This window comes from Ostrea edulis, chromosome 10, assembly GCF_947568905.1.
Source record: "Ostrea edulis chromosome 10, xbOstEdul1.1, whole genome shotgun sequence".
NCBI classification, from domain to species: Eukaryota; Metazoa; Mollusca; class Bivalvia; order Ostreida; family Ostreidae; genus Ostrea; species Ostrea edulis.
The window spans coordinates 15,741,010-15,885,188 of NC_079173.1; the positions used below are offsets into that span (position 1 = coordinate 15,741,010).

Consider the following 144,179-nt stretch of genomic DNA (forward strand, 5'->3'; position numbering starts at 1 on the left):
CATAAATGAAGCAAAGAAAATTCCACAGCATACACTTAGAACAACAAGAGAAAAAGAACACGATCCTTTCCTAATACCATTTATGACAACTTACAACCCAAAACATATAAATATCTTTCAGGAAGCGAAGAAGAATTTTACAGTTATCGAGCGTGATTTAGAACTTCAAAAAATTATTCCCAAATCCGACCTACTTCACAGCCAAAGACAACCATCCAACTTGAAAAAATTATTAACAAAAGCCAAATTCAATTCAACGCCTGAAAAATACGCAGTTTCTACATGTGGTGACTCAAGGTGTGGTACATGTCCCTTCCTAAAAACAGGACCTTCTATTATTTTTAAATGCGGAAAATATTTTACTGTAAATGATAACATGTCATGCAAGTCGAAAAACCTACTATACTGCATTATTTGCAACGGGTGTGGCGAGGAATATATTGGACAAACCGGAACACAACTAACAGCGAGGATGCGTGTCCATCGCCAACAAATTAACGATCCCAGTACAAGAAATACCCCATGCAGGGAACACTTTGACACCTGTGCTAGAGGCAACTACAGCGTATTTCCATTTTATAAACTTAAAACAGAATCAACGTCCATGAGACTTGCTAAAGAAAATTATTTCATTAAACTGTTTTCTCCTAAACTAAACAAACTTTAATCAATGCATATATGAAAAATTCTGATTGTTAAACCTCTTAATTCATCAACTTTTATCATGTAAATGTTCATGCTTATTTTGTCCAAGTCACCTTTCCCGAACTTTTGTATTATGACGTCATGTATCTACATTGTATTCCCTCCTCGCAAAGACTATCATGACGTCATGACGTCACAATAGACGTCTCTAAGATAAACAACTTTGTATTCATTATTTAAAATTTGTATTCACCTGAGGATGGATGTTAAAATCCAGAAAGCGCTAGTGATTTAAATATATTTTGGAACTGTATATTTCCCTGCTTTTTTTATTGAATTATATATATACATATACATATATATACATGTATTATATATATATATATATATATATATATATATATATATATATAATCAATCAAGCACCACCCTAGTAACTGAACCTTGGGGTCATGCACTTCACAATTTTGGTAAAGAGTTTATTGCCCATTATAATCATGCAGACATTTTGCCACCTTGATGTCCATAACTAAAGATTTTCAACCATATAATGCATTTGCAATACAAGACCAACTTAGCCCAACCGTAGGGCCTGAAACCCGAGGTCATCAATTTCAGTTTCGGTAGAGGGTTCAATGCGCATGTTTATCATGTAAACATTTCGCCTACTTGATGTTCAAGAAGTGAAAAAGATTTTCTAAAACGTAATGTATACCTATAGAATAATATGACTATCTTAGTTCTACTCTTTAGTGGGGAGTCGTGAATTACACAGCTTTTGTAAAGGGTTCATTGCTTATGATAATCATTCTTATAGTTTGACTGTTTGATGCCCAGGGGTATAGAAATTGTTTTTGAAGATTACATTAAATTTAATGATTTTGCCACACCCCTCAGGCCCCAGGGAGCCAGATTTTATGAAATCCACATATTTGTTACCCTTAACCCATAGTTTTATACCATTTTGGTTGAAATTGATCCAGCCGTTCCAGAGAAGAAGCTCAATTTCTTAAAAGGTTTACTACCGCGACAACAGATCTAAATGATCTCACCTTATTTTCTCTCTCAGTGCCCTCGTCCGAAAATAAATATCTTCTTGACTATTTGATAATAAAACAAAACAGAAAAAGTGAATAGGTTGGTTGCGTTCGTTACAAGATCGCTTTTAATAAGCAAACATCAAATCGACAAAGCTGAAAAATCACTAATGAAAACATGAATTCAAAACTGAAAATGGGCTGGGTGGGAGGGAAGGCTGAGGCACAAAAATACAAAAGCGACTTTTGTTGCTTGTAACGAACCTCGCACTGCCCGAACACTGACCAGTAGTAGTATATATACTAAGCACAAAAGTGCTCTTGCATGAGCTCAAAAACCCGCGAAATGTATTTACGGAAAATAACAAAAAATGACGAAATGTAAAACGTAAAGAAATGAATCAAATTTTTGTCTTTTCTTGATTATCTCCCGTTTGAAGACAGCTAGCATGACTATCCATTTGCCTAAACTTGCATCCCCTTCAGCCAAAGATGAATTGTGCCAAGTTTTATTGAAATTGGCCCAGTCGTTCTGGAGAAAACAACAAAGACGACAACAGACGTCGAAAAAAATCTCATTAGAGATAAAAACTAAATGTAAAGGAAACCAAGTAATAACTTGAATACAGATTTGATTGCAGTTTTACGCCGTTTTGAAAACAAGGATAATGTGAAGTGTACAATCCAGAGACAATACCATGATGCAATTGGACTAGTTTTATCTCATTCTATTGTTCTACATTTACCCCGTTCTTTTGTCAATCCGCGTTACGCGGGCTAGTTCTCATAATATACGTTCTTGATAGCGTTTTGTTGTTGTATTGTGGAGACACTGGCCAATATTTGTAGTGCTTTGCCACCAAAAGTACTACAATACTATAAAATTAATCTGATTTCTTAAAGGGAAAATATGAGGTGTTAAATTTCCCCTTTAAATGAATTAATACAGATTAACTGTTTATCGATCCCGCGATCCCGATTACATTTGCACCATTCATTCATTCATTCTTTATTTCCTCATTACATGAGATTGTTGCATTTGAACAAATTATACAAAATTATTCAGGATTAGAAAAAGATAAAGAAAAAAGAATATATAACTAAGTAGAGCGTCCATACATTCAATAAGAAGGACACAAGGCATGAACTGGCAATTACCCCCCCCCCCCCCCCCCCCAGGCATATGTTGATGCATGACGCGGTAGTAATGGGCAGAAGCATCCCGTAAAAATTGATAGTTTCTAAATTTGAGAACTTCAACATCATACGCATCTATCTTTGTTCTTGGAGAGCGACCTAACAGGATAATATAAAGGTCTTCATCGGTGAGAGCCCATAGTTCAGCATATAGTTCGATGCAGAAACTATTGACTATGTCACTCCACCAGTGGTCACGCAAGAACAGGCAACATGAACAAAAAGATCTCAAAATGTTGCGCCACTGAGGCGACAGGTATCCAGGAAGTCTCGTTGTCAATCAGAGAGAAGTACGCATATGAACTTGCACAACGGATCTTCGGAGTTCTCCAGAAGGAAGATGGATCGTTCTCACTGAAGATTGCGAGAAATCTTGAGAAATCTGTGTCATTCACCATACGACAACGTCTAATATCTTTGGTTTTTATATTGGTTATGGATCTCACAATGTTCCTCCAAGATGATTTGGAAGGGAAGAAGCCGTCGGCTACCCACTCGTATAGGAATTCAAGATCATTTACAAACAGTAAGTTGAAGATATCTGGAACAAATCCTCGCTGGCAGTCGTCCGCAGAACAGGAGTTTTCTTACGTCTATTTCCACATTGATAGGTAGGGCGTTGGAAAGGCTTTCGCAGATATCGGATCTCGTTTGACGTGGAAGATTCTGTGCGGATTTACATATGGAATGTTGAAAGACATGAAGGCGTTGAGAATCTGTTGCTGACAAATTATTCCAGAGTTCACAACCGTACAGTACGGAAGGTAAGACGACGGACTTATAAAGATAAAGGTTAATGGGTGAAGGTAGGGGGATCCAATATCTGTAAGAACATAAATTTAAAGGAATTTCTTCCTTTTCTGCAGGCACTATTTATCCGGTCTGATAAAGAACAATTTTTGTTGACAATAATACCTAGATGATTACAAGAGTCCACACAGGGAACTGGATCGTCACCTAAAGTCCAAATTTGGTCCTGATTAACTTTATTGACCTTTGCTTGGAAATGAAGAGTACAAGATTTGCACGCGTTGAACTTAAACCGCCATTTTCTCGAGTATTCATATGCAATATTTAACATACTTTGTACAGAGTTGAGTATTAAACCTATACGTGAATTGTCATATGCCAGTGAGGGACAATTGCTTGCAACATTGAGTATTCTAGAACATGCTGAAGATTGCTTTAACGTATCAATTAATTCATTGATAAGTACTAAATATAAAAACGTAGACAATACACCACCTTGTCTAACACCTTGTTGAACAGAAAACCATCTTGGTTGTGTTTGGTTAACAACAATAGCAGTTATAATTTTTCCATGCAAATCTTTGATAATAGACCAGAGTTTACCTGTTACATCCAAATTGTACAATTTGTATAAAGGATCGTGCCTCCAAACTGTATCGAAGGCTTTGGAACTATCTAAAAAGCTTACATAAACATTACTACGATGTTCTAAATAATAGCATATTATTGTTTCGTGTAGGTTGAATGATGCAGTTAAACAACCTAACTTTTCTTGAAACCCCTGTTGTTGTTTGTTTGAAAAAGAATGATCATGAAGAATATATTTCTTAATCCTATTATTCAAAATACATTCAAAAATGTTAAGGAAGCATGACAGTAAGGCAACTGGTCTGAAGCTACTGGTAGACGTTTTTTTGTTTATCTCCTCCTTTGTACGGGGAAACTATAAGTCCTTGTGTCCAGGCTTGGGGTATCTTTCCATGTAGTATAACCCCATTAAATAATTTAGCAAGACATCGAAATACACTTTGTCTACCAAACATGATATGTTCGTAAGTTATCTGATCCGGGCCTGAAGCTTTTCTTCTTTTGAATTTGTTGACACATAGTAATATTTCTTTGAAGGTAATGGGGCCACCAGGAATATCCCTAGACATCTTTGAACATTCTTCCGTATGCGCTGGTAGCTATTTTCAATATACTGATGAAATTCCTCGTCAAATGCATCGTCGTATGAAGGGGTATAAAGCTGTTCGTAGTACCTTGAAAAAGCTTTTGCTACACCCTCAGGATCGTTATAGACATTGCCGTTCTCTTCGTGGATTTCGGGATAAGTACGTGTCGTTTTTTTTTTTTTTACCGAGCTTCCAGAATAGACGAATGGCACATTCAGCTGCAGAATCAAGATCATGGTAGACGTCTTTCATGTGTTGCTCATACTCCATGTTAAGGGCATTACGGAATTGTCGTTTTGCTGGCTTATAATTACTGTGCTAATCGTGGATCATCCCCCTTGGTCTCCTTCTACAATCCATATTCGGCATAGTCTGTGCTCATTGGAGTGAAGCGATTTTACCTCTTTTGTCCAGCCTGGACGTGTATGAGGGTTGAAGCCGGAATGTGGTATTGTATTTTTTGCAGTGTCTAGGAGAATACAGACTAAATCATTGGCGAATACATTGGTATCAGATACAGACTGGATATTACGCTGCATTAAGTCTTCGGTGACTTGGTCCAGGCGAGTCTTGTAATTCGCAATAGCATCAGAAGTTGTCTTGTGCCGTGCTGGCAATTGTGTATTATACAAAAGTAGAATGTTGTGAATATTTAAGGTCTAACTCTGCTAGTACAGGGAAGTGATCTGAAGTAATAGGTAATGAGCCCTCTTCATATATTTTGTAGAATAAAAGCTTATCTATTAAGCATTTGCTGAACAAAATATAGTCTAGCATAGTGCAGTTATGAATAAAGGAGAACTTTTCACCTAAGTCAACAGTGGTTACACCATAACAAAATCGCTTTATAAAATCAGAGAAAAGATTATGCTCCGCAGCGTTTGTGTGAAGCGAACTAATACAGCTACTATTGATATAACCTGATATTAACACATTAGCGTATGCACTGTAATTGACATAAGAGTCCATATAACCATCTGCAGGTGTGTAAACACCAAACAGATATAACCTTTCAGTACTTGTTAACAATTCTACTCCAACAATCCGCCCGAAGTCTATTTTTATTTCCTTAGTTGTATCATCGTCGGCTACCTACGGGTGCTTCTAATCGATTCTCGCCATCATCATGAGGGAGCGTGAGTGGACTCAAAACCATGGTTTGCGACAATGTAGTTGTATATGCTAGGGATTTACTAATGAGTAATGCTATTCCACTCTTACCTATAAGATAGGATTTAGGTTCAGAATACGTTTCGTTGACAACTACTTTAACAATACTAAAACAATTCTTATGAATAGAGTCTAAATAAATAGTTCCAGTGTGTTGACTCTTAAACTTATGTTGGGATAGAACCGCTACATCACAGTTTGTATTATCTAACAAAGATGAGAGACACAAGGCTGAAGACATTGCACCACTGACGTTCCAAGCTAAAATACGTACCATAATCACTAGAACTAGAAAAAGGAACAGCGATATTACCCTCATTATGGCTGAAATGAAAGAACCCTTTTATTATTTGCTAAACCTGGTTAGAGTCAATACTCGTCCACTTCCGCTTCCCAATCTTCTGGAGCTGACGAGGACAGCCATTTTCCTTCCCACTGACGTTCACTCAGCCACCGCCTGCATCTTACGCCCTCCGGCCAGAAATCGGGGTTTATTTGATAAAGTTTGCGTATTGCATGGGTACATTTAGTTTTGCAGTGAGAAAACTGCCTCTGTATTTCGGATTGAATAGAACGGAATGTGTTATTTTACACCATTGCGTTGAATATAGTTTTGAATGCGAAAACTAGTTGATTATTTGTTGATTCCGGATAGGTAAAACCTTGCCGTTTTCTTAGAGGTAACCCCGATAAATATGTCGTTTTCGTCTTGGTTCTGGTTAGCCTTTTTAACCCGATCATCTACAGTTACTACACACTTTACTGATCGGAGTGATTCTTTAGTGTTGCATTTTGATCCATCTCCAGTATATCCCCGTGTCCATTCCTTTCGCGTTTCTTTATTGTCAGACCGTGACGAGTTTACCTGGGTTTCTCTTGGTTAGGCACTTGACGGGGAATCTAACTGTATTGAAGTACTGGCGGCCTTTGATGTCATTGATCATCCTATTCTGATAAGACGTCTTGAGTTTGCTTTTGGTATTTCTGGCTCGGTCCTTAATTGGATTAAGTCATATCTCTCAGAGAGGACCCCAAAAGTGGCCATAGGATCTACCTTCTCCGATGATTTCCGTCTCAATTGCGGCGTACCACTAGGATATGTCCTAGGACCTCGGCTCTATGCCGTTTTCTCCAAACCTATTGGTGAAATATGTCGTAAAAACAATGTTCTACATCACTGTTATGCAGATGACACACAAGCCTATCTAGTCTTCAAACCTAAACATGACTGGCAAAATACCGCTAGCCGCCTTGAGGCTTGTATGGACGAAATAAAGATGTGAATGTCCGCTAACATGCTAAAATTAAATCAGGACAAAACATAGTTCATTGTTTTTTCCACCGAAAACCATAGTCACCGACTCACCATCTTACCATCTGAACTTTGTCGACACTATTATCAATGAGACATCGTTTGTGAATTTAAGAACCTAGGTGTATGGTTTGATAAGACACTTTGCATGCAAAAGCAAATCTCATCTGTGTCTCGTGCTTGCTATCATCAACTACGTAACATCGGACGAATACGGTCGCTCATAACAGAAGATGCGTGCAAGACCCTAGTATGTGCCCTCGTGACATCTCGGCTCGACTACGCCAATGCTCTTCTTTTCGGTATTAACACAACCGACTTGGCAAAACTGCAGCGGATACAGAATATGGCAGCACGAATCATCACTCGTACCAAGAGAAGTGATCACATAACTCCAGTGCTGATTTCTTTACATTGGTTTCCTATTGACAGGCGCAGCCAATACAAAATTATCCTCAACGCATACAAGGTGACTCAAAAGATGGCACCATAATACTTGGAGGAGGTGATCACTGTTTACCAACCGAATCGTTCCCAAAGATCTGAAAATTCACGGACATTAGTTACACCTAGATGTCGAACCTCCACATATGGAAACAGGCGCTTGGATGTGGCAACAGCTACACTCCGGAACTCTCTGCCTGATACCCTCCGCCGTTGTCAGAATTTGAACACTTATAAAAAACATTTAAAAACACATCTTTTTAGACTTGCATATTATTAGTATTATAGGTGGTTAAATCTTTATGGTTTCTTTACCATCATTTTAACATGACTTTTTCAAGTGTATAATTGTATATTTATTTCAACTATTGTATTTTATATCATTTGATTGTACGGCGTGGAACTTTTTTTTCCCATGCACATCATGTTTTAGATTTTAGTAATTTTACTTCACATTATTGATGTTTTTCTAGCATTGTTTTGATATTATCTGTCTTAATGCTATTATAATTTTCTTTTACTACGTTTATAACATGCTGTATCATTTTTATTGTGTGCAGCGCTTTAGAGTGGTTATTTATAGTCATATAGGGCGCTATATAAATAAATATTATTATTATTTCGACAAATAATGTCTCTTCAATGATGCTCAAGCCGAAATTTTGGAAATCCGAAATAACAGTAAACTTGTAAAAGCTAAAAGAAAAACTAGAGTGCCAAAAACTGATTTGATAAAAGCGTATATCGAATATATATATACTGAGTCAATTGATTTGAGGTACTTGACTGATGCGAGCCATTGTTTTTGAAACTATCATACTTGTTTGTCCTATCAGTGATTTGGTTCTGAATTCCATAGTCATTTTCTTCTTTTTGTCCGATAGCGTGCTCTCTGTCTGCATGACACAAGTCCTTCAATAAACAATCATTTGAGGATATAGAATCGCTGTTTTCTTCAAGCTGATTTTCATTGTTTTATTCATATACTTCTGAAACTTTCCGTTTCAATATGACATACGCATTTAATCAAAACACATTGCTTGAGGTTCTATTGCAGAATGGCTGCAGTTTTCATGATTTTGAATTTCCTGTGACATGTTCATTTACTCATGAATTCAAGTTTCGTCATAAATCCCAGTGCGGTTGCTTTAAGTACGCTAAATTTAAGGCATCCTTATATTGTGCAAAAATAATCTAAAAATATATGAAAAGATGAAATTTCTCTGCAGTGGAATTCAATATCTATAAAACATCAACGCAAGGTAATTTCCATTCTTATAAGAACTTTCAATAATGTGATGTTTCCAACTTAATGACATTTATCAACAAGTGTCTTCGATAAATGCTTTTGATTACTGGACAGGCACGGTAACTCTTTTAGCCTTGTCTACCTTAGGCGTTTTTGAGACCATGAAAATTAAGCACATTGTATGACAGATTCAAGCCTAGTATGATCCTGATTTCTGATCATAAAGTTTTAACCACTCGTACGAAAAAGACATAATCCGAGAATTTGAAGAATTTAATTTTGTGAATCCATCACTATTGAGCAACATTCCGCCCAAAAACAGCGGTCTACAAGTACTGCATCGAGTGTCAACCAGCGACCAAAAAGGCAGATTTGCTAATTTCAGGAATCGGGCAGAGATCGTAAGCAGTCAGCATGTCCCCCGCACCCAGCGTGCTCAGACTCGGAAAGCAGGTACAGGACCTGGTAGATATACGAGTAGATTGACGATGCTTGGTCGCCTCCAGTTTTGGTTCAGTCGCTGACCGAACCTAACCCCCCTCCCCTTTTCTAGAGGTGGACGATAGGCCCATCGCACATGGAAATGCGCAGAACCAAGCTACAACCAGTGCACTGAGCACAGGAGCGAGAATAGACTTTGATTGGCAGAGGGGTTGTACCGACTCATTACAGACGCTAGGTTTAATGTTAGAAATCAATCATGTGTCGGGGGTCTCGCTCTAGGGGAACAGGTTCAAGTTAGTCGCCCACCAGTAGACATCAGTTGTGACCCTATGGGCACTCGTGTGCCTCAGTCTATATGACGTCGGGTTAGAAAAAAAAAACCGCTTTGTATATAAGGCCGCCGTTTTAGGCGTAGAAGTTTTATTTGTTAATCAGAATATACATAAATATAAATTATATACCCTTGAATACGCAATTTCCGAGTTGCTCAATAGTTCTTTCCCTTTGTGGAACTCTTACGCACAGTGAGACACAAAACATACTAGTTGTCGTCCACACGCGGTGGGTACAAATGCTTATCGCTGCCTTGATATATTACCTAAAGGCCGATTATCAGACATCATGCAACCACCCAAACTGCAGGGACACACAACATTAGTAAGTTTATTAGTATATTTGATAATAAAATAGCTCAAACAAAAATCGATAATCAACATTTTTCTTTGATTAAAATATCACTCGTGCAGGAGAGGAAATTAAAAAATAATATATTCATATTTAATTAATGGCCTAATTCAATCAAATATTATTCCTGATACGGTCAGTTTAATGTATACCAACGGCTGATACAAACAAAATTTACACTTTCATTACTTTTATCCGTATTAACATAGCTAGTCCATAGTATGTGCATACATCTTGTACCCACCCAAGCGTTCAACAGAACACTGAACATACCTCTTTCACAGATGAGCTGATATCTTGGAAGTTGCGTATTGTGCAGATCTTACGGTTTTATCCTAGTTAGATTTTAGGGATTTTAAATCTCGTCATATTTCGGCGTAAAAACATTTTATAACTTTGTTAAAAGATGTGATATACTGTTCTACTGTATTTGAAATACATGGAAATAATTTAGTTAAGTTTAAACATCTAGTTATCACTATATAAATGTGAGAGTTAATGGCAAGTTAACTGTTAGTTAAAATTAACTATCCTTTGTGCAACTGGGTCCGCGGGTTTATAGACCTCCACACTCAAAGTCAATAAAAGCGTGCAATTGAGGGTTTCAAAATCATAGTTTATCGACCATTCAAAATATATATGGTAACATGCGTTTATTAATGGTAAATATCTGTTGAACACTCACCTCAAAATGTTTCAAGTTAAGTATGACATATATATATATATATATGTAAAAAATAAAAATGAAACACGAAGACGTTTGAGTAAAGCTGTAGAGCTTTCATTTCAAATCTTCAGAAACTTTACATTTAGTAACATAGCGACGTTACTAAACGTCTTCGTGTTTCATTTTTATTTTTTACCTATACTTTTACCGATCATTGCGAAAAGTAACTATTATATATATATATATATATATATTTACAGAAGGTCAAAGTATGGTATATTTTTCGAGATTTTTCTCACATGTAACCTTCGTTACTGATTTCTTGACATGATACAAAATGTAATACATAAGATAAACATTAATGTTCCATGTGTTATTCCATAACTTGTATTGGAATTGACTGAGCATATATTTTTCTAATTTGCGAAAGACAATAAATACAGGTTTTCACAACAAGAAATTGTCCGCTGTAAAAGGCAGCAATAAGATTTTAAGAAGGCAAAATAAACGACTAGATATCATTTTCAGTATCTTTGAAAGGGCAGAAAATAAAATTGATTAACAAATATTCTCGAACAGTTCAATATCTATGAAACATGAAAACAAAAGACTAGCAATAGATATAGAACAATAGCTTTTTTGTATGTAAATGAAGTAGCGCTATAATTATGTAACGTATGTTTCAACACTTACACAACAGTACATCCATAAAAATATTATGCCTAAATGATGTCATCATCAGTTATTCTTTACGATTGATGTTAAAAAATTATAACGACATCACTTAATTCAATGGAAATACCAATTTTGATAGAAATATAACGTACAATGTAGGTAAGCAAAGAAATTTTCCAAATGTGTCTTTTCTTCTGAATTTGTTAATTTGCAAAAAATATGCGATTAAAACAAAAGTAAAAGATTGATGATTCGCTATATAAATGCTCATGATTCTGATAGAAATGACAGACACATATTTTGAAACCTAGTAAAAGTAACGTATGTTTCTTATTTTTCCTTTCATGACTATAAACACATTACTTCTATTCAAAAAATGGAAAGAAACATATTTACACATTTCTAAGAATCTGTTTACAATAATAATGTAAAGAAAATGTTTAATTTCCCAATATTTTGATTAAATGTATACCGAATCTTATGTTTTTGTTGCTTATTTTGGAATACCTTTCCATAGAAACTGCCAGTATAATCCACCACGCGGTGTTATGATTGATTGATTGAATATTGTTTAACGTCCCTCTCGAGAATATTTCACTCATATGGAGACGTCATGACTATGAATCGTTCGAAAACGATTAGATTTGTGTGTGATTTACTAATAGTAACACATTTCACCCCTCTTGGGCCTCTAGCTGTTTTTACAAAATGAGGTGACGCATGCTCTGAAGTTATTGTTTATCATGGAGGCGAATTTGACAGCGAGAGGCTGTTGTGTTTGAAATGACGACGATTATCGTTGCTTTAGTGTGGAATTGAATGGTTTCAATTGTATTCCCTTGCGGCAATATCATTCATGAATTGATTTATGTAAGTTTTCGAACGATTCACATCAAATGTAAGCTGAAATAAATTCAAACCGAATTCGAAGCGCGACTAATTTCCCACATACTTTATGAAGGCTTGGACAGAAACGAGGGGGATAAGAAAGACCGAATATAAATAACCCCCTCGTTTCCACAGAAATTAAGCACTCAGTATATATGATTTGATATAGCTTATTTTCTAATAAAGTGTTGGCGACATCGATTGCACGCTTTTATTGACTTTGAGTGTCCAACTCCATGACGTAATAATCAATTTTGGTTTCATAACTGTGACGTCGTAACGTTACATACGAAATGGCGGTAAAATTCAAAATACAAAGTAACGTTGAAACTTGGCAGATTTAGGCCACCAGTAGATGAGTAAGGTAAGTTAAAATTTAATACATATATTTATAAGTGGTCTTCATTTACATCAGGGGACCCGATATTTCCTAGATTTTACTTTTGGATCCCGACCCAATGAGGAAATTTTCAAAGTTTATTATTGGGTTCCTTCACCTTTTTTGACAAACATGGACAATTTAATATCATTAGTAGACCATATTTTATTTGGAAAACCTTTATTAATCATATAATAGAAAGTTGGAGGACAATTAAATTCATTTTCTTTTTTGCTGTGACAAGTGAACTGAATATTTAAGTGAACACTTACATGTAGGCCTGTTAGAATATATTAATGATGTGCTAGGTGTTATCTGAATCTTCAGGAGAAACTAACGTGCTTCATGAAGTATTTATACTTTTATGCCGCGGCGTGAAGCGTCGAAGTTTATATCTTCACGTATTTTAAGAAGTGATTTATCTTTTAAACATATATATATATATATAGTTTAATTCTTATTGTATTCTAGTTTCTGATTGGTCAAATACAAACTAGAATGATATGCAATTTGCATGTATTTTGTATAATATGGTTTGGTATGGGATACCCCCCCCCCCCCTCCAACCAGCATTTGGAACCACCCCTATATTAAGTACACTTTTCTGGTTCCATTGGTACCACATTCATGTAAATGCGTTAACGAATAAAGACAATAGAGGTTGTTTAACTATAGAAACTGGAAAAGGACGCATTTGACCCCTATCGCAGCCAGATGGTTAAATCACATTGCAACATTCCTAAGTCGTAGGCTTTAGAACTATGAAATAGAAACCCAACGTGTAAAATAAGGTGGAGAGTGCGTTCTCGATGTCAAGCAAGACGTAAAATTTATTTGTATGCAAATCATTGTGATAAAAATTCAATAATCTTTATATGATATTTTGAACAATAGCCAAAAACAAAGATAATTGTCAGTTTAAAAAAAAAACCACCCGCAAATTATTGCATGTATTTTCTGGTATTTGAAAACTCGTTACTGTCGGAGAAACTTCAAAGTCGATCTTAATCTTGACGCCCTTAAATATCTATTCAACATTACTGAAAACACTGACATTCATTTGAACGTTAGTCAGATGTAACAGGAATCTCGTTTACATACAAAATAAATCATTAACAAATTCCACAGAAAACATTTTCATCCCACAGAAACACAGCATAAATCTTTAAAAATGTATCAAATAAAATATATTAAATAGCGTCCCGTAAAATCTTTATGACTTTAGATTTTCACCGTATCTGATGTAGAAATGCAAGGAAATACGTATTTAAGGCTGTGTGGAGGCAAGTGATCTGTATACATATATTTTATGAATCCGACCTAAACCAGGTTATAAATACCGCAGAACATGTCTCAAAATTAAACATTCATTCCTTAAATACGTATTTCCTTGCATTTCTACATCAGATACGGTGAAAATCTAAAGTCATAAAGATTTTACGGGACGCTATTTAATATATTTTATTTGATACATTTTTAAAGATTTATGCTGTGTTTCTGTGGGATGAAAATGTTTTCTGTGGAATTTGTTAATGATTTATTTTGTATGTAAACGAGATTCCTGTTACATCTGACTAACGTTCAAATGAATGTCAGTGTTTTCAGTAATGTTGAATAGATATATTTAAGGTGTATTAAAAACATACGATAATTCTGTATACAAAATCCATAACACTGTGCGTGAAACATTAATGTAATAAGCTGGGAGTTTTCAGGTTGTATGGGGCTATAATGAATATTTGAAGGTATGTTTAAACACAAGTATAGTAGGAAAATATGTTAAGAATTTTTTTTATATCAAATTTATGAGACAGCAACTCAAGAATACAACGATATAAGGCCTCAACCGTGCGCAGCTTTTTGTGCGCCGTAAATCGAAGGTTTTTATAAGGGGTTGATCTGTAGCTCTCTGTTATGTCAAACTATTTTTTCAGAGAGCTACAGTTCTGCAGCTACATATGATCACGCTATGTATTACTACGCCAATACAATGGAATACGTTCCCATCATTCAACATTTCTCACTATTCTCCGAAACGCGGAAACATTTTATTCTCATATATTGCTAAATAAAAACACGTCTCTGTTAAAACTAAAAAAAATCTAAGTGAGTCTTTCTGATACCCTCAGGTGACGATGCCACGAACTTTGTGATGGGAAATGTTCCGGTCACATTGACGATGCTCACGATTTTCGTCCTTTATCGGATGATTGAAGGAGGAGGAAATACAGTTGAAACCACTCAAATATGTCGGCCATTCTGTCGTCTGTCACAGGAGACACGTGAGAGTTGCAGTGCTCTGAGATTTGTATTCACGTGTATCAACACTGTCTGGATGAGGTATGTATTAACGTGTATCTAGATGAGGTATGTATTCACGTGTATCTAGATGAGGTATGTATTCATGTGTATCTAGATGAGTTATGTATTCACGTATATCTAGATGAGGTATATATTCACGTGTATCTAGATGAGGTATGTATTCACGCATATCTAGATAAGGTATGTATTCACGTGTATGTAGATGAGGTTTGTATTCACGTGTATGTAGATGAGGTTTGTATTCACGTGTATCTAGATGAGGTATGTATTCACGTGTATCAACACTGTCTGGATGAGGTATGTATTCACGTGTATCTAGATGAGGTATGTATTCACGTGTATCAACACTGTCTGGATGAGGTATGTATTAACGTGTATCTAGATGAGGTTTGTATTCACGTGTATTAAGATGAGGTATGTATTCACGTGTATCTAGATGAGGTATGTATTCACGTGTAACAACACTGTATGGATGAGGTATGTATTCACGTGTATCTAGATGAGGTTTGTATTCACGTGTATCTAGATGAGGTTTATATTCACGTGTATCTAGATGAAGTATGTATTCACGTGTATCTAGATGAGGTTTGTATTCACGTGTATTAAGATGAGGTATGTATTCACGTGTATCTAGATGAGGTTTGTATTCACGTGTATCTAGATGAGGTTTATCGTCAACTTCCCATATTTGTGTAGCAATATTCCATTATCACCTGCATATGGTGTTTATATATCTCAACTGATTTGATATGCAAGAGCTTGTTCTGGGTATAGTCAGTTTTTAAATCGAGGTAAGCTACTGACAAACAAGTTGATGGTACAGGGATTTCAACAGTCTCGATTGAAGTCAGCATTTCGCAAATTCTATGGTCGTTATAACGATCTAGTTCGTCAATACAACCTCGCAGTGGGTCAAATGCTGTCTGACGTGTTTCATACAGATTGTTAAGCCGTTCTTGGCACACTGATTTTGACTGCGGATAACTCCGTTTACCTGATCAGGATATAGGGCTCACGGCCGGTGTGACCGGTCAACAGGGGATGCTTACTCCTCCTAGACACCTGATCCCACCTCTGGTGTGTCCAGAGGTCCGTGTTTGCCCAACTATCTATTTTGTATTGCTTATAGGAGTTATGAGATTGATCACTGTTCGTTATCTTCACCTTGCATTCACGTGTATCTAGATGAGGTTTGTATTCACATGTATCTAGATGAGGTATGTATTCACGTGTATCTAGATGAGGTATGTATTCACGTGTATCTAGATGAGGTTTGTATTCACGTGTATCTAGATGAGGTTTGTATTCACGTGTATCTAGATGAGGTTTGTATTCACGTGTATCTAGATGAGGTATGTATTCACGTGTATCTAGATGAGGTTTGTATTCACGTGTATCTAGATGAGGTTTGTATTCACGTGTATCTAGATGAGATATGTATTCACGTGTATCTAGATGAGGTATGTATTCACGTGTATCTAGATAAGGTTTGTATTCACGTGTATCTAGATAAGGTTTGTATTCACGTGTATCTAGATGAGGTTTGTATTCACGTGTATCTAGATGAGGTTTGTATTCACGTGTATCTAGATGAGGTATGTATTCACGTGTATCTAGATGAGGTATGTATTCATGTGTATCTAGATGAGGTTTGTATTCACGTGTATCTAGATGAGGTTTGTATTCACGTGTATCTGGATGAGGTTTGTATTCACGTGTATCTGGATGAGGTTTGTATTCACGTGTATCTAGATGAGGTTTGTATTCACGTGTATCTGAATGAGGTTTGTATTCACGTGTATCTGGATGAGGTTTGTATTCACGTTTATCTGGATGAGGTTTGTATTCACGTGTATCTGGATGAGGTTTGTATTCACGTGTATCTAGATGAGGTTTGTATTCACGTGCATCAACGTTGTCTGGTTGAGATTTGATTGTACGTATATCATCAACAATGCCTAGATGACGTATATATTCACGTGTATCAACACCGTCTGGGTGAGGTTTGACAACAACTAAGCTTCTCCATTTCTATGCAATGTACGACATTTCCTTTATAACAGCGAGATTTTCTTGCAAAACACTGTAAAATCGTACATCTTTCCCCATAAGTTGCCAGTCAGGGATCGCCTATTCTAATGATAGTCCGCGGTTACAATATGTAACTTTATCTACGCTGATCATGGTATAATTATATATATATATATATATATATATATATATATATATATATATATATATATATTCAAACGTTTTTATTTCGCTTTTCATATAACAAAAATGTCATTTTTAGCACAGTTTGTAAAAGAAAATTAAGAAATTTCTCCTTCTAAAATAAAGCAATTGATTGTGTTCAGAAATACAAATCTTGATATCCACTTATACAGTAATGTGGGGTTGTATACCCCGTAGATAAAACAAATGAGTAGCTTGGATAGTACCTAAGGCGTTTTTAAATTCCAGATAAGCTTTCTCATACCTTTGAACGTTTTGTTGTTGATTGATTTCAGAGGGGGAACCATCGCAGCTAATATTACATCACAATGCACGGCTTACACCGACGCGTTATATCTCCCGTGTTAAATGAATAGGCGGATTAAATGTTGCAAGATGTTATGGGTCTTCGCTTGTCTCAACGGTCACATCGTAAGACATATAAAACCATCATGGTTTGGATCCATCCATGCAATGTTAGATAACTGACTTCAAAGACATTGACTTACTTATAAAAAATAAGTCCCTATTCTTTCCGCGCACGTACTTTATGTATAGAATGAGCATAAAGTACGTTCAGTGGCGGATTTAGAGGGGGCGCAGCTCCCTAAAATTTTCAAATTTAAGGTAAATCGCTGTATCTTGTTTCGGAAAATGTACTAAACGATAAAAGAAGCAATAATTTCTTCCACTCCCGGAGAAATGAATGACAAAATCCTTTGATTTCTTGAATTACTTTATTGGGAGAAGTTAATTTTTTTCCAATAACCCCATAAAATTTGGATAATTTTATTAATTTCACCTTATTAAAATGATAGAAAATAGTACAACTGACTTAATAGGAGAAATATTTCAAGCCCCATAAAATCTGTAAAATTCAGGAGCTTCCGGGGGCATCGCCCCCTGAATCCCCACCAGGGCTTCGCCCTGTACCCACTGCCTCGTAAAGTGGCGCCCCCCGTAACCACAATTCCTGGATCCGCCCCTGACGTTCATTCCTTATAATTTGATTTAGTAAACCGCGTTTGATATTATTTGATGAATAATTCTAGAGAAAATATGAATTCTATATGACGCAGACCCAAACTCCCCATCGAGGCCTCATCTACGAATAGACCTCTCCCGGCTGACGCTTTGTATATTATGAGTCCTCAATTCTCACACGGGCAATAACACTAAAGAAGTAGTTCATAATGAAAGTTTGAAAATATTGACATTAAGAGCATTAATATAAAAGTATGGATTTTATTATAAACATAGTATGACCAAAAAATCACTAAAAAGTAGGGAGACTCTGTTCAAATTATAGTGTAATGTAATGAAGTTGGTGTTTATGTTCTTGTTTTGAAATGTTTACGTTTGACATTATGTTTTCGCATCATTCTGCAGTGACGTCACAGAGTGTGATTTTGTAGTTCCTAGAAAATCCCTATTCCAAAATAGTTTGGTTTGTGAGCAAACGAACTATATGGCGGAAGTTAATTTGGACTCGGACCAGCATTGCCGTAACAACAAAATCGAAACAGGACAATTAAACGTATTGTGACATCATTCCTAGGATGTTATATAGCATGACTAAACGGGAACTTTGTTTATACGATATATATAGGACCTCCCATGGTTTGTGGCTGGATATGATCATTATCCAACGAGTTGTGTGGTTTCTTTCCCCGAGCCTTGACGAGGGGATAGAAAACACACAACGAGTTGGATATTCATCATATCCAGCCACAAACCATGGGAGATTCTTTTTATCACATATTTTATCCTCACAAACCTTTCTATAATAGTGACCCAGTATTCTGTTTTGTTTACCTCAATCCGAACTACATACGTAACGTTAACATTACGCCGCTACAAATAGTTCGTTGAGAAATATAAATAAAAATGAATATTGACTCTCACAATGTTTAATTCATAAAAGATCATTTTTTAATGAGAAAAGCATTTACATTTTAGAACATTTTACTTCGAAATTGTGTAATTATTCATGAATATGTCAATCATCCGAATCTGTGTCATAGAAGACGCGCGGTTTTCGTTTGGATGTCCAATGTTGACGATAAATTTTTCACCATGTATACCTTCATTCAGAGAATTTTTATGTTTCCTGCGACATGGAGGGTTGTGGAGCTTTCATTTTTAATGTGTTGGTGTTTCTTACCTCTGTATTTTAACAGGAAAAGTGATGTAATCGTTTAGTGTTCAGTTGAATGTGGTGTATCCCGTTCTCATTTGGTGCATGGAGTTGGAAAGTTGATATCCACTAGTTAAAGGGGGTAAATATGTGATAAAAAATCTTTGTGTGTTCGCTTCCTAGTGTGAACTATTGGGTTTTCTAACGCTCAGACAGATTTACACACAAAGACATGATCAGTTATGTGATCAATAAAACTGTTTTCATTTTGAGTTTTAAGAAAAACTATTTCAGTTCATGTCACCTATTGTGTCGTGTTTTTTTCTTTCATTGCGATTTTGTTTTCCTTGATCATTGAGAATATCACTCGGATCCCCTCGGTCGATTCCATCTAATCTCGGATGTATGACGTTTTCCGCCATAGTACGTATACAGTGACGTATGAAAACATGTTTAACGTCACTGATCAACTGGAACTACTGACAGCTCCCACGAAATACAATTCATTTTAATATAATTATAACTCTCTCAATGTTTGTAACTATTTCTTTTTGAGATACGAATTATTTATCGTATGAGTGATATCCACTGGATAAAGGGGTAAATATGTGATTTAACCCCGGATGTATGACGAAAATTTATATACAATGTATGTAGCCTAACATTTGTAATGCGATCGTCTATTTGCTCTCTTGAAAATAAAAATGCCGATTTAAGAAAATAGTGATTAAAATTTCTTCTTTTGATGAATGTATCGAATTTGCCTTTATCTCAAGAAAGACAAGTAATTCTCGAAGAGAAACAATTAAAACATTGAGAGTGTTATATTATAGAAAGGACTATTTCGCTGAATTTGTCATCTTTTCTTGGATTTAAAAGTAGCTTCCGCTAATCAGTGACGCATAAACATATTGTTATAAGTCACTGATATAAAGTACAATGGTGGAAAACATCATACATCCGAGGTTAGATGGAATCAGTCGAGGTGATCCAAGTGAATATCATAAAAACACTCATAAAGTCAAATGAACCAATCAAATTACGTGTTACATGTTATGTGAACATGGCATGCGTTTGAAATATATTTTTCTTTACGAAAAGATTATAGAAAGCTAATGGAATGAATTGAATGGATGACTTGATTGAACTGGCGAAATCCGTGGCTTCTCTTTCAAAATCAATATTCTTCTCATCCACTATTTTTGTGTATCACGTCATTAATAGATATAGACTGCATATTTAACTTACAATCCAGATACAACATTTGCTTACGTTATTATGCTAGACATAATTGTCAGGTCCGCGTCAGCATTAGAAGCCTTCAGTCAGGCGCCTGTGTTTGGATTTCCGTCACATATAAACCAAGAGGATGGACTCTGTATGGTCGCTACTACTAGTATTTATAGATGTCTATTCCCATGTTTTACTTTGGAGCCCTTAGGGAGCACGAAATTGCAGGGCCAGAGCGTCCCTGATTCGCATAAAAACCGTCACAATTCGTAGTTTGGATTGCAATACATGTATTTTCAATAAGTTGGGTTTTTTTTCCATCAAAAGATACAACTTAACGATAAATATAAATGTACACTTATCGATTGTACTGCGTGTCAAACCTTTTCAACAATCTTAATCTTATTAATCTTAATCTATTCGTTATTTCATCTTCAGGTGTGCGTCTGATGGACATTTTCACTGTGCCTGTGAGTGGTCCCATGCACTGGACAATGTCAACATGGCGACAGAAGAACTAGCCTACGTGAGAGAATCAACAATTTTGGAGAGGTGCACACTTGCATTGAAACAAGACTGTGGTAAGTGCTAGCAGGTGTATAGATTTGAGATAAAATGGGATCAGGGTGTATGGATCTGAAATCAGAAGTTATGGGAGTGTGGATTTTGGGATCAGAAATAATGGGAGTATGGATTTGGAATCAGAGATCATGGATGTATGTAGTTTGGGATCAGAAGTTATGGGTGTATAGATTTGGGATCAGAAGTTATGAGAGTGTGGATTTAAAATGAGAGATAATGGTTATGTGGATTTGGAATCAGGCGTAATGAATGTATGGATTTGGAATAAGAGATAATGGGAGTATGGATTTTGGGATCAGAAGTAATGGTTGTGTGGATTTTGGGATCAGAAGTAATGGGTGTGTGGATTTTGGGATCAGATGTAATGGGTGTGTGGATTTAGGATCAGAAGTAATGGGTGTATGGATTTTGGGATCAGAAGTAATGGGTGTGTGGATTTAGGATCAGAAGTAATGGTTGTGTGGATTTTGGGATCAGAAGTAATGGGTGTGTGGATTTTGGGATCAGAAGTAATGGGTGTGTGGATTTAGGATCAGAAGTAATGGGTGTGTGGATTTAGGATCAGAAGTAATGGGTGTGTGGATTTGGGATCAGAAGTAATGGGTGTATGTATTTAGGATCAAAAGTAATGGTTGTGTGGATTTGGGATCAGAAGTAATGGGTGTATGTGTTTGGGATCAGAAGTAATGGGTGTATGGGTTTGGGATCAGAGGTAATAGATGTATGGGTTTGGGATCAGAAGTAATGGTGTATGAGTTTGGGATCAGAAGTAATGGGTGTATGGGTTTGGGATCAGAGGTAATAGATGTATGAGTTTGGGATCAGAAGTAATGGGTGTATGGGTTTGGGATCAGAAGTAATGGGTGTATTGGTTTGGGATCAGAAGTAATGGGGGTGTGGGTTTGGGATCAGAAGTAATGGGTATGTGGGTTTGGGATCAGAAGTAATAGATGTATGGGTTTGGGATCAGAAGTAATGGGTGTATGGGTTTGGGATCAGAGGTAATATATGTATGGGTTTGGGATCAGAAGTAATGGGTGTATGGGTTTGGGATCAGAAGTAATGGGTGTATGGTTTGGGATCAGAAGTAATGGGTGTATGGGTTTGGGATCAGAAGTAATGGGTATGTGGGTTGGGAATCAGAGGCAATATGTGTAAGGATTTGGATCTAGAAAAAAGCAAAAATTAGGGTTGGTCATTTAAAAATCTTCTCGATTAAAAAATACAAGGCTAGAACAGTTGAAATTTACATGACAGCTTCCTGACTTAAAGTAGAATCAAGATTGTTCAAATCATGGCCCCAGGGGGGTAAGGGGGCCAAATTAGGGAATCAAGGTTTTACATGGGGATATATAGATAAAATCTTTTAAAATCTTCTCAAGAACAACAGGACCATGTTAAGTCATGTTAATGTGCAAGCATCCATAGGTAGTGCAGATTCAAGCTTACTCAAATGGTGGCCGCCGAAAGTAGATGGGACCACAACAGGGGATCAAGTTTTACATAGAAGAAAATCTTTAGAATCTTCTCCATAATAGCAGGGACATTATTGTAATACTCATATTAATATGCAAGCATCAAGTGGTAGTTCAAATTCAAGTTTATTCACATCAGGTGCCCCCAGGGGTAGAGTGGGGCAACAAGAGGAGATCGAAGTTTTATATTGAAATATACAGGAAATTATTTAAAACGATTTCTTTTCAAGAGTAACAGGGTCACACCAAATTAGATCGAAATACAAATGTTCTCAAGTTGTGTGGATTCAAGTTTTATGCCCCTTACGACTACAATGGGGATGTGTTCTTTTTATCCAGTCTACCTTTCCGAAACTTTAATATTCGTCATAACTTTTGAATGGTGGGTGATAAACCTCTTATATTGCATCTGTACATTCCTTGTGACAAGACCTTTTCGTTGTATCAAAGTTTTTAACCTTATCACCTTCATCTTGGAGTTTGGCCTACTTTTAATCAAACCTAACCTATTTAATATCTCCTGAACAATTTAAGGTAGAGTTTTCATGTTTTGCATACTGATGTTTTTAAGGTAAGATCTTTTCATACTATGATTTTTGATCTTATGATCTTTACATTCTCCAGAACAGCAATGCCATGTTATATTAGTATTGAGGCATCCCAATGTTGTGTGAATTTAAGTTTAGTTATGTCGTAACCTTTGGGTTAGTTTGGGGCCACAATATTTAAAATACATGTAAAATATGGGGATAAAAAAAAATTAAAATCATAACATCAGAGCCATGGTGACTCAGATGAGCGATGTGACCCACGGGCCTCTTGTTTTATGTAAGGAAACTTTCAAGAGTTAGCGTGTTTGGGTACTTGCTCTTAGGAAGATATTTTAAACATCCCAGAGTACGTTTAACTGTTTCTTAATCGTTTTTAGTTAGAAGGGGATTTTACCTTTCGTTTAATTAAATCCCTGTTCCCAATAAGAATTTTTGGCAAGATGGCCGGCAATCGAGGACGTGTCAAAAAGACTGATGATGACCGGAAAAGCTAACGTGGATTTTCAACTAAGATGCACAAAAGGGGAGGCACAAAGTGGAGTTCTATGGATGGGGAAAAACTGACTATTAGGAAATTACAATCTTTAAATATAACTAAATTCTAATTTCTACCAAAGAAAAATTGACTCAGGATTGGGATTTGCGAGGTGGACATTCTATTTACAATCAGTTTTCCGGGAAAGGATCCTAATCTAGAGTTTTCCAAGAGGGAAATATTTAAAGGGTAAATCCTACACTCGCCAATAATGTGACGTGGGATAATGTGACGTGCGATAATGTAACGTGCGATAATGTGACGTGGGATAATGAGAAGTGTGATAATGTGACGTGCGATAATGTGACGTGCGATAATGTAACGTGGGATAATGTAACGTGCGATAATGTGACGTGGGATAATGTGACGTGCGATAATGTAACGTGGGATAATGTGACGTGCGATAATGTAACGTGCGATAATGTGACGTGCGATGATGTAATATTCGCTAATGTGACGTACGATAATGTAACATTTATGCAACATGTGAAGATATTTACATTTAATCTTTAACCTCGTGATAAAATGCATTAGAGAATTTGGAAGGATATTTGCCTATAACTGCAAAGACCGAATCACTATAAATCTGTTAATAGGCGTAGGAACACTGTCGAGCATGTCGGTTCAACGGGTGATTTTGTAATAATAATAGTAGGGGTCTTACACCATACAACTTACTAATAAAATTATTATTACCCCTTATTAGGGGGTAGTATGGTAAAAGACCCCTACTATTATTATTACAGACAAAATTACCATGCAGTTCCTGTGCTCGGCCACACGTGTGCTGAATGCGAACAAAGCTCTGTTGTCCATTCCCGTCTCATTCGATGCTTGATAAGGTGATCTTACCTCTAACATGTGGTTAATATCACCGAACATACAAGAAATTAATCCAAGTGCAGGAGTTTTCAACAATTCTTCTTCCAGTAATTGCACTTTCAATTTCTCGAAGTGACAACATGGCCGACTATCACCTATAGTGACTATACATGTACCCACACTGTTTAGAATTAGATAAATTTGAACTGTTTAAACCCAGTTCAGATTGTAAACTTTGTTGGTAACTTGATTTTTATGATATTTATTGAAAATTAATTCAAGAATTGGACTATTATTTTTTTCAACATTGCGCACTTTTTTCATTCACTTTATGACATCACAATTTGCTTTCCATGGCAGTTCCGTTAATCGCTACTTACCGAAAGAATTAGGCGGGAGATTTGAGATATACATATATATGAAAAATGCACAGATTAAAAAAAAGTTTTTAAAATGTAAATATAAGCAATGAATTATTATTTTTTGAAAGATGTAGTCTAACGCGCATTATTCAATTTTGTATGCAAACACTGTTGCAGTCATGAGACTACATCTTTCAAAAAATAATAATTCATTGCTTAAATGAAACATTCGAAAATGTGACGTGCGATAATGTAACATGCGATAATGTAGCATTCACTTAAATGACGTGCAATAATGTGATGTACGACAATGTGACATGCGACAAATCAACACGTGATAATGTGACGTACAATAATGTGACGTATATGTACAATAATGTGACGTACAATCATGTGACGTGCGAAAATATGACGTACAATAATGTGACGTGCGATAATGGGATGTGCGATGCCATCTGGATATTTTGGTTACGTAAATAAGCATTGTAAAATGTGCACATCCAAGCAAAGTAACATTATGCAGTTCAGTTTTCTACGGAAGCCGGTAGGTGTCAAGATATAGGCTGCTCTCATATTATATCATCTGACGGCCGCCATATAAATGAACTGGTGGCGCCACTTAATTTATCTCACGACCAACACAGTTGATAGCAGCCATTCCCTCTCCAGTGAAATTGATTGGCGGCCGCCAGATATTAAGTGGCGGGCGCCAGTTAAATTGATATTAAATTTATGTACCAGATCACCTGCCAGATTCCTTAATTTTCACCTTACCTTGGTTTTCAGTATTATTCTCAATACTTTACGATAGTATGATATATACTTTTATCAGAATTATGGATGAGTAGACGGAAACAAATTCCCTGTGAAAGAATAACAAAGAAACCGTCACTGTCAGATCCGACCAATCCGGAATTTAAGCTGAAAGTGTTGGAAATCCGAGAGAGTATCATGCAAATACAGGACGGACCAAAAAGACGACATCTTCTTCAGAATCTCCATTCGCTGATTCAAAGGAGAGCATGGAGGCACGCTCGAAGTAAGGAAAGAGACTTATATTCTACATGTATCGTAAGGTAGATGAGTAGAGAATTCTTAAAGTTTCAGCTTTATTTTAGTACATAATTGTTTTATTGAGCAGATTCAAGATATAGCCTCAAAAAATGCACACATATTTGTTAACCATTTCTTCATACTTCCGATCCCGTGATGATCCGGGTTAGAATAGGTCCTCAGTACCCCTTGTTTGTCGTAGGAGGCGATTAAATGGGACGGTCCTTCGGATGAGACCGCAAAAACCGAGGTCCCGTGTCACAGCAGGTGTTGCACGATAAAGACCCCCCCCCCCCCCCCCTGCTCAATAGCCATAAGCGTCGAACATAGGCCTAAATTTTGTACTCCTTCACCAGCAGTGGTGACGTCTCCATATGAGTGAAATATTCTCGAGAGGGACGTAAAACAATATTCAATCAATCATACTTCCGCCAGAGTTCGTTTGCTCACAAACCAGTTAGGCATTATGGGATAGCAATTTCTTACGAACTAATTCTAAAGTGTTATTTCCCCGCGTGTATAATTGCGGACTCACAATATACAAATCTGTATATTGTACTGCGTCACCTGGGAGAGCAATCGGATCACGCGTTCGTCCTTTTCCATAACCGGTAAGAAGACTCGGACGTGGATCGGCGCAAGAATGGCATCAAATCGATGCATTTCTTCGCCGGAAGCGCGCCTGTGGATGAAGTTAAAAGGCCAGAACCGAATCCCTGTATAATGTGTTATTTACATTTGTAGATTTTCACCACAAATTCAGTTTTGGTATCATTACTGATGGTGTTCAATAGTGAAAAATACCCCTAGTGAGTTTACCCCCCTGTGAGACTGGATATATAGCGAGCTCTATCTTGCTTTTATGCCAAACACATACTAAACTAATAAAGGGACTGTCATACGGTGATAGACGATTAGTCAAATGGCGAATAGAGAAAAACTATTGAATTTTCAACCTTGGTCGTAAATATCCCACTGGATCCTCCATTGTCCCTCTTAAGTTGAAGCCTTGCATCAACTCCTGATTGTGCGCCATGGTAGAACATCAGATTCCTTAATCAACTTCGGACCCTGTATACATTGGTTATGTTGCCACACTTCGAATTGAGGTTGTCCTTCGGATATCAAATAAGTCAAATTTAAATATGAAAATTTTCATTGTGAAGCCATATCGAATGGTATAAAGTCTTATTAAGGAACTACTCTACATCGTCATAATGGCTGACTTTAAAACATGGATGAAAATATAAATATCAGTAATATTTTTATATTCCTTTTCAATTTAAATGTCTAGCTGAGTAGCTCAGTAAGTTAAATTAGCACGTCGACTGTTGAACTGTAGATCGCGGGTTTGAGCCCAGCAGGGGTTTTTAATTTCTTTCAGATTGCTTTCTACAAAAATGTTGTTGTTTTTTTTTTTTTTTACTAAATAAAGTAAATTTGAAAGTTTTCAATTTCAAAATATTGTTGTACATAGCCTCCACTTTTCATCCATATAAAATGTTTTTGGTGTGGCATTCATCCTTAAAGGTACCAATATCCGCGCATTATGTTGCACGGGAAACTGAATTGAAACAGTGCATAAAAGAAACTGTGATTGTATTTTAAGGTAATTCCCTGTTAGAAACGTTATTCACGAGTCACGGACGTTATCACACGTTCAACGAACCCGATGACATTTTGGTGAATGTTGTAGACTGTATGTAAATTATAGCGAAAAGGACTATTCCAGATACTAACGTAAAGGGGGAAGCCTTACTATAAAGGGGAAATCTGACTATAGTGAGACTTCCCCCGGAAGTTTGGCTATATAGTGATATTTCCCCCGGAAGTTTGGCTATATAGTGAGACTTCCCCCAAAAGTCTGGGCTGCGTTCAAGATCGTAGCGGCTACGTTGGGCTCGGTATCGCTACAATCTTGAACGATGTGCTAGGCTAGCCCTACGTAGGGATAACAAGCGTCAATTCATACATGCGTTCAATAGACCTAAATATCTAGCCTAGCAGCTAGGCTAGACGCTACGATCTTGAACGCAGTCCAGGCTATATAGTGAGACTCCCCCCCCCCCCCCCCCCCCCGGAAGTCTGGCTATATCATGATAGTGAGACTTCCTCGGGAGAAGACTCACCATATATCTTAACTTCCGGGGGGCACAATATATCCAGTCTTTATCTGATTTTAATGAGGCTTGCATATATGCCCTCTACTTAGTGTTACTATATTACAGTAGTATAATTATGTATATCAAATAACATTATAATTATGCATAATTATAAATCTGTGCCCTAATTAAAAGAGTTTAACGACTGTCGTCAATGTAAATTCATTTGCGATTGATGCCACTGGATTGATTTCAGAGAATCACAACTTTTCTGGTATTTCAACTTCTCGTCCACAAGAAATTATTACTACCAATGGCTCCAGCATCAACCCCACTCCTCGTGGTGACGGCCAACACCCGAAAACAGAACTGGTCTCAAATTACACAGTTATCGGTAAACATTTTTTGTTACCTTAAATCTTCTTAAGAAACGGTGTCTTATGATAGAGTTGTGTCACAGATGCTCTAGATTCTAATGATTTGCTTTATGTGTATTCCTGCAGATTGGGCGGATACTATTGACGGTTGGCACAAAAAAGTTTTGTTTGAGCACTGGGAGAAGGTACGAACTTGTATTCCACAGAACATCTTGCCAGCAATATTGACGTTGACATGTAACCTTGAACCAAAAACGTTTTAAAGATTATTTTTTGACCAAATAGTATGTACATGTACCTATCTATATAGTTCCATAGTTACTACCGATCAAAGATATTAAGATTAAAATCGTTTGATCTTAATGTCTTTTTATTATGATACACAGTTCTATAGTAATGGTATGTCTGTCACATATGCCCTAGTTTTTGAAGATTTGTATTTTGTATTCCAAGAGATTGTTCTTTGACAAAAATCACGACTTCTACTGTTACAAGTCTTCCAAACGTCTATGTGACCTTGATATGTGCATGTATACCAGAAAAGACCTTGACAAAAGTTACAAATTCTACTGAGTGTTTCAGGTCTTTCAAATGTTTAAGGTTACCTTGATACATGTATGTATTACAGAAAAGGTCTTGACAAAAATCACGAACTCTACTGTCGTGAATGTTACAAGCCTTCCAAACGTCAAGGTGACCTTGATATACAAGAAAGAAAAAACCTTGACAAAAAATCGCGAATTCTAATGACTGTTACAAGCCTTACAAACGTTTACTGGACATTGATATGTATAACAGAAAAAACTCTGACCATAACTCGTATTACAGGATACCCAATTTTGGAGAGTGAAAAAAAAATAAGGACATTTTATACTGCTTTCTGAGGCTTTCGCTTTCATACGACTCATCTAGATTGTCACGAAATTTCGTCCGTAAATCTTAAGTACTAACTTCCTCATTTATATCACCTCGTCTCAGCTTTCACACATAAATGTTAGCAACCTGAGAACAATGTACAATATTCATCAAGCTAAAGCATTGTATTGACCAAAGAAATGTCAATTGTTTTATCATATGGTTGAAGGATTTAGAACATCGATTGATTGATTGTGTTTACGTCCTGTCGCGAATTTTTCACTCATAACGAGACGTCACCAGCTGTAGGTGAAGTACCACAAATTAGACCTATGCTTAACGCTCATGGTCGTAGCAGTGAGGGTTCTTTATCGTGCCAACGCCTGTCGCGACACGGGATCTCCATCTTTAAGGTCATATCCGAAAGACCCGTGATTCTCACCTCTGAATACCAAGCGTTTGGCGAAGGAGCAGTAACTACCCATGTTAACGTCTTAGGTTTGACGCGATCATGGCATGAGCGGGGTTAGAATTCACGACCTCCCGGTTACGAAGCGAAAGATCTAACACTGGGCTACCGCGACCGGTTTAAAACATCGAATTCGATTACTGGAGTCAAAGAAATGACACCCGGTTTGTCATCTTTGTCTACAGCTAAAGTGCAAGACCTTTGTCGAGTGATAAATAGTTTTGATTTGTTCATCGTATGATTGAATAAAAGTGCCAACTAGAGCTTATCATATTAAGATACCCGATCGGTCATCTTTGTTTACAACTAGTCCTAGTTGAAGTTGATTACAGATGCGAAATGTCATTTGACGACCAAAAAATAATAACTAATCGTATCATTTCGGAAATTCTCATTTTACTTTAGGTCCGATGTTGGAAAAATCAAATTTAATGCTACATTCACCTCGAAGTGAATATAACATTCTGAAATATTATATAATGTGGTTTGCTTTTGTTCTTGATACCTAGCTGTAGAACTGTAGCTATCTGAGGAAATATTGGGACAGATCAGAGTGCTACAGATCCACCTTTTATAAAAACCTTCAATTTACGGCGCTCACAAAATGCGCACGATTTAGGCGTTATATCGTTGTATTCTTGTATTGCCATCTCATATTTAATATCAAAAAAATCCCCACAGATTCCCCTAATATACTTGTGTCCAAACATACCTTCAAATATTCATTAAAGCCTCAAAACTCACAGTCTCAAATGATTTCCTTTGTTGACGTAGCCAAGTTAATCAATATACAATTATTTTTTTTTCTTTAACTACCTAGAAGTATGTTACAATATTCACCAAGCCAATGGCAGATGAATATTGTACTTCGAGCATAGTTAAAGCATCGTATTGACCGGGAAAGTATCAATAATTGTTTTATTATATGATTGAATGATTCAAAACATCGACACTGGCTTCTGGAGATTACGAAATGATACCAGGTTGGCCACCTTTGTATACAGCTAAAGTGAAAAACATAGTCGACAGTGGGACGCGAGGCCCCGTGTTACAGCAGGTGTGGCACGATGAAGATCCCTCCCTACCCAAACACCGTAAGTGCCGAGCATATAGGCCTAAATTTTGCAGTCATTCACCGGTCTTGTGACGTCTCCATATGAGTGAAAAATTCTCGAGAGGGGCGTTAAACAATATACAATCAATCAATACATACGTTCTATTTTCCCGAGCATGTTGGATCTCAGCCAATCAGAAAGCAAGGAATTATTCGATGATATGATAAGACAAAATGAACACAGCTGCAGTTAGTTAAGTAGCCACTGACTGAATTCATTTTATTCTGTGCATTAGGTATCTGAAGCGGACATTCTGGAGACACTCCGAAGGAGGCGGATGTTCCTGCTGATATTCGGAATCCTTCTTGGTTGTACTATATTTATCATCGTTATGTCGTTTGTCATCAAGGTAACTAGAGGCAGCTACAACCACACTTACCTTGTCTTATTCCTATTTCAATGTATATTTTCTGATAAGTTTTTTCTTTAAAGATGGGATTTTCAAGAAAGGCTTTCTAGTTGTAAAAAGCACATTTGGAATCTTACAAATCTCCGCCTGATCTACATATGTAAGACCAGTTGACTATGACGTCTGGAGTGGAGATTTCTCTACAGTCATAAATATCTACGTTTCCAGTGTTTTCATATAATTACAAACTAAGGAGGTATCTCCCATACCAAGTTACATTTATACACATTCGGGAAATTCCGGTACCCTACATCTAACTTCGGGTGTATGACGTAAATTGATAATTATGTAGCTACGCCTAACATTTGTAATGCGGTCGTCTATATACTCTCCCGGAAAAACTGCCGCTTTTAGAAAGCAGTGATCAAAATAGCTTTTTGAAAACGAATTTATCGAGTTTTCCTTAGAAAACTGCCCTCTCTTTCGAGAAAGAAAAAAAATCCCATAATTCTCAAAGAGAAACAGTTACAAATATTGAGAGTGTTATAAAAATACTGTATTTCGCGGGAGCTGTCAGTAGTTCCAGTCGATCAGTGACGTTAAACATGTCGTTATGCGTCACTGTATACGTACTAGGCCTATCACTGAAAACATCATACCACTCGGATCAGCTCGGTCAATTCCATCTAACTGTAGGGTTCCGGAATATGCCGAACTTTGTCGAATCAACATCATACATCCGAGGTTAGATGGAATCGGCCGAGGAGATCCGAGTGATTTATACAATATAAACGAATTTTTTAAGCGTGTTCAGCCATTCAAATTATGTTTCACAAGTAAAATTAAATTATAGTTTAGTATAGTATGTTATATGTTATAATTTAGTATAGTATATGTTATAATTTAGTATAGTATAGTATATGTTATAATTTAGTAGAGGGCGAAGCCCTCTCAGAGAGCGGAGCTCTCCCTATATGTAACACGTATATACATGTTTAAAAGGAAAATATAGAAAACTAATGAAAAATTAAACCATACCTATGGAACTTGAAAATTTTGGTCCCAATGGCGTCAATTCGAATAATAGCGCGTGGACATGTATTTCTCCATTTGGAATCTCGTGTACCCAAGTTCACGTCGTTCTGAGATGTTACATAAAATTCTTTTTAAAAAAGCATGTAAATCTTTGTTTTCTAAATCATACATAATCACTTCTCGATAAACGCGATTGTGTCATGGCTCCTATGTTTGTATATTTGCTAAACACCGACGCTGCATCAGTTGCATAGTTTCCCGCGTTCAATGAATAGGCGGATCAAAAATGCCTAAAGTTAGAGTATTTTCTCACACGTTAGGTGCTAATATTTCGGGATATTTTTTGTCCTGTTATGGATCTAGATACTAATGCCAATATATTGTTTGCTTCGCCCTCAAACACGGTCACGCCGTAAGACATACTATAGTATAGTACATGTATATATTATGATTTAGTGAAGTATATGTTAAAGTTTAGTATAAGTATAGTATAATTGCAGTATCAGTCGGATCGGAACGTTCGGAAAGATATAAACTTTGATGGTGATTTAGACGTTATGGGTAAAAGGCAGAACTCGTTCAGGTAAGGAATTATTTGTGCAAACCCGCCCAGTAAATACAGTAAACAACACTTACATGAAACTGCAAATTACAAATTTACTTTTTATTTAAGCTTTATGGACAAACTTCGAAAAGAAAGAAAACAAAAAGAAAAGGAAAATACTGATCTTTATCGGATGAGTTCATTGGTGCTTTATCCGAGAAAAACAGAAACGAATACAAAGGTATCGGATTTTAGATACATGTATATATTTAAGTAACGGCATTTGTCTTTAATATGTAGTGTATATATATGATCTTTAAAACCATGTAAAAAACATGGTTACTGTCTTAATATAGAAGTGATATACATGTGGTATTGGCGATAAAGTGAGACTTTCCCATCCCTCATTATGAATCCGATCAGATTCCAAATAGCAATTAGAGCGAGATTAATATAAGCCTTTTGGCTTGTTTCTCAATATATTACATGTATAAGACATTGTTTGTAAACATTATTATCGAATTATTTACGAACAGATATTGTTTAAACTAAATAGCAATTATATGTAGATTTTGTGTATCACGCAACACTGCATCGTCGGTAGCCATGGTTACTGAGTCCGGTAGTACCTACCACCTACCCTACCTTAAACCTGCATTCATGATCAGCGAAACCCTCGATTTTCATGAATATTTGTAAAATGACGCAATACTTTTTTTGACCATTCACAGTTACAATAACAGATTTTCGATATTTTAATGTCTGCGCCCACAATTATAACGTGCAGTGTTTGTTTACAAGTAATAACGGACAAAAACGCTACAGGTCCCTGTTTATAGAAGCAAGTGAAGTTTATAAGTACTTATTGAATGAAATTCGCATTTACATCATGCAGTGGTTACGCTTGTAAATTCCGTGTTCATATCTCAAACTTGATGAGGAAATTCGGGGTAAAGTGGATGTGTTAAAATCTTAAATATTAGAGTTGATTAAACAATTATCTAAAGAGAGCGGCGTAGTTACGCATATTGTATGGTAAATTTATTATATGGTAAATTTATTACATCGATTAAGTCAACAAAGAAGTACGAACGCCTATTAGTATCATGCTGTGTCCAGGGGTCCGTGTTTGCCCCACTATCTATTTTGTATTGCTTGTAGGAGTTATGAGATTGATCACTGGTCGTTATCTTCACCTTGCATGCACAAGGGCTCGTTACGAACTGACCCTCTCTATTCTACATTTACACAAGGGAGGGATCCGGAATCTCAAAAATCGCTACTTCAAATTTTCATTCGACTCCGTTTTATATTTCAAGGACGTTAAATCTAACAAGCCTGGTCTCGATGGATCGATGGAGGAAAGATCATACTTAATATATGTTTGCACTGGCAATAAATATGAAGAACCAATACAGTGGCGTAGCTTCCATTGAGGCAACCGAGGCAGCTGCCTCGGTAAAAAAAACAAACAAAAAAACCCCACCTTTTACGTTGTTAAATGTCGATAGCTTCTTGGGGGCGCAGCCCCCCAGACCCCCTGCCTCGGTAATATTCGAACCCATGCTACGCCTATGCAATATGCATTTTCTGTCGTCTTTGAATCACAGGAACTTTTCCTCAATCACCCAAAATAGAAGGCGCGTTCTCATTGGTCAATTCAATTCGCTCTTATGCTGTACTATCGGGTCAAAATGTTTTGATCACGGGTGTTGCGGGCTTATTTTGAAGATAATTATGTCGTAATTACGAGATAATTATCTCGAAATTCCGAAATAGTGGATGGTGAATTTATTAAATTTTTTTTATATGATGCTAATCGGCTTTCGTACAGAAGCGTCAAACAGCTAAAAAGTGTCCAGTTTGTTCACAATTAGCAATCCTTGGATCATTCCGCTACGAGCACGCAATGACCTACGTATGATTTTCTTTCCACCAAAAAAAATCTTGAAAGTTCACCGATTGAGCATGTCACATTGAAACAGAACGCAGCGCGCGAGGCTTGGTAGATACTATATTGGGGCATTAATCGTATATAGCTTCCAATTTAAAATGGTTTATTTAGGTATTAAAGAGAGAAGTTACAAAATGAAAATGGAGATCGTGATCATTTCTAATGACATTGATAAGATGGACGTAAACTAGTATTTGTGCTTTCCTAGATATTGCATATACAAGCATCAGCATTACTCTGCCAATTGTCTTCTATGGGGCCGCGGAATATAAAATATAAAACAGTTATTGTAGTACCGTTAAACACAAAGTATTGGAAGTCAAGTATATTCTATGCACAAGCGGTAAACTAATTTTCGACTTCATTGATAAGCTTCACAGGAACATCACATATTTAGTATTTAAGAATATCATTAAAGAGGTTTATATCAGAGCTATAACATTGTATTGTCATTTCTTTTAGTTATATTTTAAAGTTATACATTGGTGTAGAATTATAAAAACAAAACAACCTTTTCTTTGGTACGAAAGAAAGTTTCAAATGTAATGGAGGTATAGAATTGTTACGAATCGGAAATGTTTTTTAAAACTCTAAAATGTTTAAAACTTCCTCAGTGTTAAGTGTTCTGAGCATTTTCAGCAACTTTTGTGTTTTTCAGACGTCCATGTAATTTATCTTTGACTACAGACAGAATACAGAAGAAAACCACAGACATTTAAGAGTCCTAGCGAGGAGCACACAGAGAACATACCGAACGCTCAGTCTGTTGCAGTGGAGCTTAAAGAAAGTTCTTCCAGTTTAGATCTTGGGGACCGATTGTTTCCGTCTGCAATGATGAGAAGCTTTGGAACAGAAATTAATAGCCCGTCACACCTAGCAAATTTAGTCACGACAGAAACAAAGAAAAGTACCACATCTACATTAACGAGTGTTAATTCATCTAGTGGATCATCCACATCAACGAGCACTACTTCATCAAGTGGATCATCCACATTGACGAGCGCTTCTTCATCAAGTGGACCAACTACATCAAAAAGCGGACTAAGCACGCCAGCCTCAGACCTTTCGGTTCCCGCGTTGACTGCCAACACCACTTAACATCGTGTCGCGTCAACACGAAAACTGTCGGTTGCCGCGTCGAAAACCAATACAAGTTAAAATTTTGGTACGATTTCTAGAAAAACTGCATCATGAGATGTTTGTAGCACATCACAACCAGAACATGTAATTTTCGCAACGACATACAATACGGTTTCATCATTCTTAGCAACATCCAATCAATCACCATCACGCGGAAACGTATCTTCACGTCACAACGGGGGATGTAATATCGCACCGGAAGGAATGTGAACGAAAATAACACCACCATCAAATTTTATTCATTACTATGTCTAGATTTCTGTAAAACGATAAATCATAATCTTGGGGATACATGAACTGCTTTTTGGATCGTTGATAGATCCATTGTTCCATGCACTGCAAAACAAGATCGTCAGTGTCCCACCGGAAGCGGTAGGCAAATAACTCCTTCCGGTTCACGAGGTATGGTAAATCTCCTATCCCAAACGTGCAGTAACCGTGGAATGACCTTGACCCGTGACACGCATGAGTTGATGCATTTTTTGCGTCCACAAATTTAGCAATGTGTAGTTGGTTACGAAGATGTGGATAATCCGTTGGACCTAAAACACAGAACAATAAAATTAGATTATGGGACAAAATAGGACTCAGCAGCTGCGATTTCTTTGACGTACATAAATATCACGTGACAATGTCTGATGTGGTATTCGTGTCTGTGTGTTGAATATTTAGTACTTTGTAATTTCATACAGTTTGTGAGTAAAATGTCAAATAGTTTACACATTGATATTTTCTTTAATCTATCAATCTATCTATCTATCTATCTAAGCACCTTTGTATGATCCCTTGATCTTAAGCTGCGGGTTGTAATTCAAAGTTGCATAAAACGTATGTTGAGGATGTGTTGTTTTCTCTGCCCAGGACAACACAGATTGCGCATACGGATGATTGACAGAAAAGTGGGCGGTCCCTCTATTCATGATGACGTCACCTTCCCCCGAGAAAGGTTTGACTCCTGAAGGTAACTTTCCAGCGTTTTTCTCCGTCCTTAAAATAAAAAGATTTCGAATCCAGTTAAAATAAAATCGGCATAACACGAGTTTTGATCAAGCTTCAAGAATAGATTATCACTTGTTCTATCATTATCATAATATGATTTGGGATCTGTAGATTGGAAAAGTGAAGATAATTAACAGTGATTAATCCCATATATAAAGAATACAAAATGTAGAGCAGTGTAAACATGGACCCCCTGAAAACATAAGAAGTGAGAGCAGGTGCCCAGGAGAAGTAAACATCCCGGTCTCAATTCAAAATCCTTACTGTGAATCTATTGGAGTTCCAGGAATGCTATTAGCGCCTCTCAGTGACATCAAAATGTCCACTATATCTCTATTGATTTTCAGTGGGAAATCGTTCTCGGACAAATTAATGAAGTAGTTCCATTTACTGTGCTTCAAGAGAACCCGTAAACAGCCGAGTTCTGCCTGCAAATGGGACAGTGTTCCCCTGGTGACGCTAGGAGCGACACTGACGGTAAAAATGTTTGGAAAACATCTGGCTATGTTTTGGACCGCTTGCCGTATCTCATTGGGACTATTTTTGTCGATGTGGATACAATAATAGTTCTGGGGTCTGTATATGGACCGGAGTAAAGTCTCGAACTGAAAAACGGAGTCCTTCATGATTATACTGTAAGCTATTGGGTTGTTGTTTTCTTTGGTTGTAAGCGGTCCTGTGATGTAACTGCGGTAGTATTTAAACTTGGCACACTTTTTGGTGAGGATATTATATTTCGATGTTGAGATAGCCTTTCTGTGATGCTGTGTATGTTTCGCTCGGGATAAAGCGACAACTGACCCTCTGAACAAAGATTCGCAGTTCATTACCATCTCCTTCACATTTTTTCGGAAGAATTTCGGTATGACGTCACCGCCATGCCAATCGAGATTGCCAATTGCCTTTCGACCGTTACTTATTTTCTTTGGATGAAATAACAAATTGTCTAGGTTTTGTTTTTTGTGATGTCTTCTCTTTTCCCGCCTTTTTTCGACCTCTCGCTTTTTCTCGATGTCATAGGAGATGTTGATGATAAAGAATATCAAGACCACCACCCCCAATCCCACGATAAGTGGTTTGGTAAGTACAGTCCCGGGATAACGCATCTGCAAAATGAACAAAGATCTTCAGTATGCAAGCTAACAGTAGATTAGCTTCTACTTTTATACTAATGTAACCTTAGTGTTGCATCTTTTCTATGAGACAATTGTGATTTTTTCCCCATGATGAAAATTGGACATGAACCTGCAACAATGCGCGTATGACCATATCTTGTTGGGTTTTTTTTTCCAAATGAGTTTAATTCTCACAGGTCGCCGTAGTTCAGTGGAAGCGTATGGGGCGCCAAATTAACATAAACTCAAATAATTGAAGATGTCTTCAATTCGTTTGATGCACTCTACAATTCATATTAAAGATATCTTCAAATAATTATGGATATCGTCAATTCTTAATTTTTGCGAACACTAATTGAATTGGTGATACAATGTAGCGTTATATATTCTGTTAAATTGATGTCCGCTATAATTCCAATTGCTACTCTTTTCAAATGAAAGGTGAAGATAACGAACAGTGATCAATCTCTTAATTCCTATAAGCAATACAAAATAGATAGTTGGGCAAACACGGACCCCTGGACACACTAGAGGTGGGATCAGGTGCCTAGGAGGAGTAAGCATGTGTGAAGTTAACGATATGTCGTTAGATGTCGCGGATTTTACCATGTAGAATTTGTGTCTGGGAGGAATGTAGCTATCAATGTTGCTGATTGTCTGGGAGGAATGTAGCTATCAATGTTGCTGATTGTCTGGGAGGAATGTAGCTATCAATGTTACTGATTGTCTGGGAGGAATGTAGCTATAAATGTTGCTGATTGTCTGGGAGGAATGTAGCTATAAATGTTGCTGATTGTCTGAAAGGAATGTAGCTATCAATGTTGCTGATTGTCTTGGAGGAATGTAGCTATCAATGTTGCTGATTGTCTGAGAGGAATGTAGCTATCAATGTTGCTGATTGTCTGGGAGGAATGTAGCTATAAATGTTACTGATTGTCTGGGAGGAATGTAGCTATCAATGTTGCTAATTGTCTGGGAGGAATGTAGCTATCAATGTTGCTGATTGTCTGAGAGGAATGTAGCTATCAATGTTGCTAATTGTCTGGGAGGAATGTAGCTATCAATGTTGCTAATTGTCTGGGAGGAATGTAGCTATCAATGTTGCTGATTGTCGGGGAGGAATGTAGCTATCAATGTTGCTGATTGTCTGGGAGGAATGTAGCTATCAATGTTGCTGATTGTCTGGGAGGAATGTAGCTATCAATGTTGCTGAGTGTCTGGGAGGAATGTAGCTGTAAATGTTGCTGATTGTCTGGGAGGATTACAGTTAACTTTCCTGCAGCATTAATTGTGTAAGTGCATCACCACCCAATTCTCTAACATGTTTTCATCAGAGGAAAATACTATTTAGGACGAGGTGCAGACCCCCTCTGCATTCTTGTTAAATACTCATGTGTAAAAAAAAATTACCATTTATAGATCAACTCTTAATTTTTGCCCTATCTTACCAGAATTGTGTTTTTTTTCTTTTGATCTGTTGAAAGACTTCTCCGCATTTACAAAGAAAAAATCTATGCCAAATCTAGCTCCCTTGGGATCCTGGTTAAAATAGGTCCTCAGTACCCCTTGCTTGTCGTAAGAGGCGACTAAATGGGGCGGTCCTTCGGATGAGACCACAAAAACCGAGGTGCCGTGTCACAGCAGGTGTGGCACGATAAAGATCCCTCCCTGCTCAAAGGCCGTAAGCGCCGAGCATAGGCTTCAATTTTGCAGCGGCAATGGTGACGTCTCCAAAGAATTCTCGAGTAGGGCGTCAAACGGTATTCAATCAATCATCCTTAGGCATATATTAAAATAGGCACCATTATATACAAAAGAGCACATGTGGAAGACAATGCATATGAACTAAATGTTTGTAAAATAAAAGACAACCAAGTGCAGTCCGTCACAGCCATAGTATTACACATTGTGTGTATAGTACAACTTAGATGGGGAAATCCCTGGTTGGTACGTACTGCACGTGTAAAGTTGGAGTCCGAGTAGTAGGTTACTGTGCCCATGTTTCCAGTGTACTCTGGTACGTCAGGTTACAACAGCTAAGGAGCATTGCGTATTCACTATGTATATATTTACAATATTGACTGTTGCTAAGGAGTATATTGCGTACTCGCTATGTATATATTCACAATATTGAATATGTTGCTAAGGAGTATATTGCGTAGTCACTATGGAATGGACATTAAACACTTCAAAACATGTATATATTTAAAAAAAAATAAATTATAGAATGCGTGGTAATCCAATGAGAAGTTCATAAAATGTAACCATTCTTGTTTGAAAATTTGAACTTTTATCATAGTTGCATTTGAAATATTTATTAAAAAGAACATCAATTGTTGATATGTTTAGTACGTTGCTAGGCAACCATATCAAAGTAAATAATGTGGGGTTTTCATTCACACACATGCGTACTACAACTGGAAAGGGAATGGGTAAATTTGAAGATGGTGCCACGAAGGCCTCTTGTCCTATTTAGAGTCCGTTAAAGCGAAAGCTCAAAGTTCATTGAAGAAAAATACAGTATTCAGCTTTTGGATTGCATTCAAGCATTGTTCAAATTCACATAAGGGAGGGGACCAATCTAATTAAAATTAGAGGTTCTAACATCTAATTTTAGTTTGTGTAGCGAATATATGAGCGGATCTAACATCTAATTTTAATTAGATTGGGAGGGGACAAAAAGGGTGGGGGCACAAAAATTTGTGTGTCCCCACTTCTTAACGAACGAACTGGGCCACGCTCCCCGTTGCCCTTGACAATCTCTACCCAGAGTTATCGTTCCCGCTATGCTCCACTAATACCTCTGTTAACGTCTAAAAAGTATATCAAAATGTACTAAAACTAACTTAGCATATCAATATCTAAGCAAATCAAACACTTGTTTGAATTTTTTAAAAGCAGAAGATGGTAAATACGAGACACCTGAGCGAATTAAAAGGTTTATATAGATAATTCATTCATTCATTAATAAATAATCTATTTAAAATAATCATAGAATTCGTTGTCTTTGTGAACCTACTTTAAGATTTAAAGCTTAAAACTAAAACTCGTAAAATCATTATTTATGATGCAATAGGTAAAAGTAAGTTTTTCCAAGAATCTTGACATTTAGACGTTGACAGAGGTGTAGCGTAGCGTAATACGCCCTCTGCATGGTGAGAAATGTTGAGAATATATGGTTGAAGTGCATTAGATTAGAATTAGAACGAGTTACACCCCTTATCAAAACAAATACTTTTGCGTACATGTATTTGTATGAACAACTTGATTGGTACTATGTTGCATGCCGATCGATTATGAGTTCCATCGATGTTTCAAACTATGATTTTAAAAGGGGCTTAAGGAAATGAAGACGAATATTGTTTTCTTTGAAAAACGATAAGTGATTTTAGTGAAGGGTTTTACCTGTATCTTTGGGAGTATTTCTGAAACCGACATATGTTAGCCCCCCCCCCCCAAAAAAAAAAAAAATCCGTTATACCTGATTCACACGCACGTGTAGCATTTCCACGTATAATAAACAATGGATACGTCATAGAGAATGTACATTCAACAAGCAAATTAAGGCTGTAATTCAACACATATGCTCTAAATACAATCGATCAAAAAACACGAAACAAAATCGTCTAAAATAAACATCAGTGTAAAACTTTGATAAGAAGATCAGTTCTCACGGAATGTTTGTAAGATCAGTTCTCGTGGATGCAATATAATTACTCACCTGTCTGCGCTGAGACAATACTCCACGTGGCTAAATGATCTACGATGTAAACATATAGAGAAAAAAAAAAAGATCCCGCACTCACGCGGAAACAATCAGCAAGCGCACTTGACACGTATTAAAACATTACCTAGGGCTGTGCAGTCCAGTGAACTGTAAAATATCAGGTCAAATCAATCAGATGCAACAGGTGCTTGTATTTTATTTTATTTTCTCTTTCTGTGCGCAACGTCTCCGAGTGAAAAATTCTCGAGCGAGACGTTTAAGAAAGATACAATCAATCTTTCTGTGCGTGAGAGAGAGAGAGAGAGAGAGAGAGAGAGAGAGAGAGGGGGGGGGGGGGGAGCGCAATTTCAGTCAAATAGGATAAATGGATTAATTAAAGGGACTGGTTCACGCTTTTTTTCAAATGTTTTTACAATTCATGCATAGTGCATGCAAGTATTGACTTAAGAAGTACAGTTTTGGAGACTTCGTAAATTCAATTAAGGAGCTGCATATTGATATTTTCAATATTAAATTCGTGCAATTAATTACTAAATGTAGATTTAGAAATGCTAATGTTAACTTTAGTTTCTCTTTTAAGCTATGCAGTAATTTGTCTCTGCCAGTCATCCTTACAACCAACATTAAAAAGATAATTATCCTAGAGTCTAGTGTTTAGCTGCTAACAGAATTTTATTTATATTACATGTATAAGGTGGGAGTTAAGAATTGCACCCCTTACCACCCCCCCCTTTCACCACCACCACCACACACACCATATCATATGTACAGGCTTACTGAAGTACAATGTGTTAAGTTTGAGTGTGTTTTAATACATAGTCGTTCAATGCTACGCTAATTCTCAAAATTTAGATGAACATAACTCTGATCAAAAACGAATCTCTCTTAAGTTGGCGTACACGACTTGTTCATTAAAAAAAAACAACTAAATTATAGAAACCATCTTCTACAAATCAGGCAATGCTATCTATATAGATTAACCGAATGCACAAAATATACGAATACAATTGCGAAATTTCCCCCTCCTCCCTGATCATGCTTATAAATCATTGTACTATCAATCACTACAAATGACCCTCTTTTACGTCACCGAAAACTCCGCGCTACTTAATGAGTAATATATGCCCAACTTTATTTCGTCATTGTCAGGTTTACCGACTTTGTTTCTCGCCTCCCATTTTTTTTTTATCCAAGGGAATCTATTTTCTCTTCCTGGACGATTCACCAGATCTGACTTAATTTACATGTTCAGATTTTTTAAGTACATGTACATATATTTGTAAGGTAAGAGAGTCTAATGTCATTACTATAGGACGTTAAATTTGAATTTAGTGATGCAGTGTACAGATAATCGACGTTTTTTATTTTTTATTCATTTTTTGAAAAATATCTATACTTAAAAAAATGTCATCCTATAATTAAACAAACTATTCACGAATTGTTTATAGGCAGACAATACTTTTGATTATAGATATTTAAAACGCCCAGTGTTATAATCAGAACGGTTACTTTATGTTTGTTTTATCTTTCGGAAATGTTTAACTGTAGTTCAGGTATACTACATGTAATACTGAGTATTTAGTTTCGAATTTTATACAAGTAAAATGGCTATATGCTCTAAATGTTTGCAGGCGGATACCAGGCGAATGATGATCTCTAGTTTTTCTGTACTGGTGGTAGTCTTCACACTGATTTTCCAGATTTTAGAGACAGGTAAACAGAATTTTGCATGTGTATCTATTTACATGTTCATTGTTTTTATCTGTGATATCTTTACAAATTGAAATGATAGCCATTTCCCCGTGAATGCGTTTCAGCTGCAATAATGGTGTACAATGCACGTATGAATCTTGATACATAAGTAAATGCTACAAGTCTATTTCAACGATTGGGAATTCTGACAGAAATGAAAGTAGAATGCAAATTAAAAAATAAACTTTTTGAAAATACATGAGGGTATGAAATGCAACGCGCATGTTAACGCGCTTCATTAGTATCCCGGCGTGAGGCGTCAGTTCATACCCTCAAGTATTTTTAAAAAAAAAAAATTGAATTATTTCTTAAATGAATTGCACGGCTAGATTATTACAAGCAAATAATAATAGTTTTTTTTTTAATTTGATGGAATTCTCCCCCCCCCCCCCCCCCCCCCCCCCCCATTTTCTCTACAGCATGTACTTTTCACTGACGCAGTTAAAAAAAAAAGTTTCATGAAAAACAAAGTTTAATGAAGTAGAAAATGGGGTTTTAAAATACATGAATATATAATGAACGTTACAAATTCAAACACAAAATTTTTGTTGGCCTGTAATTACACCAGGAATTTATCTATTTTTATTAATTTATTTTGCAGGTGGGGTAGAACGATTCGGAAGAAGCTGTGTGCGGTACAAGTCTTCAGAGATACCGGATATATCCTCCGTGTTGGGCAGAGACCGGTACTGTCAGAAACACGAGGATTACCACTACTGCAAACTATGGCAATGTGCGAAAACCGGACCGGAATGTACTCAAAAGCGACCGGGAAATAATTGTTTCTACTGTGAAGGTAACAAAAATGTTCATCTCTTTAACTAAGTAAGCTACACCCACAAATAGATTTTAAAATATTTTCAGCCACATTAATGGTATATGCATCTCCCAATCTTTCTTGGGCTGGCAGAAATGTTTAATGCACTTCGTACAAGACAAAAAACCAGTTGAATCTTATAATATATTACAGGGACATGCAACATAGGTGGATACGTCGTCCAGTTAGGCGATCGCGTTTCCCACCCAGACGGCGTGAACGTGTGCACATGCGGTGCATACAATCACGTGAGCAACTGCACGGATGTCCTCCCTCCTCTCAATAAGATCTGCAGCGGGGAACAAGTCCAACCCGTGCGTAATGCAGGCCGGGGGGTGCTTCCACCCAGTCGTGCAGGTGCGCGGCAGGTAAACTTCCGGAGACCCATAGTGCACGTGCATGGTCCAGTGATCCCCGTCCGAGTGGTTAAAGTCCCCGTGCTTCCTGTGGTTAAAATCCCTCCACCGAAGGTCATTAGCATCATCACTCCTAGAACCCTACTGGTCCCCGTGGTACCGATCAGAAGACCAATGGTAGTCTTCAGGAGGGGGGCAGGGAAATAATGAATGATGAGCCCGACCACCACTACCAGTTAATGAGCTGTATAAAAATACAGTGATGGAAAACTGCGCAGAAGTTAACTTACAATCGACATATACCATAGGATTGTCATCCGAAAATGAATGACTCTATGTAGAACTAGTGAGTGATGGATTGTTTACAAAGCCTTCACTGGACATGTAGTAAACAATGTATAAAGGTGTTATAATCAATGTGTACAATGTTAAACAAATAAATATCGTGTTTTATTGGATGATCAATTAAACAAATATATTTTAAAAATAACAGCTAACATTAATGTAAATCAAAATAAATTTTATGGAATAATTGTAAAATACAAAAAGTAAACATAATTAACTGAAATGGACGGAACTTTATATCACCAAGCTAAATAAAGTACTGTCATAAATATATTTCCTTTGTACTGTAATAAATATATTTCCTTAGTACTGTAATAAATATATTTCATAACTTCAATAAAAATATATCTTCAGTCTCACAGGACATATTACATGAATTGAAATTACTAAAAATAATATCCCCTCCCTCTAATTGTTCAACGGGACAGTCTACTGAAAATCTGGAATACTCCATAACAAAAGATATCTGTAAATCATATACCTGTGTGTGTATGTGTATATATATATATATATATATATATATATAAATCCCCTCATAATGAGTGTCTACAAGCTTTTTCTATGAAGTCCCATAGTGACCTTGACCTTTAGATACCAAAATCAATAGGGTTCTTCCTCTCTTGATAACAAAGCTACATTTGAAGTATCAAATCAATCGAGCAACAAATGTGACCTGTACAGTGTATACACTTTGACCTTTTGACCCCCAAATCAATAGGATTTTTCCTCTCTACTCATGGAGTAACAAATCAATCGGACAAAAACTGTGTCCTCTAGAGTGTCTACAATCTTAACTTTACACACACACTCACATACTAATTACCCCCCCCCCCCCCCCCCCCCCCCCCCCCACACACACACATACATACTAATTACCCACACACAAAAACTGTGGTCTGTAGAGTGTATACATTTTGACCTTTTGACCCCCGAAATCAATAGCTTTTCACACACACTCACATACTAATTACCCACACACTCACATACTAATTACCCACACACACTCACATACTAATTACCCACACACAGTCCCGTTACCATGTACCCTCTCACAATGAATTGCAGGGGGATAGTTAATTAAGTCTACAGTAGATGACTTCAAAGATGTAAACATAAGGCAAGTAAATTGATTTAAAAATAAAATATCACAATTGTAATATTTCAGCAGTACCGATTATAATGCATGTATATATAAGTATACTAACAAGCATATTTTCACTACAGTAAAACATGGTTACAGCGAACACACTTAAAACGAATTCACGCTTATAGCAAAGTGATTTTCATTCTCTGTAGTTTTAAAACAAATTAAGAACTCGTCAAATAAAACGAATAATATTTATAACGTATCAGAATTGTTCATCCCTAGCACTTTGCTGTAAGCGTGTTTTACCGTTTTCAGTTAATTAAAGTTTTATCATTATGCATGCTTCTGTACATACAGAACACTATTAGGTCTTGCTATCAAAGTAACCAATTAACATCTTTTGATCTACAGTTGAACTTCAGTATCTTGAACATCGATATTTCGAATACCATGGATATTTCCAAGTGAGTTGGAAGTCCCAACTAGAACATTTTCATGTATCTCAAATCCTCGGATATCTCGAAGTGTTTATCTTGTTCCCATCAAGATAATGAGGTTTGACTGTATAATACTTGTTTTATTTATCAGCAGTTTGAAATATTTCGGATGTCTGTTTAGTAATTCACAGTGATCTTGGGTTGTATATAATCACATGTATCAGAACAATGATAAGGCACTGCCAAACTAACAATGCTTTAGGACAGAATGACCAAACAGCATATGTATGTGCACTTCCTGTTCAGTTGCTAAAAATCTTCAAATGCTGATGCTCACATTAATATGTCACCAATACTCCCAATCATCCCTGTGTCACTTGCTCGGCATTGGATTATTATTTTTTTTTTTTGCACAAAGTCGTGAAGGGAGATCACTCTGCCAGATGTCGGAGTCGTTCGTTAATTTCTTTTTCCTTCTGCAGGAGTGTGTTGGAGTATTTCTTAAAGGTTTCAAAATCCTACAACAAAAGCAAATATGTCACTTGGAATCAATCTTCTAAAGTATGAAATGTTGAAAAACAAAAGTATGTTACATTTGGATAAAAAAAATCAGTCTTGGTTCAGAATGGTTGGTTGGTTGGTTTCGTAAGCCTTAGCTTAGTATTAAAGTGTGAAGTGTATAGTTTACTAACCCTCATTACTTCTTTACAGCGTGCTTCAGTCGAGCTGAGTTCGTCTCGTAATTTCCGCACCTGCAGATTAGCATTAACTGTAGCTGCCTCTCTCCTGTAAACAGTAAATTAACAGAGATTAAATGTCCGGTAAACAGAGTGGATTAACAGAGGTTAAATGTCCTGTAAACAGTGGATTAACAGAGATTAAATGTCCGGTAAACAGAGTGGATTAACAGAGGTTAAATGTCCTGTAAACAGTGGATTAACAGAGATTAAATGTCCGGTAAACAGAGTGGATTAACAGAGGTTAAATGTCCTGTAAACAGTAAATTAACAGAGATTAAATGTCCGGTAAACAGAGTGGATTAACAGAGATTAAATGTCCGGTAAACAGAGTGGATTAACAGAGGTTAAATGTCCTGTAAACAGTGGATTAACAGAGATTAAATGTCCGGTAAACAGAGTGGATTAACAGAGGTTAAATGTCCTGTAAACAGTAAATTAACAGAGATTAAATGTCCGGTAAACAGAGTGGATTAACAGAGATCAAATGTCCTGTAAACAGTGGATTAACAGAGATTAAATGTCCTGTAAACAGTGGATTAACAGATTAAATGTCCTGTAAACAGTGGATTAACAGAGGTTAAATGTCCTGTAAACAGTGGATTAACAGAGATTAAATGTCAATGGAAACACTTAACTTTGTTGTCATGGCATTGCTAAAATTCTGTAACAAAGTGAATACTGTGTTAACTTTGTTGTCATGGCATTGCTAAAATTCTGTAACAAAGTGAATACTGTGCATATATTAGTAGTTACTGACATTTATAAAGAAAACCACATAATTATATTATTTTGATATCCAGTACAGTCTACTCCACTTATATTGAAGTTAGTTATATTGAACTATCTGTTATATTGAAGTTAAAATAAATCCCCAATAACATTATTTATATGGAGTTCATGTTAATTTTAGATTGAACAAACAATTCTGGTTGGTCCCCCTGAATTTCAATATATCTGGAGTAGACTATATAGTGAAGCAATAATGATGAAATTAATGGGTTTGCCCTGTTTTGACTAGTACTATGCTGAAATGAATCTATATGTACAATATATTCAGTTACAAACAAATGCAGCATTTATTCTCATTCATTAGATCCTTTGATCCATTATTAAATATTACATAGTTTGATGTACAAGGTGTCAAAAGTAAGTCAATATGCATATGTATGAATTAATTCTAGTATCTAATTGGTCGGTATTCTCATCTTATATGAAGAAGTGAAAATAAATTAATTCCGTGATTGATATTCAATTTTTATTTTTGATTTAATAATGTCGTGTGGAAAAGTTCATTATAGTTATTGTACAGTAACACTTGCTTGTAAAGAAATGAATTAAAACAAAACCTGATTTACATAAAGATGTGAAGATCAGTTCCCAGTTTTAATATTACAACATAGCTATATCTAAATATAAGGAATCTCTGTCACAAGGAATTAAAACAAGGCATCGCCTTTCAGACAAATTTTACTTTGTACTTTAACAATAAAAAATATATTTGATATCAAAACTCCCTCTGCATTACTCTGTATGTTGATACACAAAGACTGAAAGTGCCTGTGTATCCAAAACAGTATAATCAAATTGACATCATTTCCATGCAAAAACAAGAGGTCCATGAGCCACATCACTCACCTCAGTCATCTTGGGCCATATTTAAAGATTTATATATTTGTATGTCAAATTCCCTATTGTGGCCCCATCCTTTCTCCGGGAACATGATTTTAACAAACTTGAATCTGCATTATGCCAGGAAGTTTTCATGTAAATTCATTCTTTCCTAGCCCAGTGGTTCTTGAGAAGTTTTTTATAAAGATTTTCCCTATATATTTGTATGCAAACTTCAATCCTCTATTTGTGGCCCCATCCTACGCCTAGGGGTCATGATTTTCACAAACTTGAATGAGCACTATGTCAAGAAGGTTTTATGTAAATTTCAGCTCTTCTAGTCCAGTGGTTCTTGAGAAGATTTTCAAACGACCCCAGTCTCGTGGGGAACTGGGTTATAATAGGTCCTCAGTACCCCCTTCCTTATTGTTAGAGGCGACTAAATGGGGCGGTCCTTCAGACAAGACCACAAAAACCGAGGTCTCGTGTCACGATAAAGATCCCTCCCTGCTCAATGGCCATATGCGTTGAGCATAGGCCTAAATTTTGCAGCCCTTCACCGGCAGTGGTGACGTCTCCATATGAGTGAAATATTCTCGAGAGGGTCGTTAAACAATATTCAATCAATCAAATGACCCCACCCAATTTTTACATTTTTGGGATTATCTCCCCTTCGAAGGGGGCATGGCCTTTTATTTGAACAAACTTGAAAGCCCTTCACCCAAGGATGCTTTTTACTAATTTTGGTTGAAATTGACCCAGTCTTTCTGGAGAAGAAGTCAAAAATGTAAAAGGTTACAGACGGTAAGACAGACAGATGAACAGATGATGGACAACAGGTGATCAGAAAAGCTCTCTTGAGCTTTCAGCTCAGGTTAGCTAAAAAAAAAAAAAAAACACCCCTTTTAAGAGACATGCAATATAGAAAAGATGTAGCTGACCTCAAATTTTATTTAAGCAGACTACAGTGATGTGTATTAAAATTACTGGTAATTCTACAAATTCTGAATAGCCATTTCTTCCCTAGTCAACAAGACTGAAATCTTACTGACCCTGTTAAACAATAACTAAGCTGTTTTATAAAGAAACAAGTGTGTTGTTTGTGAAGGCATCAGAAAATGTGACTGTGACAACAAAATGATGAAGTGATGGTGGTAAGCCTTACTGTCTCACAAATCCTGAGGAGCCAAAGACACAAAGAACACTCGCTATAAAGTCACACACTTCATTCAGTATAAAAATTTATGCTACTATCAGGTACATTTATATGATTTGTAGAAAACAAATTAAAAGTCATTTTAAATTATCATATTAGAAAAAACTGGTGATTTTTAAAATATGAATTGCATGTTACATGTACCACATGATGAATAACCCTGAAAGAATGTTTGTATACACTTATCATTCTTGAAAATTCTGATTTTGGGCAAATTTAGAAAACGGTGATCTTACTCAAATTTGTCTTCCATGCTGCGGATTGATTTCTCCATCTCCTCCATCTTTTTCTGTAGCTTCTTGTTTTCAGATTGTTCTTTCTATAATAAATAAAAAAAATTCAATTCATGTAGGCATTTATCCAGTACAAAGTATGCCTGGTAATAATTATAAAAGTAGAGATATTGCTTTATCTGGAAAGAGTCTCAGAGCACTCGGAAAAGATCATAACATTTGAGGTCTGTGTAACGGCCAGCATTGCTACAATAAAAGACCCTCCTCTTCATTATTCCAAGGTAAGGGAATAAATCTGGTTTTACAAGACGTGTGTGAGTGTGTTTTGTGTGTGTGTTTTGCATGTGTATGTTTGAGTGTGTGTTTTGTGTGAGTGTGTTTTGTGTGTGTGTGTTTGAGTGTGTGTATTTTGTGTGAGTGTGTTTTACCTGAACAATTCTACTCGTCTGTAAGGTGAAGTTGACTTGCCTGAATATTTTTACCTGTTTGTGAAGTGGACTCACCTGAGTAATTTTACCTGTTTGTGAAGTGGACTCACCTGAGTAATTTTACCTGTTTGTGAAGTGGACTCACCTGAGTAATTTTACCTGTCTGTGAGTTGACTTACCTGAATAATCTTTCCCCTTTGCATGGCAAGGTCTAGCAGTTCATCCTTCTCCTTCGTGAGGGACTGGATTTTGGTTTGAGATTCCTGATCAGCTGATCTTTTGTTATCCAGCTGGTTCTGTAACTTATAATTAGCACCTGCATAAACGAAATTTATTAATGAATTTCAATAATTTTCAAGAGGAATATATACTCATGGAATGACATGGTTTGAATCAATTTCATTCAATTTGTAAATGCCAAATTAAGAAATTCAGTGACCTATCGCAGTGACCTATCATCTTTTACCTCTACGCCAAATGAAAATGATTTCTGTGGTTTCATTTAAATTAAAGAAATTGTAATGTTATTTTTGAGAAAAAATCTCAGGATATGTATATTCCTTAGTGAATGTGGACCTCATATCTGCATATGGCATCATTCCTTCCTTAGAGCTATGCTTTTAACAACCCCACATACAGACCCTGAAGCATACTACTACACTACTTGCACGGAACGGTACGAAATGATTCTTGCATGGAACAGTGAACAGTTTGCATAAAATGCTGAACGGTCTGCACGGAACGGTGAACAGTTTGCACGAAACGCTTCGCACGAAATGCAGACCACTTTGTAGGCGTGGCTTGCACGCTTTGTGAACAGTCTACACAAAACAGTAGGTGTGGCCTGCACGCTTTGATTTCTATATATTATTTGGTTCGTCCTGGGTTAGGGCTATTCCAGAAATAAATACATGGGGGGGGGGGGGGGGGGGGGGGGGGTCGGGAGGCACCTTTTGTATACACCAAGCACCCATAAAAAAAAAAAAAAAATTACCCCATGACCCATCAAATTAATAAACTCATTTTACAATGACCCATCTAATAAAAAAAAACTAACCAGACACACCACAAAAATATTTTTAAAAATGAAAACGGTACAAATCTCGCGAGGTTTTCGGGACAAATATTCTAGTCAATGACGCGGTAATGCCTGTGCGACATTGTATCACAGTAGTTCTGAAGAAACGATGTCACATCAACAATCAAAGGCATCTATGGCGGGAATGTTGGAAAGATTGGGAGTCCAAACGATGCTATTATCATGAAATGGGTATGGATATGTTTTTCCACGAATCGTTCGTCTTCTAATGGAGCCCTCGCCCGGAGGCCTCTACATCACCATCACACCGACTGATAAATATAACGCATCGGTACCCTCGTATAAATCAACTAAGGTTTGCCTATTTTTATTAGAAAACGGAATACCTATTGGTTTCAAAATATTCCCAAAATCGATGCACTGTAAACTGTAATAATCTACAGAACAGAGTTCGCCGCCATCACGTCCAAAGGGACCCTACTAAACGCGCCTCTAATTTGAAGAGTGCCGTAATGGAAAGTTATGCGCTGCAAAGAGCGACAACTCGAATAGTTCTATGTTACTTCCGATTTCCGATTTCGAAAGCACGTTTTCAAGTTTCCCTCCGACTTTTTGTAACCAACACGACAAGAGCGACAATAAAAATATCCTGAAAACTCAACACCCACGTGGCACAAAATAAAACAATAGAAACTACCCACTACCCATAATAAATATTTTTTTAACAGTCCAACCACGGACCAATTAAAATATGAAAAAATACAACCACCCACACAAAAAAATATCGTTTGCCGCCCGACCCCCCCATTTGATCATTTCTGGAACAGCCCTTAGTTTAAACAAGGAATAGTTTCAATATAATGACAGTATTCTAGGTATTAAAAAAGGTTGAGAAAGAAATGATAATGATTCATTTTAACATGATTGCTCATGTCCAACGCGGTAAATCTAATTTTTACTTATTAGATCAATGACTTATAAACATGTTGGAATGAAAACAAAGGAATATTTTTTTTTATTTCGGAAATAAAAGAAAAATATGCAAAAATCATATTGTCACGAAATATTGATTAATCAAATTTTATTGATTCATTGCTCTATTAAATTCATTGAAACTGAAAATGAAATGGTCCCGTCTGTTTCGCTATTTTTGTACATTCATTCTGAGTGTAGTAATACATTTGCTATTTGTATACTCCAGGCCTGTGGCTGAAATGTTGAACGGTCTGCACGGAACGGTGAATGGTTTGCACGGAATGAAATGAAACGCTTTGGAGGTGTAGTAGCACCCTTCAGGGTCTGTATCACCTGCTTTTTATTTGGAATCTACACTACGTGAGAATTTCATTTGACAAATTGAATATTCTACACTACGTGAGAATTGCTTTTGATTCGACGAATTGAATATTCTACACTACGTGAGAATTTCATTTGACAAATTGAATATTCTACACTACGTGAGAATTGCTTTTCATTTGACGAATTGAATATTCTACACTACGTGAGAATTGCTTTTCATTTGATGAATTGAATATTCTACACTACGTGAGAATTGCTTTTCATTTGACGAATTGAATATTCTACATTATGTGAGAATTGCTTTTCATTTGACGAATTGAATATTCTACACTACGTGAGAATTGCTTTTCATTTGACAAATTGAATATTCTACAATTATACATGAGAATTACTTATATAAAACTTCCAATTTGAATTTTTTTTAAAGATTCTTTTCCATTTGTTTCCCCCTATCAATATTTGGATTTCATTGTTGATACCTTTAAATTTATCATGACATCACTAGACACAGATCATTTTCCTTATCAACAGCTTACAATTCATCCTTTCATGACATTTTAATTAGATGATTTTTCTGACCTTTTAACCTTTCCTCTGCCTCTTGGAGTTTGCTGTTGAGGTTTTTTACGTCAGTTTTATACTGTTCCTGTAATGTCTCCACCTTCCTCTGCAGTTCCTGTTCCTGGACCTTCAGATCTTGAATACTCTGTCTGGGTAATACATAACATCAAAATAAAACACATGACTGTTTATTTCCCCTCACCCTCGCTGAGTCTAAACTAAGCCCAAAAGTCTAAATATTTTTTTTTTTAATTGAGTTTATTTTTAATTCCCAGAAAACGGAAATATGTATCAATATACCTCATGACAAACATGTATTGCTATAAACCAGGACTCAGTTGCACGAAGCTTAGTCAACTTTAACTGACAGTTAACTTGCCATTAAATTGAACATTTATTTTATAGCATTAACTTGAAGTTGACTGTCAGTTAAACTTAACTAACTTTTGTGCAACTGGTCCCAGATCTATATATCAATACAAAACAGTGAGAGACCTGTATTGTTATAAAACAGTCAGTCTGAGAGGACATTGTAAAATCATTAATTAACACCTTCAATGTACATCGCCAATACCTTTGCCTGATCTCTTGACTACTGCTCTGTTCTTTTAAACCTGCAAGTCTTTTCTCCAAGTCCGCAATCTGCTGGTCTTTCTCAGTTATTGCACCCGAAAACAACCGAGCGTTTTCATCCCTGAGTCTCGAGTTTTCTTGTCGAAGATCTTGATTGGAGCGCTTGTATTCATCTTTAATCTTAATCATTTCCTGGTGATTCGATGCAAGCTCATCAAAACGTTTCTCAAGCAGTGTATTTTTTCTTATTTCTGCATTCAACATTTCCTGAGCATTGCCCCGAAATTCTATTAATTCTTTATTGATTCGCTCCAGGGTAGAAGACTTGCCCTGCACATCATCTGCTCTCTGTTTAAGGATCATAATCAGTTGACATTGCTCATCAATTCGGGATCTTAACATTGCATTTTCTTTCTTGTCATCTTCAGATAAATTCTTTAGTTTGTCTAGATTACTTTTCATATCTCCCATATCCTGAAAATGTATGAAAAGTGGAGAGAATTAAAAATCAGATTGAAAGTTAAATCATGTATATTTAAGTCGTAATTACAATTTAATGAATTCAGTGATCTAATTGAATATTCTATCTCTCTGTCAGGTTGTATGCTGATTATATGTACATGTATACATTTATATCGTCGACTGCCCTATTTCGGTGACTGACCAGAATCTGTGACCTTTTGTTTACATGTACGCGTTGTCGTTTCTAGGTGTTGATTACGTCATCAATTTCGCCGTAGTGTTTGCAAACATACAGAGCACGACTTCAATTTTTTCCGAAAATGAACTACTAGAAGGAGAGTGTGCAAAAAATCAACATGAGCACCCCAAAAATAAGTCCATTTACTTATTACTTTTTCAAATTAAAATAAAGTATACCAAAAGTCTAGAATTCTACACTATATTATTCTATTAATTGATGTTTTGTTGCACATTTCTCCTGTATATACGTTTTTACAGTTACAAACTTTTGGCAAACTTATATCAACAATGGTCACCGAAATAGATGACGTCACCGTTTTAGGAGCACAATATGACGTTTTTTGTTACGAAAATATATTCAATTAACGTACCAATGGATTTGGAATTTTTGGATGAAAGTAAAGGAATTTAATTCCTCTAAAGGTAGGTGTATTGTTTATTTATTTAATCCAAGTGATTAATGAAGAAATCGCCGTTTATCACTAAGGTCACCGAAAATGGTCAGTCGACGATATGTATTTTTATGCTGCCCCTTTCGGCTCTATGACCTACAGGGTTTTGACAAAATCTAAGCAAACTGGTATACCAGTTTGCTTAGATTGTGTCCGAATCAAAACCTTGTGTCATGACCCTTGATTGAAAATAATGGAAAATTCAATGAGTGACTCATCCATGGATACAGAGAGCACACAAAATCCACAACATTAACGCTTCAATACAACACTATATAATCCAATATAACACATTCCAGTACGCCTAGTTCAAGTAGTTAAACAATATTATATAAACAATAACATGTCGGCACACAATCAAAAGCAGTTATACCCGCTCGCTGTTATTCACCAAGTCACGGATATCTTTAGGATTTCTTGTGTTCGACATTTTGTACCCTAATTTCTTCACACCATAATTAAAAGACAAAGAAAAATGTGAATGACGCGATGACACAAATCCGAAATCGCTAAAGCAGTAAAGAGTAAACAAACAGGACTTCTTTGCTGTTGTTCACAAAAATTAGAGTTATCGCTTGGGTGGGTGTAAATGTAGTCCGGAATGATAAGCGGTAAATGTAGTACGGCCGAAAGCCGAAAATCCCGGATAGCGATTTTTTTCTCTCGAGATTTCTCTTTGAATGCTGCATGTAAGAATACACAATCTGCAGAGGTTACTGTTTGTAACATAGGTACATAAAAAAATATAAACTTTTTCTGAAAATTCTTCTACAAAAGTACCAAACGAGAGTTTTCACTTGCCAAAAAGTGGTAAATCTAGTACATTTTATAAATGTCGGAACCGGCCAAACACGGTCGAACACACTGACCGATTTCCACAGCCCCTTTGTAAACACTGGGTTTTAAATAATTCAATTCATGCAATAATATTGATTAAGACTACATTTTATGTTTCTATGATTATTTCCACAACACAGAATCATAAAAACTGCTGTACTTTGTGATCGTGATATCATTTTAATCGGAACAAGTAAGTTCCCTTAGTTTGGTAAATTCGTACCTAAACAGCGTACGCGTACATGTAAAACGATAGTTGAGGATGTCTGTCGGTAGTTAGTAATGATTATACAGACCCTGAAACGTGCTATTACACCTCCAAAGCGTTTCGTTTCGTTCCGTGCAAACCGTTCAACGTTCCGTGCAGATGGTTCACTGTGCCGTAAAGTAAAGTAAATTTTAATTAAAGTCGGCACTATATACATTTCAACAAATCAAGCACAAGCTCTGTAGAGCTTTTTAACCGACTATCACATTCATGTATACCAAAGACAAAGACACATAGCATGCATGTATACATGTACACAGACATATCACAGATTAACAAAAGAATACAAAATAAAAGAAAACATTTCATGCAAGAATGTACAGATACGAAAGCATAAGATTTAGAGGAAGAAATAAAATACTACAAGGAAGAGTAGATGTATATAAAAAACCATCATTAAAATTCAATTTTATTCGCAATTTTTGTTGCAAATGTTGCGAAAGGTGCAAGCTATTTCAAATAGAAAGCTGGATAAACAGTATAAGAATTTTGAAAATAATTTAAATAAAATTAAAATCAATAATGGTAGTAAATTAATCGTATAAATATCTAAAAATTCATTACTGGCAGAATTAACTAAAAAAAATAAATAAACTAGAAAAAAAGGTATATTGAGCCATGCAAAGACACCACATAAATGCAGCATAGATAAAAAATAAATATATAAAGCTATGTACACTGGACCTAAGATCTGCATGATTTACAATTACATTTGGGGCCAGACCAAGTGGAAATAAAACTTCTAAATTGATTTAAGGCGGTAAGATGCCAAGCTTCATTTGGCAAAGAGTTCCAGATCTTAGGAGCACTGTACCTAAAGGATTGCAGCCCATACCTGATTGTCCTGACACTGGGCACAATGGTAATGTTTGTGTATTTAAAACTGTAAGAATGATCTTTAAGTGCAGTGATGTCATGAAGAAACAGAGAGCTGGATTTGTTTACAATTTTATAAGTTTCTATAGCCAGTATGCGCATACGCCTTACTTTTAAGGTTGGAAGAAGAGATTTCTGAAGCAATTCATCATATGCAAGGTGAAGACAACGAACAGTGATCAATCTCACAACTCCCACAAGCAATACAAAATAGATAGTTGGGCAAACATAATCATTATATATGAAACGAAGGGCCCTTTTCTGTTGTTTTTCCATTTTTATGGTATTCCTTTCAGAGCAGAAGTGCCAGGAAAGGGGACAGTAACTAAAATTTGATAAAATAAAGGAATGGTAAATTGTGAGGACTAAGATTGTGTCCTATTCTTTTAAAAAACATTTAATTGCCTAGCTGCCTTCCTACAGATGTCAGCAATACGAGATTTGAAGTTTAATTGAAAATCTATGGTCACCCCTAATAGTTTAACCTCCGATTCACTGCAGAGATTAGTTTCTCCTAAGTCAAAATTAGTTAATCTTAATTCTTTGCTCCTCTTTCCTATACTGAGATTGCCTGGAATTTGCCAGGGTTTGTCTTCATTTTGTTTAAAAGGGATAAGCTAATATCATTTTCCAAGATGGTCTTTAATATACATTTGTATCTGCTTTTTCATAAGAGTAAGAAAGTGTTGTCATCAGCATAATTATAAATGGAAGAGTCAGAGACAAAGCCAAAAATATCATTTATATAAAGATATCAAACAGTATTGGTCCAAGTATCGAGCCCTGAGGGACACCTTTGAAAACTGGTTAAAATGAACTAGAAAACTCCCCGATTTTCACATATTGATATCTCTCACTGAGATAACTTTCCAGAAGACTAAAAGGCTTCATTTTCAAGACCGTGCAAACCGCTCAGCGTTCCGTGCAGACCGTTCAGCGTTTCGTGTAGACCGTTCGTTCCGTGCATGATCAAGCCACGTCCATAGAAACATGCAGATCGTTCAAACCACGTACATACCGTGCAAGTCATTTCGGCATGGGATGTAGGACAGGTAAACATTATTGGGAATTTAAGTAATTATTTCAAAATGTCTCTAAGACGGGATTTCAAAAGTGAAAATCTGCAATTTCGTAATTTTTGCAATGATGCAGTTTTCCGTCTGTCTTTTTTTTTTTCTTCGTGGAATTCCTCCATCCAACGAAAAAATAATAAATTCATTCCTTAATTGAATAAATAAAGTTGAATAAGCAATATTCCATGAAGATACAATTTATGCATCTTTTTCCTTTATTTCTGAAGTTATAAAATGTTCATTTCCTTTTATTCCAACGAGTTCATATGTCATTAAATGATTCCTTGTTTAAACTAACCCCAGGATGAAACAAATATATATAATGCCGAAAAAATCAAGCGTGCAGATCATGCCTATCTTTTCGTGCAAGACCGTTCACAGCCCTCTCCCCGCCCAAAAATGTTTCAATCTTTCCTGACGAAAAGTTTTTTGAACTCATTTATCTGATTTCATATACGTACACATGTATATACAATATGTTTAGGTTTATTTAACATCTGTCTTTGGGAAGAAGCCTGGAATATACAAATTGCAAATGTATTTTAACGACACTCTGAATGAATGTACAAAATTAGCGAAACAGACGCTACCATTTCATTTTCCGTTTCAATGAATTTAATAGAGCAATGAATCAATAAAATTTTATAAATCAATATTATGTGACGATACGATTTTTGCATATTTTTCTTTTATTTCCGAAATAAAAAAAAATTATATATATATATATATATATATATAAAGCACTAAATAATCACAACTAGGTACTGAAAATTTTCGCCCCAGCCCGGGGTCGAACCAGCGACCTACGGCACCCACCGCCTAGCAAGATTGTCAAACCAGTGCGTAAGTCCACTCGGCCACAACGACTTCCCTAGGTGCCGTAGGTCGCTGGTTCGACCCCGGGCTGGGGCGAAAATTTTCAGTACCTAGTTGTGATTATTTAGTGCTTTATATATTAATTAATTGATTTTCACATGTATCGTTTAGATCCTAGGGGTAAACGTAAGGTTGGGTGTTATAATTGTTTGTTTGTGCTTTATATATATATATATATATATATATATATATATACATATATATATTCATTTGTTTTCATTCCAACGTGTCCATAAGTCATTGATCTAATAAGTAAAAATTAAATTTACCGCGTCGTACATGAGCAATCATTTTAAAATGAATCATTATCATCTCTTTCTCAACTTTTTTTTATTATCTAGAATACTGTATTATATTGAAACTCTTTGAAGAATTTGTGTTCTGTTTGGAAAAATATTTCAACCAAGTTAATAAATTACAACATTTGAACTAGTTCCAAGTCTCAACTACCTGTATCATAAATTTTAAAACTGAAATACACGTATAGGAGTATAAAGATAGACGATACATTGGATGAAACAGAAACTGTAATATCATGCAGATTTAGAACTTTTTGATTAATGAATCCTTCCGCCACAAAATGTAGTCCCTGTCAAACCCTTCCAAAATTTGAATTGACACGAAATTTTTAACCAAATGCATAGGGTTCAGCAATAGATGTGTACTATGTTTGCACCAATGGGATCAGCATTGAACTTACATGTAGTTGTAGAATCCTGCGCAGTTGTGCTCCAATAATCGTTATCCGGGACTTTCGGCTTTCGGCCATACTACATTTACCACTTGCCTAACCGATTTTGTGTTGGCGACATTTCAGTTTAAGAATTTAAACTTATCATTATTGGATTTTTTTTTTAATTATGTGAATCAATTTGGACATAAAACTTGTTTCCGAAAAGTATGAAGTTATTCTGTTCGCCGGTTTTGACATTATCTATAAAACATCGCAATCCGGAACCATCGGGAGTCGGGAGTTGGCAGTACTAGATTTACCGCATGCCCTTAAAAGTTGGTTCTCCTTTGGAGCACCAGCTTATAGGAAAATGAAAGCGAAACTTATTATAAATGGGTCCTCACTGAACACTTCAGTCCTGTCGAGACCACGGCATGTAAAGTGTCATTTGACTTAACAATCGTACAGTCGATCTGAAGTGCAGTTGTTCCTAGTTTTTATGTGTTTCAGGGTATGTTGATATTTAGATTTTCTTTTGTTACCACTGGATCTGGAGTTCGAAATGTTACGTACTGTATCATAATTTGACATAAACTTGAAAAAAGTCGCATAAAATTCACTCGATTGACCAAGCCATGAGCAACGAGTTAGCATAGGACAAAAATATCCCGAAGTTTGCACCTAATGTGTGAGGACAAAGCTCTATCAAATCATCGTAACTTTAGACATTTGATCTGTTCGATTGCAAGCCTTATGCTATGATGTAAACAGTGCATTGTGACATCATATTCAGCATCGGTGCACAGGGGCATCTTATCCGCTCTGTTCTCTATCACCCATACATAGATATATGTGTGATAGAGAACTGAGCGGATAAGATGCCCTTCAATTCACAAACATAGGAGACGTGGTAGAATCACGTCAATCAAAGAGTGATTATATATATGATTAAGAAAATTAGATTTACATGCTTTTACGGATTTTATCAGGTCCAGTCAACAGGGTTTTGATAATCTGAGCAAACTGGTATATAGTCCACACTATTTACTATATATACCAGTTTGCTCAGATTGTGTCAAAACCCTGTGCACTGGTCCAGTCCAAAGACTATTTCTACCTACGTAGCTATTAATAGCTACCCTAGATAACTAGATATTGAAACCTACTTAAAGTAGCTATTTCTACCTACTTTTACCTGTTTTTAAAAACATAAATAATAATTAAGGCGCATCTTTTAAACAGGTCAGTCGTTTTATGTATCATGTTGTGCATAGCAAAATTCGGAGTGTAAATTTAAATACTTTACGAGGGTGGAGAATGTAGAGGAAATGCATGAAAAATCGCCCCAAAAACCTTTAATGTAAAAATGCATGAAGGTAAACTTTAGAATTAATACAGATTTTTAAGACATTCTAGACTTCTTATCACGTACATGTAGCTTTGATCCTAAGCTCCTAAAAAATGGAACTGGGTGTAGTTATTGATGCAAATTTGAAAGGTTAGAAAGTAATAATTTTTTGTCCAATATTTTTGTGTTATTCATCGTCAGTGTAAGTGAATCAAGAAATTTGGTACACACCATATTGTGCAGTTCCTGTGTTTGGCCACGAAATGCAAGTAAAGGAAAAAGTAGACACTAGATAAAATAGCTACCTGGAGTAGGTTTAAATACCTAAGTAGCTATAAGTAATCACGTAGGTAGAAATAACCTTTGGACTGGACCTGTATATGTAACATCTCAGAATGATGTAAACTTAAGTACATGAGATTCAAAATGGAGAAATATATGTGTACACGCCTGTATTCGAATCAACACCATTTAGAACAAAATTTGAAGTTCCATAGGTATAGTTTGATTTTTCATTAGTTTTCAATATATTCCTTTTAAAGAGAGTTTTGCCCTCTATCAATTGAAGTTTCATGTTGTACGTGCCAAAAGCTGTCTATATTATCTTCTTCAAAGAGTGACAGGTCCTCTTTGCTGGACTGTTCATGTAACAGAACCACTTCACATTCACAACACTTGGAGTTTCCTGCACTAGTTCCATATCAAACGTGTGAAAATGATAAAGTGCAGGAAAATGCAGTGAGTAAATAAATAAGAGTAGACCTAGTGGATTTCAGCTACCGTGAATTAAAAACCAAAATGTCCCTCATTAAACCATGTGTTGTGTATCTAAGTCTTCTTAAATCAGCCTTGTAAGGGCTCATACATCTAAGTCCTCTCTAAGTTTGTTCTTGTTCAGTATGTTCATAGAAAATAATTGTGTTTGTGTACAGTAAATGTTAGATAGAATGTTCTATCGTTAAAGTGATAATGTCCTAAAAACGCAGTTGAGGGCCTGTCCCGAGACACAGTTAGATTATTCTAACTAAGTAAATGTTGACTGTTACCAAAGAAATCACGGTATTGTGGTGAGTGTACATTACATACATGTACTAATAGATGTACTAATAGATCGTAAACTTTTCTATTTGGTAATTTCTTTCAGATTGATGCAGAATTAATTGTGTCATAATGAACAGTCTGAAAGTTGAGTGGTCGCCTATTCACGAGGACCTCTTTTGTACCTCCAGTCAAAACAAGATACTGTTGTACAAAGTTGTGAAGTCAAGGGAAAAGCCAGCACAGAAAGGTATCAATAAAAATTGACTATATATGAACTGTAAGAAACTCACATCAAATCAGCTAGTCACCAGGGACTGATTACTTGTATATAAACTGAGTAAGAAATCCGCATCAAATCAGCCAGACAAGAGTGACTGATTACATACTGTAGTTTTTATTTTTAGATCTGGAAGAGATTTGAAATGACAGTTGACAATGTATTTTTTTGTGTTCATCTGAAAATGTATTCTTTATTTTAATTCAGAATTAATTCATACATATGCATTTACGATGTCGTTGGTCTTTGATTATATTTCAGTTCCAGTTGTAAAGCAGATAGCAGATTCGTTATGGGCGATAGAACAACCTAAGGCTATAGAAATGGGAATGTTAAAGGTTTGTGTAGAACAACCTAAGGCTATAGAAATGGGAATGTTAAAGGTTTGTATAGAACCTAAGGCTATAGAAATGGGAAAGTTAACGGTCTATATTTGCCTTTTCTGTCAATGATCTTTGAATCTAGCGATGTTTGATATTTTCTATTACTTTTATTGTTTACAGACAGTCGCCTGGTACCCTAAGGCTTATATTACTAATTTAAAATACCGTATAGCAGGTTTATTCCGTGGGTCTAAAATTTGGCATTTTGCTGGCCGAAAGGTATGCTAATAATTCTTAGGCTAGTGGAATAAGGTTTTGCGAACAGGGAAGAGTTATCTCTCTTTCAAATACTGAAGTCGCAATTGGGTCTATGTTTGGCAAGTCAAATTTTGACACAAAGCTTCCTAACCGCTAAAATAAGCCAAAATTATAACCCCGTGGAAAAAACCTGCTATATGGTATGTTGTTTACGGATAGTTGTCTGGTACCCTAACCCTGATATGACTTAATATATTGTTGTCAGACTGTTGCCTGGTACCCTAAACCTGATATGACTTAATATATTGTTGTCAGACAGTTGCCTGGTACCCTAAGGCTGATATGACTTTATATATTGTTGTCAGACAGTTGCTTGGTAACCCTAAGGCTGATATGACTTATATTATTTACAGACAGTTGCCTGGTACCCTAAGGCAGAACCAGATAAAATGCTGGCCATGGGACTAGCAAATGGAAGAGTGATCCTAAACAAGTAAGAACTTGGATCTGTTTTTGATGTTGCATTATTATTGAGTTATGTAATGCATGGATTCTAAAGGAATTAAATGTACAAATTCGGATGTGTTCCACAGTAGTGACCTATTGTTGAAGTCTTGTGTACAATTGGTGTTCACCACTATCTATTAAGCATGTAGAATGTTAACTGTGTTTTACTGTAAGCATGAATTCATTATAAGCATATTCACTGTAACCGTGTTTTACTGTAAGCATGAATTCATTATAAGTGTGTTCTCTGTTACTGTGTTTTACTGCAAGTATGAATTCATTATAAGCGTGTTTGCTGTAACTGTGTTTTACTGTAAGTGTGAATTCATTATAAGCATGTTCACTATAACCGTGTTTTACTGTAAGTGTGAATTCATTATAAGTGTTTTCACTGTAACCATGTTTCACTGTAAGTGTGAATTCATTATAAGTGTGTTCTATGTAACCATGTTTTACTGTAAGTGTGAATTCATTATAAGTGTTTTCACTGTAACCGTGTTTTACTGTAAGTGTGAATTCATTATAAGCATGTTCACTATAACCGTGTTTTACTGTAAGTGTGAATTCATTATAAGTGTTTTCACTGTAACCATGTTTCACTGTAAGTGTGAATTCATTATAAGCATATTCACTGTAACCATGTTTTACTGTAAGTGTGAATTCATTATAAGCATGTTCACTATAACCGTGTTTTACTGTAAGTGTGAATTCATTATAAGGATGTTCACTATAACCGTGTTTTACTGTAAGTGTGAATTCATTATAAGTGTTTTCACTATAACCGTGTTTTACTGTAAGTGTGAATTCATTATAAGCATGTTCACTATAACCATGTTTTACTGTAAGTGTGAATTCATTATAAGCATGTTCACTATAACCGTGTTTTACTGTAAGTGTGAATTCATTATAAGCATGTTCACTATAACCGTGTTTTACTGTAAGTGTGAATTCATTATAAGCATGTTCACTATAACCGTGTTTTACTGTAAGTGTGAATTCATTATAAGCATGTTCACTATAACCATGTTTTACTGTAAGTGTGAATTCATTATAACCGTGTTTTATGTATTATCTATAATCTCTCTCAGTATGATAGTGTTAGGAGCTTATTCTGCTCAGTTACATCCATCCATTGCTTTGTCATAAAGCTTTAGCTGCCCCATTGGTTAATAATAGCAATTCATCATGTTTGCGGAGATGAGACAGTGCTTTTGATAATTCTTGTTTATTTTTATTACAGTTTCAATGAAAATAATGACAGTGACTTGATTAAGAAAGAATTTGGTGAGTGTTGTACACTATTACTATGAAGTGACTGTGATTTTATTTACATTTTTGCTTTCATTTTCTGAATCAACTTAATTGCATAATTAAAATTTGTTACCCATCATTGTAGTTCCCAAGCACACAAGGTCTTGTATTTATTTGAAATGGAACCCTGTGGACAGTCATTTGGTATGTATTTGTATGTTTTTGTATGTATATACCGTATAGCACGTTTTTTCTGCGGAGTGATAAATTTGGCTCATTTTAGCGGTTAGATAGCTTTCCGCCAAAATTTCACTTGCCAAATATGCACCCAACTGTGACTTCACTATTTGCAAAAGAGATAACTCTACCTTGTCCACGAAAATTTATTGTGCTTAAATTATTAGCATACCTTTGAGCCAGCAAATCGCCAAATTTTAGACCCGCAGAAAAAATCCGCTATATGATATATGTATGTATGGATATATATATTGATGGATGACAAAAAAAAAAAACTGCCAAAACTTGATCAATTTTAATAAATCTTCTGTTGTACAGCCACACATGTGTAAGAAACCCATAATGCACTGTTCGTTGTTGTTCTTTTTTCAGCTTGCTGAGGGATTGGAGAAGTACAGAAATGATAGCTGTATCAACATATGGAACATCCATCACAAGCCTGGCAATGAGCTCGGGGAGCGGCAGCGATATAGCTCTAGTGTCAGTGATACTACTGGTGCCATACACACGCCCTACGTAGAAATTGGGGGTAAGTCAACACGCCCTACGTAGAAATTGGGGGTAAGTCAACACGCCTTGCGTAGATATTGGGGGTAAGTCATCATGCCCTACGTAGAAATTGGGGGTAAGTCAACACGCCCTACGTAGAAATTGGGGGTAAGTCAACACACCTTGCGTAGAAATTGGGGGTAAGTTAACACGCCCTATGTAGAAATTGGGGGTAAGTTAACACGCCCTATGTAGAAATTGGGGGTAAGTTAACACGCCCTACGTAGAAATTGGGGGTAAGTCACTCGGGTGTCGTACACATTCTGTTTACTTGATCAAGGTCTAGGGTTCATGGTGGGTGTGACTGGTTGACAGGGGATTGATCAAGGTCTAGGGGTCACGGTGGGTGTGACCGGTTGACAGGCGATGCTTGAAATCAAATATCGTTTTATTCCATGCAGGAGTGTACTGTACAGATAGAAATCGCATCAGTATGAAGTATTTACCGAGTCACAATCTGCCATGAAGACAGTATATCTTTTTTGATTTCATTCCTTTACCTGTATGTTTGTAGGACCATCTGAAACAACAGCATCATTCGATTGGTTCAAGAAAGAACCCAGGACGTTTGTGACAGGGATGAATGCAAGATACCTCAGGATTTACGATCTAAGAGGTAGGATTTAATCTACAGATAAAAGTAGGTCTGATAGAATTATACGTAACTTAAAGATAAATGTATGTCAGATAGAATTATACGTAATCTACAGATCTATAAAAGTAGGTCAAATAGTATTATACATAACCTATAGATAAAAGTACGTCAGATAGAATTATACATGTACATAATCTACAGATAATTCATAGAATCGTGTACAGATAGAACGAACTCTTACAATACGTAATTCATAGAATCGTGTACAGATAAAACGAACTCTTACAATGCGTAATTCATAGAATCATGTGCAGACAGAACGAACTATTACAATACGTAATTCATAGAATCGTGTACAGATAGAACGAACTCTTATAATTCATAATTCATAGAATCGTGTACAGATAGAACGAACTCTTACAATACGTAATTCATAGAATCATGTACAGATATAACGAACTCTTACAATACGTAATTCATAGAATCGTGTACAGATAGAACGAACTCTTACAATACGTAATTCATAGAATCGTGTACAGATAGAACAAACTCTTACAATACGTAATTCATAGAATCATGTACAGACAGAACGAACTCTTATAATTCATAATTCATAGAATCGTGTACAGATAGAACGAACTCTTACAATACGTAATTCATAGAATTGTGTACAGATAGAATGAACTCTTACAATACGTAATTCATAGAATCCTGTACAGATAGATCAGACTATTATAATACGTAATTCATAGAATCATGTACAGGTAGATCAGACTATTAAAATTCATAATTCATAGAATCGTGTACAGATAGAACAAAGTCTTATAGTATGACATTTGTGACTGTTATACATACTCCCTCATCTCAGGCAAGGTCTATTATTCAGCATTATATAACAAAGAGCAAAATACAAAATTGAGATGCCTCAACTTTCATTTGGAAAAATATGAATTGATAACATGATTAACATATTCAATTGCTGATTATTATTTTATTATTACACTAAAAATATTTGTATTTCGTCTTCTGATTTGTGGTTTTTCCCTCCTGATTTGTATTTTTTTTTTCTGACAGAAAGATAAGTTACTTTTTGATTCTAGGGTAGACACTAAACATAAAAACAAACTTGGAGTGGCCTTATTGCTATAGAGGAGTTCATTTTTACTTAGACGGTTATGCTCTGGTTTCAATTTTACTTGGTTATGCTCTGGTTTCATTTTTACATGGTTATGCTCTGGTTTCAATTTTTGTTTTGCACCAAAGTTTGTGGCTCTGCTTCAATAAAGATTTTGTTGGACCAGGTATTTAACTTGTGGACAACTTGATGACAATTTTTATTCTATATTTTTATGCTTTTTAGCTCACTTGAGCTGAAAGTTCAAGTGAGCTTTTCTGATCGCCTGTTGTCCTTCGTCTGTCTGTCCGGTCGGCTGTCCGGCTGTCTGTAAACCTTTTACATTTTCGACTTCTTCTCCAAAACCACTGGGCCAATTTCAACCAAACTTGGCCAAAAGCATCCTTGAGTGAAGGGCATTCAAGTTTGTTCAAATGAAGGGTAATGTCCCTTTCAAAGGAGAGAAAATCGCAAAAATAGGGTGGGGTCATTTAAAAATCTTCTTTTCAAGAACCACTGGGCCAGAAAAGCTGAAATTTACATGAAAGCTTCCTGACATAGTGCAGATTCAAGTTTGTTCAAATCATGGCTCCCGGGGGTTAAATGGGGCCACAATTGGGGATCAAAGTTTTACATACAAATATATACTAGGAAAAATCTTTAAAAATCTTCTCAAGAACCACTGAGTCAGAAAAGCTAAGATTTACATGAAAGTTTCCTGACATTATGCAGATTCAAGTTTGTTCAAATCATGGCCCCCGGGGATATGATGGGGCCACAATAGGGGATCAAAGTTTTACATACAAATATATAGGGAAAATCATTAAAAATCTTTCTGATGAAAAATCACTGGGCCAGAAAAGCTTACATTCACATGAAAGCTTCCTGACCTAGTGCAGATTCAATTTTGAAAAAATCATGGCCCCCAGGAGTAGGTTGGGGTCACAATAGGGATCAAAGTTTAACATGCGTATAGGAAAAATCTTTAAATGTGAGCCAAGGTGACTCAGGTGAGGGTTGTGGCCCATGTGGCTCTGGGTTTTCTTTTGTTGCTCACTACAAAAACAAAGCAAAATGTTCAAAGATTGATAATGAAACCGCAGTACATGTGTTTATGAATTTATTTCTAGCATTAAGTTTTTTATTTTTAGATTGCTCACGTCCACAGATCCAGACACAGACAAAAATGATCCGTGGTGTGTGCGTGGACAAACAGAACGAGCATAGAATCGCCTCATTTAACGAGGTCAGTTGTCCGGGGGGGGGGGGGGGGGGGGGGGCATAGAATCGCCTCATTTAACGAGGTCAGTTGTCCGGGGGGGGGGCATAGAATCGCCTCATTTAACGAGGTCAGTTGTCGGGGGGAGAGAACAACTAAATTCACTGGAAGAATTAGTTTTGAATGAAAAATTTATTCATGCATAGTTAACAAACAGGGTTCTACAAGAAAATTCATGCACAGTTAACAAATGGGGTTCTACAAGAAAGTTGTATTGAGTTTGCCTGGTTTTCTAGTTTTTAGGTCACCTAGTGACTCAATTTGATCTGCATCCATCATTGTGTATTAACAATTGAACATTTTTAACTTCTTCTTGATAACTACAACTCCTTTTTTTCAAAGTTTATATGGAGCATCTTTGGGATATAGGGAACATCAATTGTTACTTTTAGTACTCCTAGAGTTTTTGACTCCAGGTTGAATCCCAACTTGGCATATAGTGTTTATGTGTAAACATTTAAATAACATCTTCTTTAATGCTACTGATATTAAATTGAAAGTAAATGGATAGAGCAGGTAGTTTCTCAACAAATAGCTAATATTTTCCAGGGCTTAGATATTCATATTTACATCATTGAATTGGTGTGATAAAAACTTCTCTGGGATTGCCTTTAGGGTTGCAGCTAGGTCAAAGGACATGGTCTTTCCATCCTTAAAAATAGATACTGATGACAGCATTTCTAAAAATAAATACTGATCACAGCATTTCTATAAATACTCAGCTTAATATATAATGATCAAATAATTTCTTAAAATAGACACTGATCGCAGCATTTCTAAGAATAGATAGTGAATGCAGCATTTCTAAAAATAGATACAGATCTTAGTATTTCTTCAGTATTATGACCTTGACCTACATGTGAACCAAAGTTAAAAAATCCAAACTAGAACTTGACTGCAGTTGGAGGAATTTATGTCTATAAATATACACATGTTTATTTTTATGTTTTCAGAACCACGTCAGTGTCTGGGATGTGCGGAACTTTGACAAACCAGTATCTTTCTCGTATCACAAACTACATCATGCAACGTGCAAAAGAACGAATTCAAAAAATATAATTGTTTCACAGATTGAACTCAGATTTACATGTCACAATTGTTGTGCAGAGTTCTTGATTGCACAAATGCATTATCACAAATTTATGCCATTAAATGTGACTAATTATATTATTTTTATAAAGGGATATATCATTCAGCAAAATGTGAAGAATATGCATGTGCCATTATACAGTAAAACACGTTAATCTTATGTTGAAGTGCTGGGGACTAACAATTACAGTAAAACTTGCTTATAGTGAAGTGCTGGGGACTAACAATTACAGTAAAAAACGCTTATGTTGAAGTGCTGGGGACTAACAATTACAGTAAAACTTGCTTATAGTGAAGTGCTGGGGACAAACAATTACAGTAAAAAACGCTTGTGGTTAAGTACCGGGGATGAACAATTACAGTAAAAAATGCTTAATATGTTGAAGTACCAGGGACAAACAATTACAGTAAAACACGCTTATATGTTGAAATACCGGTGACAAACAATTACAGTAAAACACACTTGTGGTTAAGTACCGGGGGTGAACAATTACAGTAAAACACGCTTATGTTTAAGTGCCGGGGACAAACAATTACAGTAAAAAACGCTTATGTTCAAGTGCCGGGGACGAACAATTACAGTAAAAAACGCTTATGTTGAAGTGCCTGGGACGAACAATTACAGTAAAACACGCTTATGTTGAAGTGCCTGGGACGAACAATTACAGTAAAACACACTTATAGTTAAGTACTGGGGATGAACAATTACAGAAAAATACACTTATGGTTAAGTACCGGGGATGAACAATTACAGTAAAACTTGCTTATGTTGAAGTGCTGGGGACGAACAATTACAGTAAAACATGCTTATGTTGAAGTACCGGGGATGAAAATATAAATATAGGAAGTGTAGTTTTGTTATCAGTGTTGGAAAGTATATGAGGTGAAACTCGTCACACGGTCGTATATTTCATGGCACACCTACACGCTCCAGTCAATACGCCGATGTAAAGAGGCTGAAGGTAATGCCACCTCATATACTTTCAAAAACTGGAAACGATTTTTAGATAAACCACTGTTCTTTCCAGTTTATAATGTTTATTCCTTAATTAATCTACTTAAAATGCATGTTCTTTATTCATAAAAGACATTTAAGTGAAAGCAAATTGTAAATTCATGTACACAAACACAAACCATTAAGTGACTGCATGAGCTTTATCTCGAGGCAGAAGACTTTGTTGAGAGGACGATAATCATTCAGTCAGTGTTACCCGACTCCAGTACATGTGCTACGTATAAAAGCTTGCCAGCAAAAATCAAGAATTTCTTTGGGAAAGAATTCGGAGAAATACTGATGAACAGGTATATATTTCATTTCCGGGGATAAATGTGTGTATTGGTGATGTTCTATGCCAAAAATGCAGGATTAAAGTTTGCAATAATATGAAATATCACTTGGAAACAATGAACTTTAAATGCGTAAACAATTCATGTATCATGCTACATTAAAGTAAAAGATCTATTAAAAGTTTCGTCACATATCCACATACTAAAGGCATTGCGATGTGTGAAAAACAACTTATTACATTTGTTTGGCCTAAAGTCATAAACTAGAATGAATTGATGTATTATTGAGCTGTTCATAAAGACTTAAAAACCAAATCTAGCCTCTTGAGAGCTTTCTTTTGTTACCCTAAATTGATCCAATGTCAATCTCACAAAATTGGATATCTTGCAAAAATTTACAAATCTGCCATGTACTAATTGGCTCAGCTGTAGTGATTATAATTGCCCTATGCTTATAACACGTGTTATAATTGATTTTATTCCCATGTAATACGTCAAACAAAATCATAGTACTGTCATATTTTGCTTTTAGAATGCAATATTATGCTAGCTTTATTGTCAAGTCGGTATTCCCATGTGAAACAAATTATTCAAATGTGACCTTAACCAGCGCTAGATGTTGACGTTCCAAGAACCAAAAGCGGTCTCAGCAATCCGATGGTGTCCCACTAGGTAAGTGCAGAGAGGTCATAATGTAATTGTAATGTACTGCTTACCCAGCACAAGTATGTTTGTTTAAAAGGCATTGTTTATTGAAATTAGAAAAGAAATCATTTACTAATATGTGTCATGAATTAAGGATTAATTTGATTTATTGATATCATATTGCATGCTATACATTATGTATCGTGTATATTGCATGCTTATGATACTGTGCATATTATGTATCATGCACATGAATTTCTCCTTCTGCTTGATAATCATGGTTGAAAAAAAATTCTTTCATAAATATTTTGACTATGGATCCAAACCCCTAATATGTGTATGTTGAAAATTAGTTCTGAGTTTAGTTAAGAGTAAAGGAGATGCTTTGATTGATGTGACAAGTATCATTTATTTTGTATTTTCAGGAAAGGGTACTTAGGAATTTTAAGTCAAGAAAGCTTGGCTGTTAGAATCTATGATATTCTTCATCTGCCTCAGACAGGTAATCATGGAAATTAATCCAGGCCTATAGCTATTTATAGAATAAGAAATAAGTAGATCTGTATACTACATAACTACAACATATTTAAGGAGGAATAACACCCCTGAGAAATCAGATATGGATGAAAAGTGGAGGATATGTACAATGATATTTTGAAATTGAAAACTTTCAATTTACCTTATTTTGTTATAAACTGCAGATTTAGTAGAGAGTAACCTGAAAAAGAATTTAAAACCAGTTATAGACTCAAACCCTCTATCTACAGATCAACACATTAACCCACTGAGCTTATAAAAGGAATATACACATATATTGCTGAAAGTTATATTTTCATTCTTGCTCTAAAAGGAAGTCAGCCATTATGGCAATGTAGTATATACCTCCTTAATGTACATTGTAATTTGCTTTACTTCATTTTAAGACATATTCTTTTTTTTCACAGTGGGTTCAGATGAGCTAGATCAGTACTACAGTGAAAGAACAATTAAAGGTGAGTAGAGAACTGTATCAAAAGATGTATAGTGAACTATAGAGAACTGTATCAAAAGATGTAAAGTGAACTGTAGAGAACTGTATCAAAGGATGTATTAACTATGAACTGTATCAAAAGATGTATAGTGAACTGTAGAGAACTGTATCAAAAGATGTATAGTGAACTGTAGAGAACTGTGTCAAAAGATATATAGTGAACTGTATCGAAAGATGTATAGTGAACTGTTACAGTATCAAAAGATGTATAATAAATGTTTCTGTAATAATTCTGTGCTAACAATACCGCATTGGTATAATTAAGTGCTGCTTAAACATAACTGACAATTATTATTCAGGGTGTAATCTTTCTGACAAATCAGCAGACATGTGCAGTAATGTGCCGATATTACCTGGATTATCTCTGTGTGTGTGAAATACGGCAGATACCATTTCAAAAATTCTTTTCCAGGATTTTTTTAATTCTTGTTTGCTGCAAAGATATCACATTGGAAAGGGATTTTTTTTTTTGATTTCTTGTTAAAAAGAAGAAAGGTCAATTTCATAGTCAACTAGTACTTATTGTAACGGGGACCGTTACATATGTTCCCCAAACATTCCCCCATTTAGTAAGTGGTGACATTTATATCAGTACAAGTTGTTTTGACCATTGCAAACTGTGTAGCATGTGAATATATAACTATCTTCTAACGTTCAGTCCATTCCATACTAGTTCAAATCAGTTATAAAGATCTGAGAGTTTTGTGCACGTGCACGTACGTGCTTGCACGTGCATATAAATAATTCGACCATCTCGATACATTACAAGTCTTACCATATGAATACAAGAGAAGTTTCACAACTGTTCAATGAAAAACGAGAAATTAACGGCAACTCAAAACTACAAAGACCGAAATCAATGTACGTGCATACACGTGCGCGTGAGTACGACACAGCAATTTTGTTGATGCTAATCAATAGACATTTGAACAATATACTTACTATATGAATTTGATATCGATTGCTTCACTCATAAGAAAGTTATTGGGATTTCAAAATCGTCCAATCAGAATTAAGTGCACGTGCATGCGCATGCAGGGAAGTGATTTTGAGACTATTAATAAATTGAGAGGCCTAAAACATACCTGCAACCTAATTTTCAAACCTATTCATTGCAATCTCAAAATGTTATAGACCAATACTTAAATTTAGACGTCAAAAATTACAATGCACGCGCATTCACGCGCACGCGATTTTGATAATGGAAAATTTGTTGACACCATTTCATAGACATTCATATCATAGATCCTCAGGGTAAATTTGAATTCATTTCAGTTTTTAATTCAATAGTTATAACCATTTTAGTACCCGAAAAATGAAAGAAAAGCTATGCACGTGCATACACGGGCACGTGAGTATGACCCAGCATCAATGTTGATGTCATTCAATAGACATTTGATAGATATACTTACAGTATAAATTTTATATTGTTTTCATCATTTATAAGAAAGTTATAGCGATTTGAAAATCGTCCAATCAGAATTTAGCACACGTGCATGCACGTGCCGGATGGTAATTATGACTGTACACTTTTGTTAAGAATATCAAGATACATATACAATACAAGTTTGAAAAGATTTTGACAAAAAACAAAAAAGTTATGGTCATTGAATTAATTGAATATTCAAATGTCAATGCACGTGTGTGCGCATGCGCGTTTGCAATTTTTATAACATGGATTTGTAGATATTTATAATCTTTACCTATCCTGTAAATATCATCAAATTGTCTTAATTTACATGAAAGTTATAAATGGTTTTGTATTATCCAATGAAATTGAAGCACACGTGCATGCGCGTAGAGAATTGAAATTTTGACGATGCCAAACGGTTAAGGGTCTTAAGTTATACCTGCAACATAAATATCAAACGATTTCATTGAAAAATAAAAAAGTTAGACGCATTCCAAAATTTGTAAACAAAAAATCCAATGCACGTGCATGCACATGCATGCATTTTCAGACAAAATGACGTTCGTTCCGCACATCTACATAGAGTATTCTATCATGCTAAAAAGGTTTCATCTTGATCCCTTCAGTAGTTTCTGAGAACACTCGTGGACAAAAAAGGGTGACAAGAATAAAGAAAGAATAATAATAATAACTAGTACTTATTGTAACGGGGACCGTTACAGATGTTCCCCAAACAGTCCCCCATTTAGTGAGTGGTGACATTTATTTCAGTACAAGTTGTTTTGACCATTGCAAACTGTGTAGCATGTGAATATATAATTATCTTATAACGTTCAGTCCATTTCATACTAGTTCAAATGAGTTATAAAGATCTGAGAGTTTTGTGCACGTGCACGTACGTGCATGCACGTGCATATAAATAATTCGTCCATGTCGATACATTAGAAGTTTTACTATATGAGTACAAGAGAAGTTTCACAACTGTTCAATGAAAAACGAGAAATTAACGGCAACTCAAAACTACAAAGACCGAAATCAATGCACGTGCATACACGTGCGCGTGAGTACCACACAACAATTTTGTTGATGCTAATCAATAGACATTTGAACAATATACTTACTATATGAATTTGGTATTGATCGCTTCACTCATAAGAAAGTTATTGGGATTTCAAAATCGTCCAATCAGAATTAAGCGCACGTGCATGCACGTGCAGGGAAGTGATTTTGAGACTATTAATAAATAGAGAGGCCCAAAACATACCTGCAACCTAATTTTCAAACCTATTCATTGCAATCCCAAAATGTTATAGACCAATACTCAAATTTAGACGTCAAAAATTACAATGCACGCGCATTCACGCGCACGCGATTTTGATAATGGAAAATTTGTTGACACCATTTCACAGACATTCATATCATAGATCCTCAGGGTAAATTTGAATTCATTTCAGTTTTTAATTCAATAGTTATGACCATTTTAGTACCCGAAAAATGAAAGAAAAGCTATGCACGTGCATACACGGGCACGTGAGTATGACTCAGCATCAATGTTGATGTCATTCAATAGACATTTGATAGATATACCTACAGTATAAATTTCATATTGTTTCCATCATTTATAAGAAAGTTATGGCGATTTGAAAATCGTCCAATCAGAATTTAGCACACGTGCATGCACGTGCCGGATGGTAATTATGACTGTACACTTTTGTTAAGAATATCAAGATACATATACAATACAAGTTTGAAAAGATTTTGACAAAAGACAAAAAAGTTATGGTCATGGAAAGAATTGAACCTTCAAAAGACAATGCACGTGCGTGCGCATGCGCGTTTCCAAATTTTATTACATCGAGCTGTAGAGATCTGGCATGTCTACCTATCCTGTAAATATCATTAAATTTCCTTGATTGGTATGAATGTTATAAACGGTTTTGTATTATCCAATCAAATTGAAGCACACGTGCATGCGCGTGCAGAATTGAAATTTTGACGATGCCAAACAGTTAAGGGTCCAGAGTTATACCTACCATATTAATAGGAAACGATTTCATCGAAAAATTAAAAAGTTAGACTGATTCCAAAGTTTGTAAACAAAAGATCCAATGCACGTGCATGCACATGCATGCATTTTCAGACAAAATGACATTCGTTCCGCACATCTACATATGCTATACTATCATCCTAAAAAGGTTTCGTCTTGATCCCTTGAGTAGTTTCTGAGAACACTCGTGGACAAAAAAGTCCCAAGAAGAAAGAAAGAATAATAATAATAACTAGACACGATCTCGTTGCGAGCAACGAGTAGGTCTTCCGTCCGATTTGTTGATGCACTCGGAGTTAAAAAAAAAAGAAAAAAAGACAAATGAGTCCCAATTTAGTTTCCGACTTTAAGACACTTTAGATATAATCAATTTTTCATATCATAAGCTTCTGAAGCAAAGTTGCGGTGAAATTCGTTTGAAATTCGACTCTCCAGGCGAGCCATAAGGCCCGCGGGCCTATTTCTTGATGTCATTTGTTAGCTCTCTATAGACTCAACAACTTTAGTTCTATATGTCTTTACAAAATATTTACCTGTAAAAAGTTATTGAGATCGACCGATATCGACAAAAAATCGACTCTACAGGCGAGCCATTAGGACCATAGGCCTATTTCTTGATATCAATCGATAGATCTCGATAAACTGAACAACTTTTGTTCAATATGTCCTTACAAAATATTTACCAGTTACAAGTTTTTGAAATCGACAAAAATCGACTCTACAGGCGAGCCATGAGGCCCACAGACCCATTTTTTGATATTGATCGATAGGTTATGACACATTAAACAACTTTTGTTCAATAATGCTTTTCAAAAAATATGTCGTTTTAAAGATATGAGGTGTCAAATATTTACGATTTTGGCCCTTAAAATCTCTAATTACGTAACATATGACCTACTTTTTGATTTGATAAGATCAAGCTCGTTGAGATGAACATTTCCGCTTCTACAACTTATTATAAAATATTAATAGTTTCTGAGATATTCTCAAAAACATTTGGACCCTTCTGAACCCCTAATTTAAAGGGCCAGCCCATTTTGCTTGATATCGTAAGAAAGGCCTTGTCATTTTAAACATTTTTTGCTCAACAAGTATTTAGAAATTCTTTACCGTTCTCGAGTTATCTCTACAAGAAATATTTAGGGGCCAAACTGTAGCTCCCTAACGGGGCCACATAGGGAAAAAACGAAATGTACATATTGTTTAGATTATCATTCTGAACAACTTTTGTTCAATAATGCTTTTCAAAATATTTGTCGTTTTCAAGATATGAGGCGTCAATTATTTATGATTTTGGCCCTTAAAATCCCTTATTACGTAACATATGACCTACTTTTTGATTTGATAAGAACAAGCTCGTTTAGATGAACATTTCCGCTTCAATGACTTATTACAAAATATTAATAGTTTCTGAGATATTCTCATAAACCTTTGGACCCTTCTGGGCCCCTAATTTAAAGGGTCAGCCCCTTTTGCTTGATATCGTAAGAAAGGTCATGACATTTCAAACATTTTTTGTTCAACAAGTATTTAGAAATTCTTTACCGTTCTCGAGTTATTTCTAGAAGTAATTTTTAGGGGCCAAACTGTAGCTCCCTAACGGGGCCACATAGGGTAAAAACGAAATATGCATATTGTTCAGATCATCATTCTGAACAACTTTTGTTCTTTATTGCTTTTCAAAATATTTGTCGTTTTCGAGATACAAGGGGTAAAAATTTTATGGTTTTGGCCCTTAAAATCCCTTATTACGTAACATATGACCTCAATTTTTATATGAATAGATTTGGATTGTTGAGATGAACATTTTTTGTTCTTTGACTTATACCAAAATATTAACGATTTTTGAGATATTTGATCTAGACTTTGAGCCCTTCTAGATCCCTAATTTAAGGGGCTAGCCCCTAAATCTTGATATTTTCGAAAAGATCTCGTAAATGTGCACAACTTTTGTTCTACATGTCTTAACAAAATATTTGCAAGAAAAAAGATATTGGAGATCAAAGGTCAAAAATCGCCGAAATCAGCGAACAATTTTGGCATCCATTTTTTCAGGTCCAGGCGAGCGTTTAGGCAAATCGCCTCCGGTAAAATCGAATCCCCCACAAATCTTCTAAAATGTTTACTCTATCTTGTGTAGAAATTTCAAGACTCTAGCTTCAAAACTAACGGAGGAGATGTGTGGACAACAAGGCCCTTCAAAAAGTCACTAAAAGAGAGATAACTCCTGACCAGAAGTGACGTCAAACACGAAATTTTGCAAGCAAAGTCTCGTCACCAAAAGACATCTTTCCTGAAAATTTCGTGAAAATCGATCGAGAAATGGCTGAGAAAAACGCGTGTACTACCAAGGAAAATAATAATAATAATAATAATAATAAAAATAATAATAATAATGAAGAAGAAGAACGCGAACAATAATAGTAAGGTCTTCCGCAGGAGACGGAAGACCTTAATAATAACTAGTACTTATTGTAACGGGGACCGTTACAGATGTTCCCCAAACATTCCCCCATTTAGCAAGTGGTGTCATTTATTTCAGTACAAGTGGTTTTGACCATTGCAAACTGTGAAACATGTGAATATATAACTATTTTATAATGTTCAGTCCATTTCATCCTAATACAAATCAGTTATAAAGATCTGAGAGTTTTGTGCACATGCACGTACGTTCATGCACGTGCATATACATAATTCGACCATCTCGATACATTAGAATTCTTACTTTATGAGTACAAGAGAAGTTTCACAACTGTTCAATGAAAAACGAGAAATTAACGGCAACTCAAAACTACAAAGACCAAAATCAATGCACGTGTATACACGTGCGCGTGAGTACCACACAACAATTTTGTTGATGCTAATCAATAGACATTTGAACAATATACTTACTATATAAATTTGGTATTGATTGCTTCACTCATAAGAAAGTTATTGAGATTTCAAAATCGTCCAATCAGAATTAAGCGCACGTGCATGCGCGTGTAGGGAAGTGATTTTGAGACTATTAATAAATTGAGAGGCCCAAAACATACCTGCAACCTAAATTTCAATCCTATTCATTGCAATTTAAAAATGTTATAGACCAATACTTGAATTTAGACGTCAAAATTTACAATGCACGCGCATTCACGCGCACGTGATTTTGATAATGGAAAATTTGTTGACACCATTTCATAGACATTCATATCATAGATCCTCAGGGTAAATTTGAATTAATTTCAGTTTTTAATTCAATAGTTATAACCATTTTAGTGCCCGAAAAATGAAAGAAAAGCTATGCACGTGCATACACAGGCACGTGAGCATGACTCAGCATCAGTGTTGATGTCATTCAATAGACATTTGATAGATATACTTACAGTATAAATTTCATATTGTTTCCATCATTTATAAGAAAGTTATGGCGATTTCAAAATCGTCCAATCAGATTTTAGCACACGTGCATGCACGTGCCTGATGGTAATTATGACTGTACACTTTTGTTAAGAATATCAAGATACATATACAATACAAGTTTGAAAAGATTTTGACAAAAAACAAAAAAGTTATGGTCATGGAAAGAATTGAACCTTCAAAAGACAATGCACGTGCGTGCGCATGCGCGTTTGCAATTTTTATTACCTCGATCTGTAGATATTTTGCATGTCTACCTATCCTGTAAATATCATTAAATTTCCTTAATTGGCATGAATGTTATAAACGGTTTTGTATTATCCAATGAAATTGAAGCACACGTGCATGTGCGTGCAGAATGGAAATTTTGACGATGCCAAACAGTTAAGGGTCCCAAGTTATACCTACGATATAAATAGGAAACGATTTTATTGAAAAATAAAAAAGTTAGACTGATTCCAAAGTTTGTAAACAAAAAATTCAATGCACGTGCATGCACATGCATGCATTTTCAGACAAAATGACATTTGTTCCGCACATCTACATATGCTATACTATCATCCTAAAAATGTTTCATATTGATCCCTTGAGTAGTTTCTGAGAACACTCGTGGACAAAAAAGTCCCAAGAAGAAAGAAAGAATAATAATAATAATAAATAATAAGAAACAGAGTAAAACCAATATGTTCCCAAACTTCGTTTGGGGAACATAATAATAACTAGTACTTATTGTAACGGGGACCGTTACAGATGTTCCCCAAACATTCCCCCATTTAGTAAGTGGTGCCATTTATTTCAGTATAAGTTGTTTTGACCATTGCAAACTGTGTAGCATGTGAATATATAACTATCTTATAACGTTCAGTCCATTTCATACTAGTTCAAATGAGTTATAAAGATCTGAGAGTTTTGTGCACGTGCACCTACGTGCATGCACGTGCATATAAATAATTCGTCCATCTCGATACATTAGAAGTTTTACTATATGAGTACAAGAGAAGTTTCACAACTGTTCAATGAAAAACGAGAAATTAACGGCAACTCAAAACTACAAAGACCGAAATCAATGCACGTGCATACACGTGCGCGTGAGTACCACACAGCAATTTTGTTGATGCTATTCAATAGACATTTGAACAATATACTTACTATATGAATTTGGTATCGATCGCTTCACTCTTAAGAAAGTTATTGGGATTTCAAAATCGTCCAATCAGAATTAAGCGCACGTGCATGCGCGTGCAGGGAAGTGATTTTGAGACTATTAATAAATTGAGAGGCCCAAAACATACCTACAACCTAATTTTCAAACCTATTCATTGCAATCTCAAAATGTTATAGACCAATACTTCAATTTAGACGTCAAAAATTACAATGCACGCGCATTCACGCGCACGCGATTTTGATAATGGAAAATTTGTTGACACCATTTCATAGACATTCATATCATAGATCCTCAGGGTAAATTTGAATTAATTTCAGTTTTTAATTCAATAGTTATAACCATTTTTGCACCCGAAAAATGAAAGAAAAGCTATGCACGTGCATACACGGGCACGTGAGTATGACTCAGCATCAATGTTGATGTCATTCAATAGACATTTGATAGATATACTTACAGTATAAATTTCATATTGTTTCCATCATTTATAAGAAAGTTATGGCGATTTGAAAATCGTCCAATCAGAATTTAGCACACGTGCATGCACGTGCCGGATGGTAATTATGACTGTAGACTTTTGTTAAGAATATCAAGATACATATACAAGACAAGTTTGAAAAGATTTTGACAAAAAACAAAAAAGTTATGGTCATGGAAAGAATTGAACGTTCAAATGTCAATGCGCGTGCGTGCGCATGCGCGTTTGCAATTTTTTTAACATAGATTTGTAGATATTTATAATATTTACCTATCCTGTAAATATCATCCAATTGTCTTAATTTACATGAAAGTTATAAATGGTTTTGTATTATCCAATCAAATTGAAGCACACGTGCATGCACGTGCAGAATTGAAATTTTGACGATGTGAAACGGTTAAGGGTCTCAAGTTATACCTGCAATATAAATATCAAACGATTTCATTGAAAAGTAAAAAAGTTAGACGCATTCCAAAGTTTGTAAACAAAAAATCCAATGCACGTGCATGCACATGCATGCATTATCAGACAAAATGACGTTCGTTCCGCACATCTACAAAGAGTATTCTATCATCCTAAAAAGGTTTCGTCTTGATCCCTTGAGTAGTTTCTGAGAACACTCGTGGACAAAAAAGTGTGACAGGAATAAAGAAAGAATAATAATAATAACTAGACACGATCTCGTTGCGAGCAACGAGTAGGTCTTCCGTCCGATTTGTTGATGCACTCGGAGTTAAAAAAAAAAGAAAAAAAGACAAATGAGTCCCAATTTAGTTTCCGACTTTAAGACACTTTAGATATAATCAATTTTTCATATCATAAGCTTCTGAAGCAAAGTTGCGGTGAAATTCGTTTGAAATTCGACTCTCCAGGCGAGCCATAAGGCCCGCGGGCCTATTTCTTGATGTCATTTGTTAGCCCTCTATAGACTCAACAACTTTAGTTCTATATGTCTTTACAAAATATTTACCTGTAAAAAGTTATTGAGATCGACCGATATCGACAAAAAATCGACTCTACAGGCGAGCCATTAGGACCATAGGCCTATTTCTTGATATCAATCGATAGATCTCGATAAACTGAACAACTTTTGTTCAATATGTCCTTACAAAATATTTACCAGTTACAAGTTTTTGAAATCGACTGATATCGACAAAAATCGACTCTACAGGCGAGCCATGAGGCCCACAGACCCATTTTTTGATATTGATCGATAGGTTATGACACATTGAACAACTTTTGTTCAATAATGCTTTTCAAAAAATATGTCGTTTTAAAGATATGAGGCGTCAAATATTTACGATTTTGGCCCTTAAAATCTCTAATTACGTAACATATGACCTACTTTTTGATTTGATAAGATCAAGCTCGTTGAGATGAACATTTCCGCTTCTACAACTTATTATAAAATATTAATAGTTTCTGAGATATTCTCAAAAACATTTGGACCCTTCTGAACCCCTAATTTAAAGGGCCAGCCCGTTTTGCTTGATATCGTAAGAAAGGCCTTGTCATTTTAAACATTTTTTGCTCAACAAGTATTTAGAAATTCTTTACCGTTCTCGAGTTATCTCTACAAGAAATATTTAGGGGCCAAACTGTAGCTCCCTAACGGGGCCACATAAGGAAAAAACGAAATGTACATATTGTTTAGATTATCATTCTGAACAACTTTTGTTCAATAATGCTTTTCAAAATATTTGTCGTTTTCAAGATATGAGGCGTCAATTATTTATGATTTTGGCCCTTAAAATCCCTTATTACGTAACATATGACCTACTTTTTGATTTGATAAGAGCAAGCTCATTGAAATGAACATTTCCGCTTCAATGACTTATTACAAAATATTAATAGTTTCTGAGATATTCTCATAAACCTTTGGACCCTTCTGGGCCCCTAATTTAAAGGGTCAGCCCCTTTTGCTTGATATCGTAAGAAAGGTCATGACATTTCAAACATTTTTTGTTCAACAAGTATTTAGAAATTCTTTACCGTTCTCGAGTTATTTCTAGAAGTAATTTTTAGGGGCCAAACTGTAGCTCCCTAACGGGGCCACATAGGGTAAAAACGAAATATGCATATTGTTCAGATCATCATTCTGAACAACTTTTGTTCTTTATTGCTTTTCAAAATATTTGTCGTTTTCGAGATACAAGGGGTAAAAATTTTATGGTTTTGGCCCTTAAAATCCCTTATTACGTAACATATGACCTCAATTTTTATATGAATAGATTTGGATTGTTGAGATGAACATTTTTTGTTCTTTGACTTATACCAAAATATTAACGATTTTTGAGATATTTGATCTAGACTTTGAGCCCTTCTAGATCCCTAATTTAAGGGGCTAGCCCCTAAATCTTGATATTTTCGAAAAGATCTCGTAAATGTGCACAACTTTTGTTCTACATGTCTTAACAAAATATTTGCAAGAAAAAAGATATTGGAGATCAAAGGTCAAAAATCGCCGAAATCGGCGAACAATTTTGGCATCCATTTTTTCAGGTCCAGGCGAGCGTTTAGGCAAATCGCCTCCGGTAAAATCGAATCCCCCACAAATCTTCTAAAATGTTTACTCTATCTTGTGTAGAAATTTCAAGACTCTAGCTTCAAAACTAACGGAGGAGATGTGTGGACAACAAGGTCCTTCAAAAAGTCACTAAAAGAGAGATAACTCCTGACCGGAAGTGACGTCAAGCACAAAATTTTGCAAGCAAAGTCTCGTCACCAAAAGACATCTTTCCTGAAAATTTCGTGAAAATCGATCGAGAAATGGCTGAGAAAAACGCGTGTACTACCAAGGAAAATAATAATAATAATAATGAAGAAGAACGCGAACAATAATAGTAAGGTCTTCCGCAGGAGACGGAAGACCTTAATAATAAGAAACAGAGTAAAACCAATATGTTCCCAAACTTTGTTTGGGGAACATAATAATAAGAAACAGAGTAAAACCAATATGTTCCCAAACTTCGTTTGGGGAACATAATAATAATAAGAAACAGAGTAAAACCAATATGTTCCCAAACTTTGTTTGGGGAACATAATGAGTGTGTCTGACAAATGTTTCACTTAATGAGTGTTTGTCTATAATTAGTTTTATGAAAAAAAGGAATTGCAATTAACATTTTTCAAGTTAAATCACATTAAACAGTATAGCATGTGATCTTTTTTGTATTTTATTTCCAAAGATTCACTTATCTATTCAGTTTGTTTTCATTTGATATCATCTATTCTTCATTGTTTACCTATATGATATCCAATAGAAACGATTGAAATAATATATTTTTGATTGCGAACATTAGCTGATTTTTATCTTATTTCAGTGTTGAACGGCCAGGTGGTAACTTCTTTTTCCTGGCATCCCAAGCACGACAGCCGCCTGTTGTCCATCACCCAGCAGGGTGCACTCAGGGACATAGTCGTGCATGAACACATGCCGTTTGTAAGTGTTGTTATCATGAACACATGCTGTTTGTAAGTGTTGTTATCGTGAACACATGCTGTTTGTAAGTGTTGTATCATGAACACATGCCGTTTGTAAGTGTTGTATCATGAACACATGCTGTTTGTAAGTGTTGTATCATGAACACATGCCGTTTGTAAGTGTTGTTATCGTGAACACAATTCATTAGACTTGAAGTTTGTATGATAAATGAATCGAGAATACACTATAATTGTTATCATTATGTTGATCTTTCTTTTACATCTATTCAGCAGCTTATGAAATTGATGAGATTGTCTATCATGAACACTAAAAAGCTAAAGACAATTATCATGAACACATTGAATTTCATTAAATAAAAGCGTTCTGTTAGTCTTAATATATAAGGAATAAAATTCTTTTTAAAGTCTTTTATCATAAGCACAATCATTCTTTTTGTAAATCTGATATCAATATTTTCCTTTCGTATCAATCTGATATCATCAACATTTTCCTTTTGTAAATTTAATATCAACGGCATTTTCTTTTTTGTAAATCTGATATCATCGACATTAATTCCCTTTGTTTATTTGATAATATCATCTAAACTTTCCCTTTGTAAATCTGATATCATCTAATTTAAAACTTTCCTTTTGTAAATCTGATTACATCGACATTAATTCCCTTTGTAAATCTGATATCATCGAAACTTTCGTTTTGTAAATCTGATATCATCTAATTTAAAACTTTTCGTTTTGTAAATCTGATATCATCGACACTTTCCTTTAAGTACTTCCTCTGTGAAATGTTCTTCTACTGTGTAACTGTTTATTTCATTATTTTCTATTCACACAAAGTTCTCTCCCTATATCTGCTTCTCTGGGAGGTCGAGAGTTTGAGCCCAGATTGTGCCATGGCTGCATCAAACCTAAGATGTAGATATAGGTAGTGATTGCTCCTTTGTCAAATGCTCGGCATTTAGAGGTGAGAATCACAGGTCACAGGTCTTTTGAATATGACCTTAAAAACAGAGGTTCTCTGTCATGACAGGCATTGGCACAATAAAGGACCCTCACTGCTACGGCCCTGAGCACTAAGCATAGGTCTACATTTGTGGTACTTCACTTGCAGCTTGTGACCTCAAACAAACACAGTTGTTTACTTTTTTCTCAGTTTACTCTGTCACCCCCCCCCCCCCCCCCCCCCCCCCCCCCCCCCCAATGTTTCACTCTCTGTTTCTTCTCCATTTTCATGTGGAACTTAAGATCGTAGAAAAGAAAATTCAGCAGTTAGTTCATCAGTTATGAAAGTAATGGAGATTGATCACTGTTCGTTAACTTCACCTTTCATCGCTATTGGTCTGCATCTGTTGTCATGCATCATTTCTGTTCATCCAATAACAGAACAGATTACTTTTGAATTATGTTAATTAATGAAAAAAATGAGCAAAAGTTACTTGATGAAAACAATATTGCAAAGATACATCTCAATGTGGGATGTGTATTTCAGGTCTGTCAAAATGGATGAATAAAATTTAGTAGGTCCAACAAACTTATGCTGTCGATGATGATTCTGTTCACTGATTTCAGAACTGGTCAGACAAACTTAAGCTATCAGTGATGATTCTGTTCACTGATTTCAGAACTGGTCAGCAGATTCTCATTTAGTCACAGCACACGGAAAATTAATGAGTGATACCTCACTTTGTCGAGACGAGTCTGGGCAACAAGATATTTCCGTCAAAATGAAGGAACGTATCATTGAGGGTTATGGACTGCAGGTAAAAAACTTTATAATCTTTAACCTACTATAAATTTGATAGTAATTTTAAAAATCTTTTAAAATCTGTCTGTCAGGAGTTATCTATCCATATGTCTGCAGTGGCGTAGCTTCCATTGAGGCAACCGAGGCAGCTGCCTCGGTAAAAAAAACCACCTTTTATGTTGTTAAAATGTTGATAGACCCCCTGCCTCGGTAATATTCAAACCCAAGCTACGCCTATGGTCTGGCTGTCTGAAGTTATCTACTAATCCATATATGTCTGGCTGTATGAAGTTTTTTGTTTAATATGTGTGTCTGGAGTATGCAATTTCCGAGTTGCCCAATAGTTCTTTTCCTATGTAAAACTCTTGCGCTCAGTGAGACGCAAAACATACTATCGTCCACATGCGGTGGGTACAAATGCTTATCGCTGCAGACATCATGCAACCACCCAATCTGCAGGGACACACAATATTAGTAAGTTAATTAGTATTCAATAATAAATTAGCTTAAACAAAATCGATAATCACCATTTTTCTTTGATTAAAATATCACTCGTGCAGAGAAATAAATGATAATTTCATATTTAATTTAATGGCCCAATTCAAACAAATATTATTTCTGATACGGTCTGACAGTTTAATGTATACCAACGGGTGATATAAACGAACTTTACACTTTCATTACTTTTATCTGTATTTACATAGCTAGTCTATAGTAAATGTATACATCTTGTACACACCCAAGCGTTCAACAGAACACTGAACGTACCTCTATCACAGAAGAGCTGATATCTCAGAAGTTGTGTATTGGTTGTTGTCTGTCATTGTCTGTTATGCGTTAACAATTTAACATTTTTAACTTTTTGATAACTACTATGAATTTGAATTCTTTTCAAAGAACAAGGTACGATAGTATACACATAAAAAGGCCCAAAAATTTTCTCTCTATATAACTTTGTCTGGAATTAACCTTAATCAGCGTTTTAAGAAAGTAAAATATATGCCAGGTATACTATGTCAACAAAATCAGAATGATATTCCTAAATGGATAGCATTATGAAATCATGAATAAGACATTTTCCGCCTTTTTCTCAAAATAAGCCTAGAAACTGTCAAATGTCATACAGATTATTGCTCAGGAAAAGATGTGCGCATTTGTCGAGCAAAATGAAAATGATATATATTGTGTATTATTTTAAGATGAAAAACATGCTTGAATATGAATTTGCTCGATGCATCCGCTGTATGTTTTCTGAAAGGAAAACAACTTGAATTTGTGGATATTTTCATTGAAAATGGCATTCTTGCAATTTTATGCCAACTTCAAGCTCTCCTCATATGACACAAATCATTTTGCTGATCAAACTGAGCGGATTTTGGGTTTGCTAATCCATTCCTTATTTGAATGCCAGGGTTTGAGCTCCAAGTGAAATCATCGATATTTTGGGCCAGATGACTTTAGAAACTGTACCTACTTCTTTGGTAGAAATCATCTTTGGGACAAGGGGATAAAAATTGTAAATTTCAGGACACCTGCACCCCTGGGGCCTTAATAGCAGGGCAAAAACTGCCAAAAACTCTGATCTCTGTTATTTAGCTCACATGAGCTGAAAGCTCAAGTGAGCTATTCTGATAACCTTTTTTCTGGTATCAGTCTGTCCGTCTGTCCATAAACTCTAAGCTTTTAATCTACTTCTCCAGAACCACGAGGCTAATTTCAGTCAAACTTGCCAAAAAAGCATGCTTGAAAAAAGAGAATTCAAGTTGGTTAAAATGAAGTGCCACACCCTTTTTAGCTCACCTGAGCTGAAAGCTCAAGTGAGCTTTTCTGATCGCCTGTTGTTCGTTGTCCTGTCCATTTGTCTGTAAACTTTTTACATTTTCGACTTCTTCTCCAGAACGACTGGGCCAATTTCAACCACACTTGGCCAAAAGCATCCTTGGGTAAAGGGCTTTCAAGTTTGTTGAAATGAAGGGCCATGTCCCTTTCAAAGGGGAGATCATCACAAAAATGCAAAAATAGGGTGGGGTAATTTAAAAATCTTCTTCTCAAGAACCACTGGGCCAGAAGAGCTGAAATTTACATGAAAGCTTCCTGACATATAGTGCAGATTTAAGTTTGTTAAAATCATGCCCCCCACCCCCCACCCCCCACCCCCCAGGGCGGTTGGATGGGGCCACAATAGGAGATCAAAGTTTTACATTACAAATATATAGGAAAAATCTTTAAAAATCTTCTTAAGAACCAATGAGCCAGAAGAGCTGAGATTTTCATGAAAGCTTTCTGACACAGTGCTGATTCAAGTTTGTTCAAATCATGTCCCTTGGGGTTAGGTTGGGCCACAATAGGGGACCAAAGTTTTACATAGATTTATATAGGAAAAATCTTTAAAAATCTTCTTCTCAAGAACCATTGGGCCAAAGAAGTTGACATTTACATGAAAGCTTTCTGACATAGTACAGATTAAGTTTGTAAAAATCATGGCCTCCAGGGGAAGGTTAGGGCCACAATAGGGACTAAGGTTTGACATGCAAATATATTTGGAAAGTCTTCAGATATGGGCCAAGGTGAATCAGGTGAGCGATGTGGCCCATGGGCCTCTTGTTATTATACACCTGTCAAAGACGGGATGTTTTATGATATGGTGTCGTCCATCTGTCTGTCTGGACCTTGTGAGCAGGATACAGACCGAATCGTAAGCTTAAGGATGTTACAACTTGGTACATTTGATCACCATGATGAGAGGAAGATGCCTATTGTTTTTCATGGTCAAAGGTCAAGGTCGTAGTATCACTTAGTAGAAAAACCTAGTTGGAAACGCTTGTGGGCAGGATACAAACTGAACTGTAAGCTCCAGGATATTACAACTTGGTATATTTGATCACCATGATGAAGTGAAGATGCCTATTGTTTTTCAAGGTTATGGGTCAAAGGTCAAGGTTGCAGTATTACTTAGTTGAAAAACCTTGTAGGCAGGATACAAACCGAACTGTAAGCTCCAGGATATTGAATCTTGGTACATTTGATCACCATGATGAGAGAAAGATGCCTATTATTTTTCAAGATCAAGGTCACAGTGTCACTTAGTAGGAAAACCTTCTAGGCAGTATACAAACTGAACTTTTAAGGCTAGGACAGTCAAACTTTGTACACATACACTTTATGCCAAGTGGAAGATGCCTATTGTTTCTTAAGGTCAAAGGTCAAGGTTGTAGTAGCAGGATGCAGTCCAATGCAGTTCAATTTATTGGGTCAAGGACCATTAAACTTGGTACACATACATCTTATACGAAGTGAAAATATTACATAGAGAGTATATGATTTGTTTTGTTTTTTCGATGCAAAGAAAGTGTCACACCCTGATGATAGGTGATACTACCTGAAGGCAAGTTCTACAAATTATGGTGTAAGAAAAACGCCCTATATTAGCTTTTCATGGGCGTATTATGTACCGTTGGCGGTACTCTTATTGAAAGTGGACTCCGAGATAATCAAGAATATTTAAAAAAAAAAATTGTGGCATCTTTTAAAGATTTTCATCTCAAAAACCATTGAGCCAATTTCAATCAAACTTAACACAAATCTTCCTTGAGTCAAGGGATTCAACTTTGTACAAATGAAGGGCCATGCTCCCTCCAAAGAGGAGATAATCAAGCAAAGGCAAATATAGGGTGAGGTCATTTAAAAGTAAATGCATATAGTGATTTAGTGCAGGAAGGCCTCTACCAAAATTGTACAATTCATGATCCCCAGGGTAGGTGTCCTGACCCCAGGGCAGGGCCAAACTTAGTATAGAGTGTTTATTAGGACTGAAATGATACCCCCCCCCCCCCCTCCCTTCACGATTCGATACATATTGCAATACTTATGCCACAATTCAATACTAGTCTTCAATACGATACAATTTAGAGAAGAAAAATTTTTAAATTGACAAGATTCACAATCATAATTTTTAAAGCGAATTGTTTCCAAACTACTAAACGTTAAGATGCCTGTTGGCTCTGTAGTTTAAACTGATAAAAGTTCATTATTATTTTCGTCAGACTCTAGGCAAACAACTCTCTGAACGTTATTCGATGCTATTTTGTCCCTCATGCAGGTAAACTGATAAGTACAGAGCGAGCCTGATGTATTTTACTGAACGCGTTTGTAATAAACTTATTGAATTGAAAATTGAGGCAATGAATCGAACATTGAATCGAGCGTTTATATTGAATAGTATCGATATTTCGGTGAATTGTTTCAGCAATATGTCTGTTGAAACATTGGGGATTTTATCCAGTATTCACTGATTATTACTGGCTTGTATACACACACAGAATGTTGCTTTTTAAAGTATATATTAACTGATTTTTGCTTTACAGAATCCAGTACATCCTTGTTGTTTGTATAAGACTTGTTAAATTTTCTTCTTTCAGTCGGACCACATATGGCACAATGTTTTTGCTGTCAAAGATGAGCCAGAGTTACATGGGGTGTGGAGATGGTTGTCGTGTACGTTAAAGAAATACATTAAGTGCACTGTTTATCTTTCTTTTATTTTCTCTCTCATTTTCTTTAGAGTCTCACATTTTGGCGTACATGTACTTGATTAATTGCATGCTCTCCATACTCACCATGTCAAAGAAAATAAGATAACAGAGCTCAAACTGTTATTAAATGCCAGAAACTATCATTATACTGATTTATTTGTATCCTCCAATTTTGAGTCCATAGTGATTTCAGACAAATGCATTATTATACTTGTATTCACTTGTGGATTGCTATGCATAATGTTTTTCAAAGATCCTTTCTATTCACTGACAGATGCTCGAGAAATGATTGAATACACCAAACCAGCACAATTCACACAGCGAAGCGTGCAGGGCAGACACCTTGGAGTGAAAAGCATTCTGGGATTGGATAGCGAAGACATGCCCACCTCACAAATGACCAATATGTACTGGACATCTGACTTTTCTCGAAAATTATCTTGTGTAAAGCAGTATCATAGTGCAGAAAGGTCAGTGTTGTTTAAAGGTCAGGGTTAAAAGGTCATTGTAGTTTTAAAGTCGGGGCTAATTTCTCTTTCACTGCTAATTCCCTTTAAAACCATTTCCATACAGTACCAAATATTTATAATCAAATTATCTAAAATGTACGTTCTAAATGTCATGCTAAAATATACATGTACTTTTACTGCCACAGGTGACTATAAAATTGTTATGAAATTTTTACCAATTTAAAGAACACATTTTGTTGACATGCTTAGCATACATGTACAAACCACAAATTTAAAATAAACTTCAGTCACTATAAAAATCAATATATCATGAAAGAAAAAATAACCGGACATTTTGACTCTTGACTATAACAATTTTTTCAGCCTTCAATTCAACTGCAATTCGACTTTTGTCACCTGAGGCAGTGTATGGGTATTTCGACTTTAGTCACCCATAGCAGTGAAAGAGTGAGAAAGTGGATGAAGCATATTAATGGTCACTGGTCACATTGAGGCTCATGATAATCAACGTTCACACACAGAATGACACAGCCACCCAAGTCATTACTATATCACAGACACACATCCACGCACAAGTACTCTGAAATTGAATTAAATTGAAATAAAAAATATGCTGGAGTTCCTCATTGACAATATCTTTGTGGCCTTTGGTGATCAGGTCTCCCAACAGTCTGTTGGAATTCCCATGGGCATGAACTGTGCTCCTTTGTTAGCTGACCTGTTTTTATATTCCTATGAAGCAAAATTTATTTAAAAACTTCCACTTGAGAAGAAAAAATCTCTTACTGTGGCCTTCAATTCGACATTAAAATATATCGACCATATATCATCTATTAACAATAATAATTTTCATTCATATATCAATTCGATATATCCCAGTGAACTCGAAATAAAAGACACCACAGAATCGTCCACTTCTGCTTCATACTTACAATGTAGATATTTTATTGAAAGTCTATTAACGGCAAACTAACAACTCAACTTTATGACAAACAGGATGATTTCAGCTTCTCCATCATCAACTTCCCATATTTATGAAACAATATTCCATTATCACCTGCATATGGTGTTAACTTTATGTCGGTCAAACAAGTTGATGGTGCAGGGGTTCCAACAGTCTCATTTAAAGTCAGCATTTCACAAATTCTATGGTCGTTGTAATGATTTAGTTTGCCAATATAACCTATCATTGGGTCAAATGCTGTCTGACGTGTTTCATACCGATTGTTAGGCCGTTTTTGGCACACTGATTTTGACTACAGATAACCCCATTTACCTGATATAGATATCACTGTTCGCTTTTTCGCTTTTCATACTGTACTTTATTTACCTCTGATTCAGAGTAAATATGATAAGCATATGTAAGTGATACATTTGTAGATTAGTACACACCTGATGGTGCACAGTTGACCAGCAGCTTCTATATGTTCATTGCAGATCTAAGGCACTACAGTTGTGTGGCTGGGGAGGTGACAGACACAGACCAGAGCTTTTAGACACAATTCTGCTTGAGTAAGTTCTCCAGTGTTACCTCCATACTGTCATCGGAGTGCTCTGTTATCGGAGTGCCCCAGGCAGTTATCTGAGTGTTCTGTCATTGGAGTGCTCTATTATCGGAATGCTCTGTTATCAGAGTGCTCCAGGCTGTTATCTGAGTGTTCTGTCATTGGAGTGCTCTACTATCGGAGTGCTCTGTTATCGGAGTGCTCCAGGCTGTTATCTGAGTGTTCTGTCATTGGAGTGCTCTATTATCGGAGTGCTCTTTTATCGGAGTGCTCCAGGCTGTCATTGGAGTGCTCTATTGTCGGAGTGTTCCAGACTTGTTGGAGTGCTCCAGGCTGTTGTAGGAGTGTTCCAGGCTGTTATCGGAGTACTCTGTTATTGGAGTGCTCCGGGTTATTATGGGAGTGCTCTATTATTGGAGTTCTCCGGGTTATTATGGGAGTGCTCTATTATTGGAGTGTTCAGGACGGATTAGTGGTTTAAAGTTTTATATGATTGATAGTCAGCAGTCTAAGTTTTATAATCCCATGGGGATCCGGGTTAGAATAGGTCCTCACTACCCCTTGCTTGTCGTAAGAGGCGACTATATGGGGCAGTCCTTTGGATGAGACCGCAAAAACCGAGGTCCCGTGTCACAGCAAGTGTGGCACGATGAACATCCCTCCCTGCTTAATGGCCATAAGCGCCAAGCATAGGCCTAAATTTTGCAGCCCTTCACCAGCAGTGGTGACGTCTCCATATGAGTGAAAGATTCTCGAGAGGGACGTTAAACAATATACAATCAAACAATCAATCTAAGTTTTATTTCATTTATAGTCAGTTTTGGGGTGTTAGGGGTTGATTTTTATCTTATATTTTTGACAATTTCATCAGTGATGTTCTTAGGGTTAAAATTGTTTGTGGTTTTGAGAAAAATAAGCAGTCTGAATTTGAAGAGATGTTATTCTCTGTTCATTGAAATCAATTCTCTTGTTTGTGGAAGTAAAATTTGGGGTATATCCATGCTATTAAACAGAAATGAAACCTCCACATGAATGATTTTATTTGTTCAGACTCCAAATGGATGGTCGATACACGATAGCTGCTGCCATGGCTCTGTTTAATCTACAGATCTCCAAAGCCATAGAGATACTTAGCACGAGCAGTTCTAAAGATCAAGGTCAGTACTTTCTGTTTTATCATTTACTTTAATTTAACTTTTGATTTCTCCAAGTTAAATTTGGGTCCTGTAGAACATAATCTCTTGATAGTTAATGGTAGCATAAACCCGACATCAATCAAGCATATAATTAATTCTGTTTGGACCTTATCTGAATACTGAGGGCTAGTTTGGCCATGTTAATTAGGTATTTACCTAGGTGACACAATGTTTGAGCCTCTTTCTGGGGTGGATAGTTAATTGTTTGATTGGTCTGTTTTAACTCTACACCTGTGCTTTGAAGTTGAATTTTTTTGTTGTTATTATATAGTCAGACAATAAAAATTTTTCGATTTGTTTTTACTTGACAATGAGACAATATGTTTTGAGAAAGTTACTTAGGGACATGCGAAAGAAACTTGAGTTATTCATAAGAAATTGTGCTTTCTGACCACGAGAAAACTTTGTCAATGTTCTCTGCTTCTATCATACGTACATGTAAAACTACCATTTTAGTATCGATTTGTTCCCGAGAAAATCCTTCAAATGTTGATATAAGTTATATTTGACAATTCGTTAATGATAAAGGTGTTAGTTATTCGTTTGAATATTCCTTTATTTTGACTTTGGTTGTCATATTTTTGGGGCATTAGGTCATGCCAACGTCACGTGATTCGCCACCGTGATCGGTCTAGACCTTTGATATCCAGATCTGACCCAACCTTCTATCTCTCAAAACTTTCAAACTTTCAAAGTTTTATCTCTTGAAACTTTCAAACTCTCTAAGTTTTATCTCTTGAAACTTTCAAACTCTGAAAGTTTTATCTCTTGAAACTTTCAAACTTTCAAAGTTTTATCTCTCAAAACTTTCAAACTCTCAAAGTTTTATCTCTTGAAACTTTCAAACTCTCAAAGTTTTATCTCTCGAAACTTTCAAACTCTCAAAGTTTTATCTCTTAAAACTTTCAAACTCTCAAAGTTTTATTTCTTGAAACTTTCAAACTCTCAAAGTTTTATCTCTTAAAACTTTCAAACTCTCAAAGTTTTATCTCTTAAAACTTTCAAACTCTCAAAGTTTTATCTCTTGAAACTTTCAAACTCTCAAAGTTTCATCTCTCGAAACTTTCAAACTCTCAAAGTTTTATCTCTTAAAACTTTCAAACTCTCAAAGTTTTATTTCTTGAAACTTTCAAACTCTCAAAGTTTTATCTCTTAAAACTTTCAAACTCTCAAAGTTTTATCTCTTAAAACTTTCAAACTCTCAAAGTTTTATCTCTCGAAACTTTCAAACTCTCAAAGTTTTATCTCTTGAAACTTTCAAACAATCATCAAAGTTTCATTGTGGTCCCTTGAATTTCAAGGTATCTCGAATCTCCTGTATCTGTGTAGGAATGTACGGTGTATAGGGAAAATCCTCTAAAAGTCTTCTTGGGGACAATTGGTCTACAATTTTTATACACCCTATAAAAAAGAGGGGGCATAGTGTTTTGCAACTGTCTTTCAATCTACAGACGAAGTCTTGTCTGCTCAATATAACCATATGCTCGACAGTTACAAAACTTCGTACATTGGTTGCCTATAGAAAGTAGATGACTGCTATTGACTTTCGTGTCACAAGGTCAAAAGTCAAAATTGACATAGAAAGATATCGTCTGTTCAATATCTTGAGAATTCTTTGCTCAACAGACATCAAACTTGGTTCACTGGTTCTACATAAGGAGTAAATGAGTCTTATAAATTTTGAGGTCATATTTCACTACAAACATTCTTATAATAATAAAGACTAATGTCTGAAGGAACAATTCTATTTTTAATACCTGAAGGAAAAACAATTTATTAAGATTTTATTTCTAATGTCCAGGCACTCAAACAGAGAACACAGATTTGAGTACAGTTGCCATGGCGATCGCGGGTTACACGGAGGAGAGAAACACCCTCTGGAGGAAGACATGTGTGTCTTTACAACAGAAGCTTCAGGACCCCTATCTCAGAGCCATGTTTGCCTTCCTGACCTCCGACCGGGAAAATTATGAGGAAATTCTGGTGAGAATTGTGATGAAAACCAAATAGAAGATTAAGGTTTTCTGTTGAATGTTCAAATTCTGTTTGCATACTTCAGGGTTTATTTTCTTTCAGAAGTTAGATTGGCTGATATGAAATGTAATTGTTTTTGACAAGTTGGGATTTGTTTTGAGATGTAACTTCGTCGTTTGTACAGCACAGCTAGAAGATAGTTAAAGGATTTCTTCTCATTCAGAGTACACTGTTTTGAAGGTCGTCTGCACAATTTTTACAACACTTCTTCTCACAAAATCTTCATACTAAGAACAATGAGTTTTTGTAGAACACCTCTTTCATATCATTATTTCATTCACCCTTGCTTGATAGACTTCAAATTTTTAAACATTTATTCAGTTGATACAGATGCAAAATGAAAATTTCAAGATGTGGGTTACTAGGAATTCAGTGGGTTTCAGATCTAGACATTGGTTACTAGGAATCCAGTAGGTTTCAGATCTAGACATTGATTACTAGGACTCCATTAGGTTTCAGATCTAGACATTGGTTACTAGGCATCCAGTGGGTTTCAGATCTAGACATGCAATAGTAAGACTCTAGTAGGTTTCAGATCTAGACATTGATAACTAAGAATCCAATAGGTTTCAGATCTAGACATTGGTTACTAGGAATCCAGTAGGTTTCAGATCTAGACATTGATAACTAGGAATCCAGTGGGTTTCAGATCTAGACATTGATTACTAGGAATCCAGTGGGTTTCAGATCTAGACATTGGTTACTAGGAATCCAGTGGGTTTCAGATCTAGACATTGATTACTAAGAATCCAGTAAGTTTCAGATCTAGACATTGATAACTAGGAATCCAGTGGGTTTCAGATCTAGACATTGATTACTAGGAATCCAGTGGGTTTCAGATCTAGACATTGATTACTAGGAATCCAGTGGGTTTCAGATCTAGACATTGGTTACTAGGAATCCAGTGGGTTTCAGATCTAGACATTGGTTACTAGGAATCCAGTAGGTTTCAGATCTAGACATTGATTACTAAGAATCCAGTAGGTTTCAGATCTAGACATGGGTTACTAGGCATCTAGTGGGTTTCAGATCTAGACATGCAATAGTAAGACTCCAGTAGGTTTCAGATCTAGACATTGATAACTAGGAATCCAGTGGGTTTCAGATCTAGACATTGGTTACTAGGAATCCAGTAGGTTTTGAGATCTAGACATCGGTTACTAGGAATCCAGTAGGTTTCAGATCTAGACATGCAATAGTAAGACTCCAGTAGGTTTCAGATCTATAACAACATGACCTACTGAGATTTTGTTTAGCAATCTGAGAGGTCAAGGTAAAATATTTGAGATTAGGGTGAAGGTCAAATATTCTATGGTGCTTGTAGTGTAGATGACCAAACAAAATCTTTTTTATCAGTAAAGAAATCAGCCAAAGAATATTTAGTAAAATAGTAAAATGAATGGAATTAGAATCATTTATGTGATGTTTGAAAATGTTAATTTCCACCTTACTCTCCAGAGACATGGATGGAGGAAGGTTTGTGACACACATTATGTAGCTCATCTTTAATCTGTCGATGACTTACTTCACTGAACGTCCTCTCATTTTGAATCTGTTTCTGTTCTATAGTCTGAGAGATTTTGCACATAGCTATTTTTATGGAATTCTTCATACATGTTTTGGATGATGATTGAAAGAAAAAAATACCAGTTTACATTCAGTTTTAGCAAATGATATGAAATGTCGAAAAATTTATATTACTTTCAATTAAAAATTCTCAAATTCTTTATAATATTTCAAAACTTTCAAAACAGACGAATTGAAATTGAGGTAGAAAATTATGACATATATCTACCGTTACATATAATTGACTAATGATTTGTTCGTGAATCTGACATCTGATTCTTCTTGTCCATTATGCTGTTATTCAATGCCATCATACATGTCTGGTAATGTAGTTTATAATAGATTAAAAAATACCAAAACTTACCAGAATATGCTGATCAAATCTCAAATTTGGGCTAGATTTGACAATAATGGCAATTTTTGGTCCTGAAATTTAAACTTTCTTTGATTTCTCAGAAATTCATTTATTAATAATTCCATGTTGAAATAGTCAGAAATTGAAATTAACATTAAATTTGCCAAAAACTGATTCCTGTTCTGGATGTCAGAAAGAGTGAAAATTTTCATTTAAAAATCATGGGCTCTGTGCATTGATCAAAACTTACATGTACAGTGTATAAGCTTATTAGTCCCCTACCAATTTGTAAAACCGAAGGGGAGATTTCTTCTCTGTCTGTCCGTCAGTCTGTCCCATTGGTTTTCCAGACTTTTTCTTAGCTCACCTGGTCCAAAGGTTCAAATGAGCTACTTTGTCTGGCATCTGTTATTCATTGATGTTGTCGTTGGCATTAACTTTCCACATTTTCATCCTCTTCTCCAGAACCACTGGGCCAATTTCAATCAAACTTGGTACAAATCACCTCAGAGTGAAGGAAATTCAAGTTTGTTCAATTGAAGGGCCATGCCCCTTGAAAGGGGAGATAATCAAGAAAAGGCAAAAATTGGATGGGGTCATTTACAAATTTTCCTCTCAAGAAGCACTTGGCCAAAAACATGGAAATTTACACAAAAGCTTCCGGATATAGTGAAGATTCAAGATTGTTCAAATCATGATCCCTGGGGTTAGGGTGAGGCTACAACAGGGGATCAAATTTATATATGTAGGACTCCAAAGTCACGCCAAAGTGAGATGGTCTGCATCAAACTCTGATGGTGTGACACGCCAAAGTGCAATGGTCCACACTCATGCGCCAAAGTGCGACGGTCTGACACGCCAAAGTGCGATGGTGTGACACGCCAAAATCCATTGGTTTGTAAAAGACACGGTGTATCGGTACAGACTGAAATAACCGTGTGTTGTTTCACCAAAATATCAGTGCAAAATTCATGCACAAAAAGTAAGAATAAGAACTTTTTTCATTACCATCTCGTTGTCGTGTTATTAAACACAAAATTTTCCAACGCGAAATCGTATAGAATGTTTTGTATTATAGCATACCCCAAGGAATTTAATGCATGTACGTCAAAGTAATAAATGATCATGAATTAAAGAATGTTGGGGCGAAGTAGATAGTTCGACAATAAATGTACTTTGCCGTTCTCACTACCCTCAACAGTGTAAACCTTGCCGTTGCGGTTGTCCATGTTGCATTTCTTCGGTTTTATTTTGAAAGACGTTAAGAATGCATGACGTCACAATGATGTGACGTCACAAACGTTGCTGAACTCCGCACCATCGAACTTTGGCGTGGCCATCGCACTTTGGCGTACGTTAACAAACCATCGCACTTTGGCATATGTTAACAAACCATCGCACTTTGGCGCAGACCATCACACTTTGGAGCGACCATCGCACTTTTAGAGTCTTACATATATTCATATATACTAGGGAAAACCTTCTGAAGAACCACTATGCCAGAAAAAGGGAGAGCACCAAAAGAGGATCAAAGTTTTACAAATACTGATATTATATAGAAAAATACTCAAAAAATCTTTTCAAGAATTACTGAGCCAGAAAAGTGGAAATTTACAGAAAAGTTTCATGATATAGAGTAAATTCAAGTTCAAACAAGGGCCCCCGGGGGGGGGGGGGGGGGGGGGGGGGGGGGATGAAAGTTTTACATGTAGTTATACAGGGAAGATCCATACAAATCTTCTTCCCAAGAACCACCTGCTCAGAATAGTGGAAATTTATATGAAAGCTTCCAGACATAGAGTAGATCCAAGTTTGTTAAAATCATGATCCCAGGATAATAAAGGGTAGGGTGGGGGTCACAATAGGGGATCAAAGTTTTATATAGGAATATACAGAAAATTGATTAAAAAATAAATAAATCTTTTGTTAACATAGATTCTTTTTAAAAGTACAGTAAATCAAATTCAAATGCACATTTTGCAATTTGTATAGATTCAAGTTTTTGTTTATACTCCTGCGACTTCAGAAAGCACCTTCCACATCCATCGATCAATGTTAACCTCTGTCATCGTTACTTCTCGATGTCGGAAATCAAAAAAGCATTCTTAGAGTACTCTATAAGCAATGCATGTCCTGAGTTAGAATGTTCTATCGTTAAAGTGATGTCCTGTCAGATAGAATGTTCTATCATTAAAGTGATGTCCTGAGAAAGAATGTTCCATCGTTAAAGTGATGTCCTGTCAGATAGAATGTTCTATCGTTAAAGTGATGTCTTGAGAAAGAATGTTCTGTCGTTAAAGTGATCGATTCATAGAAATTGGCAGGAAATTCATGTGTTTGTGGTGTCAAACAGTGTCAATTCAAGATTCACTTCTAAAATTTATAATTAGTGTTGTATATCTTGCTAATTTAACAGTGTTTGCAACTGATTTTAGACATCCCCTACTGGTAAATTTCTGGAACTTTAAGTTTGCACTCTGTCCAACTGTCTGGCAGTCTAGCAAATTAGTTTTCTGCATGTTTTTTCATCATGCTTGCAGATTTTAGTACATTGCTTTACCATGTTACAGATCAAGGCCAAATTTTGTATTGGTCTTGTTTTGTTTGTTTTTTGGTCCAGGGACTCATAAAATTAATGCAAATGTTCAGTTTTCCACAGTTTTTGCAATGCCCCTAGATAATATTAATTACTAATAGATATTTTGCATGTTATTGCTTTACCATGTCAAGTTGCATTAATTTTGCTAAATACATTGAATAATACCTGCAGAATTATTATCTCGTTAGCTTTTTCCTTGACAGTGTCAAATCGTGTGTATAATTAACTTATCACATTGTTTTTAAATTTTCTTATCACTTCTTATGAAGATTCATTAATATCAATCTCATTATAATGTTTAGGATTTAAAGGCTTTTGAGGTTAGATTGTTTTTTCTGCCCCCCCCCCCCCCCCCCTTCAAAGAAGAGGGGCATATTGCTTTGCACCTGTCAATCGTTTGGCAGACCACATGTTGTCTGCTCAACATCTTGAGAACCATTCACTTGATTGTAATGATATTTCATATGTGGGTTGGTTATGAGTAGCAAAGGACCCTTATCATTTTTCAGGTCAAATGGTCAAAGGTTGAGGGTCAATCTACTCTGGACATAGGAAGCCACTGTCTGCTCAATATCTTGAGAACCCTTTGCTTGACAGACATCAAACTTTGTACACTGGTACATCCCGATGAGTAGATGACCCCTATTGATTTTGAGGTCACATGGTCAAAGGTCAATGGCCAAACTGGACATAGGAGCAGGCACTGCCTATATAAGTCCTCTCCGTTTAAATCTACATGTATATTATGAGAAAGTATAAATCTACAGGTGTATTAAATGAGAAAGTATAAATCTACAGGTGTATTAAATGAGAAAGTATAAATCTACGTGTGTATTAAATGAAAAAGTATAAATCTACATGTATTAAATGAGAAAGTATAAATCTACAGGTGTATTAAATGAGAAAGTATAAATCTACAGGTGTATTAAATGAGAAAGTATAAATCTACAGGCGTATTAAATGAGAAAATATGATTCGGTATCAGGACAACTCGCCCCCAAGACAACTCGCCCCATCATCGGGACAACTCGCCCCATCATCGGGACAACTCGCCCCCTCTTTTGAGATATCTCGCTCCTTCATATCATACATGTTTACAATTATCATTTTTGGTCTAAATCCAAGAGGTGTTGTAGCAAAAATTAATGGATTTCTTATAGATAGTATATACATCACAGACAATAAGACGTATTCACATAAACACCGAACTTCGTGTCTTTTTATGCAAGATGAAAGATTTTAGTGAAAATCCAGTGTTTGGGTTCAGTAAATTCATCATCACTTTTATGTACATCTAAAATATATAATTTCAGCGGAAACAAGTTAGCGTTTGGTATAGGGAGAGTATTTGCTTGGTCTACAGCTGACGTAGTATAATTATCAATAATCTGCATCTGTTGTTAAATCTAATTGTATGATTTCCCCCAAGCTGTTATAAATTTACTTCAAACGTTATGAGGTACTCATCATCAGAGTTCTTTACACTTTGAAATTGCCGCGTAAAAAGAAGCACCCCGCGTAAAAAGAATCAGTAAAGCAAAGCTGTTATAAAATTTCTAAAATTGGAATTTTATTACTTTTCAACGGGAATTAGTTGAGAAATGCATTAAAAGATAATTACATGTATCAGAATATTCATGCTTCACCTTTACACTTATGTATACTATATCGATAAAAAAAACCCACACACTCACCCCCACCCCTCACCCCCCAAACCCCAAAATTTTCTCAGTATTGGAGACATTTAATCAATTACCTGAAGATCAGTAAATATAATTTTCCTTACCAATTGATTTATGAAAAATATAACTTTTTCTGAAATGCGATAATCAAATCTGTGTATAATTCTATTAGAATTTACCATTCGTGTTAAAGTATGAAATAAAATGACGTATCTTTATAGGGTTAAAAGTGTAAATAACACACACACAATATAAAAATAAAATGTGATAATATATTTATACATAATATTTTGGGGCGAGTTGTCTCAAGAGAAGGGGGCGACTTGTCCTGAGAGAGGGCGAGTTGTCCTAAGAGGGGGCGAGTTGTCTTGAGGGTGAGTTGTCTTGGGGGCGAGTTGTCCAGCATTCTATGATTCTGATCTGAATGTTGCATGTCTTGAGTAGTCATAAGCCACAAGTGTTTATAAACATTATACATGTACATGTGTTTCTATACATAATATGTTTTTATTAATCATTATACATATTTGCATGTGTTTAAATTTTTTTTTCATTAATGGTGTATGTGTCAGGATTAACTATTTTAATTGTCAGTGTATTATTCAATCAAAGTCTTTGTGTGTATCTATATATATATATCCTTTCTTCACCTTTTTGTATTTCATTTTGAGTTGGATTATAAACTTAGAAATTGAAGTAGTTTGTGTATCTATTTAGCCGTTGTTATTAAGACCTATGATGCTATATATACAAGCCATTCATATTTGAATTGAATTTTATATGAATTTCAAATTTTATCTAGTGAAAGATTTTTAAGATCTTAAAAGCAAGCATGATGATTTTGAGGTCACTATGAAGAAGTGAGTATTAACACACTCTGTTACATGTACATGTGACCACAGAATTTGCTTTCTGTTTATTCCGCAGACTGACCAGGGCCTGATGCAGTTATCTGACAAGATTGCCTTCGCCTGTATCTATCTAGATGATGAAAAGGTAACATAAAAAAAATGTCACAAACACGCTGGATGTAGTCGTATTAACTGTATCTATCTAGACGATGAAAAGGTAAAATAGAAAATGTCACAAACATGCTGGATGTATTAACTGTATTTATCTAGATTATGAAAAGGTAAAGTAAAAGTATTACCAAACATCACACTTTTCCAACCTTAAAATCGATATGAAAAAGTTAAAGGTTAACCTTTAAAAAGTTGTAATTAAGCATATTGTACATGCACATGCCATGACAAGCTTCATTCTATTACTTTTTCATACTAATATATAAATTTCATCTCATTCAAAAATTGCCTTCTGTCCTCTTCACATGGAATTGCAAGTACGTTACAGGTAACAAAGGCCCTCGTAACTTTTATTCACGACATTCACTTTATTTCATGATTTACTAGTGATAAACATGTTTGGGGCGACAAATTTTTGTGACAACTTTATTTCGCGATTTACTAGTGATAAACAAGTTTGGGGCGACTAATTTTTGTGACAACTTTATTTCGCGATTTACTAGTGATAAACATGTTTGGGGTGACTAATTTTTGTGACAATTTTATTTCGCGATTTATTAGTGATAAACATGTTTGGGGCGACAAATTTTTGTGACAACTTTATTTCGCGATTTACTAGTGATAAACAAGTTTGGGGCGACTAATTTTTGTGACAACTTTATTTCGCGATTTACTAGTGATAAACATGTTTGGGGTGACTAATTTTTGTGACAATTTTATTTCGCGATTTATTAGTGATAAACATGTTTGGGCGACTAATTTTTGTGACAACTTTATTTCGCGATTTACTAGTGATAAACATGTTAGAGGCAACTAATTTTTGCAGCAACTTTATTTCGTGATTTACTCGTGATAAACATGTTCGGGGCATCTAATTTTTGTAATTTTACTTTATTTTGCAATTTACTAGTGATAAACATGTTCGGGGTGACTAATTTTTGCGAATAATTCCATTGTTATTTATTACAAGTGTTTTGATTTGACAAAAATAAAGCTGAACAAGAGTTAATTTATACATCAATAAATCCGAAAACGCGATGTATACACGCCTGAAAACAAATAATATAGTGTGGGGAAACAATTCAAATTTTTGCAATTATTAATAAAGTGAATGAATTGGAATTATAAGAATCAAACATTCTTTTTGAAAAATTTATCGATGTGTAAACTCCAGCCATTTTACTCACAAACTTAACATAAAAGTGCTTTGCACTTTTATTCAGTTTGTGAGTTAAAATGTCCGGAGTTTACACATCGATAAATTCTTTAAAAAAAAAGTTTAATCCTATGTAAGATAATCTAAGACAAATACAAGAGTATTAAAACTGGTTCTCGATGAGAAATATTCGGAACTACAGTCAAACCAGTATTAAGAGACCGTCCAACGGAGAATGAAAAAAGGTCACATATGACAGGTGGTCTCTTAATACAGGTTGCCTATTTTCCGCAGTTAATGGATAAAATTTCGTAAATAATTTGTATAATGGAGAAAATGACTACATGTATTTGGAATTTATCATTAAGAATATCAAGTACGGTTTTAATAGTTGTAAAATAAAATTAATAATACACTGTTGTTAAAAATCTAGAATATGATGTGTTGTATCATAATTTTTTATTCATCGATCAAAAATTACATTTTTAATCTATTTAATATAACCAAGTGACGTAGGTTTTATTATTAAATTTATTAAGAACTAAAGGCAATGGCAGATCTGAAATTAAAAAATCACACACCATATTACACATGCAACAAAATATACAATTACATAAATTCATATTCGTATTTCCCTTTAAAGAAGTCAAAATATTCCAATGAAATGTACATGATCGACTTTATTACTTTACTTCAAAAAGTAACAAAATTTATAGTCCTTGATCATAAAACAGCTATTTCATAGTAGAGAAATATACTGATAAAAAAATAGTTCAACGTACATAATTATCAATCAGTTAATAATAAACATTTCAAATATATACCTTAAGATGTGGCACAACGGGCAGCTACATGTATAGGTCTACTCCCTCTAAAACAAATTTCCCGCACTGATGAAAATAGCCCGCGAAACTTATTTATAGAAGAAAAAGTGATTAAACTGGTTTTAGCTAGAGTGAGTGAATTCCTACAACCAACCTGGCCAATAGAATGTTGTGAATAGATTTCATTCAATTAATATAGCACAGCTTAGTATTGAAAAATGTAGAAAATTCAATTAGATATAAAGATCACCCTGCCACATAAAGAATGATAAACTTTGCATGCATTTCATATTACACATCTACATGAGATTTAAAAATTATTTATGAACTGCATGTAGATTTTCTAAAACTTAAAAACACTTTGTTGTAAAGAGTATTTATGTATAGCCTACTTGTACTATGTGTGACTAAAAAATGCAATGCTTGTGGTAAGAAAGCAGATGGTGAAGTGTTGCGTCTCCTTTTGTACAATACATGCTGGAAAAATGTTATTCAATTTGAGAAACATTAAATAAATCACAATATCAATTGTACATGCACAGCAAATCTTTTAAGCTTAGAACTAATGCAGGCAATTTTCTTGAACTCGGACGTGTCAAATACTTAAAGTTTGTCGAAATTCACACCTTCAAATACACCGGCCTTGATTCCCTGATCCTTGATTTTGTTAAATAAACATCAACTCGGGTTTTATTAATTAACCACACACGACACTGCATGTTGACAGCTTAGGTATAATAATTTATTCAGAGGGCCGACCAAACAAGATCATCGCCAAACTGTGCGTATCAAAACGAAAGTGTTAGGGGCGATAATTCCCAGAATAGTCTGCGTTTGAAAACGAAAGTGTTAGGGGCGATAATTCCCAGAATAGTCGGCTCAACTGAAATCGAAAGTAGTAATCACGTTGTAATCGAAAAATGTACAGTCGTTAAATAGAGGTAAAATTTCATGAAAATACACGAAAAGGTTGTAAAAATCATGGTCGTTGGTCGTGTCAGACAGGTGGTCGTTTAATACAGGTACAATATATAGAGTAACGTCTTGGGGGGGGGGGGGGGGACTTTTTATGGTCACATACGAAAGTGAGTCGCTTAATACAGTGGGTCGCTATGGCAGTTTTGACTATATAAGATTCTCGCAAAACTCATGAAAATTCATCGGATGCAAACAGAAGCTGGTTTACAGTACTTGCCCTCAGTATTAGCTTCATTTAAAACTATCTAATGTGAAAGTAAAAATATCCCAATGTCAAACAGGAATTTGAAATAGAACTGATAACCATCCTTCTCATTTTGATAGCTTACAGACTACATCAGTGGATTGACAAGGAAAGTGATAGAAACTGGCAATTTAGATGGCCTGCTCATTACAGGTTTGTTATCATAATCTATTACTATCATATCAATAACTCTGGGTTGTTTTGGTGTGTGTTGCTGACGTAGTGCTTAATAACTCTGGATTGTTTTGGTGTGTGTTGCTGACATAGTGCTCAATAACTCTGGATTGTTTTGGTGTGTGTTGCTGACAGTGCTCAATAACTCTGGATTGCTTTGGTGTGTGTTGCTGACATAGTGCTTAATAACTCTGGGTTGTTTTGGTATGTGTTGCTGACATAGTGCTCAATAACTCTGGATTGTTTTGGTGTGTGTTGCTGACATAGTGCTCAATAACTCTGGATTGTTTTGGTGTGTGTTGCTAATGTAGTGCTCAATAACTCTGGATTGTTTTGGTGTGTGTTGCTAATGTAGTGCTCAATAACTCTGGATTGTTTTGGTGTGTGTTGCTGATGTAGTGCTTAATAACTCTGGATTGCTTTGGTGTTTGTTGCTGATGTAGTGCTTAATAACTCTGGATTGCTTTGGTGTTTGTTGCTGATGTAGTGCTCAATAACTCTGGATTGTTTTGGTATGTGTTGCTGACATAGTGCTTAATAACTCTGGATTGTTTTGGTATGTGTTGCTGACATAGTGCTCAATAACTCTGGATTGTTTTGGTGTGTGTTGCTGACATAGTGCTTAATAACTCTGGATTGTTTTGGTGTGTGTTGCTGATGTAGTGCTCAATAACTATGGATTGTTTTGGTGTGTGTTGCTGACATAGTGCTTAATAACTCTGGATTGCTTTGGTGTTTGTTGCTGATGTAGTGCTTAATAACTCTGGATTGCTTTGGTGTTTGTTGCTGATGTAGTGCTCAATAACTTTGGTTTGTTTTGGTGTGTGTTGCTGACATAGTGCTCAATAACTCTGATTTGTTTTGGTGTGTGTTGCTGATGTAGTGCTCAATAACTCTGGATTGTTTTGGTGTGTGTTGCTGACATAGTGCTTAATAACTCTAGATTGCTTTCATGTTTGTTGCTGATGTAGTGCTTAATAACTCTGGATTGCTTTGGTGTTTGTTGCTGATGTAGTGCTCAATAACTCTGGATTGTTTTGGTGTGTGTGTTGCTGACGTAGTGCTTAATAACTCTGGATTGTTTTGGTGTATGTTGCTGACGTAGTGCTCAATAACTTTGGTTTGTTTTGGTGTGTGTTGCTGACAGTGCTCAATAACTCTGGATTGCTTTGGTGTTTGTTGATGACAGTGCTCAATAACTCTGGATTGCTTTGGTGTTTGTTGATGACGTAGTGCTCAATAACTCTGGGTTGTTTTGGTGTGTGTTGCTGACATAGTGCAGAGGTGTTTACCACTACGGATTTTCCGTATTTTATACGGATTTTAAATGTAAAATACGGACTACGGATTTTTTCACGGAAATACGGTTTCCGATCCGTTTCCGAAATTATTATTTTTTTTCAGTGGAATGCTTGAAAGAGCATTATTAAATGTGCACATTTAAAACGCGGTAGAGATAGCGACTTAAGCGTCTATCGGAATACATCTAAATTGATCGTTCCTGTTACTTGTTTTCAAAGTAGGTATCGAAGGTTTTTGCGGGAAACGTGCAGAAGGAATGAAATGTCGAAACGGGGGAGTCCGCTGGACTCTTCTGATGATGAACACTCTCCAAAGAAACAAAAACGACGACAGACAAGTGATCAGAAATATAAGGAGTCTTATTCAAAACTGTGGCCATGTTTGACGTCTTCCAAACGTGGCGTGTGCATGGTGCACTGCAACGTGTGTTCTTGTGATTTTTTTTACATTGTTTTATGCTTTTATTTAATTTTTTTCCGTCCATTATTGTCTTGCAAGTTTGTGAAAATGAATACTCAATAGTTACTAGTCAAGGTTTATGTCAAATATGTATTTTTTTGTCATAATAAGTACATAACACATTTTTTTGTTGTTCGTTATCCAAGTTTATGCAAATGTGCATTTGTACTTTTATTGTATTAAAATTGGTTAAATTAATTGCAGTTAACTTTATTGTTCAATGTCAAAATGAAAAACTGAAGTTTTGCAAAAGTCACAGAAAAAAATCAACCAAATTTATTATTTTGTTATCTTAAAAATGACTCTTAAAAACTGTCAGAAAGCAGGATTTTGCATCTAATTTTTCAAAAATTTTCAGACCCCCCTAGCAGGTTTGCACTGCTACGCGGTGCTCACATCGCATACTACTGAAAAATACTGACAAAACATCATATAATACTGATACTCTTAATTATGGGTAAACACCTCTGCATAGTGCTCAATAACTCTGGATTGCTTTGGTGTTTGTTGATGACGTATACGTAGTGCTTAATAACTCTGGATTGTTTTGGTGTGTGATGCTAATGTAGTGCTCAATAACTTTGGGTTGTTTTGGTATGTGTTGCTGACGTAGTGCTTAATATCTCTGGGTTGTTTTGGTGTGTGTTGCTGACATAGTCTGGGTTGTTTTGGTGTGTGTTGCTGATGTAGTGCTCAATAACTCTGGGTTGTTTTGGTGTGTGTTGCTGACATAGTCTGGGTTGTTTTGGTGTATGTTGCTAATGTAGTGCTTAATAACTCTGTATTGTTTTGGTGTGTGTTGCTGACATAGTGCTTAATAACTCTGGGTAGTTTTGGTATGTGTTGCTGACATAGTGCTCAATAACTCTGGATTGTTTTGGTGTGTGTTGCTGACATAGTGCTCAATAACTCTGGATTGTTTTGGTGTGTGTTGCTGACGTAGTGCTCAATAACTCTGGATTGTTTTGGTGTGTGTTGCTATCATATCTGAATTCAGAAAGAGTCGTCTTGGATTGATTTTTATTTTATATTTCATTTACTTGATAATGATATCTAGACATTAATCGAGAGTTTTCCAGCAGAAAAAAAAAGAATTTTTTGTAGCAAAGTGTTCTTAACATAGAGGGATATATGAATATGAAGCTTTGGAAAATATCACCTGGTCCAGATGATAAAGTATTTTAACCCCTGGTAATCATTAGGTAATATTTAAATACCTCAGGAATCAGAAGCTTTGCTATCATAGAGTCTGTGCCCTCAAAACCTGACCCACCATCTGTTGCAAATGCTGAAAATGCATTGTATAACCTGTGAACTATAACTTAAAGATTTAATATTCCTTGTGACAAAGCCTTTAATTTCCTACACTGCTTCTAAGTCAGTAAGACTTGATTTTTCTTCACAGGTATAAAACCGGAAGGTGTCTCCTTGATTTCTAAATACGTGGACCTGACGGGGGACGTACAGACAGCGGCTCTCGTCTGTGTTTTCTCCCTTCCCAATGAAATGTCAAAAGATGAACGAGTCCTCAACTGGATTGAATCGTGAGTTAAGGAATGCCATGTTCGCTTTGTTCAGTCATCCATGCATGACATGTTCACCTTGTTTAGTCATCCATGCATGACATGTTCACCTTGTTTAGTCATCCATGCATGACATGTTCACCTTGTTTAGTCATCCATGCATGACATGTTCACTTTGTTAAGTCATCCATGCATGACATGTTCACCTTGTTAAGTCATCCATGCATGACATGTTCACCTTGTTTAGTCATCCATGCATGACATGTTCACTTTGTTAAGTCATCCATGCATGACATGTTCACCTTGTTAAGTCATCCATGCATGACATGTTCACCTTGTTTAGTCATCCATGCATGACATGTTCACTTTGTTAAGTCATCCATGAATGTGTTATTATGATTGGAAGTTTATCTACATTGTTATCAAAGTCAAGGAATGAAACGTGATATATCTGTTTGATAACGTGTATTTTATATCTCGATCTGTTTGATAACATGTATTTTAAATCTCTGTTTGATAAATAAAATGTGTATTTTAATAATGACAGGTACCGGGAGTTACTGGACCGATGGCGACTTTGGCATCACAGGTAAAATTCAGTATTGACCAGGTGACATCCAAATCCATTGTTTACTGAGGAAAAGGAAGTGAATTTAGATTTCTCGAGTTTAATCATGTAATGAAGAAGAAGTATATTACATATGGTACAGTCTACTCTGCTTATATTGAACTCCCTGTTTTATTGACCCAGTAATGTGGTTCAACATTGCTTAATATATTGAACTAACTGTTTTATTGACCCAGTAATGTGGTTCAACATAATGATTGCTTATATTGAACTCCCTGTTTTATTGACGCAGTAATGTTGTTCAACATTGCTTATATTGAACTCCCTGTTTTACTGACCCAGTAATGTGGTTCAACATTGCTTATTTTGAACTCCCTGTTTTATTGACCCAGTAATGTGGTTCAACATTGCTTATAATGAACTACCTGTTTTACTAACCCAGTAATGTGGTTCAACATTGCTTATATTGAACTCCCTGTTTTACTGACCCAGTAATGTGGTTCAACATTGCTTATTTTGAACTCCCTGTTTTATTGACCCAGTAATGTGGTTCAACATTGCTTATAATGAACTACCTGTTTTACTAACCCAGTAATGTGGTTCAACATTGCTTATATTGAACTCCCTGTTTTATTGACCCAGTAATGGGGTTCAACATTGGTTATATTGAACTTTAGATAATATAATTCATTGAACGGTCGGTCCCCAGAATTTCAATATATGCAGTGTAGACTGTATTTGCCATGATTATGTAAATATTACTTAAAATATGGAGCTACTTTTATCTCCTGACATGGATGGGAGATGTTTCTTTTCCAGTAACCACATGTCATGTCTTGTTGAAGTCTAAAAGTTCACTTCTTTTACAGATCTAAGTTTGACATCATCTGGCATGCGAGTGATAACTTTCGTGTGATATCTCAGGCCTTTGTCAGCTGTAATTTTTGTGGTAAATCAATAGCGTGTAACATGCCTGTAGCCAGTCGAACTCGACCATATAACTCGTATTCAGCAGGAACGTTGACCTCCACGAAACCAAAGGTACGACGTAGTGGTATTAACAGTCATCAGGACGGTGTATTATCTGTTGGGGTCATATAGGTACAGAGAGGAGTGGATCCAACATTTTATATGCACTAAATGAGTATTTTCAGGTCGCCCAAGTGTACTCGGGTGACTTACTGCAATCAGTTTTTAACACAATAGGGTGACACTACAATAGGGGATCAAAGTTTTTCCTGGGGATAGAAAAAAATCTTCTCAACAGTTTGAGGTTAGGTTGGGGCAACAATATGGGGTCAGAATTTTTCAACATGATCCTTTTAAATGACAACAGCAGGGCCATGGTAACTCAGGTGACCAATGTGGCCCATGGGCCTCGTGCTACTGCTACTCAATACTAGAATTTGGCTTAGATATGCAGAACAGGAAAATTATTATAGATTTCATAGCCCTTGGGACTAGTGATACTTTTATTAAACCTGTGGGTCTCTTGTTTCTTTTTAAGATTTATTTTTGAATTTCTCTTGAGCAATCAAACAGTGACCATCATTTCCACTTTACTTGAATGTGATAAATTAGGTTTTTCATTATGTTCATGCCTGACAATGTGATTACCTCTAGATTTTTAAGTTTTTTCTGCAGAAAATCATAATGGGATGTAAATAAATGCCAGTGTAGTACTACATATGTACATGATACAGCAAAGTATGCTTATAGCGAAGTGCTGGGGACAAACCCACTTATAATGAAGTGCTGGGGACAAACCCACTTATAGCGAAGTGCTGGGGACAAACCCACTTATAGCGAAGTGCTGGGGACAAACCCACTTATAGTGAAGTGCTAAGGACAAACCCACTTATAGCGAAGTGCTGGGGACAAACCCACTTATAGCGAAGTGCTGGGGACAAACCCACTTATAGCGAAGTGCTGGGGACAAACCCACTTATAATGAAGTGCTGGGGACAAACCCACTTATAGTGAAGTGCTGGGGACAAACCCACTTATAATGAAGTGCTGGGGACAAACCCACTTATAGTGAAGTGCTGGGGAGGAGCAATTTTGATATGTGATAAAAATAAATTAATTCATTTGATCCAATAATCTAAAGTTCTTTATATGATTTTAAACTACAGGGAATGAAAATCACTTTGCTATAAGTGTGAATTATAGTTGTGTTCGCTGTAACCATTTTGTTGTAGTATTAATTTAAATGATTATTTATAGTGTTCTATAATGATTTTATTTAGATATCCTGCTGCCCGGGCTGATTATTTATAGTGTTCTATATTGATTAAGATATCCTGCTGCCCGGGCTGATTATTTATATTGTTCTATTATATTGATTAAGATATCCTGCTGCCCGGGCTGATTATTTATAATGTTCTATATTGATTTAGATATCCTGCTGCCTGTGCTAATTATTTATAATGTTCTATATTGATTTAGATATCCTGCTGCCCGGGCTGTAGGAAGCCCCTCCCTCGATGCTCTCTTTGTTTAACACATCTTGGGACCCCCTCAGGATCGGCACTGTACTCACAGAAAGACAAAACTAGTAAGTCTTAAACAATATAATTCAATATGTGGTTCTGGTTTCCTGACTATTTTTAGCTCACCTGAGCTGAAAGCTCAAGTGAGCTTTTCTGATCGCTTTTTGTCCGTCGTCTGTCTGTCTGTCCGTCCGTCTGTTAAACTTTTCACATTTTCGACTTCTTCTCCAGAACCACTGGGCCAATTTCAACCAAACATGGCCAAAAGCATCCTTGGGTGAAGGCTTTCAAGTTTGTTCAAATGAAGGACCATGTCCCTTTCAAAGGGGAGATCATCACAAAAATGCAAAAATAGGGTGGGGTCATTTAAAAATCTTCTCAAGAACCACTGGGCCAGAAGAGCTGAAATTTACCTGAAAGCTTCCTGACATATTGCAGATTCAAGTTTGTTCAAATCATGGCCCCAGATGGTAGGATGGGACCACAAGGGGGGGATCAAAGTTTTACATACAAATATATAGGGAAAAACTTTAAAAATCTTCTTCTCAAGAACCACTAAGCCAGAAAATCTGAGATTTACATGAAAGCTTCCTGACATAATGCAGATTCAAGTTTGTTCAAATCATGGGCCCCGGGGATTGGATGGGGCCACAATAGGGGATCAAAGTTTTACATACAAATATATAGGAACAATCTTTAAAAGTCTTCTTCTCAAGAACCACTGAGCCAGAAAAGCTGATTTTTACATGAAAACTTTCTGACATAGTGCAGATTCAAGTTTGTTCAAATCATGGACCACGGGGATAAGATGGGGCCCCAAGGGGGAATCAAAGTTTTACACATAAATATATAGGGAAAAACTTTAAAAATCTTCTTCTCAAGAACCACTAAGCCAGAAAAGCTGATTTTTACAAGAAAACTTTCTGACTTAGTGCAGATTCAAGTTTGTTCAAATCATGGCCCCCGGGGGTAGGATGGGGCCACAAAGGGGGATCGAAGTTTTACATACAAATATATAGGGAAAAACTTTAGAAATCTTCTTCTCAAAAACCACTGAGCCAGAAAAGCTGAGATTTACATGAAAGCTTCCTGACATAATGCAGATTCAAGTTGTTCAAATCATGGGCTCCGGGGGTTGGATGGGGCCACAATAGGGGATCAAAGTTTTACATACAAATATATAGGAACAATCTTCTTCTCAAGAACCACTGAGCCAAAAAAGCTGATTTTTACATGAAAACTTTCTGACATAGTGCAGATTCAAGTTTGTTCAAATCATGGCCCCCGGGGGTAGGATGGGGCCACAATAGGGGATCAAAGTTTTACATACAAATATATAGTTAAAATCTTTTTCTCAATAACCACTGAGTCAGAAAAGCTGATATTTACAAGAAAACTTTCTGACATAGTGCAGATTCAAGTTTGTTCAAATCATGGCCCCTGGGGGGGTAGGATGGGGCCACAAGTGGGGGGGGGGGGGGGTCAAAGTTTTACATACAAATATAGGAAAAAGCTTTAAAAATCTTCTTCTCAAGAACCATTGGGCCAAAGAAGTTGACATTTACATGAAAGCTTTCTGACATAGTGTAGATTCAAGTTTGCAAAGGGTAGTTTGGGCCATAATAGGGACTAAAGTTTTACATGCAAATATATATGGAAAGTCTTCTGATATGGGCCAAGGTGACTCAGGTGAGCGATGTGGCCCATGGGCCTCTTGTTCAATTACTGACTCAAATTTTTTTAAACCTTGAGATCCAATATTATCATAATTAGATTATCTGCCCTTACTTCACTTGAACATTTTGATGATGCTAGGAAATTCAAGACAGAAGGTATACGAGGTATTGCAGTTTTGAGTAACATTTACACATCAGTATTTCAGTCTCATCCATATTTTATTTATCATCAATATCCACTGGAGTTACAGATTTTTAATACTTTGCCCCCCCCCCCTTCCCCGAATGAATCTGACTTACATGTACCTACCCTATTTCTGAAAAGCATGTAATAAGAACCACATAATTAATTTCTTGACCTCATACATGTATATAGCTCATTACAAGGATGATGATATTAACTGGTACACTGTAATTGGTAGTCAAACACAGTTATGGATTGTTTTCAATATCATGTGCATGTACTTATTTAACGAGATTTAATTTTTGGCGGCTTTAGCAGTTAAGCAATAGAGCGTTGATTTATAGTTGTCACTAAAATGAAATTCCCTATTTATCCAGTATTGTGCTTAGAAGAAGCACTTATTCATGATTACACTAAATAGTGAATCAACTTCGACTGTGCCAAGTCCCGTGGGGATCTGGAATAGAATAGTTCCTCAGTACCCCATGCTTTTTGTAGAAGGTGACTAAATGGGGTGGTCCTTCAGATGAGACCACAAAAACTGAGGTCCCATGTCACAGCAGGTGTGGCATGATAAAGATTCCTCCCTGCTCAAAGGCCATAAGCGCTGAGCATAGGCCTAAATTTTGCAGCCCCTTGGTGACGGGTGACGTCTCCATATGAGTGAAATATTCTCTAGAGGGACGTAAAACAATATTTAATCAATCAATCAATCGACTGCACCAAAGTTTGAATACGCTAAAACAAGTACACATAGAGTAGCTGTTTAAATGCAGACAAACATTGTAATCTGACAGGTGTATAAGGATTAATGGATCAACGGATTAGCTGGGCTACACATGACCTTGGAAAAAGTCTTGACCAATGTACATTGATACAAGGATTAAGTTCCAGCTAAATCATGCCCCTAAAAGATCTGTATGATAGATGATATGCAGTTGATTAATCAAACTCATCTATTTTTCAGCATACTCCGTGAAGATGACGGCCATTGGCGATTGGTTTACCTGGTGTCAATCATGTCGACATGGAGGCCACGCCTCTCATCTGTGGGAGTGGTTCGCGGAGCACTCAGAGTGTCCTGTCACTGGTTGTCAGTGTAAATGTTTCACATTGGATCACTCAGCACGACTCAATGCTGAGAGTTAACAAAAACTGTTAGTGTAAATGTTTCACGTTGGATCACTCAGCACGACTCAATGCTGAGAGTTAACAAAAACTGTTCTAAAAACTACATCATATCATGGGACAAACATCTTTGATACCAATAGATGCTGGAAAAGCTGTAATTTTCAGACATTTGTCATCAAGATGGACTTTGATATCGGAGCAATGCGGTCACGTGATTCTTATGTAGTGGAAGTGGCAAAAAGACATGATTAAATCTACGCTGTTTGAATATGCGAGTTGCGTATTTTAGAAAGGCATGAGTAGAATCTACTTTTTCGGAACCTAAGAGTGTCTAACTAAATAAGCTCCTAAACTCTCGCCTTGTATTCTTGGGGGGTTCACTTTTGTTAGGTCGCTCGAGTTAACTCGGGTGACTTTTCATCAATGGTCATTGGCCGTGTGTTGTGCATTGGCTGTAAATTTTTTAAGTTTTCAGCCTCTCTTGAAAAGCTGAACCAACTTTAACCAATATTTGTATATATAAATCTATAGATTCAAGGAAACACAAGTTGTGAATTGCATGGTCTCTGCCTCGATCTAGGGGCCTGACCAAATCCATCAATATTGATGTTATCCTAAAAAATCTAATTCTTTACTTCTGGATGCCAAGCAGTCAATCCACACTGTATTGGCGTGACTTTAATAAGCAATGGACCCTTTCCCAAAACAGGGTTTGTGCTGTATAGGGGGGGGGGGGGGGGGGGGGGGGCTAAATTGTTCATATATTAGAAGTGCATTATATCTTAGTAAATTTTCTTTAATTATGGGAATCAAGCATTTAAACTGATGGTATGATTATAATGAGCAATAAGCCCTTTACCAGAAAACAGCTAGGTTTCATATTACAGGGTGGAACTGATTTGGGTATGATATACGCTTTTGTGAATGCAACCCTCTTGCGCATAAAAACAACACAACATCGGTGTAAGCCAGGTAAGCTTGACAGGCAGCTGGCATTTAATGATTTTATACCTAATACATGTACACGACAGGCACCCGGCATTTAATGATTTTATACCGAACACATGTATACGACAGGCAGCTGACATTTAATGATTTTATACCGAACACATGTATACGACAGGCAGCCGGCATTTAATGATTTTATACCTAACACATGTACACGACAGGCAGCTGGCATTTAATGATTTTATACCGAACACGTGTCACAGGCACTCGACGTTTTAAATATCTATAATAAAAAAAATTGTCTTCCTGTAAACATAATATTGACAATATTATGTTTACAGGAAGACAATTTTTTTTATTATAGATATTTAAAACGTCGAGTGCCTGTGACACATGTATACGACAGGCAGCCGGCATTTAATGATTTTATACCGAAAAAGTGTACACTAAAAGGCAGCCGGCATTTAATGATTTTATAACAAACAAACGTACACGACAGGACAACTGGCATGGATAAGCTAAGCATTGAATTTAGTATGGACTAAATGTAAAGAAACGCCCATCGTTGACGTTAAAACTTGTCCAGGAAAAGCTATAGATAATATTTAAGGAAGTTAGCTCCTGAGCTTTTGAGCACAACTGCGCAGGATGCTACAACTAAGTATTCACTGGTTCAATACTGATCCCATTGGTGCAAACATATTACACATCTATTGCTGAACCCTATCCAGTTGAAAAATTTTGTGTCAATTCAAATTTTGAAAGGGTTTGACAGGGACTATATTTTGTGGCGGAAGGATTCACAAATCAAAAAGTTCTAATTCTGCATGATATTACAGTTTCGGTTTCAACCAATGTATCGTCTATTTTTATACCCCTATACGTGTATTTCAGTTTTATAATTTATGATACAGGTAGTTGAGACTTGGAACTAGTTCAAATGTTGTAATTTATTAACTTGGTTGATATATTTTTCTAAACAGAACACCGATTCTTAGAAAAGTTTTAATTAATTTACTCGAAATTTTGTATAAAAATTCAGTATTTTCGCCAATAATTCTACTCCTAATATGTCCTTTTAAACTCTCAATTTTGATATCAAGAAGTTTTTTGTATATCAAGTGCAAAAAGGTCATTTATTTCCTTTACTAGTATTAATTTCTTTTTTCATCTGTAGTGTTAGAGGACATGATTATGTATCTATTTTATGCAATGATTGATTTGTGTTGCTTATGTTGTGTTGACACTAACACTAACAGAAAAATCAAGTTTAATTGAATAAATTTTAAGTGCAAAAGGGTCATGTTTAGGACACTATAGCTCAATAACAAGCGTTGCGACCCCAGTTTTTCTTTTTAATTTCCTAATTCTCCTTCAATGTAGAAATCAAAAATACACTTCTCAAAAAATTTACATTACTCCAAATGTCAGGTGCGAACGTCTTTAAAATAATAATTAAAAAAAACCTATGAAAATCTGCAATGTATTTTAGAAAATCCTCTTCACTCCTGGAAATCAAAGCAGGCAAACTCAAACTGGATCGAAAAAGGGGAGGCGGTGGCTAACTGATGTGTTTTGACTTAAATTTCCACAAGAGTTTTCATATTTTTTTCCCATTTTCTCAATGGCTTACATCACCTGATAAAAAATCGAAAATGGTATACATGTACTTATCTATAATTCAAACATTTGATAAGCACTATTATGCATTAAAACGGATGACCCGTGTCACAGAAGGTGTGGCACGCTAAAGAACCCTCACTACTCAATGGCCGTAAGCGCCGAGCAAAGGCCTAAATTTGAAGCCCTTCACCGGTCTTGGTGACGTGTCCATGAGTGAAAAATTCATTGGTTGAGGGCTGGTCACGTGGAGGGAAACAATTCGTGATGTCTCCCTCACGCGCAGGGAATAGATGCCCTTTAGAAGATAACTTTCATATTATCCTTCAGAATAATACAGTCAATTTCATTGGTCGAGGGCTAGTCACGTGGAGGGAGACAATTGATGTCTCCCTCACGCGCAGGGTGACAACTGTGTTGTCTCCCTTTAGAAGATAACTTAAGCGAGCAACGTAACCATAAGAAAATATGCGGGATCGTAAATCATAAACTTCAGCATCAACATTAACGGTCACAAATAACAATCGAGAAGAAATATATTTCCATTCTAATGCAATTTTGCATTTCACTTGATGTTTACGTTTTTGTCTTGAAATACATTACGAAATGTTTACGTTTGACGTTATGTTTTTGCGTCATTCTACTGTGATGTCACAATTGAAAGTTTCCTCTCGTTTAACTTTCACAAACCTCAATGATTTGCTTTCATTAACACATATATCTAGTAAATGTACATGTATGACATTGAGTGTAAAACAAAATAATGCATGTTAGTTAAGGGTAATATTTATTTCACCCCTTGAAAACTATTGTAAAGTTATCAGAATTTTCTGCAGAGAAAGTTATTAGGAATTTGTTCACGTTTTAAATTTTTTTTTTTTAAAAAAAAGGTACACGATACAAGTCAATAAATGTGTGATAGTGTTTTTAACGTTCAGATTCTTCAGGATAATAAAACTATTATGGACTGTTGTAATTGTATAATGGCTCTATTAAAAAATAATTAAAAATAGGCGGGATCGTAAATCATAAACTTCAGCGTCAACATTAACGGTCACAAATAACAATCGAGAGGAAATATATTTCCATTCTAATACAATTTGGTATTTCACTTGATGTTTACGTTTTTGTCTTGAAATATGTTACGAAATGTTTACGTTTGACGTTATGTTTTTGCGTCATTCTACTGTGATGTCACAATTGAAAAGCTTAAATATATATATATATATATATATATATATATATATATATATATATATATAACAAAATAATGTATGCAGTTGAGGGTAACATTGATTTCACCCCTCGAAAATTATTTATTACGAATTTGTTGACGTTTTAACTAGAAAAGGTACATGGTACAAGTCAATAAATGTGTGATAGTTTTTTTTAACGTTAAGATTCTTCAGGATAATAAAACTATTATGGACTGATTAGCAGGGAGACATCACAAATTTTCAGGTCCGAGGAAAGTTATCACCTTCGGGCGCATAGGTGTCCTCGGGTGATAATCCTACTAAGATCTGATAATTTGTTATGTCTCCCTGCTAAACAGTCCACAATTGTAGCTCAATAACAAGCATACAATTTGGACACTCGTGAAAACCTCGAGAAACATCCATCCTTCCTCTTTATTTTTCTAAATTTTGTTTGACTCGTTACTATCACTCTCTCTATGAAATGAAATGAAATCTATATGTTTAGTCCCATATAGCCTGCATGCAAAATTTCAGGTCAATCGGTTCCCAAACACCAGAGTGACAGTCAAAAATAGTTCGCTATGACAGCTCTCGGCGCTTTGAGTTCTCAATCAAGATATTTCATGTGACGGGAAGCACATTCCAGGAACACATGTAACCAACATATCGGTTCACAAACACCAGATATATTGCAGAGTTGCTGAAAATTGTACACAGCTCGCGGCGCTTTAAACTCTCATTCCAGAATTCTCATTTTTGGGGAGGCATGTCAGAGGGTCACTTGTAATCTACATACAAAATTTCAGCCCAATAGCTTGAATAGGTCGACAAACACCAGAGATTTGAGTACGAAAAGACAAACAGATCAAGTGAAACCACCCTTCCCGCATATAAGAGGGGGCACAATAAAATCTATTCTGTGTAATCTATCCTAAAAACATCAATGAAATATTGGCGGGCGACGATTTGGGGTGTACTAATGATAGAGCAATCTTGTCCCAAATCGTCGCCGGGGCAACGATTTGGGTTGCCGGGCGACGATTTAGGGTGTAACATACCCCTCCAAAATGTGCAACATCAGAGAAAGATCCCAGCAGACAGCAGTACTTTAAAACTTAGATCTAGTGGTGAACTGTGTCAGGGATCGTTTTCATTAGCCATCTTATTAAGTGTATCGCCATCTAGAGGCTGTTCTGCTGGAGTGTGCGCGCGGTGACAAGACATACAAAGAAGATAGGGATTTCGCCATAGAGTTCTACAGTGACGATTTGGACACGACATTCCTTTAGTCGCAACTGGAGAATTTGTGTCCATTTCCTAGTTGGTGAAGTTAGTGTCTCGGATGTCTCCAGCTTCCAGATGCCTATTCTCCGATGTTGTGAAACTCCCGATCCTTATTTTAGTGACGCCAGCTATTAATGCCACACGCGAGCGGATATTCTTTGCCGAGGAAAGACTGGTCTACATGCTACTATGACACAGGAAAGGCTGAATCATTTGATGATTCTGCAAAAGGAGGCTACAGATGCACTGTACAGTTCGGCAGTCACCAACGACTTTGTGTCAGCACGGGATGGACGGAGATTCATTTTTTGACGCTTTTAAAGTGCAATAAAACAATGTGCATGATTTCATGATTCAGAGTTTAAAGACACCCCCCCCCCCCCAAAAAAAAACAACCCCACACCGTACGGTTTCTCCACGGATCACTGAATGTGGGCGGAGCTTATCAATGGTCAATGTTATTTACCTGGCCAAGAGATCGGCTGTTGTGTATATTTTTATGATATACACAGGAAACTTCTCGGGTTATCAAAAACTATGATAATCAAGGCACTAAGCATGTTTTGATAACCTGAGAAGTTTCCTGTGTACATGTATATCATAAAAATATACACAACAGTCAATCTCTTGGCCAGGACCATGGATAAGCTCCGCCCACATTCAGTGATCCGTGGAGAAACCGTACGGTGTTTTTTGGGGTCTTTAAGGTCATCTTCGAGGACCCGTGACATTCACACCTGATGCCAAGCGTTTGGCGATGGAACTGTCACTACCTGTTCTAACGACAGTGGCGTAGCTTCCATTGAGGCAACCGAGGCAGCTGCCTCGGTAAAAAAAAACCACCTTTTACGTTGTTAAAATGTCGATAGCTTCTGGGGGGCACAGCCCCCCAGACCCCCTGCCTCGGTAATATTCGAACCCAAGCTACGCCTATGAACGACTTAGGTCTGTCGCGGCCGGGATTCGAACCTCTGCCTTCCGCATGCGTGGCGAACGCTCTAACCTTTGGGCCAATGAAATTGACTATTATTCTGAAGGATTATATTGCGACCCCAGTTTTTCTTTTAAATTCCTAATTCTCCTTCAATTTAGAAATAAAAAATACACTTCCCAAAAATTTGACATTACTCCAAATCTGTTTAAATGGCGTATTTTTCGAGTTTTAAAGCGACGAAATCCAAATCTATCAATATGTATATATTTACTTTCGATATTTTGCGCGCCATTATGTGTGACTACAGGCACTTGTTTCATACATGAGTCCCCCTCCTTAATAATACCACAAGGTACCTAACTAGATTTCGGACACCTCTCGCTTCAAGTCTCATTTTACGATTGGTTCGCTATTCATTCTCACTTTTGTGATATAATTCGCTTTAATAGACATTGTCCTTGCTGGTATATCCTTTTCAGCACCTTACACGAAGCCCCATGTCTGTAAACTACTTGTTTATTCATCGATTCCTACCCCTTAACATTTTCAGACGATCCATCTACTAAAACAACTTCCGGTCGTAAGATCAGAATATTAGAACGTAATTTGATTGGTTACTAAGTAAACTCACAAACTTGAAGGTAAACGTTATGTCGTTAACAACAACGCAACAGCTGATTTTTGACAAGGCGAAGAATGACCATTCTATACTGGTTTTGAGGCAGAGCGGCACCGGTAAAAGTCAGTTAATAAAGGAAATCGCTCGAGCATTGATTCACGATGGAAAAACCGTGTCCATAACAGCAACAACTTAGTCATATCTCATTAACGGATTTAAGGGGAGGGGCGCAGCTTGCCCCCCCCCCCCCCACCCCCCTCCCCTAAAAATTTCAAATTGAAGGTAAACCGTGGTATCTTGTTTAGAAAAATGTAAACGACAATAGAAACACTAATCTCTTCCACTCCCTGCCCCCCCCCCCCCCCCCCCCCCAGGGTTTCGCACTGAACCGCCCACTGAGGGGTATCAAGGCGTCCCCAAGACCCCCTGTCTCACGAAGTTACGCCCCCTAACCGTGATCCATGGATCCGCCCCTGCATCTTACAACATGCATGCAAGGGAGCATATTATGTTCCGGATCCCCAAAAGGATTAATATTTGTAGTGAACAAATCACTAATGGCAAAGATTGAAAATTAAGATTTTCACATAGCAGAAAAAAATTAAAAATGAAACTTAATTTGTATTAATTATTATTGTATTGAATTTGTGTGTGTGTGTGTGTGTGGGGGGGGGGGGGGGGGGGCTTTAATCAAGCGATCAGAGATTGAGACCTTTGAGAAGCAAAGGAAAGACAGAAGAGGAAAAAGGATATTCATAAAAATTGAAATATTTTGATATTTATGAATACATTTACTTGCAATTTCATATAAAAAAGGGAATGGACCCCCCACCCCACCCCACCCTTCCCGTGGCATGCAACAGGCAAGTGTTTACCACTAACACCACCCACCTAGAAATTCACTTTTATGCACAGCTTATATAAGTAAAAAATATGACAGTTTTTAAACAATTCTTAAATGGCTTACCAAAAGGCTGACAGATAACAAATCCACAGGTATCAGAATTTTAATCAGTAAATAAATATAAAGAAAAAAGAAAAGGAAAAAAAAAAACCAAAAAAACCTATATACATATATGTTAATAATATATATATATATATTTATATATATATAAATTAATTCTCGATTTGAGTCCGATTTTATTAAATTCGCCGAAACAAACCTATTCTCGGACACGATTAAGCTCAGAAATGATTTTCCTTTTCATCCGTCGCTTCAAAGGTCTAAACTCCATCGCAACAATCCAACAACGGATATCTCTTATCGATAATTTGAACATTCCCACCAATTAACAAGGTCTGACTACCATGACGTGAAGTCTTTTTTTTTTTCAACAGAGGTCTCAATTTACTTTTATGTTAGTCCTGCATAGCCCAAAAAATTATATTATTCCATAAAATAATTACTATTTATTTTTCACACGCAGTATATTTTATATCTATAAAAAAAATAATTCTGTCCGTAGATCTCAAACCGGAAGTTGTTGTAGATGGAACGTCTGAAAATGTTAAACGGTAGGAATCGATGAATAAACAAGTAGTTTACAGACATGGGGCTTCGTGTAAGGTGCTAAAAAGGATATACCAGCAAGGGCAATTTTTATTAAAGCGAATTATATCACAAAAATGAGAATGAATAGCGAACTAATCGTAAAATGAGACTTGAAGCGAGAGGTGTCCAAAATCTAGTTAGGTACCTTGTGGTATTATTAAGGAGGGGGGACTCATGTATGAAACAAGTGCCTGTGTGTGTGACGCCTCGTGCGACCTCGAGCGAGAAGGTTTGAAAACAGCTGTTAGTCATTTTATAAACGTATAAGTATAAGATTTAATCGATAAACAAGCCAATTATCACGTTAATAGTTTGTAGAAAACATTACAGTAAGATATTTTGAACCACTTACAGTGTACTAACTGTCAGAAGAAGGGATGGGGACTGAGATTGACTTTTTTCAATTTTTCGAAGGAAGTTCAAGGTGTGATTCTGGTAAAAAAAAAAAAAAAAAAAAATGGCGCAAGGACATTGCCATAAAAAGTCGCCTTTGCACTTTTTTATGAAGCAGTTGGACAGATACCCAGTTAAACTGTGAGAGAAAAAATTATGTAGAAGCTAAGCACAGCTGTTATGGTCTTCATCATTTCACAAAATACATATTCTCATCTTTGGAATAAAAAATGACCTTATAACAACATAATATATATATTTGTGCTCCCAGTTCTTACCAACTCGGTAGATTTACAAAACCTTTAAAGATCAAGACTCGCATTTATAGAAAATTGAATTTAATTGTAATTCTTAACTTCAGATATAATCATACAGCGCTTTCAAAATCATTAAAAAGTGACGCTGCGCTCCCACTTGCTAACGACGTGTAGATTACAATTTTAATCAAAGTACTGAAAGCCGGACTAGGAACAGGGAACGTCTCAAAGGAAACGAAATTAAAAATGTGTTGTAAATCTTCTCTGTTCATGTTCATTTTGAAAACCCGACCCTTGAGAGTTTTCACTTGACTCTAAATCAAATGGTACAGAAAAAAGAATAGTTTCCATCTCACTATATATGACTGTGAATTTAATGAACCAATATAAGTGGTGAGATATTTGGAAAATGGGATGTTTAAAATTTTACTTTCGTTACATATAGTATGTGAGTATCTGTTATGATATTTTCAGTCTTTGAAATCAACTGGAACGAACACTCGAATGTCAATTTAAAGTGACCTTGGGCTTCCGATAGGACTGTAAATCTAGGATGTTTTCCTATTAATATGTGTAGATTTTCATCTACAGATGTATTTTTTTTTTTAAATTATCATCACTGACATGACTTTACTGCATTTACGCATTTCATCAAGTAAGGGGGAAAGATGATAGAAATTGCACTGTGCTCTTTGCAGTAAATTCTCTTTGGCTTGTTTAAATAATCATACCGAATTTCTTGAGGTGACAATGAAGCTGTCAATGTTCGTAGATAAACGCAAATCTCGGATAAATTCTCAACAATGAAAATACATTTTCCAGACTCGAACGGTAAATCACTGCACTCTCTAGCATGGGGATCAAAGAAATATTACTTTGAATTGTAAAGACAATTCCAACTGCTGTTCCAACAACAAATATCATCAGCTTGGAAGATAATAATAATGGTTTATCGCCTGTAAAATCTGGGAAAATGAATCTACTTAATGTAATTGATTTTAATAGAACATGTACAAAACTTATCACATTTCATATGACAAGGGATATATTTAAGGGATACAAAAACAATGTCTAACTAGCACAATCTCATTTACTTCCGGTACAAATGACCCCCTGTATGTACAAATTTGTGTATAGTGTCTTTACATCATGTATAAAAATATTTATTGTCTTAACTTCTGTCATAAATAAAATACAATAAGCAACAGAGTCTTCTTTTAATTGAATTAGAAGACATTAATAGATATCCATCCCTTTGATGACAGTCAGTCTGCACTGTTCATGAATTTCATTCAGTATTTGATCCTTCTCCAAATGTTGTCCATATATATCGAGTACATATTTTTTGAATATTTATCCTTCAGTATTTCATTCTCCAGGATAGTTAAAGAACTGTTTTTGTTAAGTAATCGGCCTCCATTTGTTTGTACAAACAGACAAACTATTAGCAAAACTGAATGATTAAGCTAATCTTTAAATATAAAAGTTCGATTCATAAATTCGGATTCTTTATAAGAAATAAGGTGGAAATAAGTATCGATTGACAGAAAAATAACCCCTAGAGATATTGGCTGATGGTGTTTGATGGGAATTCAAATTTCGATATCCTCTACACACGGGGATAAGCTATCTAACAATATATGAAATATAGCTTTGACATTTAAGTCATGTTTGGCACTTGATTCCACCAGCAGACACTTAGGCTTCCAGCCCACAAACCGACAGGCGGATACCGTGGACACTGCACGATCAGGTCTGTCCAGTTTATTACCAACCAGTAAAATATGCTGAAACTCGCTCCCTGAAAGAACAAAGGATAATAAGGACTCCAAATGTTTCATGATTAGTCCAATCATACTTGGTACTCAAGCTTTTGATTGAATTTGATGATCCTAGCCTCGTTTTCATGTGCATTATTGGTGACACTGAATATCTGTTCATTATCATTATAAAAAAAAAAACCCACCAAAAAAAACAACAACCAATCACTTAGGACACAAAGTAACTACGGACTGATGTGTTCCAGAACGGTATAACAAAGGAGTTAGATAAAGGGTAGAGTATAGCCGGACGATAAGACAGGGCATGGTGTTTATCTACATGTATGTTCATATCAGAGATACAAAAACCCACATTATATAAAAAATATACTATATAATCAAACATCTTTAAAATAATTAGATCTAAATAAGAATTCGTATTCAGATTTGGTGTCAGCTTTTTTATTGTGGTTCATTAATAATTTTAGAGATCTGAGATTTCTGGAACCAAATGAAAGCAAACATCAAATCAAGACATAACATTACGACTGCTTACTCCTCAGAACACAGGTGTGCACTAGTCATGCGTGTAATGTCGAACCTCTGTTACCTTTTATATGGCGAATCCTTTCGCATAAACTTTTTGCCAGAAGAAATGACCTTTCGTTATCTATGGCATAAACAACAACCATAGCTTGAGCCTGCCTAATTCTCAAGTCAATCATGGCGGAGAATTCGAGTAGCCCGGATGTGTCAATGACTTCAAAACGCCCACAATGTCCATCTAGAAATAAAAACCCTGAAATTGTCAGATATTGGGATATCCGCTCTCATAATTCGTCTTTAACAGAATTGACCAGTGGTCTTGAACAGGAAGACGTAAAAATTGAATCAAATGTTTTAGGGAGGGTGGATAGGGTAATTGATTGTTTTGCTGTTTTCCGCCACACACAACCATTTTTCAGTTATCTTATGGCGCCCAGTTTTTATTGGTGGAAGAGAGAACCCAGATACAATGTACATGGGAAGAGACCACCGACCTTCCTCAAGTAAACTGGGAAACTTTCTCACTTACCGGCGGGATTCGAACCCGCGCCAACCAAAGGTGAAAGGCCGTGTGATTTTGAGCGCGATGCTCTAACCACTCGGCCACGGAGGCCCAGGATGGGGTGAAGATATCCATTTAGTATCAATACCATTAAATGTTATCTAAGTGTTTTACACATAAACACTTTATACTAAGTTGGCCCTCTACCCGGTGGAGTATGAAATTTACAATGTTGGTAAGGCCTTCTTCATCTAGATAACTACATTTTTATTAGTTTTCCTAACTAATATGCAATTGTGGAGAAGATGGTATTTTTATTTACCAGTTTTTGGCCCCACCCTTAAGGTAGTACTCTACATCGTCATAATGGCTGACTTCCTTTAAAAACATGGAAGACAAAATCGATATCAGCAATATTTGACTTTTCCTTTTCCATTTAAATACCTAGCCGAGTAGCTCAGTAGGTTAGAATACCGACTGCTGAACTGTAGGATCCAGCAGGGGTTTTAAATTGTCAAATTCAAAATATTTTTGTACATATCCTACACTTTTCATCTACATCAAATTTCTCTGGTGTAGCATACCTCCTTAAGGTTCCTAGCATTAAAAAGATTTTACACATTTAACCCCAGGTTATTGAAGTAACATTCGCACTTGTAGAGAATATTTCAGACACGACAAAATCCGGACGTTTTGCTACCCTTTATGATAAAGATTTTATAAAATTCCACATTCAAACAATCCTATAATAAGTGTGCATTTCCATACTTTACCTGGAAGATTGAGTATATAGAAATACATAATTTACCTGGAGTTTTGAATGCATAGAAATATATTTGTACTTTCCCTGGATGATTGAGTTTATAGAAATCCATATATACTTTATCTGGATGATTGAGTTTATCGAAATCCATATATACTTTACCTGGAAGATTGAGTTGATAGAAATACATATATACTTTACCTGGAAGATTGAGTTTATAGAAATACATATCTTCTACTGTAGGTGTGTGCTTCTCCCTGAATTCACCTTGGATACAGCGCTGGATGAGGGAAGTCTTCCCCACCTCAGGCCCTCCAAGAAACACGATTCGGAACACATTTGACGTCTTAGGTTCCATACTTATTTGTGTTGCAACATGTCGACTGGATATAAGACGCATGTTCGATGTGATAATTAGTCATATTCCTTAAATGTCAAATCTCAAAGCTTTTCTACTGAACAATGACAACATCAACATCATTGTGTGACTTTTATGCTAGTGGTATATCTTGAAAGATACAAGGTTTGCCTAATGTAGAACGAGCAAAAATCATTTTATCATTTTACATATTGTACTTGATAGACGCAGGCTTCAAATGGGTTTAAACATCTAAAACTGTGAAAGTACAAGGTATTAATTAATAATCAATGAACCATCTAATGTAATGTAATCTATTGACCATTCCAGTGTAAAATCCATACATAGTTGTCTCCCCTTGCCGATAGGTGGCATGAACATCAGTGGCCAATGTGGTGCTGTAGAAAACAGCAGTTGAAAACACCGATCATGTCCTATATGCAGGGGGTGGGGAGGGGGTTGTGATCGTTTGTTGTCACCATAATCAGAAAAAAATGTTTTATTGAAGAAAAAACCCGTGGCATATTGCGAAGGGATTGTCCATGTCTGTAGCCATTCTCTAAGCACTCTATACCGATGAATGCAGAGAGAAACCGAACATTGATGGATGCGTAGAGACGCCGAACATAAATGAATGCAGAGAGGCACCGAACATACATGTAGATTCGTGCCAATCAGAAAAGAATTTGATCCAAAGAATAAAGACCTGGTATTGAAGTATTTATCTAATCTAAGTATTCATCTTAGTAAATATCAATTTAGGTGATCAGGCATTCTGATTTGCAAATACTATCTATACTTTTAAATTAACAATTTTTGCCAATAAACGCCGATATGCTTGCTATATAGAGTTACTACTTGCACCTTTGATATTGTTTCATATGTGAGGTGAAGTTCGTAAGCTATATAATAGAATCTTACTTGATTAATAGTAGATATCGTAAAATTAATTAAAAACCTTCTTTCGTTTTCGACAAACTACCCTGAAATAGCAAAAAAATGAGAGTAAAGTGGGGGATCTATAAGCTTTTTTTCTTTTTAATGACAACTTAAGATAATACGATATGTATAGTGAATCTATTGTTTATCGATCCTTGGTTTTGATCTTACAGAAGAAATAAGTTTTGATAATTGTTGGATAAAAATATGCCTGTTCGTTTCTTCAATCCACCTTGAATTAGCCCTATGGAAATTTCAAGAACGAAGCCCACCATTCTCGGGCCTATCCGGCAAGCCGCGAGGTTACGTTAATTTTCTTCTAATCTGTAATATTTACACAAGTGGCATATGCATCAATCTTTATTTTACAGAAAATGTTTTATGAGAGAGAGAGAGAGAGAGAGAGAGAGAGAGAGAGAGAGCACAAGAAGAAATGTAAAAGACATATCTTGTATCCAAGTAGCGGCTTGAGATTCTGTTGTAAAAAACCAAAAATAAAGTTATATAAAGTTGATAATAATCCTTTTCACGGTACTGACTAAAACCCGGTCTCGGTCCCGGTCTTCGGTCTCGGTCCCGTGACTAAAACCCGGTCTTCGGTCCCGGTCTTCGGTCTCGGTCCCGTGACTAAAACCCGGTCTTCGGTCCCGGTCCCAGATACTTTTATTCTATAAAAACAGAATATATCAAGATATTTGAACCCCATTTCTCAATAACTTAGGTTTTCACATATTATTTTACAAAAGAAGAAAATAATATGATCAATTTACTATCAGAATGCAGGCATGAGATGTCATACCTAAGTTACTGAGAAATGGGGCTCAAATATCCTAATATATTCTGTTTTTATAGAATAAAAGTATATGGGACCGGGACCGAAGACCGGGTTTTAGTCACGGGACCGAGACCGAAGACCGGGACCGAGACCGGGTTTTAGTCAGTACCTAGTCCTACACAGAGTAGCTACTACCATAATTGTGAAAACCTTGTCCCATGTGTTATTAAGGTTAGAGTGTTATGCTAACCCATTCAGAATTGCATATAGTCAATGTAGCTATAAATATTTTACAAAGAATATGGAGTATGATATCAAATGTCAGACTTTGCTTAAGAATGCAGACAAATACTCGTCAAGAACATTTCTCATCAGACTTGAATTGTTAATGTTGTTATGAATATACATGCATAGCATAGAGCTACATGTAGCCTGTTTTGGATTTTCTCGGAGACTATTCTTAGCGGTTTATACATATGGAAGATCTACTGATCTTATCTCATTCACACTTGCTTGGCTGATGTGATTGTGGATATATGGTACATCTTGTGATACCATTATAGCATGGAATTATGTAATGTTATTTGTAATGAATATATAATATACAGAATAGTAGGTTATCATATGATTTTTTATCGTACAATATCGTATCGCACAGTGATAGCAGGTGTACTGCATTTACTGTGATATGACAGTGCGGCGTTTTATTTTGGGTGTTTTGATAATTTAACACAATAGGCAGTGGCGTAGCTGAGCTAAAAATAGCGAGGGGCACCAAAGAAATCCACATTAAAAACATCTTGACTTGACAAGCAAAAAAAAAAAAAAAAAAAAAAATTAATTAAAAAAACCCACGTAAGATATCCTTCGGACACTCCAAAATCCTATTTCGGGTGGGGGTGGGGGGGTGGGGTGGGTGGGTGGGGGGGGGGGGGCTTTACACTTCCCTTGTCACTTTTTTTTTTTTTTTTTTTTTACACTTTATGTACTTTGCTTGTATGCCATTTCCTACTGACTTCATTAATCAAGTTTCATGTATATGTATTTTCATATCTCCCGAAGAAAATTTTGAAGAATTCAAGAATTATGGCCTCTGGAGGGTCTTCCGACTGTAATGAGTCAAAATTGTTTTATTTGTGGGTACTAACTAACAATCCCAATCTGATAAAAATGAGATCCTCCATCTGTTCCTTTGTTTTTATGTTGTAGAGACAATATGAAAACAAAGGAGCGGATCGGGGATCTTGTTCTAGTCAGATTGTAAAAAAAGCCTTTCTTAAGGGGGGTGGGGGCACAACCATACTTCTCCCCCTTTGAAAAGTGTGGGGACATGTGCCCCGTTTGTACCTTCCCCATCTCCCCTGTACTGTGTACGACATACTGCACTTTTGAACATTGCAATGGGGGGATCACCTTCTAATATAAATGAGATATAACTATTTTCACCGTGAGAACATTTTTCTTGTAACTAACAATTTTATGACGGTTTAAAACGTAACTCGGTCAAACAATAAATGTACATGCAAGAAATAATGTTTTGAGTGTTGAGAACCTGCATATTAGAATTGAGTATTTTTTTAACCGTGGTATATTCTCATATGATCAATCTATGTTAATTTTGTGTTAAAAAAGTGAGGGGGCACAAACCCACTTGTGCCCCCCTCCCCCCATCTTCCAAAAGTGAGGGGGCACGTGCCCCCGTCCCCTTGTCCTACACCCCTGATAGGCATAAATTATCCAGTGAAATGCTATAGTCTACCCAAAGTTATCGTTCGCATACTCACTAATACCTCTATCAACACTTATTCATTTTTCAAAATTCTTGAAAAACGATAATGATGCGTAAATGAAATAAGCAATCTAATTAAAATCGTAACGGTTAGAGAAGGTCTGATTTTAATTAGATTGTGAAATAAGCTATTGACTTCAGTTGCAAAAAAAGTATGTCAATTCATCAGTTTTAAGAAGATTTCACGCCTCTCTGTGACACAAGAAGTATTGTATTTAGACGCAGCTCTTTTTTATGTGTGTGTTTGATTACACAAGATCTATACATGTAAATAGATAGCATAAATACATTGGTAGATTCAGAGGGAGGTGTGGAGGTTTTATAGGTTGTAACTCTGCCTATCGTTAAAAAATGTTGCTTAATGAGGTAAAAATAACACATTTTGAGAATGGAACTCCCCTTTTGAAAACTAAAATTTATGGTAGAACCCCTTTTTGAAAATTCCCTGGATTGCGGGTTTTTTCCAGTTGTAATTGGTCATGGAACCTACAGTGGGTTTTCCTCAAATTTAATGAACTAGTTCTTACTTTTATTTTATTAACCCTGAAAAAAAAATTTACACATGGAATAAATTTGATAAGAGGAGCAGCAGGAACAATAACTCTGGGTAAATAATGACCTGAAAACCCATATCAATTCTTTAAAATAAATCAATCTGCTAAGAGAGGGAGGGGGTCATTTTTCTACGAGGGTCATTATTTTTTAGGTATGACACGCAAAATAATGACCCCTGGGTCTTCTTTCTACAAATTATCCAATTTTTCTACGGCTAGGGGGTCCTTTTTCGACGTCGCAAAATGACCCCCGGTCATTATTCTATGGGAGTCAAAATTTGCCTCTACACCGGCATTTCCTTCACACCATGGGTTTCTACATTGTTTTTTTTTCTTTTCTGGAGTACTGTTCTTTACAGTTTGCTTTAGCGAGGGCTGATTTAGTCATGATCTTGCACTACTCATTTTCTTTGGAAACACTGTGTTTCAATTTTTAAATTGTTAATTTCTGTGTGATTTTGAGCGCGATGCTCTAACCACTACGCCATGGACGCCCTTCCCACAGTTGGTAATCGTAGAGCGACCGACGATGGGTAGCACACTACCTGATAATGTCCTATTAAAACATAGTGCATTATATTTTTGATCGTCTTTTTTCTCTCTCGCCACGCTCTGTTGGCGCCCAGTTTTTATTGGTGGAAGAGAGAACCCAGATACAATGTACACCGACCTTCTTTCTCACTTAATGGCGCGACCAGGATTCGAACCCGCGCCGATAAGAGGTGAGAGACCGTGTAATTTAGAGCGTGATGCTCTAACCACTCGGCCACGAAAGCCCCCATCTAATTTTCAATCTTAGATTTTATATTAGAATATTAGATCATTTATGTTACATAAGAAACATTTATTTTGGAGCTCCAAGTGACTTCCTAATAATTAAGTTTTATTTACTGTATATGCTATTAATAAATACAACATTACTAATGCACGCAATTATTCAATTTTTTCTCTTAAATTCATTTAAATTAAAGATATCGTTCATTCAATTCATGTGCGCAACATATTCCCAGAATATCAGTCAGAATTTCTTCCTTATCTTCAATAAAAACTAAACAACTGAATTAATTTAAAATCCTTGAAAATTTAAATTTACAGCTATCTACACTCCTAATCACTTCGGCATTTAATTTTCGCATCAACACATCAAAGCTATATGTACTACTAGTACGTAACTCTAACCTCCGCTGTGTTATACGGAAGAGGGATCAAATGCACGTTTTGTGTTCCTTCTTATTTGATATTTCCATTCCATACAATGTCATTTTCGTAACCTTTATGCTTGTTTTTCAAGAAATTAACAATGACTTGGCAATCAATACTGGGATTTCCACCAATTCTGAGACGGGAATTCTGAAAGGGCAAATAGTGGGAGCACCTGTCAGAAAACCCAGTGTGACTAATATAATACGCAGAAGGATAATTCCTACCCTCAAGTAGGACCCGGGATCACCCAAAAGTAGTTCTTCAATCAATGACAGTGGACTAGTCTATAATTTAGATAAAACGATGAATAAAGTGAACATAGTTATCGGAATTACATTTTTTCGATTGTTTCGAATGTTTTAGATTTTACGTGTTTTCTTGGGTATTGGAGGGCAGAAGGATAATTCGTACCCTCAAGTAGGACCCTGAGTCACCTGAAAGTAGTTCTTCTATCTCGCAGTAAATGCGCGTAATAATAAATACAAGTGAAACGCTTATCTGATAGAAAAAGTGCAAATGTGCCTACTTTTTGCATGACTTTGTCATTGTTGAAGTAAAAATCTTTCGGCGGATAGGCATGCTTTTATGTATATTACTATTGTTATTATCACTCTATATATTTTTTCCTAACGGAGTGATATTTTGTTTCAATGCTTACAGATGAATAAACTTTCCATACAATGTCATTTTCGTAACCTTTATGCTTGTTTTTCAAGAAACTAACAATGACTTGGCAATCAATACTGGGATTTCCACCAATTCTGAGACGGGAATTCTAAAAGGGCAAATAGTGGGAGCACCTGTCAGAAAACCCAGTGTGACTAATATAATACGCAGAAGGATAATTCGTACCCTCAAGTAGGACCCGGGATCACCCAAAAGTAGTTCTTCAATCAATGACAGTGGACTAGTCTTTATAATTTAGATAAAACGATGAATAAAATGAACATAGTTATCGGAATTACATTGTTTCGAATGTTTTAGATTTTACGTGTTTTCTTGGGTATTGGAGGGCAGAAGGATAATTCGTACCCTCAAGTAGGACCCTGAGTAACCTGAAAGTAGTTCTTCTATCTCGCAGTAAATGCGCGTAATAATAAATACAAGTGAAACGCTTATCTGATAGAAAAAGTGCAAATGTGCCTACTTTTTGCATGACTTTGTCATTGTCGAAGTAAAAATCTTTCGGCGGATAGGCATGCTTTTATGTATATTACTATTGTTATTATCATTCTATATATTTTTTCCTAACGGAGTGATATTTTGTTTCAATGCTTACAGATGAATAAACTTTCCATACAATGTCATTTTCGTAACCTTTATGCTTGTTTTTCAAGAAACTAACAATGGCTTGGCAATCAATACTGGTAGGACCCGGGATCACCCAAAAGTAGTTCTTCAATCAATGACAGTGGACTAGTCTGTATAATTTAGATAAAACGATGAATAAAGTGAACATAGTTATCGGAATTACATTGTTTCGAATGTTTTAGATTTTACGTGTTTTCTTGGGTATTGGAGGGCAGAAGGATAATTCGTACCCTCAAGTAGGACCCTGAGTCACCTGAAAGTAGTTCTTCTATCTCGCAGTAAATGCGCGTAATAATAAATACAAGTGAAACGCTTATCTGATAGAAAAGTGCAAATGTGCCTACTTTTTGATGACTTTGTCATTGTCGAAGTAAAAATCTTTCGGCGGATGGGCATGCTTTTATGTATATAACTATTGTTATTATCATTCTATATAGTTTTTCCTAACGGAGTGATTTTTTGTTTCAATGCTTACAGATGAATAAACTTTCCATACAATGTCATTTTCGTAACCTTTATGCTTGTTTTTCAAGAAACTAACAATGACTTGGCAATCAATACTGGGATTTCCACCAATTCTGAGACGGGAATTCTAAAAGGGCAAATAGTGGGAGTATCTGTCAGAAAACCCAGTGTGACCAATAGCATTACTATTGTTATTATCATTCTATATATTTTTTCCCAACGGAGGGATTTTTTGTTTCAATGCTTACAGATGAATAGACTTCATCATTATATAGAACCTAACACAATATGTTTTAGTGGGACCATATCAATATTGGGGAATTGTTTCAACCCGTTGATTAATGGTTCTACAAAGGTTACCCGTGGTCACCATTATAATGTAGAGATTAAATAAGGGTTACCACTGGTAACCAATTGATGCAATCTAGTCTTAAAAGGATTACCTCTGGTCACCCATTAATGTAATGGTCATATAAGGGTTACCACTGGTCACCCATTAATGTAATGGTCATATAAGGGTTACCACTGGTCACCCATTGATTTAATGGTCATATAAGGTTTCCTTTGATCACCCATTAATGTAATGGTCTTATAAAGGTCACCTCTGGTCACCAAGTGATGTAATGGTCATATAAGGTTTCCTCTGGTCACCCAATGATGTAGTGGTCATATAAGGTTTCCTTCTGGTCACCCATTGATGCAATGATCATATACGGGCTATCTCTGGTCACCCAGTGATGTAATGATCTCATTGATGAAATACCATAAAAGCGATACGTGTACCTCTGGCCACCCTTTGATGTAAATGTCATATAAGGGTTTCTTCTGGTTACCCATTGATGCATATGTAAAAGTCATATAAGGGTTTCCTCTAGCCACCCAATGATGTAAATTTCATATAAGGGTTTCCTCTGGTCACCCATTGATATAAATGCCATTTAATTGCCAAGGCTGATGTAGTCAAGAAAAAAGGAGAGATGTCTTAGAATTATTAAAAACAAAAAAGTGTGATATATATTGATTACAAGATTCCCATTTTGTTGAAAATCTTCATAATATTGTAAAACAAGAATGCGGTTATGATATATTTTTTCGGGTACCTGTAAAGTGCGAAACGAAATCGAAACGAAACGAAATCTACCGAAACGAAATCTACCGAAACGAAACGAAACCTACCGAAACGAAACGAAACCCACCGAAACGAAACGAAACCTACCAAAACGAAACGAAACAGATTGTATAACCGAACTCTTTTAATTATAATAATTAAAAATGGTATCTTAGGCCCCTGTGAAAGTTACAACATATAAATAAGATTCGCCTCCCCTTTGATGTAGGCTTTCGGCTTGACTGTTACAAAGTTTTAAAAGTTGGAAGGGGGGGGGGGGGGGGAGTAAGCACAAAGTACATATCCGAAGTTGATTAAATGACATGTACAATTAGTTTCGGATCCATAAATTTCAGAACCGAGGGTTACAGTCTCAGAGATCTGGGGAAACACACTATACGAGGGGTGGGGTCGCCGACGTTGGATCCGCCTTTCGGCATAGATACATTGTTTGAAGAAGCTGGTGTCTGAGAAAATTGAAAGCAGGAAGAGCTCTTAACCTCTTATTTTATCTCTAACTGCTGAGGTGCGAGTATTTTCAATAATGGAAAAACTCTATACATTTGGGCAATCTCTACCCAGAGTTATCGTTGTAGGGTAACGTAATACGCCCTCTGGTGAGAGATTGACATTTGGGGTGTTACTAAGACGGGGAATTGAAAACGGGACGGAAAACGGAATTTTTTTAATGCAATAATATTAGGAGGAGGTTGGCATTTTGTAAACTGAAAGGCTTATGAACAAGGGAATTTTAAGCAGAAATCACAAAGAGAACGGGAGGACATATTCAGAATCCACCGTTTGATATACTACATACAAAAACACAATATCTACATGTATACATATACATGTATTTGTCTTTAGAACAAAAATACTGAAACATGTATTTATGCCCAAAAGCGGATCCAACGCCGACGACCCCATCCCTCGTTTAGTGTGTTTCCCCAGACCTCTGACCTGTGAGACTGTAACCTCCCGTTCTGAAATTTATGGATCCGAAGCTAATTGCACATGGTATTTATGTGCTTACCCCCCCCCCCTTTCCAACTTTTAAAACTTTGTATCAGTCAAGCCGAAAGCCTACATCAAAGGGGAGGCGAATTTTATTTATATGTGTAAACTTTAACAGGGGCCTGAGATACCATTTTTAATTATTATAATTAAAAGAGTTCGATTATACAATCTGTTTCGTTTCGTTTCGGTAGATTTCGTTTCGTTTCGATTTCGTTTCGCACTTTACAGGTACCCTATTTTTTCAATTCATTTGCAACAAATGCAAGAAGTACTGCAATTCTTTTCAATAATACATTTGAGTTTACTTTACATAGAGGAAAAAAAATGGTAATTTTATCATATCATATGTGACAATTGAAGATGAAAGATTAACGTAACATTGGTGAATTTATATGGGCCAAATAGAGATTCATTTGATTTTTTTTTTTTAAAATGTTGTAGAAAAAGCAAAGGATTTTGAAAAAGACGATTACATTTTTTGAAATGTTTTGTTGTGACTTTAATTTTGTTATAAATCCAAAGTTAGACTGTAAACATTACACGGTAGAATGTAACAATCCTAATGCGAGGAGAACTATGATAGAAACTATGGAGGATATTTCAGAAATGTTTAGAGAATTGCAACCAGAGAGGCAGCGATACACCTGGAGACGTAAGAATCCTACAAAGTTAGTTGGGCTAGATTATTTTCTAGTGTCAAATTCCTTGTTTGATAATATCCATGATTGTTATGTTGAAGGAAGTTAGAGGCTGGATCATTCTATGGTAACTTTTTCTATTAGACTACAAGGATTTAAAAAAAAATGAAAGGACTTATGGAAAGTTATTAACTCTCTTTTGTATAATAAAGAATTTGTTTAACAAGTGAAAAAGACAATTAGTAACACGAAACAGCAGTTACTGTACGCAATTCCAGTGTATACATTTGATAATATTAATAATATACATGACAAAGAAATTTGCTTCAAGATTAATGATCAATTATTCTTGGAAGTTCTTTAAATGGAAATAAGAGGGCAATCTATATCCTTTTCATCATATCTTGAAAACGTAAAAACCAAAGAGAGAGTTGGAATTATCAGAAACTATACAACAGTTATAGGAACAAGAAGGTGTTATAGATACACAGGATCTAGCAAATGCAAAGAAAGAACTAGAAACTATTCGATTAAAAAAATTAAAAGGGGATAGCTATGATTTGATCAAAGGCCAAATGGATTGAAGAAGGTGAAAAACCTAGTAACTCTTTTTATAATTTGGAGAAAAGAAATTATGTTAATAAAATAATTCATAGAATCGAGAGGGATGACGGTCATACTATTACCAGTCAAGAAGAAATATTAGAAGTGGCTTTTGCTAATGCTGGAAATAAGACAGTATACAAGATTTTGAATTACAGTGGTGAAACACCAACAGGTCAAAAGAAATGGAACGAAAAAATTTCAATTACAGACCAAGAATGGAAAAAAATCAATTTAAATGTTTTTAAATTAATAAATGATAGAAAAATACGGTGGTTACAATATAGAACAAACCAAAGAACTACACTGTACAAATACTTTTATGAAAAAAATTAGAATAATCAATTATGACATGTGTAGTTTCTGTATTAGAGAAAAAGAAACACTAGAGCATATTTTATATAATTGTGAAAAAGTGCAGAATTTTTTATGTATTGTTTATACATGTTTTTTTAAAAACTTTTACATTTAATATTGTAACAAATAAGAAAGCATTTTTACTTGACTGTTCAGAGAATAAATGGATTAATATCATAAATTTTCATTTGAAACATTATTTATATTCTCGATATAAAGAAAGTCCACTGCTTTTAGTAAAATTTAAGAATATCTTGATAAATGTATATCATATTGAAAGACACATACATGCAGCTCTTAGAAAGAACTGCATACAACATTTTGATAAAAAAGAAAAGAAAAAGGAAATTGTTTAAAAAACTGAATGAATGATTTTATATCACATTGTGCATGTATAAGAAGATTATAGGCATAAATGCTACATCATCATGTACTTTGAACATGAATATATATTTCTACTGACTTAAATTTTAAGACTTTTAGATTGTGCATAGGGTAAACAAAACAACATAGCCTATGTTGGCTATTTCCCCCCATAATTTTTATGTATTTCTTCAGCAGACAGAGTAATTTTTCCCTCTATCTTCTTTCATTTCTATCTTTTGTATAAAAGCCTATCATAAGTGTGAAAGTGAGTGTTTGTGTAAATGGCATGGAGTCCCCATATCCGCTATTCATGTTGGGATGTATGGGGCACTTGCAAACATCCTGACTAAAAGTATTGAATAAATGTGTTGAACCAGAAAAAAACTCTTCTTTTTCATCTGGGCATAATCTTCGACAGTATTAATAATAGACATGAAGTTCTGTCGCCAATTTAAAGACCGATGATCTCTGTATTTAGGACCGTTTAAAATATATGATTTGATGTCCCCACTTTTAACTGTAGTAACATCACCAGTAGTAGCATGTCCAGCTGGACGATAGTTGAAAGAAGACGAAGAACAAGAGCGCGTGCGTGGATTAAGTATAAGATCTTCTGTATCTAGGCACCGCAAAGTTTGTTAATGATTAAAGAGTTTAGATGCAATAGTAGAAGTATATTTGTAGGAAATACAGGGTATAGACTTGAACTAGAAATAAGTTAGAATACACGACTGAACTCTTTCATGACGAAGAATGTTGTTATGTTGACAGCATCTATTCCTTTGATACTACATTTGAGGTTAAGGAACTAGCGGCATGGCTCGGAAGGAATATCACCCATGACCCGCGGTGGTTTAAAGAGCCTGTGATTGGCAACATCCATTATCATAGAATCCAGTCTATATTTTGGTGTTGAAAAATCCAAGTGTAGACTAACTTTGGCTTTTTCCAAAAACGTATTTAAAATTCTCAATAGAACAGAGTAAAGTGTGCGAATATGATTTGTCTGTTTGACGTAAGGCAAAATGAACCAAACATGACTTGGTTTTTGATACGAACGATGCCCATGACTGCGTTTCCGGCTTCGAGTATTTGGCTTTTTCAAAAATCGTATTTAAAACTCTCAATGAAACGGAGTAAAGTGTGCAAATATGATATGGCTGTTGATATAAGGCAAAATGAACCAAACGTGACATCATGTATACTTGGTCTTTCATACGAACGATGTCCATGACTGCATTTCCGGCTTCGAGTATTTGAAATGAGTCCCATCACATCCACATTATTTCCTTGTAGACAAGTTAAATTTCCTACATCATGTACATTATTATTGCATCCATATGGGAATACAGTGCTTAGAGTCCTGATCCAGTGATCGTTTTGCTGTCTACGGAAAGGGGTACTTAATGTTGGATTGTTTATATGATGGAATTTTTTCTCTCTCTAAAACCCTGACCCTCATGGACAAGATGAAGTTGTCTGTGGAATTGAAGTGTTTATGGAGAAGTTGGTTACCATCATTATTTATCTGAAATCGGTGTCCCGATATCCTTTTATTAAGTGAACCCTTAGTTCATGTAGTTTCTTAGATAAAGACTACGACGACGAAATTCACCAAACGTACGTTTCTAACCCAAATGTCATCAAAGATTTCCACGTCAATGTCTTTCTTTCATAATAAAATTATTTTGTTAACGTTGAGCAAGGAATTAACAGCCAATTGCTGTAAGTTTCGATAGAATTTAATTGACGACGAAGTGCTGTAAGTTTCCATCAATTTGCAGATGGAAAATCCAAAGTTCAACTCGTGGTATTCTTTCTGCAGGAAACCCAACATGATGATGTCATACCACACTGATCATCTCGTGCACTGAACACTCACCAAAGACTGAAATCAAAACCGTCTAAGATTTGAAACTTTTGTACCACGTTTCTCTATGTTTTGACTTACGTATTGTGACCCTCTCTGTTTCTTATTCTTTGTAACGGTTAATTAACGGTTAATTATATCCTAAAGATCATTGAATCAATTTATCGTACAATCGGTATTATACATGTACATCTAAATATCACTATCGTTAAGATGGAGATCACTCAATATTCATCAACACATGTGTGTATCAAGGAAGACAAAATCTTCAGTCAATAGGCGGCGGGGTGGGGAGAAGGAGGTGCGGAGGACGAACAGGGGTCCCACTCTATCCCTTGTGTCATCTTCATTCCCATCTCATTAAATCTCCTCCTCAGCCCTTCTGTTAAATTGTTCTCATTGTGCCTCCCCCTCAGCCTTTCTGTCAAATTGTTCTCATTGAGTCTCCTCCTCAGCCCTTCTGTCAAATTGTTCTCATTGCGCCTCCCCCTCAGCCCTTCTGTCATATTGTTCTCATTGTGCCTCCCCCTCAGTCCTTCTGTCAAATTGTCCTCATTGTGCTTCCCCCTCAGATCTTCTGTCATATTGTTCTCATTGCACCTCCCCTTCAGCCCTTCTGTTATATTGTTCTCATTGTGCCTCCTCCTCAGCCCTTCTGTCATATTGTTCTCATTACGCCTCCTCCTCAGCCCTTCTGTTATATTGTTCTTAATGCACCTCCCCCTCAGACCTTCTGCCATATTCTTCTCATTATCCCCCCTTCAGCCCTTCTGTCATATTGTGAAGAATTTCTCGGGTGGCAGTAAACATAAGATTATATCTTTATTCTCTCTATATATCCTATTTTCCCTTCCTTCCTTCTGTTTTCTCCCCGCTCACCTTAATTGTTCACCTTGTTGCTCCCATATTGTGTAACGCACTGGATTTTCCTATAACGTGCATTCTAAAAATCAGTTAATGAAGGTTGTACATGTATTTGTGTCATTGATCACATGTTTAATCTACAATAATACATACATATATAAGTATGCACATTCATTTGTTTTTATTGTAAGCGTGGAGGGGTGCCGACATGGATTTTTTAGCTATTCTAATGTTATCAATACTTGCTTACGTTTTTACGACAGTGATTTGCGTATGCATATGCTGGAGATATGTGGATGAAGCTTTTAACAGAAAAAAGTAAGATTTTTTTGTCGTTGCCGCAATATCTTGAATATTAGTATATCTTTAATGAATTAGTAAAAGATAAAGAAAAGTTATGATACTAGGCCTATATTGAAATGTAATTTGCTTAAAAACACTTTAGGTAGCCCATTACACTAAATTGTTATTTAATGGATCGTTAAAACACTTCTTTTGAAGTATAATTTAACCATCGAAAAAGTGATACAGGCTCTCAATTATTTTATAAGATTTTTTTGTGATTTATCCCTGAATGATAAAAAAGGTACTTTGCTTGCAAATAAGTTACTCTATAGTCCAAATTACGCTGTGATTTGATGCATACTCTGAATATCTAAGAAAACATGCCTAAACCACTCAAATAGACGTTTTGATTTAAAAAAAATATTTATGAAAGTCAAAAACCTTATTTGCTAATATCTTTTTAAATTTACAGATAAAATCTTCAAAAACCATGTCAGTTAGAATAAAGATATAAGAGAAAAATTTGTTTAAAAAGAAATTGAAATGAATTGGTCAAAATTCAGAAATATTACGATTTCTCTAATATGAATATCAATAAATAACGTTTTCAATTTTCAAAAATATTTTTTTCTAAAAAATTAGAACGTAAATATCTTAATCTTTTAGGCATGTTTTATTAGATATCCATATCATGCACAAATCAAAGAGAAATTTGGACTCAAGAATCTCTTATTTGCAAACAAATCAACATTTATATCATTCCGGAAAAAATCACAAAAAAATCATATCAAATTATTGAGAGTTTGTATCATTCTTCCGATGGTGAAATCATACTTCATAAAAGGTGTTTTAACGAGCCATTAAATAAGATTTCAGTGTAATGAGTTATCTTAAGTTCACTTATTTCCGAGTTTTGTTCTACCTGATATCGAAGCTACCAATTTCCGTTCCGTGAGTATTTTCAATAATATAATATTGTCGAAAGAATATTTAAAATGATATTTTTCAGTACAGGTCAAATTTCGTGATCCAGCATATTCCATATAATTGTAGAATGTAAAACTTATACGGTACCAATTTTGATGTGCATTTCG

At 35.9% G+C, this 144,179-nt stretch overlaps 6 protein-coding genes across 12 annotated transcripts; 3 read left to right on the forward strand and 3 right to left on the reverse strand.

Annotated features, from left to right (window-relative positions):
• Nucleotides 1-12,641: 12,641 nt before the first annotated feature.
• On the forward strand, nucleotides 12,642-36,416 carry LOC125667524 (uncharacterized). Its single transcript, XM_056152474.1, has 10 exons — nucleotides 12,642-12,701; nucleotides 14,846-15,056; nucleotides 21,058-21,200; nucleotides 25,779-25,985; nucleotides 28,358-28,495; nucleotides 28,605-28,663; nucleotides 31,153-31,266; nucleotides 32,802-32,884; nucleotides 32,975-33,086; nucleotides 35,487-36,416. The coding sequence occupies exons 2-10, from the start codon at nucleotides 14,869-14,871 to the stop codon at nucleotides 35,895-35,897; spliced, it is 1,455 nt and encodes a 484-aa protein (XP_056008449.1). The 5' UTR covers nucleotides 12,642-12,701; nucleotides 14,846-14,868; the 3' UTR covers nucleotides 35,898-36,416.
• LOC125667504 (N-acetyllactosaminide beta-1,6-N-acetylglucosaminyl-transferase-like) lies at nucleotides 36,157-41,898 on the reverse strand. Its single transcript, XM_048901036.2, has 4 exons — nucleotides 41,775-41,898; nucleotides 37,203-38,044; nucleotides 36,712-36,926; nucleotides 36,157-36,481 (listed from the first exon to the last, which is right to left on the reverse strand). Exons 2-4 carry the CDS (start codon nucleotides 38,042-38,044, stop codon nucleotides 36,168-36,170), a joined length of 1,371 nt encoding a protein of 456 aa, XP_048756993.2. The 5' UTR covers nucleotides 41,775-41,898; the 3' UTR covers nucleotides 36,157-36,167.
• Nucleotides 41,899-42,910: 1,012 nt separating this feature from the next.
• On the forward strand, nucleotides 42,911-45,393 carry LOC125667508 (uncharacterized). 4 transcript variants are annotated; one of them, XM_048901042.2, is made up of 4 exons: nucleotides 42,911-43,064; nucleotides 43,412-43,493; nucleotides 44,134-44,328; nucleotides 44,503-45,393. In XM_048901042.2, exons 2-4 carry the CDS (start codon nucleotides 43,427-43,429, stop codon nucleotides 44,910-44,912), a joined length of 672 nt encoding a protein of 223 aa, XP_048756999.2. In that variant the 5' UTR covers nucleotides 42,911-43,064; nucleotides 43,412-43,426; the 3' UTR covers nucleotides 44,913-45,393. The 4 variants fall into 4 exon arrangements, with proteins under 4 accessions (XP_048756999.2, XP_056008063.1, XP_056008062.1 ...); XM_056152088.1 differs by having other exon boundaries at nucleotides 42,933-43,333; XM_056152087.1 differs by having other exon boundaries at nucleotides 42,933-43,121.
• Nucleotides 45,394-46,167: 774 nt separating this feature from the next.
• On the reverse strand, nucleotides 46,168-56,038 carry LOC125667507 (coiled-coil domain-containing protein 89-like). Its single transcript, XM_048901040.2, has 7 exons — nucleotides 55,799-56,038; nucleotides 54,273-54,745; nucleotides 53,717-53,847; nucleotides 50,979-51,115; nucleotides 50,375-50,457; nucleotides 47,267-47,360; nucleotides 46,168-47,092 (listed from the first exon to the last, which is right to left on the reverse strand). The coding sequence occupies exons 1-7, from the start codon at nucleotides 55,853-55,855 to the stop codon at nucleotides 47,006-47,008; spliced, it is 1,062 nt and encodes a 353-aa protein (XP_048756997.1). The 5' UTR covers nucleotides 55,856-56,038; the 3' UTR covers nucleotides 46,168-47,005.
• Nucleotides 56,039-60,353: 4,315 nt separating this feature from the next.
• Nucleotides 60,354-116,566, forward strand: LOC125667502 (GATOR complex protein MIOS-like). Of its 4 annotated transcripts, XM_056152089.1 has the most exons (28): nucleotides 60,354-60,539; nucleotides 62,521-62,664; nucleotides 62,956-63,032; nucleotides 63,689-63,768; nucleotides 65,023-65,066; nucleotides 65,179-65,237; nucleotides 65,643-65,799; nucleotides 66,334-66,435; nucleotides 68,680-68,774; nucleotides 69,761-69,802; nucleotides 71,800-71,855; nucleotides 72,254-72,330; nucleotides 72,773-72,820; nucleotides 84,676-84,794; nucleotides 86,416-86,553; nucleotides 90,956-91,031; nucleotides 91,344-91,539; nucleotides 92,977-93,051; nucleotides 94,095-94,201; nucleotides 96,042-96,223; nucleotides 97,733-97,750; nucleotides 103,404-103,472; nucleotides 106,781-106,853; nucleotides 110,041-110,179; nucleotides 110,706-110,747; nucleotides 111,596-111,767; nucleotides 113,175-113,283; nucleotides 116,046-116,566. In XM_056152089.1, the coding sequence occupies exons 2-28, from the start codon at nucleotides 62,547-62,549 to the stop codon at nucleotides 116,225-116,227; spliced, it is 2,652 nt and encodes an 883-aa protein (XP_056008064.1). In that variant the 5' UTR covers nucleotides 60,354-60,539; nucleotides 62,521-62,546; the 3' UTR covers nucleotides 116,228-116,566. The 4 variants fall into 4 exon arrangements, with proteins under 4 accessions (XP_056008064.1, XP_056008065.1, XP_056008067.1 ...); XM_056152090.1 differs by lacking the exon at nucleotides 97,733-97,750; XM_056152092.1 differs by lacking the exons at nucleotides 60,354-60,539; nucleotides 62,956-63,032 and having other exon boundaries at nucleotides 62,528-62,664.
• A 9,827-nt stretch (nucleotides 116,567-126,393) lies between these two features.
• On the reverse strand, nucleotides 126,394-128,944 carry LOC125666877 (ras-related protein rapA-like). The gene is made up of 3 exons (XM_048900200.2): nucleotides 128,788-128,944; nucleotides 127,386-127,559; nucleotides 126,394-126,816 (listed from the first exon to the last, which is right to left on the reverse strand). Exons 1-3 carry the CDS (start codon nucleotides 128,942-128,944, stop codon nucleotides 126,608-126,610), a joined length of 540 nt encoding a protein of 179 aa, XP_048756157.1. The 3' UTR covers nucleotides 126,394-126,607.
• Between the last annotated feature and the right edge of the window lie 15,235 nt (nucleotides 128,945-144,179).

Coding starts and splice junctions, on each gene's coding strand:
- LOC125667524 (XM_056152474.1), top strand. CDS start 14,869: ATGGGAAATGTTCCGGTCACATTGACGATGCTCACGATTTTCGTCCTT. Junction 28,664..31,152: donor TGTTTGAGCACTGGGAGAAG/GTACGAACTTGT, acceptor TCTGTGCATTAG/GTATCTGAAGCGGACATTCT. Junction 32,885..32,974: donor AAAAGGCAGAACTCGTTCAG/GTAAGGAATTAT, acceptor TTTTTATTTAAG/CTTTATGGACAAACTTCGAA.
- LOC125667504 (XM_048901036.2), bottom strand. CDS start 38,044: ATGCGTTATCCCGGGACTGTACTTACCAAACCACTTATCGTGGGATTG. Junction 36,927..37,202: donor GGAACTCCAATAGATTCACA/GTAAGGATTTTG, acceptor TTTTATTTTAAG/GACGGAGAAAAACGCTGGAA. Junction 36,482..36,711: donor GATCAAGGGATCATACAAAG/GTGCTTAGATAG, acceptor TCTGTGTTTTAG/GTCCAACGGATTATCCACAT.
- LOC125667508 (XM_048901041.2), top strand. CDS start 43,385: ATGGCTATATGCTCTAAATGTTTGCAGGCGGATACCAGGCGAATGATG. Junction 43,494..44,133: donor TTTCCAGATTTTAGAGACAG/GTAAACAGAATT, acceptor TTTATTTTGCAG/GTGGGGTAGAACGATTCGGA. Junction 44,329..44,502: donor TAATTGTTTCTACTGTGAAG/GTAACAAAAATG, acceptor AATATATTACAG/GGACATGCAACATAGGTGGA.
- LOC125667507 (XM_048901040.2), bottom strand. CDS start 55,855: ATGTCGAACACAAGAAATCCTAAAGATATCCGTGACTTGGTGAATAAC. Junction 53,848..54,272: donor AGTCAAGAGATCAGGCAAAG/GTATTGGCGATG, acceptor TGTATTACCCAG/ACAGAGTATTCAAGATCTGA. Junction 47,093..47,266: donor GCTGTAAAGAAGTAATGAGG/GTTAGTAAACTA, acceptor CTTTTGTTGTAG/GATTTTGAAACCTTTAAGAA.
- LOC125667502 (XM_056152089.1), top strand. CDS start 62,547: ATGAACAGTCTGAAAGTTGAGTGGTCGCCTATTCACGAGGACCTCTTT. Junction 69,803..71,799: donor TGCGGAACTTTGACAAACCA/GTATCTTTCTCG, acceptor AACCAGCGCTAG/ATGTTGACGTTCCAAGAACC. Junction 86,554..90,955: donor TTGAGGGTTATGGACTGCAG/GTAAAAAACTTT, acceptor TTCTTCTTTCAG/TCGGACCACATATGGCACAA.
- LOC125666877 (XM_048900200.2), bottom strand. CDS start 128,944: ATGGAACCTAAGACGTCAAATGTGTTCCGAATCGTGTTTCTTGGAGGG. Junction 127,560..128,787: donor CTATAAACTCAATCTTCCAG/GTAAAGTATATA, acceptor TTTTATTTCTAG/ATGGACATTGTGGGCGTTTT. Junction 126,817..127,385: donor AAGGATTCGCCATATAAAAG/GTAACAGAGGTT, acceptor TTGTTCTTTCAG/GGAGCGAGTTTCAGCATATT.